Consider the following 144,179-nt stretch of genomic DNA (forward strand, 5'->3'; position numbering starts at 1 on the left):
TATAATATACCAGTATACATAAAATAATTCTAGTAAAAATGGTAGCTTTACTTTTTTATATTAACATAAAATATAATTATGCTTTCATATTTATTTCTTTTAACCGCAAAGCTATAAGTTCGAATATTATTTTATTTAAAATGAGAATTGTAATTAATTCAAAGATGTTTTATAATAAATAGACAAAAAAATGGAATAAAGAAATTATGAAATTTTAATACTTAAAGATTAGGAAATTCCTGTTATAAATTTGCCTTTGGAAATATTAGTAGCGGATATTCAATACATTCTGGTGGTTTAGGGAATTCCCGTCTTAAGTATCTTTTTGAAACTATTAAGCGGGTAGGTTTTATGAATATTGTTCTACCATATTCATGGTAATTATTCATTGCAAGCAAAATGTGAGACCATCATCCCAACATACAAATGATACATGCAACACGCTCTAAGTGTTGCGTAGTTGAACCGCACAAATATTTTAGAAAATTTTATGAAAAGGAATGACAGAAAAGCTCGATTTAAGTTGCTGGACTCTTTTGGCTCGTGTGAATGCACAGAGCGACACCAAAAGAGAATTTGCAAATAATGAGGGCCAAAAGAGTCCCAATGTAAAAGCACACTACGCATACGGGTCGCAAGTCAGTTCATTATACACTTGTACGACATGTTGTTCAGATATCACTTCATTGTAATCGTTGTAGTGAACGGACATGTCATCAGAAGAGGAAATTGTAGCCCTACTTAGAATTTCGGTGTGCGCTGAAAATAAATTTTGGTGTTATTTCGTGGTCTCTAAGGAGTCTAAGTGGTAAAAATAGCAAAGCGTTGGGTCTTAAATGTCATCTCCACTAGCACCAGACCTTTCTAACTTATTTATTTTGATAGTGGCATCCTCATCAATTTCCCTATATTTAATTTAAAGTCTATGTCAACTTTGCAAACGCTTCAACTTATTTTTATAGTGACCTTTTTTAGCTCTCACAAAACTTTTTCGCAACTAATAGCTCGAGCAGTCACCAACATTCCTCCCTTCCGTACTTACCACCCGTATCAAAGCAAATTTGTCAAAAGTAATGCCCGTGGTTGCCAAGCGGAAATCGGTTGTTCTCTTTTGTTTTCATTTCACCATTGTTCTATTTGTATACACGATTTTTCACACATTTAGATTTTTAGTTAAAATTTTTGATACTGTAAAAGCCCAAAACTATAATCCAACTATTAAAAATGCTGTACCTATTTATAAATAAATGTATTCGGCTGTGATTTAAGTTATTTTAATATCTCAAATATATTCATGTTTATTTTTTAATTACTACAAAATATCGAGACTGGCAACACTGCGTTGCAAGAGATTATTCTCTCACTCTCAGCTCACTTGTTTCTACACGAAAAATCCAAATTTTGCGAATATCCTACCGTACGGTGCGATTGCGCTCACCTGTTTCGGTCCACGGTTTTGCGTTGGTGACTGTTTGAACCAGGGATAATTAGATGCCCAACTCTTTCTAGTGTGAGAGCGCCTCAAAACTAGCGTTTTATATGTGATCCACTGTAGCCAGATTGGCCAAAATAAAAATTTTTCATTCATCATTTAAATTATAATACCAAACATTTAATAAGATTAAATATTAGTAAACATGTATCCGTTAAATATATAAGAAAACTATTTAAATTCATTTTTGTGATTTCATGATATATTAAAGCAACTGATTTTTGAACTTCAATACTTGAAGAGTAAAAAAATTTATAAACTCTCAATTGATAAATGTTTTTTTTATCATTTTCAATTGAAAATTAATACTACGAAGCATGACCTCACAAAAGATTTCATCACATACATATCAATTTTGCGTTTTATTTCATTTTTATTGTTTTCCAATTTTTGTTAGGGATATTCGACAAGGCAACAAATCTCTCTGTTCACATATTTTCTGTAGGATTTTAGTCTGGCCGATCCCCTTTTTCCAATAGCTACACGTCAGACCTCCTGAACTTTGACAGTTGCCTGAGCTCAGGAGATTTTGACGTTTAGCGATTGCGCTCTCATTTCCAGTGAGAGATAAGTTGGGCATCTCTTTATCTTTGGTTTGAATTATGAAGTCTTAAATAAATTTCCGCAAACGTTCGTTTTCAGTAACTGCCATTATGCGCACACAACTTCAAGGATGAAATGATGCGAAACTCTTAGATCAGAGAGAAAGAGCTGTCAAAACCCACATGTTTTATAACATTTGTCAATCATACCACTGTCGAAAGAAAAAGGATCGGGTATTTCAAAAATAACTTTTGGGTATTTTGCATTTCGTTATTATATTTAGGTGCTCGGTACCCGAATAGGCCTATATAACGCATATACATATCTTAATTCGTATATTTATATTATAAAATTTTTAAAACATCACACAGCATAAAAAAATTTTACATAAATAAAAAAAAAAGTATAACAAAGAAACAATACAAGTCATAATAAAATATAATGGTTGTATGATTAACGGTTGAAATTAAATTAGTTGCACGTTCTTTGAAATTTGATTCGCACTGATTTTGTTAGCTATTTTTAGCGGGTTTATTTCTGGCATCCCGCCTTTTTTGATATCAGTTGTTCATATTTCCTTAATCTTAATAATCAGGGAAAGAAAATAACAAAAAAATCAGCGAAAATGAGTGAGTCTCGCATCATGTCATCCTTGACAACTTTCCATAGCAAAATTGAAGCAAGAATGAGATCGTCTGCATGTCACACTATACACTTTGCTATCCATCGCACCAGTGAGCAGAAAAATTTAGGAATTTCAATTTTTTTCATACTTGTATGCAGACTTAGAGTTTGGTATACATACACGCCTATACACGATGCGACGGTAGGCAATACTTGACATGTAGCACCGATATGTCTGCGAGTATATATCCCGCTTTATCTTTTGTTAGTGCGCTTTTATATTGGGACTCAAAAGAGTCTCAAACCAGTTTATTGTTGTTCTTGTTCGTAACAGCTCGCTGCTACCCCTTTCAGCATTCCTTTTCACTTTCAAATGCTTTGAATGGTTGCAAGAGCGCTCGGTTTCAAATGCATTCGTTCGCAAATTTTAATTCTGTTATCTATTTTTTGTATGTAATATGCAAATATGTATGCATAGAACAATAGAAATATTTTGAAAAATTGTAAATAAGGAGAAAATTAAGATATAGATTATGGAGTAAAGAAATTATGAAATTTTAATACTTAAAGATTAGGAAATTCCTGTTATAAATTTGGCCTTGAAAATATTAGTAGCGGATTATTATGCATATTGTTCTACCACATTCATGCTAATTCATTGCAAGCAAAATGTGGGACCACCATCCTAACATACAAATGAAATATACAACACGCTCTAGGTGTTACGCAGTCGAACTGCACAAATATTCACGAAAATTTTGTGAAAAGGAATGCAGAAAAACTAGACTCGAGTTGCTGGACTCTTTTTGCTCGTGTGAATGCACAGAGCGACACCAAAAGAGAATTTGAAACAAATGAGACTCTTTTGAGTCCCAATGTAAAAGCGCACTTAGGAGCATGGATAAAATGATCCGAAACTCCTCTCTTTGCCTTATGAGAGAGCTCATGAACTTTCAGTGCTGCCAAAAAAAACCACGAGTTCATGAGCTACTGAACAGATGACAAGCAAAACAATGAACTACCACTAAGAATCCCGTAGAAATAAATTGCGAAATCAGTGGGTAATTTGTGATATCAGATTTTTTGTTGACTTTTATATACTTAATTTGGTTAGAATTCCCAGCAAATGTTATGTAAACTTTGACTTCCGAATAAATTATTAAAAGATATTTATTTATAGTGTGAAATATTAAATTATTTTGTTAAATTTAGTTTTAAACGTTAATTTTGAAAATCTTTTGTGATTAAAATATATATGTATATATAATTAGATAGAATAGGATATCTAGCTTGTTAAACTAATTGTAATTATGTATATTTTTCTGTAAAATGGAAATCGAAAAATACCCAAGAAATACATTAAAAAATTTCAAAACTTATTTCTTTTCTTAGTGGCACTACTGTCAAATGTTATAAAAAATGTGGACTTTGACAGCGCTCTCTCGAATCAAAGAGTTTCCGATCATTTTATCCAAGCTTAGGAGTTAGCTTTAATTGTAAAATATGCGTCGATTAAACTAGAGCAGGCACCGATTATAATGAGTGGAATGTAAGTTTTCAAGGGGTTTTCAGCGAAAGCTGTGTTTTCGTTTGACAGATTTTGTATGGATGATAACAAAACTTTTCGCGTGAAAGCCTCTTTTGTCTACGAAAACACTAATTTTGTGACGGTGCGAACATGGTATTAGGATTGGTTATTTAGATTTATACAATGGTTGGTGATATCAAGCGAAATCAATTATAATGGATGAATTTTTGCTCTCTGAGCGCAAAAATCTAGAAAACGATAGACGCCGTTTTTCAAAGTGTATGAATATGTGACAGTATCTAAAATTTTAAAAAAATTATTTTCAATTTTTGTCCAGTCCAAATAAATAGGGAAGCCATTCCTCCGTATGCAAATAATGACATTAAATCTGTTATCAACGAATATAAAAATAGTGAAATAAAAAGCAACATCGAGTATGGAAATCATATTAAACCAAGGTTTGCTGATTTGGGAACTGATGAAAATAATGTAAAGCCGGAAAAAGGGGTAGGTGGTTATGTCAAAGATATGATATTATTCAAATAATTTTATAATTGCTGCTACGTATAAGCATCGACAGGGCACTTCTAATATTATTGGTATTATGTGAGGTACTGAATGTTTTACGCTATTGTAGCAATTTCTCAATTCATAGTTTACTTTTCTTTTGCACTTATACAGTTACACTTCACTACATTTCTACATATTTATTGGTAAATGTATAATTTAGGTCCCCAACTAAGGAGGCTTCAAAAAATTTTTTATTTTTAATGCATAGGGTTAAGAGGGGTATGGTTCGATAGAGGAGATTCGCGAAAATATATATTATTATTGCCGCCGGAAACTTAATGTTTTCGAGATATTTGCATTTTAGGTTGAAAATTTCAGAAATTTTATTTCACAATTTTTCGATTTATGGTTAACTTTTCTTTTATATTATACACTAACACTTTACTACAATGTTTCTACATATTTATTTTATATTAAATATTTAAATATTTGCTTAAAATAAGAATTTTATTTTTATACAATTTTCGTTATATGAACAATAAAAAATGGGTTCCATGTTATCAGTTAATAACTGTTGCCATATCCAAACGAATGAAAGAAATCAAAATAAATAGAAAACCCAATTACCTCTACAAAATATTTTGAACTAAATTTTCCAATTTTAATAAAATAAAAAGGTTTTATGACTTCAACGTATATTTTATTGCATCTGATAATTTCACAAATGGGTCATGATGCTTATTTGCTATATTTTTACTCTATATGTATTATTATATCAAATTTTGTTGTTGGTGTTGTAACGATTATCTAATCCCCGTTTTGGTGATAAACTCTAGATTCGTTGTCGTCGAGGTCATCTAACGGAAGGCCCAGGAAACGAGCTGTTTCGACGGGGTCGGTCCATAGGGAGAGGGGTGTTAGATGAGTGGGGTTTGTTTGGCATGCAAAGAGGTGGTTAGTGTCATGCGGAGACTCATTGCATGCAGGACATGTGTTTGGTATGTCAGGGTCTATTCTGGATAGGTAGGAGTTTAACCTGCTATAGTATCCAGAACGAAGTTGCGCGAGGGTCACTCTAGATTCGCGAGGCAACTCGAGCTCTGTGCCTGCAATGGGTGGTGGTTTGACTCGTATTACGCCATTCACTGAGAGGGAGTCGGTGAAGGTGTTAATGGCTCCACTGTGAATGGCGGTCAGTGCCTGTCTGAAGTTAGTTGCGTCCGAAGTCTGGTCGGCGTACTGTCTAATGTCGTCGACGTAGTCAAGGAAGGACCTCTTGATGTTCCTAGGAGGCGGCTCCGCTACAAGCAGGCGACTGCAGGGGTGGTTTCTGTTTGAGTGCAGTGTTCTGACAAGTCTGAAGCTTCTTATTCTGCGTGTCACTGCATGCAGGCGACCATATTTCGGCTGCATAATTGAGGACCGGCCGGCCGATTGCCTTGTATGTTGCCAACAACGTTTCTTTGTCTTTTCCCCATGAGCTGCCGGCAAGCGACTTGAGGATTTTGTTGCGGCTCTGTACTTTGGCAGTTATGGCGGTCGTATGAGGAGTGAAAGAGCACAGACTGTCCAAAGTGACGCCTAAAAATTTAGGGTTATTTACTGTCGGAATTTTTGTGCCATCGACTGAAATGTTCAGGTCCAGTCTGTACTCCTTCGTCCAATTGGTGAAGATGGTCGCAGTGGATTTAGTGGGGGGGAGAGTGTTAGGTTCTTTGCAGAACAGAAGCGAGAAAGATCGGAGAGGTAGCCGTTTACTTTTGAACACATGCCATCGATTCCATTGCCCGACGTCAATATCGTACAGTCATCTGCGTACGAGGTCATTGAAATTCCCGCTGGTGGCCGGGGGAGTTTTGAAATATAGAAATTAAACAGTAGCGGGGAGAGCACACCGCCCTGCGGAACCCCCCGTTTAATTTTCCTGAGTTTGGAGTTTTGACCTCGAAATAGTACGGATGAGTGCCGACCGCTCAGGTAGTTCATGGTCCACCGCTTCAGCCCTGGAGGGCGCGTTGATTGTTCCAGGTCCTCAAGTAGCGTTGCGTGATTGACTGTGTCAAAAGCTTTTGACAAGTCCAACGCTACGAGGATCGTCCTCTCGCAGGGTGGCTTCTGGTTCAGGCCATGAACTATCTGGGCGTTTATGACGCTAAGTGCTGTGGTGGTACTGTGCACTTTACGGAAGCCATGCTGATGGTCTGCTAGGCTCAGGTGGTGGGTGAATGACGGGAGTAACAAGGCCTCAAGTGTCTTCACTACTGGGAAAGGAGAGTTATCGGGCGATAAGACTCCCCTTTGTTGGCGGGTTTCCCAGGTTTCAGCAGTGGGACCACTCTTCCGACTTTCCACACATCGGGTATTTGAAGAGTGGATATCGACAGGTTGAGGACCTTGGTGAGGTAGTTTACTCCCGTTGGGCCTAGGTGTTTTAACATCAGCATGCTTATTCCATCAGGGCCGATGGATTACGACGATTTCGCCTTTTTGATGACACTCTGAACCTCCCCATCGGTGAAAGTAAGTGGTGCGCAGTCTTTTGACCTTTTGCGCAGCCGTCGGGTAACACATCGTTTGGCCTTGTCGGTTGTTGTTGTTGTTATAACGATTATCTAATCCCCGTTTGGGTGATAAATTCTAGATTCGTTGTCGTCGAGGTCATCTAACGGAAGGCCCAGGAAACGAGCTGTTTCGACGGGGTCGGACCATAGGGAAAGGGGTGTTAGATGAGTGGGGTTTGTAGGGCATGCAAAGAGGTGGTTATTGTCATGCGGAGACTCATTGCATGCAGGACATGTGTTTAGTATGTCAGGGTCTATTCTGGATAGGTAGGAGTTTAACCTGCTACACTATCCAGAACGAAGTTGCGCGAGGGTCACTCTAGATTCGCGAGGCAACTCTAGCTCTGTGTCTGCAATGGGTGGTGGTTTGACTCGTATTACGCCATTCACTGAAAGGGAGTCGGTGAAGGTGTTAATGGCTCCACTGTGGATGGCGGTCAGTGCTTGTCTGAAGTTAGTTGCGTCCGAAGTCTGGTCGACGTGCTGTCTGATGTCGTCGACGTAGTCAAGGAAGGACCTCTTGATGTTCCTAGGAGGCTGCTCCGTTGTAAGCAGGCGTCTGCAGGGGTGGTTTCTGCGAAAACATCCCAGCAGAAACTGCTTGGAGAGGAGCTCATTATGTTCCTTAACCGGAAGCATACGGGCCTCGCTATGTAGGTGTTCGATTGGGGACATCAAGAGGCACCCCGTGATAGTCCGGAGTGCAGTGTTCTGACAAGTCTGAAGCTTCTTATTCTGCGTGTCACTGCATCCAGGCGACCATATTGCGGCTGCATAATTGAGGACCGGCCGGCCGATTGCCTTGTATGTTGCCAACAACGTTTCTTTGTCCTTTCCCCATGAGCTGCCGGCAAGCGACTTGAGGATTTTGTTGCGGCTCTGTACTTTGGCAGTTATCGCGGTCGTGTTAGGAGTGAAAGAGCACAGACTGTCCAAAGTGACGCCTAAAATTTTAGGGTTATTTACTGTCGGAATTTTTGTGCCATCGACTGAAATGTTCAGGTCCAGTCTGTACTCCTTCGTCCAATTGGTGAAGATGGTCGCTGTGGATTTAGTGGGGGAGAGTGTTAAGTTCCTTGCAGAAAAGAAGCGAGAAAGATCGGAGAGGTAGCCGTTTACTTTTGAACACATGCCATCGATTCCATTGCCCGACGTCAATATCGTACAGTCATCTGCGTACGAGGTCATTCAAATTCCCGCTGGTGGCTGGGGGAGTTTCGAAATGTAGAAATTAAACAGTAGCGGGGAGAGGACACCGCCCTGCGGAACCCCCTGTTTAATTTTCCTGAGTTTGGAGTTTTGACCTCGAAATAGTACGGATGAGTGTCGACCGCTCAGGTAGTTCATGGTCCACCGCTTCAGCCCTGGAGGGAGCGTTGATTGTTCCAGGTCCTCAAGTAGCGTTGCGTGATTGACTGTGTCAAAAGCTTTTGACAAGTTCAACGCTACGAGGATCGTCCTCTCGCAGGGTGGCTTCTGGTTCAGGCCATGAACTATCTGGGCGTTTATGACGCTAAGTGCTGTGGTGGTACTGTGCACTTTACGGAAACCATGCTGATGGTCTGCTAGGCTCAGGTGGTGGGTGAATGACGGGAGTAACAAGGCCTCAAGTGTCTTCACTACTGGGGAAAGGAGAGTTATCGGGCGATAAGACTCCCCTTTGTTGGCGGGTTTCCCAGGTTTCAGCAGTGGGACCACTCTTCCGACTTTCCACACATCGGGTATTTGAAGAGTGGATATCGACAGGTTGAGGACCTTGGTGAGGTAGTTTACTCCCGTTGGGCCTAGATGTTTTAACATCAGCATGTTTATTCCGTCAGGGCCGATGGATTTAGACGATTTCGCCTTTTTGATGACACTCTGAACCTCCTCATCGGTGAAAGTAAGTGGTGCGCAGTCTTTTGGCATTTTGCGCAACCGTCGGGTAACACATCGTTTGGCCTTGTCGGTCGAAGGGTGCAGTATAAACTGCCGGCTAAAGTAGCTCGCGCACTTCTTCGGGTCCGAGGAGGCATGGCCATCGAATTGGATTTCAACCCGATCGTCATGTTTCCTTGGATTTGACAGGGCCTTGACAGTAGTCCAAAGCTTACTCACACCGGTAGAGGTTGCAGGACTTCAGGTGCTCTATCCATTTTGTCCGCTTATGATGATTTACCATTTGCCGAATCTCCAAATTGAGATCCCTTATTCGGGGATCACAGGGATCGGCATGGCGTAAGGTGTCGCGCTCATTTGCTAATACAGCTGCTTCGGCTGGGAAATTAGGGCGGAGTTCCGCTATTCCTCCAGCCGGTATGAAGCGAGCTGTAGCAGCAGCGATAACCTTGCGGAATTGACGCTCGCCAACGATGACGTCCGTAGGAATGGATAGTGCGTTGAAGGTGCTCTCAGTAAATTCTGTGAAGCCGACCCAGTTAGCTTTGTTAAAGTTAACATAGGTGCGGTTATCCACAGAAATAAAGTCAAAAGGTTTCACGATCGAGATAATTATGGGCAGATGGTCTGATGCAAGAGTTAGCATAGGTCGCCAGGTTATACTATTTATCAGACCACCGCTAGCGATGGTAATATCTGGCGAGCTATTACAGCCCATAATTCTGGTGGGGGCTTCGTGCAGAATGTCGAATCGTCTATCTGTTCCGCCAGCTCCATCCCCCTACGATCGTTTGACAGGCAGGAATGCCAAAGATCGTGATGCGCGTTAAAGTCGCCTAGCACCAGACGGTTTTCACCACGATGTAGCGCATCTATATTCGGGTGATATCCTGTTGGGCAACATGTAACTGGGGGGATATATAAAATATTTCGAGCTCGACATCGCCTGACCGGACAGCTATACCCTGACATTCTAGGGTGGTGTCCCTGCGGTCGATGTCAACATCGATTAGTCGATATTTCACGGTGTTGTGCAATATGAAGGCTAGGCCTCCACCATTATCCCGCTCGCGATCCTTACGTAAAACGTTGAAACCTGCCCAACTCTGAAGATCTGAGTGGCTGTTTAACTTGGTTTTTGGACCACAGCTATCGTTACGCGCTTCCGGCTCATAAATGCAACTATCTCCTCGATCTTGCAGCTGTGCTATCCGCATGGGCGGTTGTCGCACTGTGGTGTTTGTTGGCGACGCCACTGTATGTGATTGCGGGGGCAGACTCCTACAGCATGGGGCAACATACGACGCACTCCACTCTCGTGTGGTGCGCAGGCCAGAACACGACAGAAAGTGACCCCACCAGTACAAGAATTGCACTTGACTGATGTGACATTCCGGCGTATTATGGTCTGACACACGGAACAGACTGTGCGAGGAACCAGGAGTTGCTGGGTGGTTCTAGCACGAGGATTGGAGCTGGATGAAGGTTGGGGGGGGAGGTTGGTCAGATTGGGAGTTATGCTGTCTGTGTGAGCTCCGTGGAGGTCCTATCTTGGCCACTCGACTGGAGTGGCAGCGCAGTGCGCGAACATGGTGCAGGTTGCACAGCCGTTGAGGCAGATGTCGGATTGTTGCGTTGACAGCATGGGGCCACGTAACTCGTGGTCCACTCCCTGTGTGTCTTAAGGCCCGAGCAGGTCTTAAGATGGCTCCATCCATTGCATGTATTGCACCTAACCGAGGTGGAATTTGGATGGAGCCTTTTTGCGCATACGCAGCAGTAGAATTCCTCGGGGCCCGGGTTGGACTCGATGCCAGCACGGGTCAGGAGGATACGGAGCAACCCTGCTGCTAGGCGTTGCTCCAATGACGACAAACTTAATCTAAAACTTATCGATCCAAACAGGGTTAGATCGTCGAAATAACAGCCCTTGGCCATTCCGGTATCGCAGAACCGGCTGTTGTGGGAATATCAAATTTTCAAAATCTTCACTTTTATTATAATTATCTTTAATAAAAATTGAAGTTTAAAGAGAGTGATATACCCTCTTTAACTTTACTATTTTTTTGTTTAGATTTCTTATTTGCACTTCAAAAAATACCCTGGTCGGTCCAACACCGGGGTGTTCATAATTCAATCGCATCAAACTCCTTTCAGCACTGGTGGCCTTCGGCCGCGCTTCCTAAAAAATAACCCTGGCCAATCCAATAACATAATTTATCAATAGAAGGGAATGAACAAAATTATAGTTCATGTCAAATGTTCAAAATATAAATATATATATATATATACATATATAATAGATATGGCAACACTTGTTAGCTGTCAACATGGAACCCATTTGTTATTGTTCATAGAACGAAAATTGTGTAAAAACAAGTAAGGAAAGGTTAAATTCGGATGTAACCGAACATTTTATACTCTCGCAAAGTCAAATGGTATACTCTTTTGAGATTTCTTTGTGGGTTGACTGATATTTTCGGTAGAAAGTCAACTATAGGCACTGGGGTCCACATATTTAGTACTTAAAGGCTTGAACAATTTTGGTTCGATTTAGACAATTTTTGGTCACAAGGTGGCATACTTTAAACGTATTATTCACCCAAAGTTCTACCCCGATATAATCATTGTTGTTTGATATGCATAGTGGAAAGTGAAAGAATCAGATGGAATTGAAAATGGTGTTATATGGGAAATAGGCGTGGTTGTAGTCTGATTTCGCCAATTTTCGTACTATGATATAGAAATATAAAAAGAACGTTATGCACCGAATTTGGTTGAAATCCGTTAAGCAGATCCCAAGATATGGGATAAGGATACTGTCTAATTTTGAACGCGGTTCCTATAAAGTCATCTTATACCATCCCAGAGATAAAATTTAATGTCTCTGGCGTGTTTAGTGCTTGATTTATCGCGCTTTTAGTAGTTTTTAACAGTACCGTTATAAGGGGAGTGGGCGGAGTTGCCACCCGATTTCAACTGTTTTCACACTGTAGATAGATGTTCTAAAAACATTAGCTTCCAGTGAATTTTGTTATTATAGCATTAGCGGTTTAGGAGATATGCACATTAAACCTATTAGGGGCGGAACCACACCCACTTCAAAAAAATTTTTTTAACTGCAGATGCTCCTCCCTAATGTGATCCTGTATACCAAATAAGAGTCTTGTATATTGTTGTGGAGCTTAGTTATGGCAATTTATATTGTGGCAGTGAAACATGTCTATCAAGTTTCATAAAGATATCTCAATTTTTACTCAAGTTAGAGCTTGCACGGACGGACGGACGGACAGACAGTCACCCGGATTTCAACTCGTCTCTTCATCCTGATCATTTATATATATATAACACTATATCTAACTCGATTAGTTTTAGGTGATACAAACCACCATTAGGTGAACAAAACTATTATACTCTGTAGCAACAGGTTGCGAGAGTATAATAAATGCTTATTTAAAGCAAATACTTAAATATTTAATATAAAATAAATATGTAGAAACATTGAAGTGAAGTGTTAGTGTATAATAAGTGCATAATATAAAAGAAAAGTTCACCATAAATCGTGAAATTGTAAAATAAAATTTCTGAAATTTTCAACTTAAAATGCAAATATCTCGAAAACTATAAGTTTCCGGCTTCAATAATTATATATATTCGTGATCTGGAGAATCTTCTCTATCCAACCATATCCCTCTTAAACCTGAAATCGTGGGATGCTACAAAAAAATTTATTTTTTAGGCCTCCTTAGTTGGGGGCACTAAACAATACATTTACCATATTTACGTTTAAAGTTAATTCAATATTTTCAATTCTATTAATTCTGACAATAACAAAAGGCTTGCAAAATGTTAAATTACCAGTGTTACCTTATTGACATCTTTTGTAAACGAACTAAAAAAAATTAAAACAGATTATACCCTCTATGACAATGTTACTTTTTCTTGTAGACTTTTTTTTTGCGTTGGCGGCTTTCGGCTGCGCTTCAAAAAAGTATCCTTGGTCGATCCAGCATCGGGGTGTACCAAGGTTTTTTTGCGTAGAACTCCTTTTTGGAAAGACCTTGATGCTTCTAGGAGGCGGTTCCGCTTCAAGCAGACGACTGCAGGGGTGGTTTCTACGAAAACAACCCAGCAGAAACTGCTTGGAGAGGAGAGCTCGTTATGGTCCTTAACCGGAAACATACAGACCTCATTGTTTAGGTGTTCGATCGGGGACATCAAGAGGCATCCATGCCGTGATGGTCGGGAGTGCGAGGGAGCGTAGATTGTTCAACGTCCTCAAGTAGCGTTGTGTGGTTGACTGTGTCGAAGGCTTTCGACAAGTCCAACGCTACGAGGATCGTCCTCTCGCAGGGTGGCTTCTGGTTAAGGCCATGAGCTATCTAGGCGTTTATGACGCTAAGTGCTGTGGTGGTGCTGTGCACTTTTCGGAAGCCGTGCTGATGTTCTGCTAGACTCAGGTGGTGAGTGAAAGTCGGGAGTAGAAAGGCCTCAAGTGTTGTTGTTGTTGTAGCGGCAGAAATCTGCCGAGTTGACGTCGAAGGCTTTCGACAAGTCCAACGCTACGAGGATCGTCCTCTCGCAGGGTGGCTTCTGGTTTAGGCCATGAGCTATCTAGGCGTTTATGACGCTAAGTGCTGTGGTGGTGCTGTGCACTTTTCGGAAGCCGTGCTGATGTTCTGCTAGACTCAGGTGGTGAGTGAATGTCGGGAGTAGCAAGGCCTCAAGTGTTGTTGTTGTTGTAGCGGCAGAATTCTGCCGAGTTGACAGTCCTTGGCCGGAAGAAATCCGGGTCCGTTCCGGTTACGTAGACCCGACTGTCGTGGGAACGGTCCTCAAGTGTCTTCACTACTGGGGAAGGGAGAGTTATCGGACGATAAGACTCCCCTTTGTTGGCGGGTTTCCCAGGTTTCAGTAGTGGAACCACTCTTCCGACTTTCCACCCATCGGGTATTTGAAGAGTGGTCTCCGACAAGTTGAGGACCTTGGTGAGGTAGCTTACTCCCTTCGAGCCTAGATGTTTTAGCATCAGCATGCTTTTTCCATCAGGGCCAATGGATTTAAAAGATTTGGCCTTTGTGTTGGCACTCTGAACCTCCCCATCGGTGAAAGCATGTGGTGCACAGTCTTTTGGCATTTTGCGCAGCCGTCGGGTAACACATCGTTTGGCCTTGTCAGTCGAAGGATGCAGTGTAAACTGCCGGCTAAAATAAAATAGCTCGCGCACTTCCTCGGGTCCGAGGATGCATGGCCATTGAATTAAATAACAACCCGACCGTCATGTCTCCTCGGATTTGACAGGGCCTGACAGTAGTCCAAAGCTTGCTTCCACCGGTGGAGAGGTTGCAGGACTTCAGGTGCTCTATCCATTTTGTCCGCTTTTGATGATTTACCATTTGCCGAATCTCCAAATTGAGATCCCTTATTCGGGGATCACAGGGATCGGCATGGCGTAAGGTATCGCGCTTATTTGCTAGTACAGCTGCTTCGGCTGGGAAATTTGGGCGGAGTTCCGCGATTCTTTCAGCTGGTATGAAGCGAGCAATAGCAGCAGCGATCACCTTGTGGAATTGATGCTCGCCAACGATGACGTCCGTGGGAATGGGTAGTGCGTTGAAGGTGCTCTCGGTAAATTCTGTGAAGCCGACCCAGTTAGCTTTGTTAAAGTTAACAAAGGTGCGGTTGTCCACAGAAATTAAGTCAGGAGGTCTCTCGATCGAAATAATTATAGGCAGATGGTCTGATGCGAGAGTTAGCATAGGTCGCCAGGTTATACTATTTATCAGATCACCGCTAGCGATGGTAATATCTGGCGAGCAATTACAGGTGCCCATAATTCTGGTGGGGGCTTCGTCATTCATTGTGCAGAATGTCGAATCGTCAATCTGTTCCGCCAGCTCCATCTCCTACGATCATTTGACAGGCAGGAGTGCCAAAGATCGTGATGCGCGTTAAAGTCGCCTGGCACCAAACAGTTTTCACCACGAAGTAGCGCACCTATGTTCGCGTAATATCCTGTTGGGCAACATGTAACTGGGGGGATATATATATTAAATATTTCGAGCTCAACATCGCCTGACCGGACAGCTATACCCTGACATTCAAGGGTAGTGTCCCTGCGGTCGATGTCAACATCGATTTGATGATATTTCACGGTGTTATGCAATATGAAGGCTAAGCCTCCACTATTATCTCTCCCGCGATCCTTACGTAAAACGTTGAAATCTGCACAACTCAGAAGATCTGAGTGGTTGGTCAGACTGGGAATCATGCTGCCTGTGTGAGCTCCTTAGGGCCGTGGAGGTCCTATCTTGGCCACTCGACTGGAGTGGCGGCGCAGTGCCCGAACATGGTGCAGGTTGCACAGCCGTTGAGGCAGGTGTCGCAGTATTGCGTTGGCAGCATGGGGCACGTAACTCGTGGTCCACTCCCTATGGATCTTAAGGCCTGAGCAGGTCTTAAGATGGCTCCATCGGTTGCATGTATTGCACCTAACCGGGGTGGAGTTTGGATGGAGCCTTCTAGCGCAAACGCAGCAGAAAAATTCTCGGGGCCCGGGTTGGACTCGATGCCAGCACGGGTTAGGAGGATACGGAGCAACCCTGCTGCTAGGCGTTGCTCGATTGACGACAATCTTAAACTAGAACTTACCGATCCAAACAGGGTTAGATCGCCGAAATAACAGCCCTTGGCCGGATAAGATCCGGGTCAATTCCAGTAACGTAGAACCGGCTGTTGTGGGAATTGCCTGGTCGGTCCAACACCGGGGTTTATCAAGTGAAGGAAACTAAAATATTTATTAGTGTCCATCAATGATTATGATTCTTGTAATTGGGGTATACCCTGAATATCTCTTTTTATTTAATTTTTCTTTGGTTTCAAAATATAAAAGTATGGCAACAATGGTTTTTTGACATTTACAACCCTTTTGTTATTAAAATTAATAGAATTGAAAAATAATTTAAATATTGAAATGAAGTAATTTTTGCATCATATAAGATAAAATAAATGTCTAAAAACGAAATAATTAACGTAGTAATTGCTGAGACGGTTATAAATCCACGTATAAATACATTTAGATAATTATTGCACTATAATAGTGACAAAATTAAATAAGTTAATAAATTGATATAGGATAAATGTATAGTTTAGCTCCCCCAACTAAGTAGGCCTCAAAATCGAAATTTTTTCTTATTTTTACCCGTAGATTACAAATCCGTGAGCGGAAGTAAATTTTTTTAATATTTCTATTTTTTTTTAATTTGTTAAAAAAAAAAAACGTTTTGTTTTATTTATTTTTTATAAATATGCATTAAAAGTAAAAAATTGTGATACATTTAAATTAATTGTTTGATTTTTTTCTTTAAAAAATCACATATTGTTCAAGTTTTTTGGTGTATTTACTCCTCTTCTTCATAAACGTTTCTGAAAAATTATAATTACACATACTCTGCATCGTGATGAAAATTATCCTCGAGGTTGAGATTGAAAATTATCTCGGGTTATATAAGCGAACAGCAGCCAAAAAGAACTGGTGAATTTGTTCCGTGTGTCGTGGAAATCGTTTTCTCAAATTAAATTCCGCCAGAAATCCCAAATAGTATTCTTTTCGCCGTCCATACTTCGGTATTCCATCCTTCAAGTCCCGCCAAAGTCTTTCAATATTTTGCGTATGGTCTTTTGACTCCGGATCTACGAAGTTATATTTGTGGTTAACGGTTAAATGTTGAAAACTTTTTTTGCTTAAACTTCTGTAAGGCGCCCAACAGTCTGTTATAATAGTTGTTTCTTCGTGTATTTTTTCTACAATTATTTTTTCAAGATTTACAGAGGTTCTATCTTTTACGGGAATAGCGAAAAACTTTTTTGATCCACGTTCAATACTTCCAAAAATCCACTGTCCTTCAATTATTCTTCCGCAATTATTTTTTCATTTATCCACTTTGGTTTTATCGATTTCTACGATTATTCCAAGACCACCAATTTTTTCCGTATTCTTTGCCGCTAGCCAATCCAAAAATACTTCGCTCATAAAACTTAACCAATCACAAATTGTAACGGGCGTCAATTGCATTTCATTTTCCAAAACAAGAATCTTACTTTTGGGATTCAAAAGAACAAAACAAGCAAGTTTGCAAATTTCAGATATCGGTAAATGTGATCCTGAAAAGTACGAGTGGAGAAGGCAGTGTAGATAGTGTGAGTACTGAGACCATGGTTCATTGCATCCAGAACGTAGGTAGTATATAATTAGAGATTGGTAGTGGTGGATCGACCGCAGATGAATCCATGTTGCCTGGTAGATATTATATTCTGAAATGCTGTGGTGATCTGGGTTAGAACTATTTCTTCAAATAGTTTAGACAACGACTAATATATGAGATCTTTCATGCTGATGGAAACATGCCTGATTCCAATGACGCACTAAATAGATGTGCAATCAGCTCTGCGAGTCCAGCTGCGCAGTTTCTCAAGAACAGATTGGGCATAACTTCATTCAACCCAATGTAGTTTGCTTCGTTGAATATCAGTCTGAGAGAAGTATTTTTCTTGATATTTGCTTGGATATCACCATCTATTTCCAATGCTGGATGATGATAGTCTTCATTGATGAGTGGGTCTGCTCTGCTGACTATAACATTAGTCTCGTTAAAACAAAGATCAAGAATTTTGTTATTGTTGTTGTAGTTTGAATTAAATTGTTGACAATTCACCAGGGACATTTCGTTATACAATACATTTTCGCAAAGTGCTTGAGGATAACTGCTGGGCAAATTAAAATAACCAAGTGAGAGTAACTTACAATTAAGATACTTATATTTTAAGAAAGATATTGTATTTGTATGGCTATAAAGGAATCAAGTGGCGATTAGATTAGATTAGATTAGTTTCGAGGTATGCACCGCGACCTATGGTCTATTGTGCCCTCCCCTAAGTCATATCGTATCATCTAGGCCCAGCATGTTGATAAATTCCAAAATTCTGCTGGGTGCTAGTGAGGCGATACGATCCCTGTGTGGAAACATGGATCCCAAGGCCTTGATTCTGCGTCTGCAGACTGCTGTGCAGTTCATCAGCAGATGCTCAGGGGTTTCCGGCTCTATGTCGAAGAACCGGCAGTTTGCAGAAGCGGCTATGCCCATGTTAAAGAGGTGCTTCTTGAGCCTGCAATGGCCGGTGTAGAACGCTGCCAGTAGCCGGAATTTGTTTCTGGGGAGATTAATTATGGCTTTAAACCGCTTGAGGTCGTAACCCCCCAATAGCAGTCTGGCATGGTGCATGCCCTGAAGTTGTTGCCAATGTATCTCCCTGCTTGCTCTTTCCTCCCTTCGGAGGAGCTCTTTGATGGTATGAGGACCAACCGCTATGTATGGTTCCGGCCCTACCATTTTTGTAGAGGCTGCAGAGCGGGATAATTCGTCAGCTAGTTCGTTCCCAGCTATACCCCTATGGCCAGGCACCCAAATAAGGTGTACTCGGTTTTGCTTAGATAGGCTGTTCAGCCGTTCTATACACTCCATCACTAGGAGAGATCTGACCTCATAGGCTGAGATCGCTCTTAGTGCCGCCTGACTATCGCTGAGTATAGTGATACTCTTATTGCGATAGTTGCGTTGGAGGTTTATCCCTACACACCGACTTATAGCATAGACCTCAGCTTGGAAAATGCTTGGGAAACTTCCCATGGGAATGGAGAGTTTGGTGCTTGGCCCAGCGACCCCTGCACCAATCCCCTCCTCCGTTTTCGACCCGTCGGTGTACCACTTGATGGTGCTACCCCTTAGCAGCCGGTCCAGTGAAGAGTCATTCCACTCAGATTTGCTGCCAAGGGTTACTTGAAACTTTCTGCTGAAGTTTACTACTTTGGTAATGCTATCCCTTGGGAGAAGGGCTAGTGGTATTTCCTCACTTAGCTCTTTCATCTGTTGGGATGAGATTACCTTCCCTTTGCCAGCTCCCTCTGCTGTCATTTGGAGCAGAGTTCGTTTGGCAGTCTGTTTGATTAAAAGGTGTAGCGGTGAAAGTTCTAGCATAACTTCCAGTGCTGCGGTCGGACACGTTCGCATTGCTCCCGACGCGCAGATGCAGGCAAGTCTTTGCAGCTTCGACAGTTTAAGTCCTACCGAAGTCTGCGATGCTCTCGAACCCCACGATACCGCTCCATACGTGATAATCGGTCTCACGATCATGGTGTACATCCACCTAATAGTCCTTGGGGAGCACCCCCAGGAAGCAAGTCGGTTGCACACCATGAGTGCCTTAGTAGCTTTGGTTAAGGTCTGGTTCACATGCTGATTCCATAGTAGTGTGGAATCCAGTGTGAGGCCCAGGTACTTGACCGTGCTGGCCATCTCAACCACTCTGCCGTCCAGGGATATACTCCTGAGGCCCGGCAGTGATCTCCGTCTGGTGAAGGGAATGATTGTAGTTTTAGCGGGGTTGATGCTTAAGCCAACCCCACTACACCATCCCTTTGCCAGTCCCAATCCCCTCTGAACGATATCGCAGAGTGTGTCTTCAAATTTTCCTCTAGCTAAGATAACAATGTCATCCGCATATCCCTGACAGCGGATTCCATTGCTAGTCAGCCGCTCAAGGAGATCGTCCACAACTAGGCTCCAAAGTAGGGGGGATAGCACTCCACCCTGTGGGCAGCCTCTTGTTGTTCCCAGACGAATTTTAGTTTCTCCTACTGCGGTTTCCGCCACCCTAGTGCGCAGTACGGCTGTAATCCATCTGCGCACTGGTGCTGCCACGCTCCTTTTCTCCAGTGCTCTTGACACGCTCTCGTGAGACGTGTTGTCAAAGGCACCTTCTATGTCGAGGAAGGCGCATAACACCACCTCGCCCCTATCTAACGAATTCTGGATCTCTGAGGTTAGCTGGTACAGAGCAGTGTTTGTTGACCTGCCTGCTCTGTAAGCATGTTGCTTCTCATGAAGCGGTGAAGCCTTCAGCACCTTCGATCGTACTTCGTGGTCTATGATCTTTTCCATACTTTTGAGTAGGAAGGAAGTAAGACTGATTGGCCTGAACGATTTCACCAATGAGTAGTCTTTCCTCCCTACTTTGGGTATGAAGATCACCTTTGCGGTGCGCCATGGTTCTGGGATATACGCCAGCGCTAGGCTATCCCTCATCAGCCGAACAAGGTGGGGCAGTAGCACCTGCTCCCCCTGTTGCAGAAAAGCTGGAAGGATACCGTCCGCACCCGGTGACTTATATTTTTCAAAGGAGGCCAGCGCCCACTTGATGGAGTCTGCAGTGAAGAGCTGTTTTGCGACTGTCCAGTCCAAGCGTGACGGCCTTCGTTCGACCATAGGTCGAATCTGGTCTTCTTGAATCGTCTCCGGGAAATGCGCTAGTAGAAGAGCCGTAGCTCTTTCTTCTGCGCTAGACGTATAGGTCCCATCAGATCGTTTAATCGCTAGTGCTGTGTCCGTCTTTCCTCTAGCCAGAGCCTTATGCAGTCTAGCTGCCTCTGGGGTTGAGGAGACGCTCTCACAGAACTTCCTAAAGCTCTTCCGTTTCGCGGTCCTAATCTCCTTATTATAAGCAGTTAGGCTGCATCTGTAATCCTCCCAGTTTCCGGTGCGCTTAGCCTTATTGAATAGCTTGCGCACCGTTTTTCTTAGGACTGAGAGTTTACTAGACCACCAGGAGCATTTACCGCCCTTGGCGGTTGTCTTTAGGGGGCAGCTGCTATGATAAGCTTCTATAATGGATTGGTTTAGGGCAGACAGTCTGCTCTCCAATCCAGAAGCCGTTGCGCTTCTATCCAACTGCTCCCTACTGCTAATTCTAGTTGCGAGTAATTCCCTGAAAACGGCCCAGTCCGTGTTCCCAGGGATACGTTTGGGAGGGAGTTGCTTGACCCCCATCCCCAGCACGAATCTTATGATACAGTGATCCGACATGGAGGGTTCCGATGATACCCTCCATTGTAAGATCAGCCCTACCTCAAACTCGTTACTGAGCGTGATATCAAGCACCTCCCTTCTGACACTAGTTACAAAAGTGGGATCGCACCCCACATTTGCTATACTTAAATTCTTACTGACTATAAACTCGATAAGAGACTCACCCCGTGTGTTGCAGTCCGTGCTGCCCCATTCGGTGTGGTGGGCATTCGCATCGCAGCCCATAATGAGGGGCAGCTTATTCCTCCTGCAATACTCCACCAGGTTGCCGACTGCCTCTGGGGGTGCTGTCGGAGTCTCCCCCGGAAAATAGGCCGCTGCCACGACGAAGTCCGCTCCTTCGTCGTTCTTCGCTTGCACAGCGACCAGGTCCTGAGTTAGGAACTCTGAAATACAGAAGAAGTCAATACCGTTCCTAAGTACTATGCAGGTTCTGGGTCTCTCACTTGAGAGATCCCAGATTACCTTATTTGACTCCGTTTTGAGGCCCCTGACCTCTCCTTTATTGACCCACGGCTCCTGGATCAGCAGTATGCCCAGTCCATCCATCGTGAACCTGCTCGCGATAACCGCCGAGGCTGACGCCGCGTGATGCAGGTTCACCTGGGCAACTTCTAGACGCGGCCCCACTACGGGATCGGTTCCATAAGGAGTAGGTCCTCATGCTCACCGTCCTCCGCGATGTCTCCCGCCAGGTTTGTGAGCCCCTCCAGAAGCTCCTGAGTGGAGGGTAGCGCCCCTCCTTGCTCGCCCGTCTTCTCGGAGGGGACCTTCGCCATTGTCTCAGCAGTTGCCGCCTGCTTCGACGTACTTGCGCAGGGTTGAGTCGCAACCTCATCCACCTGCATTTCTTTTCCCGCATCGCCCTCGGTGATCGTTTTTGGCTTGAACGGCCTCAGGACCACCGAGCTGAACCTGTAGTTCAGGCGGAAGCTCACCCTCCTGACGAATTTGTATGATTCGTCATCAATGCAGAGGTTGAGCTTCCATCCTGAATCCTCCGCTATGCTCTTGGTCACCCGCCAGGCCGATGTATCGAGGCCATCGTTCTGATTGCGAATGAGACCTAAAGCAAACTCGTAAGGCTTTCCTGCGCATCTGGGGAGGAAGACCGTCATGCTGTGCATGGGCGGAATTTCGTCCCCCTTTTTCGCGCTGAGGATGGGGCCGTTCCAGCCGGTTAGCTTGGGAGCGATCTCCCTCGGCCAACAAGCCGACCTCTCATCCTTGCAGTCAACCTGCAGCATGCCTCCCTTAAAATATACCCCGTGGAAGGAGGCCTTGTATCCAGATCCTCTGAATACCTCCTCCATGAGTAAGTCTTGGAGCGATGTGAGCTCCTCCGCACCCAGCGCCTCCGCCGGGTAGTTCAGCGGCAGCACAGCCATGCGAATGCCTTTGAGGGCGTCCGCATACCTGCGCTGTCCCTCCACTGGCCGGGGGAGGTTTGGGGCGGAGCGGTGGCCACTAGTCGCCTGTGCGTTGTTGCCCCTCTGCCGCTTGGTGTTGTTCGGCTCCTGTGGCGTCAGCTGTCCGCTTCTACGCTTAGCCGCTTGGGTGGTCGAGGGAGCTGCCCTTTCGCAACCTCGGCCTGCGGGCTGAGTTGCGTTTACTGGGCAGTGGCCTCGATTGTTGCCATTGCGCTTCCTAATGGCCGCGGTATTTCCACCCTTTTGTTTTTCGGAAGCCGGGGAAGTGCTGTCACCTCTCACCCTGTTCCGCGCTAGGCTTTCTGCTACCTCCGGAGTTCTTCCCTCCTGGAGGTGCCTCAGGTACCACTTCAGGCTGGCATCGCTCATACCTTTCCTTCTGGGATCGTCTTGTCCTCCCGGACATCCCGTTGGTGGCAGGGGGGGAAGTCTGCCTCCCCTCTTCCTTTTCCGTTTTTGAGCCCCACCGGAGGTCGCCCGTTGCGACTCCTCTGCATCCGAGCAGTTGCTCCTGCTCGAGAGAGTCTCCGTGGGTTTCTCTTTTTCTTTTGGCGCAGCGGCCGCAGTCGAATTCGCCTGCTGAACGCCGCTGCACGAGGGCATGTCATCGTCGTCGTCTCTGGCATGCTCCTCGAACAGCGCTCGCTCCTCTGGCGAAAGGGCGTCCAGGAAGCTGAACTTGCGATTAGCCCCTGATTCGCCCTTACCTGCACCGCTGCCCTTGTCGTTATCAATGTCCATCGTCGTTTGCTGTTGTTGTTGCCGGGATCCTTTTGTTGTTGTTGTTGTGGTTTTGTTGTTGTCTTTGTTGTTCATCTTGTTCGTACGACCCTTGGCGCGACGAGGCGCGCCGTCGGGTCAGCTATTGGAAAGGGAAACAAATAGTCCGCCGCGCCAGAGCCCCTTGACGCGGTAAGGCCACCGTTACTTCCCAATGCGGCCCGGTGTTGGGAAGGCTCCGTTAGAATACAGCCGAATTTACCTCCTGGCTGCAAATCATCCAATGGGCACGGGAGTCGCATAACACCCTGGATTAGGAGGTGGCAGCTCTTGGTTGTCGCACGCATACGGCTTCTGACAACCAGTGTGAGGGTGCAAGCACCGCTCGCACCAGTTGGGAGATGCCGAGAATGCCTGCGACTTAAGCCCCTGCCATTCGCAGAGGAGAAAGCTCTAACTAGAGTAAAAATTGAGATATCTTTATGAAACTTGATAGACATGTTTCTTGGTACCGTGAGACGGTTTCTATTGCAGATGGGCGTAATCGGACCACTGCCACGCCCACAAAACGCCATTAATCAAAAACAAATAAATTGCCATAACTAAGCTCCGCAATAAGACACAAGACTGTTATTTGGTACACAGGATCACATAAGGGAGGGGCATCTGCAGTAAAATTTTCTTTAAAGTGGGCGTGGTCCCGCCCCTACTAGGTTTAATGTGCATATCTCCTAAACCGCTAAAGCTATAATAACAAAATTCACTGGAAGCAAATGTTTTTAGAACATCTACCCACAGTGTGAAAATAGTTTAAATCTGGTGGCAACTCCGCCCACTCCCCATATAACGGTTCTGTTAAAAACTACTAAAAGCGCGATAAATCAAGCACGAAACACGCCAGAGACATCTCTGGGATGGTATGAGATAACTTTATAGGAACCGCGTACAAAATTAGACAGTGGGCGTGGCACCGCCACTTTTAGGTGAAAACCCATGTCTTGGGATCTGCTTAACCGATTTCAACCAAATTCGGTGTATAACGTTCTTTTTATATTTCTATGTCATAGTGCGAAAATGGTATGTAATATGTATGTACATACATTCGAAATATAAGCATAAAAAACTAAATTTTCTGAAATTCACAAGTGGATATAATCCCCTTACCTTAATATTTAGTGTGGTGTACAAATTTTTGCATTTTTTGTGCCAAATGAAACGTAAATTTGTAATAATTAAAATTAAAAACAAGTAAGAAAGTTCTCTTTTCGGGTGTAACCCATTTTTGACACCAAGACATACTATATTCGGAGGTTTATTATATGAATTTCAATTATATATTTTACACATTGACCGATATTTTCCGTAAACACACACATATTTAGTACCTAGGGGCTTGAACAGTTTTGGTTCGATTTAGACAATTTTTGGTCACAAGGTGGCATACTTTAAACGCATTACTCACGCAAAGTTTTACCCCGATACAATCATTGTTGCTTGATTTGCATAGTGGAAAGTGAAAGAATCAGATGGAATTTAAAATGGTGTTATATGGAAAATAGGCGTGGTTGTAATCCGATTTCGCCCATTTTTGCACTATAACATAGAAATTTAAGAAGAATGGTTTGTTGAAATCGGTTAAGCAGATCCCAAGATATGAGTTTTCACTTAAAAGTGGACGGTGCCACGCCTATTGTGTAATTTGGAACACGGTTCTTATAAAGTCATTTCATGGTATTCCGGAGATAAAATTTAATGTCTCTGGCGTGTTTAGTGCTTGTTTTTTTGCGCTTTTAGTAATTTTTAGCAGTGTCGTTATATGGGGAGTTGTCAACTGATTTCACCCATTTTCAATTAAAAACACTTGTTGTCAGAGAATTTTTTCTTTTTGATTTTCGGAAAATAGCAGACCATGTATTCGAAGAATGTTGCCGTAAATCTACGGGTGTCACTTTTAAGTCATCTCTCCATGCGGAACGAAAGCCTAAGAGAATTAGTGGGCGACCTTCGACACACTTGTCCGTCATGTAGCATTTTATCGCTGCTTTTAAGAATCTATGCCATCGCTCGATGAGCCCATTTGATACTGGGTCGTACGCGGTGGTACGTAAGTGTTTTATGCCTAAAATTCTAGCAAGATCTCGGAAGAGTGCAGATTTAAATTGTATTCCCTGGTCCGTTGTTATTCTAGTCGGTACTCCAAATCCAATGTGTGTAGAAATTAAACGCAATTGTTTCTGTCGTCATATCTTCGAGCGGGTATGCCTCCAACCATCGGAAATAACGATCGACTATTGTCAAGCAGTATCGATATCCCTTGCAAGATGGTAATGGTCCGACGATATCCATGTTGATGTGGTCAAATCGTTGATCCGGTAAAATTAATGTTGATAGGGGTGCTCTGTTGTGGCTTTGTATTTTCTCTCTTTGACATTGATTGCATAAGCGGAGATCTTTTCTTTTCGGAGACCAGGCACATGAACTTCTCCGCGATCAATTTTGTGGTTTTGGAGGCGTCGGTGTGTGCCATGTTGTGTATGGAGTCGAAAGCTGTTTTGCGAAACGAAGGAGTTAGGTATTTTGGGGCTTTACTGGTGCTTACATCACAAAAGACTTTTATGTCTGTGCCTGGAACCGTGAAAGGCTTGATTTGTAAGCTGGAATTCGAATTTAGTAATTCTTTAAACTGAGCAGATTTTTGAGTCTTTGCAAGCTTGGCGATGTCGATGCTGCTCGGAGTATGTATGGCGTCTATGCGTGACATTGTATCTGCTATTATGTTGTCTTTTCCAGGGATGTGTCGAATATCTATTGTAAATTGTGCGATAAATTCGGAATGGCGCATTTGATGCTTTATTTATTTTGCAATGGCTTGTGGTCAGTGAGAATGATAAATTCTCTGCCTTTCAGCATATGTTGAAAATATAATATTTGACTGCTTTTTACGCCGCTAACAGTTCACGATCGTAAGTGCTGTATTTCGTTTGTGTTTCGGTATGGCGTTCGGAATAAAAACCAAGTGGTTTCCACTGGTCCTTGTCGTGTTGGTGTAATACCGCACCTTGGAAGCACTGTCAAACTGAGTTGAGCCCCGGGTTTAGGATAGGCGAGTAAAGTTGCTTTACATAAATCGTTTTTGCACTGCTGGAATGCCTCTTTTGCTTCGTCCGTCCATTCTACTGTTGATGTGTCGTTTTTATTGTTACCTTTTAAGAATTTGAATAACGTCATTTGCTTTTCGGCAGGACAAGGCAAAATTCTGCGGAAAAAGTTTACCATGCTGAGGAAACGTCGCAAGTCACTTGCTCTAGTAGGTAGTTTGAAGTTTCGAATGGTATGCACTCGTTCTTCTGGTGGGGAGAATCCGCTACTGAAACCTAAGAAGTTCACTTGCGGCAGGCCTAGCATACTCTTCGAATGGTTGATGACCAAACCGTACTCGCGCAGTTTTTCTATCACTAATTGCAGATGTTGGTTCATATCCTTCGACGATATCAAAATGTCATCGAGATATGGCCAGGCGAAATCGTATTCGCGGAAGATGTGATCCGTGGGTTCGACAGGAATCTGGTGGTACGCCCGATGCAGATCGAGTGTGGAAAAAATTCTGCAACCATGCAGTGAGTGAATTCGTGTGGAAAGGGCTACCTGTCAGGTTCGGTGACAACGTTTAGTCGTCTGAAATCCCCGCATGGTCTCCACTCGCCGTTATTCTTTTTCGCCATGTGTAATGGGCTGCGAGTTGGACGATAAAAGCCTGCATCTAGCATGAATTGTAACTCGGCTTTAGCTGCTTTTAGTTTCTCAAGTGATAATCGTCTCGGTTTGGAGAAAACTGGTGGCCCTTTGGTGACGATGTGATGTGTGACCAGGTGTTGTTGTTTAATGGTCGTGAAATTTTCTAGCGTGATGTCTTTGAATTCTCTCAGCAAAGCCTGGAACGGTTGATTTTTTTTAATGCATGATAAATTCAATACTACTTCATTATTAGCTGACACTGAACAATGTTTGCTAACGCTTGTGATGTCGTCGATGAGTTTTCATTGTCGTAGGTTGAAATGCGATAAAAAATCCGCTTCTATGATAGCTTGTGATACGTCGGCAACTATGAAATTTCAGGAAAATTAGCGGCGTAGACCCAAATTAACATGCATGACTTTTTCATCGTAAGTTTTTATGGTGGACCTGTTTGCTGCGTATAGGTAGTTACTTTTGTCAGGATATCTACGTTGTTGTTGCGTTGGTGAAATTACGCTGATTTCGGCTCCCGTGTCGATGAGAAATTGCATTGCAGATACCTTGTCGCGAACTATTAAGCGGCAGTTGTCATTGTTGAATCTGGCGCCGACCGCCATTGACGACAAACTAATTAGTTTAACTTTCTTGTGCTGGGGCTGCATTACCAAATTTTAGGTGGTACCAACACAAATCCCTCAAGCTGTTGTTTTGCGTGCCGGAGCGTAACGGAGTACGTTTCCTGTTTCGACTTCTAGATTGACGATTTATGTCTGCTTTTATCAAAGCGATTTCTTTTGTGATCTCAGCTAGTTGTTGCTCGATGCTGAATTGCGCGTGTGTGGCTGTGTGTTGGACTTCAACCGCGTGTACATGTGGTGTGTCGCTAATATCACTTACTTTGTCCAGCGTTTCGTTGCTGATGGAAATTATTAGTCGCATGTTGGTAGGCAACCGACTCATCCAAATAGACTTGAGTATGTTGTCGTTTATTTCGCTGTCTGCTAAACTACGCATCTCGATGTGTGATGTAGTGATGGGCGCATGTCACCAAGCTCATGTTGTAGTAGCTTCTTTACACGCTTTTGTTCGGTGTGATATTTGGTCCTGCGGCAATAAATTGTGACTCCACTTGTGCGATCCAAAGTTCAGGCTTTGCGTGCCAGAATGGTGAAATTTTAATGGACCCTTTAGCAACTTTCCCGATGCGAGGCTGAAAAATTTCTGCCAATTGATTTAGTGCGTCCTCTTCGGCCATTTTTGATTGCGTCGGGGTCACCAATATGTAGGATGTCCGCAATAATGTTTGATTTATTTACTTTCCAAAAACTGATACAATGTGATTACATACAAAAATAAAAATAACGTGCCTACAGCTGCACGATCCGTGAAGTAAAGGGAAGATGGAGGTACGTCGGCATGACAGATAGTCTAGGTTGAACGTTGCCATATCTGCTTGTATAAATAATTCTTGCAGAGTTGCATTTGTGATTGCCACAGAACATTATAGAATTGACTTTAGAGCCCTAGATATTTAACTCTGTCAGCAGGCAGGATTCACGGGAATAAAACCAGTTCTGTTTTGCCGTAGACCAGTTGCTTACAATGCTAAGGTACCCGTGACTTAGCTCATACAAGGTAACCAGGAAATTCCCCTCAACCTTAAGAGCGACGTGGTTGGCAGAAACAATCACCCGGGGCCGATTCATTCAAGGAAGATCATGGACGGTGTTTCTACTTATATTCTGGTGGGCTCGCTCATTGCCCCATTCCGCCACGATCATTCTATCGCAGAGAAGTCTGAAAAGGTTCGATTCAGCCAGTAATACGTAATTGAATGCCGTTCAATATCGTGGAAGGTCCCCACTACATATACCTTAGGCGTGATGGCCCTCTTTATCCATGCAACAACATCAGTGTCCACTGACCCGTCTTCAAAATAGGCTTGCCCTGCCCTTGAAAGTCGATTCCTTGGAATATTACTTCTCAATAGATCGATAAGTCTCTCAATAATAATGGGGGATGAATGCAGAGAGCTACAATGTCACCCAGAAGAGTTGCCCTCTGCCTTTCGGTAATGCTGCTGAACAAGAACCGCCAGATTGTAGCCGCGAGTTTAAGTCGGAACCAATCATGATGTTGGTTCCTCTCCGCTTTCTTTAGGGCTTTTCTCAACAGGATCGAAGCGATTCCACTTCGGCTTTAAATGACATGAAGGCCGAAATCAGCCAAAATCCTCCTGATTCGCCCTCTATTTTTGCGGTAATGATGGCATATTCTAGACGGAGCAGTAGGTTTGCGGGTACCGCTTTTGCATATTGAAAGTTAACCTGAAAATATTCATTTCTCCTACCGTTCCAAACTGAAGACAGATTTGTCAATTGAAAGTTGAGGGTCATACGCCTGACATCCGTAGGAAGGGTGCTTAGAGCCACCCTCTCAAATCCAGAGTTTATAGCCCCCTTGGACTCCTTGAGAGGACCAACGGACTGAGCACTGTCGGCGCTTGCTGATAAGGTTCCTCGGTCCTCTCGAACCGTATAGCCCACCAATCATAGTTTATTTCTTGCCTGAAGTTTACTTTGATAACCCGGCTAAGTAATATTCTAAAACTAGAATTAAAATATTTTGTTTTTGTAGCTAAGCAGTCTTAGATCTTGACACTTAAAAAACTGTCTTGCTATTCAGGACTCAACAAACTCCAGTGGCTGAGAAATATGAATTAGAGCAAAATAAAGTAGTTTTTTTTTTATACTCTCGCAACCTGTTGCTACAGAGTATAATAGTTTTGTTCACCTAACGGTTGTTTGTATCACCTAAAACTAATCGAGTTAGATATAGGGTTATATATATATAAATGATCAGGATGAAGAGACGAGTTGAAATCCGGGTGACTGTCTGTCCGTCCGTCCCACTCCGCCCACTCCCCATATAACGGTACTGTTAAAAACTACTAAAAGCGCGATAAATCAAGCACTAAACACGCCAGAGACATTAAATTTTATCTCTGAGATGGTATAAGATGACTTTATAGGAACCGCGTTCAAAATTAGACAGTGGGCGTGGCACAGCCCACTTTTAGGTGAAAACCCATATCTTGAGATCTGCTTAACCGATTCCAACCAAATTCGGTGCATAACGTTCTTTTCACAGTGCAAAAATGGGCGAAATCGGACTACAACCACGCCTACTTTCCATATAACACCATTTTAAATTCCATCTGATTATTTCACTTTCCACTATGCAAATCAGGCAACAATGACTGTATCGGGATAAAACTTTGCGTGAATAATGCAATTAAAGTATGCCACCTTGTGGCCAAAAATTGTCTAAATCGAACCAAAACTGTTTAAGCCCCTAAGTACTAAATATGTGGACCCCAGTGCCTATAGTTGACCTTCTACCGAAAATATCAGCCAATCCACAAAGAAATCTCAAACGAGTATACTATTTGACTTTGCGAGAGTATAAAATGTTCGGTTACATCCGAACTTAGCCCTTCCTTACTTGTTATACTCTCGCAACCTGTTGCTACAGAGTATAATAGTTTTGTTCACCTAACGGTTGTTTGTATCACCTAAAACTAATCGAGTTAGATATAGGGTTATATATATATAAATGATCAGGATGAAGAGACGAGTTGAAATCCGGGTGACTGCCTGTCCGTCCGTCCGTCTGTCCGTCCGTCTGTCCGTCTGTCCGTCCGTCCGTGCAAGCTCTAACTTGAGTAAAAATTGAGATATCTTTATGAAACTTGGTAGACATGTTTCATGGTACCGTGAGACGGTTGGTATTGCAGATGGGCGTAATCGGACCACTGCCACGCCCACAAAACGCCATTAATCAAAAACAAATAACTTGCCATAACTAAGTTTCGCAATAAGATACAAGACTGTTATTTGGTACACAGGATCACATTAGGGAGGGGCATCTGCAGTTAAAGTTTTTTTTTTAAAAGTGGGCGTGGTCCCGCCTCTAATAGGTTTAATGTGCATATCTCCTAAACCGCTAATGCTATAATAACAAAATTCACTGGAAGCAAATATTTTTAGTACTTCTATTGACGGTGTGAAAATAGTTGAAATCGGGTGGCAACTCCGCCCACTCCCCATATAACGGTACTGTTAAAAACTACTAAAAGCGCGATAAATCAAGCACTAAACACGCCAGAGTCATTAAATTTTATCTCTGGGATGGTATGAGATGACTTTATAGGAACCGCGTTCAAAATTAGACAGTGGGCGTGGCACAGCCCACTTTTAGGTGAAAACCCATATCTTGAGATCTGCTTAACCGATTTCAACCAAATTCGGTGCATAACGTTCTTTTCATGTTTCTATGTCACAGTGCAAAAATGGGCGAAATCGGACTACAACCACGCCTACTTTCCATATAACACCATTTTAAATTCCATCTGATTATTTCACTTTCCACTATGCAAATCAGGCAACAATGACTGTATCGGGATAAAACTTTGCGTGAATAATGCGATTAAAGTATGCCACCTTGTGGCCAAAAATTGTCTAAATCGAACCAAAACTGTTTAAGCCCCTAAGTACTAAATATGTGGACCCCAGTGCCTATAGTTGACCTTCTACCGAAAATATCAGCCAATCCACAAAGAAATCTCAAACGAGTATACTATTTGACTTTGCGAGAGTATAAAATGTTCGGTTACATCCGAACTTAGCCCTTCCTTACTTGTTAATATTAACTTGGTTTTTCTAGCACTTCCTGATGATTATTTGTTTTTAAAGAATTCTTTATACTGTTTCGTGAACTACTTTCGCACCCTTGAAATCCGCCGCTAACGATGAAATGCAGCAATGCCGGTTTACGTCAATTTGTTTTGTTGTTAAGACGTCCAATATCCATTTCGGCCAAGTATTCAGGTCCGCCAAAAATGTGATTGCCGAGATGTTTCAGTCTCTGCCTAGCGAAAGCCGGACAGTGGAGAAGCAAGTGACAGGATATTTCCACCTCACCATCCTTCATACAGCTTTGGCAACTAACATCGGGTATCGTGCATCGGTATTTTAAGCCGTACCGCATGAGTGCCCTTTGGACAGTGTCCAGTGAGAACTCCTACCACAGCGGCGAGATGCACTTTGCTCAGGGCGAGAAGTTCCCCCGACCTCCTGCGATCTCGCGGTCGCACAGGAGTTGGTCGTCAACCAGCGTCTGCAGGGTGCAGGCGAGGTCCATTGATCCATGGCAACGCAAGACGTCAATGGAAATGCAACTCGATCACATTCCGATGTGAACGGGGCAAGGTCACCCCTGGCTAGCTCAACGGCTTTACAGTTTCCAGCGATTCCGCTGTGACCAGGCACCCAAACGACCTTGATGTTGGAGTAGTAAGATGCTATATCTAGTGAGGACAGACACTCCTTGACTAGCTTTGATTGCACGCGCTCAGAGCTAGTATTGCCGCTCTACTGTCGGAGTGGAGGCTCACTTCTCTTAACGAGGCTGCACTACGTAGCAGAACTTCTACCGCCACCTTGATCACTTCCGCCTGAAAAACACTACAGTGGTCCGGTAGCCTGCAGTTATCCAAATTTTCCAGAATGCAGCTGAAGGAGAAAAGAAGATCCGCCAAGATCCATTGGGGGGAGTTCCCCTCCCAGCGGAGTTCCCCTATTAACCTTTATGGTTGAGCCACTTTTACGGGATTTGTTAAAAAGTCTTCTGCTCAAATCGATCTCCGTTAGCTCCGAAGTCCACCAAGGGATCTTTGTTTTTTTGGGCTTTTCGGTGTTCTCAGAGGACAGGAACTTTCAAAAGTAGTTCTATTAACAGAGCTGAAAGCTTCGTCGAGCTCATCAATCGCATCCGTAGATAGGAGCGAATCCCTGTCAGGTGCGGTTGGAAGAGCTGCTCGAAGCTTCCTGCAGTACAGGACCCAGTTGGTATTACTGAAATTTCTATAGGGTTTGACCTCTGGGCGCGAGGCATTCAACCTGAAAAGATCGAATAGTGACTCACCTCTTGCGTTAATGGCCGAGCTCCCCCAGACGGTGTGCCTTGAATTTGCATCCGAGCCTATTAAGACTGCGGCTCCTTAGCGCCTGGTCTCTGCCAGAGCCCTCCTCAGCAGGTCCGATGGTGGCTCCATCTCGTCGTCATGAGGCATGTAGGCTGAGACAAGCCACAGTTCCCCAGCACTGTTCTCCAGCCTAGCAGTGACGACATCCTAGGTGCTGAAATTAGGCAAAAGAAAAACGTAAAGTTCGTTTCAGACCAACAAGCAGGCTTTGGTTTTACCTTTGCTGGTTGCCGTCAGTAGCTTATGGCCTTTTGTCATTAGTCCAGATATTCCATAGCTGCTCAGCCACGGTTCCTGGATGAGGACAACGTTGGCTTCATCTCTTGCTAGACGAGCAAAAGATCGGCGGAGGCTGCTTTTGAGTGCTGGAGATTTATTTATACTGCCGTACTGTCAACCCCAGCCTCCTCGAACAGACGCTCGTCCAATTTCGAGTGGGCTCTCTTACTCTTTTCCACCTCAGTTGAAGGCAGCGATCCTTCCGCCCCGGCTTCTGTTCCCAGCATCCTAAGAACTCCCCTATCGAAGCCGACTCCCCCCACCTTACCGCCCCTAGCGACGGTAAGACAAGCACCCCGAAATATTTGTCCTCACCCATTACCGGGAACGATTTTTTCACCGTCCACTTTTGCAGAGGTCGGTTTCAACCCGCTTCCTCCCTCGTCCTTATTTATGTTATTGTTGCCCACTCGGAGGCGCTATTAATCTCCTGGAAAGATAGTCGCCTTTATGGTCCCAAGGTTGTCTCAGTTACGTGGCGAAGGCGAGGGTTGCCGCACGCCCTTATGAGTCAATGCGTTCAGAACCGACAACGGAACACACCACACCACACCAACTTAATGATGATGGGAGGGGAACGTACTCTGAGACCTGCCATGGTTTTAACGGGACGGGGCCGGCCTTGGCCCATAACCTGCATACTCAGGTGACAGAATACCAAGACCACCAGCTCATGGTTCAAAACGATCCACCTAATAGTCCAAGCTATGTCCGTGTTCAGCACGTTCAGGTCAAATCCGTAGGAGTTATACATAAGCCGTAAAGACCGCAGGTCATTTAGCGTTACCCAGGATGCACCGCGTGGACGCGGCGAACCTGCTCTACATCCCTAGTCAAAAAATAAGTAATGATGAAATTGATAGGAAAAGTTGCATGTGTGAGGTAGATCGATTCGTAGAGTCCACAACTATCATGAAATCAGTGCACGAAAATAATTTTAATTCACATTTTGAAAAATTTATGAAGTAACATCAATATTAAAAATATGTTGGAATGAATATTTTTTCTGTAGAACCCACCCCAAAAATTCTGGATTCGCCAGTGATGCTATAACATCAAATCTAATTAAAAACTTATAAACCCGCTTGGGCCGATGCACAGTGGGACAGAACGACCTAAAAGTTGGCATCAACTAAACGGCTAAAGCTAAGAAGTTGAAAATCGGTATACTGATTTCTATTACTGAAATAGGAAAAATGTACCGAACCGAAACGCTTGTTTATATGAGCTATGCCTGAGCTACCATTAAATCCCCACTTTGTGTATATACGCAATTTCTGCCAAAGCACCTTCAGCAGTACTTTCACAATGGCCTGATGAAGTTTTTGAACACATAATTGCACTATTATAATATTTAGATGAGACTTCCATGAAAAGTTTTGATGCCTTTACTTTACCCGATTTCCTTAATTTCATTTGAGTAGCATAATTCAAAACATCAATTAGCGTATATTTCCTCAAATCTTGTGTTTTTGTCATACGTTTAGTTAGCTGTGAGCTTTCTTCAAAAGATCTCTCAGGCCGACCACCTTTTCGGCGTGACTGTTTATGAAACAAATTGAGCAAATCAGCTACGATTTATTAATTTCATTTAAATTTCTATTTTTCGGTGCGATTCATTCCAACGAAGTTTAAATTTAGATTTCAGGCGGTTCAATGTTTTCTTCAATTTTTCTTCAGGAACTTCCTGAAATTTTTTAGTTTAAAAAAAAAATTTTTAACATAGTGATTTTTTCAAGAAAATATTATTTCCATGTTTTCCCTACTATTGACAAAAATAGTTTTTGAAGTAACACCTGAAAGTAAAAGCGATATCAACCACTAAATAATTATAAAATTTAGAATGGTATGGCAATACTGGCTTCTTTTTGACGTTTCATACAACTAAAATAATCTATATCAGGGTGGGCGAACCTTTATGCATCAACGTGCCATTTTTTCTAAAAAAAAGTTTAATGGGGTCATTCGCGTGCCATCAAATAATTTTGACTTTCTGATTATTGGGAAAATAATAATTATAAATACTATCAAAACTCTTTATTAAATAAAGTAAGCAAAAGAGGTACATTTTGGTATGTTTATATTAAATTTCAGTAAAATTAGTGCGACTTCTGTTGCTGCGGGTTAGATGACAAATAATTTATGTTAGTGTTGTAAGATGTTACTTTTAGCAAAATGCATGCTGAACTAGATTCATCTGTCAAACGGTTTCTAACCGAGTTTTTAATGTTATTCATCTCTGAAAATAATGACTCGCAGGCATAGCGAGCTAGCATGAGCCAGCTTCTTCAAACAGTTAAATGTGTCTGGTAACGCATTCCATGTTTCCAGAATTTTACTATTAGCATTTTTACTTAAATTACTTGTCGATCTTATAGTTTCAATTAATTCCAACTCTTTCCTTGTTTCAATAAATTTTTGAATCCATATTGAACTAGATTGGAAATCAATCAGCTGCATTTCAAATTCTTCAATTTCCAACCAATCAAATTGAGAGAAGTTCAGTTTATGAAATGACGTCACATCTGGGTACATAATGAACTTGAGTATTTCCACAATTCTTTGAACTGAGAAAATCTCCCTAAAAATTCCTTGATTAAAGAATCGATCACAGAAATAAATTCTTCAGTAATTTTTTCTTTGTCTGCTGTCTCGTGAATATCTAAATCATTCATATATTTTTTCAAGTTTGGAAAATACTTGTAGTTTCTTGTGATAATATCGTTTCTAAAAACTTGCAGTTTTGCCTCAAAAGCGCGAACGAGATCTATCATGGCAATAATTGTTTTGTTTGTCCCTTGAAGCTTTACGTTTAATGTGTTTAAATGTTGGCATATGTCTGTAAAAAACATCAATTTTGAAAGCCACATAACGTCCAATAACTGTGGGTATTGTTCAATTTTTCCCTCATTTTGCAAAAACAGTCTGATTTCTTCCAAGCAATCAACAAATCTTTCAAGTACATTCCCGCGACTCAACCAGCGAACACTATTATACATCAGTAAGCCATTATACACCGAGTTGACTTCGTCCAACAAAGCATCGAATTTTCGCTTGTTTAAAGCCTGTGACGAGATGAGGTTGATTATTTTTGTAACTACCGCCATTACATTATCAAGGGATATTAAACCACTCTTAGCACACAAGACTTGTTGGTGAATGATGCAGTGGAATTGAAGAATCGAATGTCCTACGTCAGCTTGAAATAAACTTATGAAACGGTTTTTTTTACCCACCATACTTGGAGCACCATCAGTTGTTACAGAAACAATTTTTTTATATCAATTTCTTTTTCAGCAAGCGAATTTTTAACTGCCGTACTTATATCTGTTCCCTTTGTAGTTGTTAGCAACGATTTTATTGCAATTAATTCTTCCTTAATGACGTTTTCTACGCAATACCGAGCAAAAACAGCTAAACGTGCAGATTTAGTGACGTCAGTGCTTTCGTCAAGACATAGCGATATAAAAGAAGCATCTTTAATGTCAATTTTTTTGTTGATCTGTTATATTTTCGGCCAGTTTTAAGATTCTTTCTTTTATTGTGTTTCTTGATAGAGGAGTATCTTTGATGCGCTGAATTATCTTATCTTTATTGTCGAAATCTTCAAAAAGAGAGGGCGCGCATGCTAACCAGGCTTCCTTCAAAAACTCACCTTCTTGAAAAGGTTTACCATGCCGAGCAATGACATTTGCAGCCGCGTAACTTGCCGCGCTTGTATTACAATTTTTGCCAACAAATTTAATCATAGACGTTGACTGTTTATTTCTGCCATTCAATGCACTTGCAAGATTTATGATTTGTTTCAAAATGTCGTTTAACAGACGATGTTCTACATACCACTGTTCCAGAACATAAAACACACACCGCTCTGTCACCTTTACTAATCATGCCATATTTCTCAGTCCACCAAGTTTGAAATTCTCTGTTAAACTTAGTATCATGAACTTTTTGTTTTTTTTGCTGAGCTGGCCATATTAAAATTTAATAATAATAAGAAAAATATTTAATATCAGTTTAAAATCACTCGAATAAACTTTACAATACAATTATGTCAACAAAACTCACTATTACTTTATGCGTAAGCAAACAATGCGTCATTCGCAATTGAAACCCCCGGCATTATAAAAACAAAACAAACTAGCGCCGTGCAGCGCTTCCTGCCTGCCGCCGCGCTGCCCCCACCCCGCGCACCGAACCCTCCGCAGCGTAGGAGCATCGCGTTCGATCGTCTTAAAATACCTAATTCTGCGACGTGCCCAAAATATTGTGTCGCGTGCCATCGGTTCGCCTACCCTGATCTATATATTATATTAACAGTTTGTACTTGTAGTTGACGTTTGACAAACATATAATCAAAACAAAGTAAAAAACCCCGTTATCTTCGAACACAAAGGGTGTACATAGGCACATACATAAATGCGAATAAATCCCAAAACGCAAAAAATCCGAACATTTTTATTTTCAAATAAATACATAAATATACGTATTACAGGATAATTAAAAAATTCCGGCCGATCATGACGGCCTCACTAATTTTTTCAATTTTAAAAACTTAAATTGTAGGAAAATAAACTTGATTTATACCTGCCTTATCTGCGTTCGGCACTTTGTGCTTAGTGAGTCTCTATCACATGTAGGGTAACTATAGGGTCCTCAACGTACAAAGACTCAGGTTTGGCCAAATACATATAGGGGCTCTTAGACTATTATGTCTAGGGCAGTCACCAATTTCGTAGATAGTTTAGAGAGAGTTTTATGCTGTTACAAAATCAGTAACTAATATTAATTTTATCTAATTTGATTTCTCAGTTATCATGTGTATATATGTGTACCACGAACATATTCAAACGAAATGAATAATTTAGTTACTTTTCTGGAATCATCATTATCAATAATTATATTGTAGTATATGGAAGCTGGGTAATTCGTGGATCAATATGGCACATTCTTGGCATTAAACTTTAGTATATCTAATATTATACTATCATTTAATTTTGCAAAGTTATCTTACATATTGATAAATACGGTATAAAGCCCACCGGAAATTTTCCTATATAATTCTTATAAATTATCTTATTTAAGTTATATGGGGGCAAGGGCATATTTTGATCCAATTAGCGCAGAGTAATTGCATTAGGAATTCTCACAAATTGAGCAATATATAAGGTATAAAATCAAGCGTATGCTTCAAAATCCATATATTAGTTATTACGGGACTAGGTTAAGTACTACCCTGATGTCATCCATTTAGGGCAAGAGGATAATCTGTTTATGGAAAGTGATTCTTTCTGAATTTCAGTAAGATTTCTAATATATTGACCGATAGATGCGGTATAAAGACAACCGGAAGTTCGAAAATATTTATATTAGGTACTATTTGTGCAAAGTTTTATTCCGGTAATGGTTGATTTGTATACTGTTAAGTGAAACAATCAGATGAAATTTAAAAATTTATAATAGGCGTGGTTGTTCCGATTTCGTTAACTGTATAATAGGAATGTTTAGATTACGCAAACAAACCACAAACCAAATTTGGTTGAAATTGGTCAAGTACTTCCTGAGATATATGATTTTATCTATTGGTGGGCGGTGCCATGCACCTTGTCCAATTTTTACATCTGTTAAAAAGCTCTTCCCCACCATCTTGGTTATAAAATTAATGCTTGTGGCGTTTTTATTCAGTGAGTTATCGCACTTTTAGTAAAAGTGTCCCACGTTATTGCGATCTCCGGTACCAAATTACATCATCAATACCAAACACCCTTGGGTCCCAAGGAACATATTTTGCAAGTTGCATCAAGATATCTCAATTTTTACACAAATTACAGCTTGCACGGACAGGCAGACAGTCACTCGGAATTCCACTCGTCTCGTTATCCTGATCATTTGTACATATGAACTTAACCCGGTATCTATCTCGAAAATAATGAAATAATATACGTGTTCTTTGGCAAAAAAGAAAGGATGAGTTCATAGATGTACGTAATCGGACCACTGCCAAGCTCACAAAACGCCATTGAAAGGAAACCTATAAAGCGCCATATCTCAGCACTAAACTAATATGCAAAACTGTAATTTGGCAAAGCGGTTCGAAGTAGCAAGGGCTAAAAATAAGCGTGGCCCCACCCTCTAAGAGCTTTAGTGTATATATCTCCCAAACCATTTTAGCTAATTAGCGGCATCGTAAAAATTGATGAAATCGGATGATAACACCGCCCACTCCCATATAACGATACTGTTAAAAGCTACTGAAAGCGCGACAAATCAATAAATAAATACGCCAGAGACATAAAATTTTTCACCGGGATGGTATGAGGAAGCTTTATAAGAGCCGCGGCCAAAATTAGACGATGGAGGTGGCACCGCCCACATATAGGTAAAAACCCATATCTCACGACCGATGTCAACCAAATTTGGTATGCCTTATTATCATAGAATAGGAATGTTCCTGTGCCAAAATGGGCGGAATCGGACTACAACAATCATTTTCCTCGAGTTACAATTATATATCTCACAGATTGAGCGATATTTCCGGCAAAACAATCAGCCATATGCACTGGGGTCCGCATATTTGGTGTCTGGTTCCTTGAAAAGTTAGATATAATAACTTGAGGGCACTATTTGTGCAAAGTTTTATTCCGATAACTTCGTTAATGGTTTATTTTGTATACTGTAAAGTGAAAGAATTAGATGGAATTTAAAAGTTTGTTATAGGCGTGGTTGTTCCGATTTCGTCCACTGTATGATAGGAATGTTTGCGTTATCTCACACACCAAATTTGAAATTGGTTAACAACTTCCTGAGATATATGATTTTACCTAATGATGGGCGGTGCCACGCACCCTGTCCAATTTTTACACTTGCAAAAAAAGCCCTTCCCCACCATCTTGGCTATGAAATTAATGCTTGTGGTGCCTTTATTTAGTGAGTTTTCGCACTTTTAGTTCCAGTGTGAGAACGCCTCAAAATTAGCGTTTATTATAACATTTTGCATTTTAGCCAGATCAGTCAAAATAATAATTTTAGGGCATTTAAATTAAAATACCCAACATTTATTTAGATTAAATATTAATATACATGTATTCATTAAACATATGCAGAAACTATTTAAACCCTTTTTTGTGATTTTGTCATATGTTAAAACTTTTGATTTTTAAACTTTCAACATTTAATCAAAAGAATAAATGTATTAGCTCTCAATGGATAAATGTTTTTTATAATTTTTAATTGAAAATCAATACTACTAAGCATGGTATCACAAAAGATTTCATCACATACATTTCAATTTCGCGTTTTCTTTCATTTTCATTATTTTCCAACTTTTGTTAGTGATCTTAAACAGCGGCAAGAAATCTCTCTGTTGACATATTTTTCTGTAGGATTTCAGTCTGGCCGCCCCTCTTTTTCGAATTACTAAACGTCAGACCTCCTGAACTTTGACAGTTGCTTGAGTTCAGGAGGTTTTGACGTTTAGCAATTGCACTCTCATTTCCAGTGAGAGACGAGTTGGGCATCTCTTTATCTCTGCTGATTATTTATACATATTGTGACGAACATGGATGATAGAACAAAATCGAACCGACGATAAATTGCCAGAAGCAACTACACAGCGAATTCGTAGTTGCCAGAATGTTCTAGAGGCGAAGTTTCCTTAAATATATACTGTATAAGGGCTGCCAGATTGTGAAACACGGACAGTTCTAGTTAGAGTGTTAAGATATAAGCAATTGAGACATAAGCAAAAAGTTGTAAGCTCGAATAACGAGCAATAAGTGTTAAGTTGTTGGAATTAGAAATAAAGATATAGCCATTAAATTGGGACTTTTGTTTTACAATCCAGTGATCGCACTCCAGAGTGAGTTACAAGGTAGACGATTTATCAAGAAATCCGTTACAATATATACTTAATCCTGTATCTAACTCGACTATTTATAGGTTATAAAAACAAGCGTTAGGTGAACAAAACTTATACTCTGTAGCAACATGTTGCAAGAATATAAAAATATGTATGAGTCGCATTGGCGGTTGCATCATCTGGTATTGAACTACTTTATTAGACGGAGGCAGAACAGCACATTTAACATTTTAATTGCCATTAAACATTCACAACAACCCATCGAATCTTAATAATGAGAGGCACTTGTGGTTTTGAAAAAGTGGTCGCGTCCCGCTCGCAAATAGGTTTAATGAATATATCTCCCAAACTATTTAAGCTATATCACTCAAACTTTCACAGGACATATCATTACGACAGCATGAAAAAAGGTGAAATCGGATGATAACCACGCCAATCCCCATATAACGGTTTTGTTAAAGACTACTAAAACTTCAATAAGTCTATAACGAAATGCCTCAGAGACATTAAATTATGTATCCAGGATCACACAAAAGGGCTTTATAGGATATATAAAATTGGACAATGGTCGTGACATCGCCCCCATTTAGGTTAAATCGCTTATCTCCGATCCTACACTAACAATTTCAACCAAATTTGGTACATACGAGTATATGGTCATTCCCATGTTGTAGTGCGAAATCGGACATTAACCATGCCAACTTCCCATATAACATAACTTGCCTTAGCCTCCATATAACTGATATACACTATTTTGGTAGGTAAAAAATGTAACAACTATTTATCAAGGTGTGATGAACTTGCTTACTTTAAATATTCCTCAATCATGTAGAAGGAACGTATTCTTTGTATAAAATATTTTTGCGGCCAACCTCTCCCTAAAGCTTTAACTTCGAAAATTTTAAAGAACAATTAATTTTATTTGCTAACGAAGCCTTAAACAAAACAAGTTAAAACAAATAAAAAAGGGTTAAGTTCGGGTGTAACCGAACATTTTATACTCTTGCAACTTGCAAGGATCAAGGCCTGGGAAATATTTACTTTACTTACTATATTTTACTTCCCGTTAGCAAAAATTATATATGGTATATTAAAATCACCCTCAAATGAAATATATGTGATATGAACTCAACCGAAGAGGCTAATATTTTAATATATGGAGTTGTTGTGACACACGTTAAGAAAAGGGACGTTAATATAATTTTATAATGTTTAAGACAAGGTGTTCACGCAATTTCATTAAAATATCACACATTTGACCAATCTAAATGTTCGAAAATCAGGTGAAAAGCCGAAAATCATTATATAAGATATTATTGACTGCATTAATTTTTGACATTGCTCAGGTATACTTGAGAACTGATTTTCAAGCAATTTTATAAATAGATATATATTATATATATAATATATGGAGTATAGTCAGTCGAACGTTTCAAAATCGTGATTACATTATTTCAATATATATCTTACATATTGACCAATATTTTCGAAAAAAAGGCAGCCATACGCACTGGGGTCCATTTATTCGATATATGGGGGCTTGAATGATCCGATTTTGAAGATTTTTAAACCCAAGTTGGTATTTGTTGTGCAAAGTTTTATCCGAAGATATTCATTAGTGCTTTATTTGTATACCAGTGAAAGAATCAGATGGAATTTAAAATTGTGTCATATGAAAACTGATTTCGCCCATTCGCACTGTATCATGAGAATGCCATAATAATGCAACCTACCAAGCTTGGTTGAAATCGGTCGAGCAGATCCCGTGATATGGGTTTTCTCCTAAATGTGGGCGGTGCCCATCCTCTAATTTTGAAAGCGTCTCCAATAAAGCTCTATTAAACTATCCTAGGTGTAAAATTCAATGTTTTTGGTACATTTACTTATTGATTTATTGCGCTTTTAGTAATTTTAACAAATCCGTTATATGTGAAGAGGGCGGGGTTTTAACCCGTTTCCATGTTCATACTGTCGGTAGGGCTTTTTAAAGGATTTGTCGTAAGCGAATTTGAATATTGTAGCTTAAGTGGGTTAGGAGATATGAAGATTAAACCTTTTATAGGGCGGGACCACGCACATTTTATGGCCCACCGGTACCACTTACTACTGCAGTCCCCTGTGCCAAGTTAAGTTTTGTATCTTAATTTGCGGCTAAATTATAGCATTTTATGGGTTTTGATTAATGGCGTTTTGTGGGCGCGGCAGTGGTCCGATTACACCCATCTACGAACATGCCCTCACTTTTTTGTTAGGGTACATATATACCAAGTTTTATTAGGATGTCGCAATTTTTACTAAAGTTAAACTTGCACGGACAGACGAATGTACAGACAGACAGTCACTCGGAATTCCACTCGTCTCGTCATTCTTATCATATACACACATATACTTAATCCTGTATCTAACTCGATTATTTTCAGGTTATACAAACAACCGTTAGGTGAACAAAACTATTATACTCTGTAGCATGTTGCAAGATGTTGCCTATTTTCCATATAACACAACTTTAAATTAAATCTGATTGTTTCTCTTTCCAGTATACAGATCAAGCACTAATTAATATATCGGGATACAAATTTTAACGAATATTTCCTTTAAGGTATGCCATCTGAGGTCTAAAAATTGTCAAAATCGTCAAAAATAACTATTGAAGCCCCCAGACATCAGCAATGTGGACCTCAAAGCCCATGACTGACTTTTTGGCGGAAATATCCGACAATCTGTGAGATTTATAATATTTGAAATATAGCTTCTATCGCGGCTTTGAGCGTGGAGAAATTCCCTTACGGAAATCAACCTAACACGATCACAAAGTATGCGCAAAATGTTTGCGTACTTTTAGGGGTATTTTCACATATCTCAAGCGAAAAAAATCAATTGAATTGTGATTTAAATATAATAATATTAAAGAAACAATTTTTTTTAATGGCAAATAAAAATATGGAATTTAATAAAAATAAATTATTAATTATTCGGAGTTATAATTTTAGTAACATTATTTATATTTTGGTAAATAGTTTCCCCACACTTTGAAACAATATCTCGTTTGAACAGTACAATTGAAATTAGGTATTTCAATCGGATTAAAAATGGTAATACATTTCTACTTATCTTGGCTGGCGATTTTAACATTTCTTTTTGTTTTTTTTTTCTTTTTCTTCATCAACTTCTCTTTCGGAGAAATTGAATTTGAAAACGAATATTCGTCAACAAGAATCCACAACAAAATATGGGAACACCATTGACGCGGTAGTTTTCAGATATCAAGTCTCAAACTTATGTTTCTTATTTCAGTTACCATAACCTACATTTATTGTAAGATAAAAAAAATACAATATTTTAAACAATATTAACTTTTCATTTATAAAATAAAAGAAAAAATATCGATCACCACGCTCAAAAATTGTAACACGAATTAATATCAAAAAAAACTTGAATTCATATCAAAGAAAAAAAAACTGCATAAAAAAAACTAAGTAATTATAATTGCATAAGTTGATAAAAAATGCCATGCTTAATAATGCTTTACCGCGAGTCCCCGAGTGCCAGACGTCCTTTTTATTTATAATAATACACCCTTCTGTCGAAAATCCCGTAGCCCCCATATACCATACTCAATATAAATATTTTCAAACTTCCAGTTGAGTTTATGATATACCACATACTTATATCGGTTAATGTGGTAGTTATTTTAATGAAATCGAATTTTATTTTTTCTAATGACATTGCATAATTGTGCCTGAAAATAAATTTTCACGAAGACCTGTGAAATGTCAAAAACTAAACCAATCCACAATTCCATTTCTATGCCCTTAATGATTTTAGAATAATTTTCGGTGACGGGAAGTAATATACTTGTATAATACTAAAACAAAGAGATTATGTTACCTTTAAAATAAATTTACTGTATATAGCACCAAGTTTGGTTGTATTCCATTTACGATTTCGTCCAACATTGAATTTGAATCCTTTCGTTAAATTTTTTTTAATTTTGCCAACACCTGAAGGTATTTTCCCGGCTTTGATCCTTGCAAGTTGCAAGAGTATAAAATGTTCGATTACACTCGAACTTAGCACTTTTTTACGTGTTTAATATATATATATCATCTTTATTCCTCTTTAAATTTTAATTACATCCCCCACACACTTATAGTGTTAGTTATTTTTCAAAATATTTCCTAAAAAATGTGACGTATAACATGTCCCGGGTCAACTAGTAAAATTGTAAAAAGCATGCAATCTAAATAAATGTATTAAAGAAGCAAATATAATGAGAAATGTTCATCCATATTTTCTTTGTTTATAGAGCATATTTTTTGTTTTTTTATCACAAATACTACGGTATATACATATATGCGCATATTTTCATTCTTTTAATGCATAAATACTAATCTCAAAAGGATATGAGATATAGAAAAAGACCGGCCCTACTAAACTCAAAAGGATATGAGATGTAGACCAAGGTCTCGACCAATTGCTTTCATATCCAGTGATAAATCACATTATCCTTAAGTAAATTTTTCCATTTATTTCATTAAAGTATCACACTGACTCACTGACATAAATGGTTTAAAGCAGTGATCAGCAGCCCATTGCCAGCGGATACTCTCAGAGGGCGCTCTGAGTATACGTGTGTTTCACAGATATTTGCGATGATTATTATACCATAGAAACGATGATAATAGTGGCAGTTGCTTTCTGACTACGCAGCATGGATAAAATGATCCGACACTCCACTCTTTGTTTATTGAGAGAGCCCATAATCTCGCGGTTTAATTTGGCAGCAGTGAAAGTTTATGGGCTCTTGAACAGATGACAAGTCAACAAATGAACTGCCAGATACAATCCCGTTAAAAATAACTGACAAAATCAGTTCGTTCTTTTTCATAGGAAAAGCTTATGCTTAAGCAGCAGAATTAGGCTGCCTGCAGAGTAGACGCTGAAAGCCGACCCGAGCGTAGAGCTGATTTCGATCAGCGCTGATCGATTTTAGGTATGACAGAGTGGATGCGAGATTTAGCGTACTTTGTGCTTATGCAAGTGAAAAGAGAAGACATGGATTCATCAGATAAATACTATTTTGCTTCCAGCTCTGTGATAAATATTAAAAAAAAAACAAATTATGGAAAACATAGATAAATAAATACAAAACGAGACGAACTTGGCGAATTTCATTATTTGTATAAAGATTTCAGACGTTAACCGTAAAATTATTTTTGAATATATAATATATTCGCCATTTCAGCGCGAGTTGGCGCCGAAAACCGCTTCAGTGCTGTTTTATCGCATTGATTAGCCTTGGCTTCGGTCAGTCTCTACTCTACGTTGCCTGTGCGATTTCGTATGAAAATGTACGCAAAGAGATTTCAGCGACCACTCTATAGGCACATTTAAAAAGTGAATAACGTTTTCATTACATTTTTTATTTATAAGTATTTTTTTTATCAAAAATAAAGTTGGTAAATATATTATTAAAGCCGTAGCAAATACATGTGTCTAAATACGAGGTGTGTTCAAAGGAAAAGGTGAATTTTGATTTTTCGCGGGCTGTGTACATTCCATTATCGATATTTTGTTTTTGTTATAATCGGACACATGTTTATCATGTGCTTGCATTAGGAGCCAATTTCGATTAGTAGTTTGTTTTTGACAACAGAAAAGGTTAGGTTAATCACGCTTTTGTGTGCTCTTCGATTTTTAGCTTTTGAAAGAAATGAATCAAAGGATATGTCTTAAATTTTGCGTTAAAAATAGAACAAAGTGCTCCAAGGCACTTGAAATGTTGACTGTGGCATTCGGTGAGTCCACTTTGTCTCTGTTTATATGTGGTACAAGCGTTTTACAGAAGGCTGAGAAGATGTTGAGGACGAAGAGAAAAAACACTGAGAAAAAATGTTCTTGAATCGTCGAATAACTATTATGAAAGTTGCGATAATGCTCACATATCAATACTAATTTTTTTGGCCAAAAACAACCCGCTATCATGTTTCAATCACGTGTTCACCAGATTTCGCACCCTACTTCCTAAAACTGAAGAAACCAATGAAAGGCAAGCGTTTTGCCATAATTGACTAACGAATTATAGGAAAAAAAAGGAAAAATGTATGTGTGACTTGGTGCGTATTTTTCATAAATTGTGTCTGAATTAATTATATAAATTTATTTCATAATAAACAAGTAAGGAAGGGATAAGTTCGGGTGTAACCGAACATTTAATACTCTTGTAACTTACAAGGATCAAAGCTGGAAAAATACCTTCAGGTGTTAGGAAAACTTTATGTTAAAAACTGATCCGATACAATTCAACATTCATTATTCGACGAAATGAAATGAGATTAACAACAATTTAAGAAAAGAATACGAAGGACCAATTTTTATCAGAAGTAAACAATGAGCTTCTACAAGTTTCCTTTCCTTACGATACGCTTACGATTCCCGATTTGTATCATTACGAGTATACAAGCATTCTAAATTCCTAAATTGTATTATCAATATTACTGTAACGCTTGGCTGCTCTTATATGAGTGTAAATTTTTCGTTTCGCTTAGTTGAGAACAATTTGCAATTTGTTATGGCCGAACTATGTTACTGTCATTAATTATTTCGTTTTTAAATTGCTAGACCATGACCTACATTCATATGTATGTAAGTACAATAGTTATAAAAATACGAAAAATGGTCAGTTTATGGTACAATAGATTTTATCCTGCTTGCATATGCATACATACATTTAAATAAGGATGTTTGAAATAAATATTATGATGTTGTAGCTTTAGTGCTGGAATAACATGGAAGTCTTGAAACATTTTTAGATTATTTATTATAGTGTTTACTTTGCTTATATCGTAAAAATTAGGCAATGCCAAAACGAAAATTATTCTCTATTCACATATTAATATATATACGTATATGTATACAACTATATATCCATGAATACACATGTTTGCATGCATATACATAAACGTTTGCTTCTACTTTCGACACAACAGATTTGTGCAAGGTTTACCACCGAAACGTTGTAATGTTGTAACATTTAATCAGTTTGTTATATGTTTTCTCCCTTTACAGTTGTGTGTTAATTTAATGTAAAGTCTATTTAATTTCATTAATTATGAAAAATTGTTGAATAGAAAAAATAATCGGTTGTAATATTATCAATATATTAAGTAAAATATATTCGAAATTAAAAAATCGCATTCAAAACCAACAAAAATAAAATAATCTCTGAAACAATATCTTTGTTAACATAATTATACGCTTACTTTCAACAATATGATTGGTAATTACAGCTGAAAGCTTAGTACAAGTTTGAGACTCGGTAAAGCTTTTTGAAGTTTAACCTTAAATTCAACAGCGACAGGTCAAAAATTGTTAAACGTTCGTTAACGAGCGAAAACCGTACATAAGATGCGATTGTTTCACCATTTTTAAGTTGGGATGAATAAAAATGAATTTGCAATCAAATCTTTTTGACTTATTCTCATTTGAGTTTGGTACCTTATTTGAAACTTCTTCATATTTATACATAATTGTTTATTCATGGCCTTGCCTTAAGTTCTGTTACAAAGTTTGAAACGCGTGAGGACGAATTTGCAAAAAAAAAGTGCCGTTTTTTTTTTTTACTATAATTGTGTGCTGTGTCTACTCAAATTTGGTCCAAGACAACGATCTTTCAGATCGAACCTCTATAGCATATAGCTGCCATACAAACTGATCGATCAAAATCAAGTTCTTATACGGAAGTTTTATTTTTGTGAAGGGTATTATAGCTTCAGTGCAAAGGAAGTTAACGTTTTTTCTACCTTTTAAGTAATTATAGTCCAATATTCCGATGTTAGATTTAATTTTTAAAGAAATACTCGTGTTTACATTTGCGTACATATGTATATTTAAATTAGGATGATTAAAATAATTATAATAAAAGCTTAACCATATGGTGTTTACTTTGCTTATATCAAAAAATGTGGCAAAATCATTAGTTTTAATTCTAATATTGAAATTCATACGTACATACAATATGTGTATAAAACTATACTTATACTAGAGCTCTTGGCATTTGACTAACCGGATATAGCATTATTCGAATAATAGTATTCGAATGGTCGTAAGTCGTCGACTATTCGATTAACCGTTCGTTGTCGACTATTCGAATAGTAAGCGCTCATTTAAAAAATCAAAGAAAGCAAAACTCAAAGGCTCTTTGATTTCAAACAATTTTCATTTATTCATATACTCGCAGCAGAGCAACTACTCGAATAGGCGCAGTAATAAATACATTTTAATTGATTGTATGAAAGATATGTGATATCGTTTTCCGATTTTCTTAATTTTCACTCTCATTGTTAAGTATATGTTAGGGAACAGTTCTGCAAAATTACATGCTCCTATCTTTTTTATTAAAAGTAGGCAACCCGAAAATAAAATAACTGAATAATCGGTCGTATGGGAGATATATCTTATAGTTGTCCGATCTGACCGATTCCGACAAATGATCAATAGAATCTCAAAATGCACCTATGTATTAAATTTCTTTCGGATATCTCAAAAACTGACGAAGAAATTTTTATGATCAAGAAAAATTAAACTTCACCTAAAAAAACGTTAGACCCATATTCTCTTAGGAATTGTTGTTAAGAATTATCCGTAGAACATTTCCCGCATATTTTTAGAAAAAAAATCCACGCGCTCTAACGGATGTATAACAAAATGTCTGATGTCTGTCTATTTGTCCCTTGGTAAAAGCAATAATTTTAGATATATTGATGAAACTTGATACAACTATTTTTTGACCGAACGCCATGCTCCCAAATCCCGTTAAGCGAAAAACTATAAACTATAATGAAGTACAAAAACGTCAAAAAACTTACATTTGGAACAAGAGATAAATATGTTTAAAGGTTTTTTTTTACACAATGGCTGACAAGCGGTTTTGATTAAATCCTACATCGGGTGCCGAGCACTTCTTTGTAGAACCCATCCTATTATAAAACCGCCAGAAATCGTAATAGTGACTTGTAAATTGGACCAAATTTTTGTACAGATATCAGCGTACACAGAAAACATTATTAAACCCTGTCGCACGAAATCGTAATAGTGACTTGTAAATTGGACAAAATTTTTGTACAGATATCAGCGTACACAGAAAACATTATTAAACCCTGTCGCACGATTTCGTGCGACGTGGCACCCCATGAATTTTCGCGTGTCGCACGAAAAAGTGTGACATGGCGGTCAATGTGTTAAATGAGAGTCGCCACGCCGTTTATTAGGTTTGAGGTATGTATCATACGAAGCAGTAAAGCTATATCAACCAAACACAGTGAAAATATTTTTTTGTAGCATTTCTTCACACCGTGTGGAAGTGTCCGAAATCGGGTAATAATCATGTCCACCCCTCCATACAAAAGTTGTGTTAAAAACTACTTAAATTGCGTTAAATCTCTAAATAAAAGCCTCAAAATTGTAAATTTTACACGAAAGTTTGTATGGCAAATGCACTTGTGGAGGGTATTATAATTTCAGCCGAAATTAATGTTTTTTGTTCTCTTTCTGTGAACACAGCGTGTCGTCGGTTCAAATACCGACTAAATAATAAAACGAGATGAAGATAAATAGATTGTCTAATGACTCCATTATGTACTAATAAAAAATAAATAGCGTCTACTTAGGTTTTCATAACATAAAGTGTGATCCATTTCGAGGTTCCCTACTTTTTTAAATAAAAAACAGAAAATTCAATTTAAATTATGGCTTATTATCAAATGTTGGCCGTGGCTACGTGTCAGATGGTCCATCCGTTGAGTTCAATTTTCGACGACTCGTTCGAGCATTTCGACTGGTAACTCGCGAATGACACGCGTGATGTTTTGCTTCAAGGCCTGAATCGAAGCGGGATTGTCCGCATAGACTTAAGACTTTACATGTTTCCATAGGAAAAAGTCTAACGGAGTAAATAATTTCATATGCCTAGATGATGTACTTCATTTATGGTCGAAATTCATAAATTTCAGGTCACAGCTAATTTGATACAGATACTTTTCCATCAGGAGGCGCCAGATTCGCGCAACGCATAACTGTATTTTATTTTGCCATGCATATTGGCGTCGTTTATGATTAGTTTTAAATATTTTTTAGTGCGTTATAATACACCATAGAGACAGCAAGTGCGTTTATATAAAAATGGGTCATCGTACAACAATTGAGCAGCGTGAACTGGTCATAAACCATTTAAAAATTGTAAATCGGTTCGAAAAATTGGTGAAATTGTGAACCTTAGTGCCTCCATTGTACAGTACATCATTGAGCGATATTTATATGAAAATCGAGTGGAAAATTAAGGCAGAAGTGCCCCAAACAAAATTTTTAGTGCTTCCGACGAGCGCTATATTGTTCGAAAAATCAAGGTAAACCCCAAACTATCGGCTCCAAAATTGGTTGTATATGTTCAACAAGAATTAGGAAAAACATGCAGCGCTGAAACTATCCGTACTCCGTGAACATGATTTTAATGGCCAAGTTGCTCGTAAGAAACCGTTTATTAGTAAAAAAACCAAATATATATAAGACCCATCATTTTTGGAACACGATTATACGGCATATCTTACGTTTGGCGAAAAAAGAATAGAGAGCTAAATAAAGAGAACCTGAGAGCTACAGTGAAACATGGCAGTGGAAGTTTGGGGTTGCATGTCCGCAGTCGGTGTAGGAAATTTGTAGTTTATTGAAGGGACAATGGACAAAAATATGTACCTTAATATCCTGAGAAAAAATTTGCTGTAAAGTGCCGAGAATCTTGGTATAAAAGAAAAATTCCGCTTTTGTCAAGATAACGACCCAAAACACAAAGCAACCACCCTTTTTGGATCAGAAATGTAGAAACAATTTCAATTAAGTTTTGCTTTAGCTTCCATCGGCCTTCCGTTTATAATATCCAATTAATAATACATACAAACATACATATTGTTATTTACGTACAGTCCATATCTATATCAGTGTTTTAGTTGAAATTACGCGACATTTCCATTATCTACGGCAGAAAAATATTGTAAAAATTTTTAAAATAATATTTTGGCTTCCAACCTTGGATATTTAATAAGAAAAGAATAATAACAAATTTGAATGTTCTACCATTAAGCTTATTCATTCATTACACATTTTTAAATTCTATTAATAAATTAAGCACTAATTATCGAATTCAAAAAATGTTTGCTATTTATCAATAAACGTACTGAAGTACCATAATACTCCGATTGTTTTTTTTTATTTCATAAATTTTGTGTTTTTTAGTGCTGTAATAGTTTTTTAACATTAAGACGTTAGCTTACAGGAAATAAACCTTTTACAATGCCAATGCTTATCGTTCTTCGAAATTAGGGAAAAATAAAATAAAAACAGCATATACATTTTTTTTTGATGAATTTACTAAGTTGTAAAAGCCGTAAATAAAATTATGAATTAATTGTTTAATATTTTGAGAAGCACGTGGTACATTTATTCCTTGGCTAAAATGGGAGTTCGTAGATGGGCGTAATCGGACGACTACCACGATATTATAGTCGATAACCTATAAATTGCCATTACTAAGTCGGAAATTTAGATACAAAGCTGTACTTTGATACAACGAATCGAAATAATGAGAGGCACCTGTGGTTTGAACATTTTCAAAAAGTGGGCATGGCCCCGCCCCCTAATAGGTTTAATGTATATATCTCCCAAACTGTTCAAGCTATGTCACCCTAATTTCTACAGGTCAAATCATTTCGACACCTCTTGCCACAGCGTGAAAACAGGTGAAATCGGATGATAACCGCACCCACTCCCCATATAACAGTTGTGTTAAAAACAACTCAAAGTGCGATAAATCAATAACTGAATACGTCAGACATTAAATTGTGTATCCAGGATGACACTAGAGGGCTTTTTAGGAGCAGGTGTCAAAATCGGATGATACGCGTGGCACCGCCCACATTTAGGTGAAATCACATATCTCCGGACTTAATCCACCAATTTCAACCAAATTTGATGCATAAGATTATTTTAATATTCCCATGTTACAGTACGAAAATGGGAGAAATCGCAGTACAACCACGCCTTTTGCCTATACAACATAACTTTAAATTCCATCTAATTTTTTCAATTTCCATTATACAAATCAAGCACCAACTAACATATCGGAATAAAGACACTCTAAAAAGTTTCAAAATCGGACCATTGTTTTTAAACCCCCCAGATATCGGAAATGTGGACCACACAGCCGATTTTTACCGAAATTATATCGTACTTCCGGCTGACTTTATACCCCATATTTTGTCCAGTATGTGAGTTATCTTATTTAAATTAAGTGACCTAACGGTGTAGGATTTTTAAACTTCAGGTTAAGATTACTTCTTATATATTGTTGATGGTATGTGAGGTACCTTAATGAAACTCAGAGAAACTCAAAAATAGATAAAATCGGGTCAATACTACACCTCCTCCCATATACCTAATATAATAATAGATTTTCAAACTTCCAGTTGGCTTTATACAGTATATATCGGTCAGTATGTAAGATATCTTAGCAAAATTACCGGAATGTATAATATTGGATATACTTTAGTTTAATGGCGAAAATATGTGAAATTAATTATACTACATATAATGGTTTAGCGCTGAACATAAATATCTTTAATATCATCAACTGCGATCTTTTGGTTGACGTTTTGTGCATCAATTTCATATATTAAATTTATTTAGCCGAAGAGGTGGCTAAGTTTATGTCAGATATATCTCATTTAAGGATAGCTGTAATATAAATTTCGCTGACGGGAAGTAAAATATAGTTATACAACTATTTTAGTCTATGACCTACAATATAACTTAATAAAATACTAAATTTGACAGTACTTCAATCACGACTTCGCCGAATAAAAAATTTTGATTTTTTTTCAACATTTTTTAGTATAAAGCTTTGCCAACACCTAAATGTATGTCGCCGCATTTGATCCGTGCAAGTTGCAAAAGTATGAAATGTTCAGTTAACCCGAACTTAGCCCTTCCTTACTTGTTTACTATATAGTTTTGCAAACATCTGAAAGTATTTCCCCGGCTTTGATCCTTGCAAGTTGCAAGAGTATGAAATATTCGGTCACACCAGAACTTAGCCAATCCTTATTTGTTTAATATAAAGTTTTGCAAACACATGAAAGTAATTATCCTTGCAAGGAGAGCAATTTTCGCTTACTCCCCAATTTAGCCCTTCCTTACTTGTTAGTTATAAATTTTTTAGAAAGTAGTATCCCAGTTTCTAAAGATTAAAAGGAGAAAAAACCATATTAATTACGTCTGACCGAACTTCTCCGAATTATTTGTTGTTTACATCGTTTAGAACTTGGGTGCGTTCGAGATGGCAATCACGACAGCAGTGTTGCAAATTTGTCAAAGGATCACGTTCTGCGTGAATTTTAGGCAACACTTGCAACATCATCACGTTCTACTGTCACTTTCTGCACGCTATTTATGCAAATAATTGGCAACACTAAATTGTTGTCTGCACATCAGCAGGGTATCAGCAAATATGCAACACAGTAGCTGAACTGCTGCAATTATTACGTAGCTCGAGCGCACCCCTTCTTTTATCAGAGTTACAAATATTGGTTGAAATGGCCTGCTAAGGGACAATTATTTCTTAAACGTTTCATGTTTTGAATTAACGGGTGATCCAAGCATAGATACTTTTTTCAATAGACTTTTTTTACAGATCACGCGTGAGGCGTGTCAAGCTGTCATGTTATTTTTGTTCAGTATTGTTTGACATTTCATCATGGAAAGACTCACGCCTGAAAAACGTTTGCAAATCGTTCAACTTCATTACGAAAATTCACGTTCTGTAAAGAATGTGTTACGCGCGGGCTACGTCACCGCAACATTCCAAAACTAAAACAAATAATGATGACAAACTACAAGTTTGTTAGACATCATAAAGCCAATCACCCAATTGCACCAATAATTCCGATTTCGTCAGAATGATTACAAGTATTTCCTAATGTCGCTGACACAACCTCAATATACATATGTATTCTCAATTTTCAATTTTATTTGCATTACCAAATCACAACAAAGTAATTGCGGTTTTTGTTTTTTTTAACTCAAAGACAATTTTTTCATTGAACGAAATAATTTTATTCTGTAATGTATTGCCCATTTTGATCAATGATCTTTTGCCATCTTTCAGGCAGCATCATAATCCCACTTTCATAAAACTTCTGGTTTTTATTAGCAAAAAACTGAATCAGGTACAATTTGACATCATCATCATTATTGAAATTTTTACCATTCAAGGAGTTTTGTAAAGATCGAAACAAGAAGTAATCCGATGGTGCAAGGTGAGGACTATATGGTGGATGTGGCAAAACATCCCAACCAAGCTCCAATCATTTTTGCCGAGTGACCAAAGATGTGTGTGGCCTTGCATTGTCATGATGGAATACAACACGTTTTCGATTTATCAATTTTTTCTTTTCTTCGACTGTATTGTATAATTTCGTCAGTTGTTCAATGTAGACAACAGAACTGATCGTTCGGTTGGGTGGTAAGAATTCAAAGTAGACAATGCCTTTATAATCCCACCAAACTGATAACAAAACCTTCTTTTGATGAATACCAGCTTTTGATGTTGTTTGAGGTGTTTCACTGGCCTGCCACGATCTTTTCCGCTTTATATTGTTGTAAACAACCCATTTTTTATCGCCAATTATCACTCGTTTTGAAAATGGATAATTTTCATTACGTTTCTTTAGTAAATCGCAGCTGTTAATGCGTTGCGCTAAATGCGTTTATTTCAGTTCGTGAGGAACTCATGTATCGAGTTTTTGAACATAGCCAAGTGATTTTTAATGCATGTATGTGCTACCTGAAGCTTCTCTGCAATCTCACATGTTGTACTGTGACGATCCGAATCGATTATTGCTTTGATTAGGTCGTCATCAACTTCATCTGGACGACCAGAGCGTTTTTCATCAATGAGTGAAAAATCACCAGAACGAAATTTAGCAAACCAATTTTGACACTGCCGTTCTTTTATGGCATCGTCGCCATAAACAGAACATAACTTTTTGTAAGCTTGCGATGCGTTTTTCCCTTTGCGAAAGTAAAAAAGCAAAATATGACGAAAATGTTGTTTTTGATCTTTTCAACGAACGCCAAACGAAAACTACGCAACCGATCAAAAAACGTTTTTTTACTGATTGACAGCTGAATTGCCAACTATCAAATAACAAAATGTGTTTTACATTTGGACTACGCCAGCAAACCTAAAAATTTAACTGAAGCCATCTATGAATGAAATCCGCAATTAATTGGCAACCCAATATTTATGTAGTAAGCATTATTGTAGAATATAACCGAGTAATTGTAATATCAAAAAGGGAGAATGTAAAATAAAGCGTAACCATCAACACTAAACGAATTGTTTTTTTTTTTTTTAGTTCCCGCCGGTACATTTGACCCAATTGGCGCAGTCGGTTAAACCAATAATGTATCGAAAGAAACATAGTGAAAGGACAATAACTAAAGTTATGTTCTAGTGTGAAAACTATATCCTAAGATATACAATAAAGGGACTACAATCAAAATTTAGTCCAAGCGGAAAAAACATAGTGAAATGACAATAACCAAAGTTACATCCTAGTGTGAAAACTATATCCTAACATTTACAATAAAGGGACTACAATCAAAATTTAGTCCAAGTGAAAAAAAAACATAGCAAAAGGACAATAACCAAAATTATGTCCTAGTGAAAAAACAAATAATATATATAAAAATAAAATATACATAAATAAAAAAAAAATAAAAAACCAAATAAGCGAAATATATATAACAAAAAACAAAATGGCCAACCAAGTCCCAGCAACAGAGCTAATAAAGGAAGCCATAAGAATAAAACCGTAATGTGGCATCAACAAGGAATATGATCTCTCATCCTTCTTGAGAGGAGTTGAAATTATTCTTCCTCTATTCAACGATAACTCGACATTTAAGCAGTTAATTTCGAGAGACACATCTGGCTCAAAATTTAGGAAGCAGCGCTTCAAGTCAGCAGGACACTGGGTCCCTCTGCAACATAGAATGAAATTAAAACTGAACTAATCAAAAACGGAGTTAAAGAAACGTACCATTGCCTTTATAACCAAGCCATTCGGGTAAAACATACTAGTGTGAGTAATTACTACAATAGTTTAAAGTCTAAATTAGATAGATTATATAATAAGTATAAATTGGACCAGAGTTTTCTCTTAGCGTCAGCGGATCACTAATTTTAAAAACACTTTTGAACGGCATAGACCCCACATAGAGTTGTAGTAGGAATATAAATAATCTGAGGGAAGCCTATTATACACTCGAAGAATCAGGTTTATCCACGATACGATAATAGCTACAATAGACAGTCATGTACCTCAATACAATTTAGGCAGTATTTCAGAACTTCACGGCGTCAAGATCAATCCAAAGGGCAACACAGCCAACACTACTATAATTCAGGACAACAGGACCATTCTTCTGGACAATACACACAAAAGCACTATAATTCAGGACAACAAGACCGTTTTTCTGGACAATACAGACAAAGCAATTATAATTTAGGACAATTGGATCGTTTCTTAGGACAATACAGACAAAATTATCATAATTCGGCACAACATGATCGCTTCTCCAGTCAATATAGGCAACCCGATCGTCTATCCAGACAAATGAGACACAATGATTACACCGCACCAGTGCCGATAGACCCATCGACATGTCTACCGATAATAGAACTCACTATAGACAAGGATAAAATTAGGTGTTCACTAGACACGGGCTCAACGACGTTATTATTAAATATATTCTGTTTACCACAATATAAGCGAATAAAGCTAAAAAATATTTTTATAAATAAAACCGAACAGGAAACGTATAAATGGATAGCGAACTACCACAAGAAGGAAACAGAACACGTCGGAATAGTAGAAAATTATGGGGGGCTGAAGTGAGCAATATACTATAAGAAACTAATTCAAAAATACATTAACAACAGGAACTTCTAAGTTTTGGTGTAACCGAACATTTTATACTCTCGCAACTTGCAAGGATCAAAGCCGGGAAATTACTTAAGGTGTTGGCAAAATTGTATATTAAAGGGAGTATTGATCCGAATCAACCCATTTTTGACACAAAACATTATTATCGAAGGTTTCATAAATTTTTTGTTTTAATTATATGAAAGATATATCCTTCACATTGACCGATATTTTCGGTAAAAAGTTAACTATAGGCACTGGGGTCCACATATTCAGTGGGGCTTGAACAGTTTTAGTTTGAATTAGACAATTTTTAGTCACAAGGCGGCACACTTTAAACGCATTATTAGCGCAAAGTTTTACCCCAATACAATCATTGTTGCTTGATTTGGATAGGGAAAGTGAAAGAATCAGATGAAATTTAAAATGATGTTACATGGGAAATAAGCGTGGTTGTAATCCGATTTCGCCCATTTTCACACTATAACATATAAATATAAGAAGAATGTTATTTACATAATTTCATTTCAAAGTCCGCGGTGCCACGCCAATTGTATAATTTGGAACACGATTCTGGTAAAGTCAATTCATGCCATTCCAGAGATAAAATTTTATGTCCCTGGCGTGTTTGGTGCTTGATTTATTGCGCTTTTAGTAGTTTTTAACAGTACCGTTATATGGGGAGTGGGCGGTGATCGGTTTCAAGCCTATTACGACCACGTTTAAATTCACTAGTCCAAAATTCAACGGTGTATTTTGAAGCTGACCTTATACATTTCTAACAATTATTCCTAAATTTCCTTTGCTTTTAAACCATTCAAAACAAAAAATCTAATCACTGGGCGATACTAAATTGTTTCCTTATTAAAAAAATGCTCTGACATGTCAACTTCAAATGGCTTGTAAACAAAGAATTAAATGACAGAATGACTTTTTACTCTGCATGTGTTCTCACGAGAGATGTATTTACTTGAGAAAAAAAGGTTGGAGCTATTAGTGCTATTTCTTGATGAGAGCAGAAACGTTTCAACCAATCTGTACACACATAAATACATTTAGATGATATTTCTATTTCTGCCATGGGGTCTACTCATGCACGGGCGTATTTTAATATAGGATTTTTTGCATTTAGTGCAATTTTGCAATAGCAAGATAATCTCTCAATAGTGATTTTTAGAATTGCTTTATTATAATTTATTTCCTGAGCCAAGCGCAAGGTGAATGTAAATCGATTAAAGACGAATTTTATTTGATGTTACTATAACGATCACCTTTCGGTGGAGATTGTCGAAGTAACGAGTATGTTTTTATTTTATTAACATGTGTTCAGATTGAGCATGAACTTTACAAGACCTCTATTCCAGCAAGCTTTATGTTTTGACAAACCTATTGATTTCAATTAAGATGTTCTGTAAACCTAAAGATATTATTAATTATATTTATGATAAATATTATATATAATATATTAAAAAAAGTACGTGTGGCACTCGGGAACTGCCGCGGTAAAGCTATTGCATAGCATTTTTTTATCAACTTATGCAATTATATTATAATTATTTATTTATTGTTTATGTGGTATTTTTTTGTCTTTGATATTATTTCAAGCTTTTACTTTGATATTAATTCAAGTTACACTTTTTGAGCGTGGTGACCGATAAGAAAAAAATTTATTTTTTCTTTCATTGATTAAATGAGAAGTTAATATTGTTTAAAATATTTTTATTATCTTACAATACATGTAGGTTATTCAGGAACTTTTATCATTGACACTATAGGTTTATGGTAACTGAAATAAGAAACATAAGTTTGAGACTGGATATCCTCTAAATATCTGGAAAATACCGCGTCAATAGTGGTCCCATATTTTTTTGTGGATTCATGTGGATCATTATTCATTTTCAAATTAAATTTTTCCGAAAGAAAAGTGGTCAACCGCTCTGATTTTTTTTATCAGCGAAGTTGATGTTGAAATCGCCAGCCAATATAAGTGGAAATTTATTATCATTTGTACCAAGTATTTTCGATGCTTCTTCAGTGTACTCCAGTAAAATGCGATGAATAAAATGCTCTACCTCGTACAATTTCGGATCCAGAGATGTGTAAATTGCTACCATGGCATTTCTAAGTTTGCATAAGCACGCACAAATATCTTACAAATGAGCACCTACCATTAACATCGCAAACGTGTGCAATATTTATTTCAATATCCGGAGTCATAATATTGGTAACATTATTATTATTTTGATAAATAGCTACCCCACCTTTTGGAACAGTATCTCGTTTGAATTGAACAATACAATTGAAATTAGGTAGTTTCGGTAAGAAGTAACACATTTGTTTGTCTCGTAACTGAATCTTGTAAAACGTATTTGTGACTATTTAGACTTTGGCAATTAAAAGTCATTGTTGAAATGCCATTACTATTACTAATGAAATCTAAGACACTTTGAGCTATCGTCCGAACACTATTTAAAGACATTTTTTGTAATTCTTGCAACAAAGATGCAGTCGATGCAGCTTTCCTTCGATTATGATAAAACTTGAATGTAGAATTATCGTTTTTGTCGTGATACACAATTTTTCAATGTTAGCCACCCGAGAGAGCGCAACATAAACGAGTTCCTGAGAATGTGCTTTACTATACTCATATACTATTTCGTCAAAAGTTCCACTTTGCGACTTATGTATAGTTAGAGCAAGGACTGAAGTTATTGGAAAATGTTTGCGTTTGGCTATACATTTTCTATCCGATGTTAATGAAATATTTGCTGTTCGTAATTCAATGGGAGCAGCGAGATTTCTGACTCTATTTTGCACTGCTAAAGCGGCTGCTTTTTGCTTTTTTTTCTACCCACTTTATCTGAACCACAAAATTCCAGCCAAACTCTAATCAATGTGTTACTTTCATAAAATTCTAGATGTACCAATTTCCCCACAGCACCATTGCATAAACCATCAGTAACGTCGATGTTGGTTGTAATAACATAATGCTTTCCAACAACAAAAGTAATGTGATAAGGCACTCCTTCAGTGTCAATAACAGATTTTTTATGTAATTTAACCCTAAAATTAGCTTCTTGTTCAGTACTTTTAGCGCCAATAATAACGTCTACGGACGTTGAAAGAATACATTTTCACATTGGCTCAAAATCAAATTGTTATAGGCGGCAACTTTTCATTTTTGAAAAATAAACGAACTCATCAGGACATAATGTAGCAACATCCTCTGTTTTGAAAAATCTCGATTCAATAAGTTAAAACTCATGCTCATCTAGTACATCTCCATTACCTATTTTTGTCAAAACTTGGAAAAATGCAACATTAGCTTGTCTCATTACTGTGGTAAGTTGATAGAATTTTAATTTTCTCCATAAATGCAGCCCAATCATGCTTGTTTTGATAATTCTTGTAAATTAGTGTCGATCTTACTGTTGGCAATTGCCGTAAATCTCCGATCAAAATAACATCTATACCTCCGAAATCTGTGTTTTTTCCTGTTATTTGTTTTAGACGGTTATCAATTTTATGTAGAAGTTCTGCACTAACCATGCTAATTTCATTAATGATCAGTACTCTGATCTGAGGAGAGATCTATACAGTTGCAACTTTTCAGATGACAGAGGCAAAAGTTTTGAAAGAGAAATTTTGAGAGCTTTGTGAATAGTTGTATCATCAATAGCCACGGCAGCTTTGCCGGTTGAAGCACATGTAATATAAGCATTGCAGTAACCATCATTATCAGTGAACCTGTTGTAATTTTCCATAATCAGTTTGATAACGAATGATATTCCCGTACCAGCTGCTCCCGTAAAAAAAATTTGAAATGGTTCTTGAATTGAAGTCTGCAAATTTTTCTTGGCAATTGTTTCACCATTGTACTAACTTCGACAGGAACATTAATTATCTGGCCATACATACCGTACTGACTATTAACATGTCTCAATCTATGAATTTTCATGAACGGTATTCTGGGTGAAATCAATCGTTGATCGGTAAGGTTTAAGGTTGGTAAATGTGATGCAATTTTCGGATATACAAAACCATTTTATGTTGACTTGAGAATTTTTTCCTTTTCCAAAAATGTATAACACGTAGAGTAGATTTAAACAATTTCACCAGATGTGTAATTCTAAAAAAAACACAAATTCGTATTCTCAAGATATAGAAAAAAGAGTATAAAGTGAATAACTAAAAAACAAGAAAAAACGTTAAATTCGGTTGCACCGAGGCTATAATACCCTTCATAGATACAAAGGTTCCTTACAATAAATTGATTCAGATCTAATTTCGTGAACCGGAAATGAAAAAGCAGCTATATGTTATAGTTATCCGATCTATACAATTTCTTCGGAGCTTGCACTATTGCTTTAAATAATATTCTATGCCAAATTTAGTGAAGATACCTCGTCAAATGAAAGAGTTTTCTATACAAGCACTTGATTCCGATCAATTTCTTCGGGAATTCCATTGTTACCTTAGAAAATAGCTCATGTCAAATTTCGTGAAGATATTACGTCAAATAGAAAATTTTCCCGTACAAAGACTTGCTTCCGATTGTTCAGTTTGTATGGCAGCTATATGCTATAGTGGTCCGATATCATACCGTTCCGACAAATGAGCAGCTTCTTAGTGAAAAAGGGACAGGTACAAAATTTCAGACCGATAGCTTAAAAACTGGGGGACTAGTTTAGATATATACAGACGGACGGACGGACAGACGGACATGGCTAAATCAACTCAGCTCATCATGCTGATCATTTATATAAATATTTTATAGGGTCTCCGACGTTTCCTTCGGGGTGTTACAAACTTCGTGGCAAACTTAATATACCCCGTTCAGTGTATAAAAACTATATAATTAGGATTACCTTCAGTATTGTTTTCAAAATATTTTCATGTTTACTGGTCGACATTTTCAAGTCTCTTTTCCACCATAGTCTGTCGCAAATAATACAAGAATGACCAAATGAATTACTCGTAAAGTCTATATAAAAATCAATATGACTTGTGCTGTGTTTACGATAATTTCTGTAAACTGGAATAGTACCATCAGCAATAACATCCATGATATTTTCACTTATTTGATCTTATCGTCTATCAATGTCAATTTGTAGGATCTTCATCATAATTGTCACGCAATAACTGAATATAATATAATTGGCGTCAACATGGGCTTTATTTTGGGACGCTGTATTGTCTCCAATAAATCTGATACTTCATAAAAAGGTGTGAAGTGTTGATCACGAAGATGAAGATGAATCCAGTTTTGTGTATCATTCGCTTTAAAATGACAAAAGATAGTGTCTTGATTCTTTGTAGTTATGTTGTAAAAACAATAATGTACACCAAAGTTTTGATTGTACATTTTTGAAAATAAGTACGAACAATCCAAATCTCCATAATCATTAGTGCTTGATAGAATGTTATATACTTTTTGCAGATTGTGGCAGGAGTTTAAATAGGGTGAATCGCGTAACTGATTTCTCAAGTCACAAGTCTCAATTTGAAGTTGCAAAACACTTATGAGCGAGTGGAATAGACAATTACCATCGCCAGGAATTCCTGTGTTTCTGTGTAGAATAACTTCGGGAGTAATGTATTCATTACGTTGGTCATAAATTTGATGTTGTTGGCTGTGAAATTGATTTTCTTGTAATGTTACATTTTCTATATTTTCAACAGCCCTACATTGCACGACATTCTCTTCATTACTGTCCTATTTTTCTCTTTTCCTGTGAAATAATATTGAGGAATACGTTACAATTTGTTTTTAAATATTAAATATTATTATTAAATCAAATTACATATCCACGTAAGATTTTTCTGCATTACGTTGACGAAATTTCCTTTGACGTTTACCATTTGATTTTGGTACTGTTTCGTTTTTTATTTAATTTTTTTTCATTTTTCTTCAAATCTTTTTGACGCTGATAATATGCCCTTTGACGTTCACAACTTCGTTTTAGCTCTTTTTTTTAGCTATAAAACGAAAATAGCTAGGTATATACAATATAATAGGTATAAATAATTAGGTATAAATAGTGTAATTACACGCCAAAACAATTTCGTAAGGTGGGGCTATTTGAATTTCTCGGGGTTTTTCGGGACGCCAAAAATTATAACATTCAACGTCACCTATTTTCAGTCACACTTATAGTATAAAGAAAATCTGAATTAGCCAAGTGGGGTTTGATTGCTAAAAAGTAGGTTAAAAACAATTACAATTGTTTAATAGTATTATAAAAGAACCAAAACATTGAATGTTACTTGTGTTTTCGAACGCACCTTTGAATTATGTTTGGAAGTGTCTCAAATAAATCCTGGGCCGCAATTTTCAATATTTCTTTCAAAAACATGCCTAAAACCATAAAACAACATGAAGAGTCTAATTAGCTCCAATCCTATGGCTATTTAAGACATCTAAATAAAAAACTATATGAATTCTCCGTTAACTCTTAGACACAAGAAAACTAAGAAGGTAGATGCTGAACCGGTTAACTTATTAAAAAAAATTAAAATGGATTTGCTATTTAAATAGGAAACATTACAGATAAGATTCTTGTATAAAATTGTGCTAAATAGCACTTTATGGTTATTTAACCAAAATATTTGAAAAAAAGAACGATATTAAGATTTTGATCATCGAAATTTGCCTGCATTTGTGATAATAATAAAAAGTATGTAAATAAGTAACTAATAATTAATTTTAATTTCACTCACCGTTCGTAATCAGTTGAACAAGGAAAAAAAAAGAAGTGAATTTAGGCTAGTGCTCGAAAAAAGTGATCGTAAGCGAAAATCGAATGCTAAAAAGCGTGCGAGATCCTTTTTTTTAGTCCCTTATATATGGTGCTCGAACCGAAAAAAAAGGGATCGTAAGCGAATCGAATGCTAAAGAGCGTGCGGGATCCTTTTTTTTTAGTCCTTTATATATCTGTTGATGTTTTCATGGTGGTGTTATCGTGGTGATGTTGTATTTGTGTGCGTGTTGGTGCATAGTGTAGTGATGTGGAATGTATTTTAAGTAGGTGTGGTGATGTGGATGTGGTGAATGTGGTGTGACAGTGTCTTATGGTGAGGGGGGATTTAGTGGTCATTTAGCCATGCCGGGCCCCCTAGGCAAATGATTAGCCTAGTAGTCTCTGCAGCTGTTGTAGAGTTGCCACAACGCTGCTAAGACCCGTGGAACGACGTGGTTGCGGTCTAGGCTGTCGACGCTGTATTGATGTTCCATTTCGCGGGTGTACCGTACGAGTTGAGGGTTGAGGCCTTGTTGTGCGGCCCGTGTGCCTGGGCAACTTGCTGTCGTTGCAACAGTAGCATACCTCTAAGAATCCCACAATGTTGCAGGCGGTGTGGGCGCCGACATATGTACATAAGTCGTATACGATGTGCCTCTGAAGGCTGTGATGATAGCGTCGGTGGTGGCCGCGTGCCACCACGAGGAGCTGGTGCTGCTACCGGTGTAGTTGCAGGTGCTGTTGAAGGGTTACGGTAGGCGGTAGACAATTATCATGGATGATGACACCATCTCCAAGTTTTGGTGCTTGTTCAGGAGTCTTCCAATGGTACCGTTTATGGAGATCCTTTATGTATTTTTCTTTCCATCGGCGGCTGAAATCGTGATGGAGAATTTTAATTCTTTCCCATCGATTTAATAAGGACAGCGACTCCACGCCTAGCTTAGGTATGGCCAGAATGCGTGTTCCTTTGAGAAAGTGCCCTGGAGTTAAGACTGTGAAATTGGAGGGATCTTGCGAGAGGATTGTGAGAGGCCGTGAATTCAGAACGGCTTCAATTCGATTTAATAATGGCGTGAATTCTTCGTAATTGAATTTGTAATTTCCAGCTACCTTTGTGAAGTGGACTTTGAAGCTTTTTACAGCTGATTCCCATAAACCACCCAAATGAGAAGCGCTTGGGGGGATGAATTGCAAATTAATGCCTTGGGGCGCGTACTTTTGTACAATCCCAGGTGAGACTTGTTTGATAAACTCCACAAACTGTTTTTCGGTGGCTTTGTGAGTGCCGATAAATGTTTTACCATTGTCGCTTATTATCTTCGATGAAAGCCGCGTCTTCCAACGAAGCGAGCAAATGCCGCACGGAAAGCCTCCTTCATCAAATTAGTACAAACCTCAAGGTGTAGGGATTTACAACCTCTTGTACCTAGATCAGCTGGATTGTCGGCACTGGCTACGTGTCGCCAAGTGGCTGATCCTACTAGGTAAAGTATTTGAGACGATTGGAAATATACGTCTTCCATGCATATGGTGGTTTTTCTAGCCAGGCTAGTACAATTTCCGAATCGGACCACAGATATAGTTTGTATTTTGCCATGTATAAATGCATTCGCACCCTGGATACTAGTTTGGCTAGTAGTAGCGCTCAACACAGTTCAAGTCGTGGTAGACTTATTGTTTTTAAAGGAGCTACTTTTGCTGTGTGCGTACGTATATAGTGGCGCAATATGCCTTTTCAGAGGCGTCACAGAAGCCGTGTAGTTCGACTTTGGGCTCTGGGGCATAATTTACCCATCGAGGGATTTGTATCTGTGAGATATCATTTAGATTGCTCGCAAACTGGAACCACTTTTCTAAACGAAGTGGTTTAACTTGTTCATCCCAGTCGGTTCCATCTAACCATTATTCTTGTATTAGGATTTTGGCTTGTATCATAATTGGCGAAAGTCCTCCTGCGGGGTCGAAAAGTTTTGCCACAGAGGATAGAATTTGGCGTTTTGTTATGGCGGATAATGCTGATTTTGACTCTGTAGTATATGAAACTTGTCAGATATCGCATTCCATTGTATCCCCAGAGTTTTTGTTGTACTTTCCGTTTCGAATTTTAGGAAATTAGTGTCCAAAAAATTTTTTTGGTATGTCCTTTAAGATATTAGGATGGTTCGCCGTTATCTTTTTTAATGAAAACCCTGCGGTTTTGAGGGCTTGTGTCACTTGTGCTAGTGACTCGTCTGCTTGTGAAAGACTGTGACTTCCAGACAAGTTATCGTCTATATACGTTTGAGATTTTAACACTTCTGTTCCCAGAGGAAATTCTGACTTTGTGTTTTTTGCCAATTCGTGAAGTGTTCGCCAAATATGGAGTGCAGTTGACGTTATAGTCGCGTAGGGGACTATTGGGGGATTTTCGAAAGTAATTCGCTGAAAATCCTGATAGTCTTTATGTACGACTATTTGTCGATACGTTTTCTCAACGTCCCCATTGAATACGTGTTTGAATATACGCCAATTTAATATGAAGAGAATTAAATCTGGTTGGAGTGGGGGTCCCGTAAATAGAATATCATTTAGGGAATTTCCTGAGCTAGTGGATCTTGAGGCATTGAAGTCCACTCTGACTTTAGTCGTTTTTTTATCTGGCTTTACTACTGCATGATGAGGCAAGTAAAATGAGTAGTATTTGCCGTTTACGATTTTTTCGCCTGCGCTTACTTCCTCCATGTGGTCTAAATGGAGGTATTCTTCTAACACGCCATCGTATTATGGCTTAAGCTCTCCTTTTTTAAGTAAGTTTTTTTCCATACTCAAGAACTGTTGTGCGAGAGTGATCTAAGGCGAGTGTGTTAGGAAATTGTTGTTTTAATGGTAGTCGTACGACGTACCGACCATTATCTGATCTACAAGTAGTAGTTGTGGCTTTGTAAAAATTTTCACAATACTGATCTTTAGGGGTTGTGATTGATATGGGGGGAGCTCTTCTAACTCCCAAAATTTCTTTAATTGTGAATTAAGGTATTCATTTGAGATTTTCTCGACTTGAGGGGTCCTGGTGGTAACTGGTTCCGTAACTAGTCGACTTAGGATCCAACCAAAAATAGTATTTTGTGCCAGAAGTGTATATGAAATTTTCTCGATATCTTCGAGTATTATCTGTGGTATGAGATCGGTGCCTAATAGATGATCTATTTGAGCAGGAGCATTGCAGTTAGGATCTGGTAGCCTTAGGTGTGAAACATATTTATTAGTTGCGGTAAGACAATAGCTTCTGCTTTAATGCGCTTATCCGCTTTTGGGGAAAATTAGGGTAATGGGGCAGATTTTGTTTGAGTTTTGGACTACTCTTCCGCCCATTCCCGTGATTTAAAAGTTGGCTAGTTTTGCTGGCAGTTGTAACCTATTTTGTGCCCTAGACGCTATAAATGATCGTTGTGATCCTTGGTCTATTAAGGCTCTAAGCTTAAATAGTTCTCGGTGTTCGATGGAGATGACTGCTGTAGGTAGTAGTAGCCTACGTTGGTTTTCGTTGTGTAGCGTTTGCGATTTAATGCCTTTGAGCAGCATGGTGCTTCTTGGCGATTTTCGGGATTTACTGTTGCAATTAATCCCGTAGCCCTTTTAACATTAATTTGAGGTGAGCTGGAAAAATTTGTGATATGTAACATTGAATGATGTCTTTTGTGGCAATATACGCAATTGAATTTGCTTTCACACTCTTTTAGTGTATGCGCACGTGACAAGCAGTTTGTGCAAAGTTTTTTTGTTCTTACAAAATTTTTCGTATCGACAATATTTAATTTTTTGAATTTCACGCAAGATTTGAGCTTATGCCCTCCTGTGCACAGTTCGCATGACGTTTGTTTATACTGTTCGTATGTGAACGTTTGATTTCTGAAGAAGCTTCTATTTAAATTGTTGTTGCTTCGGCTTGGGGTCTGTGGAAGCTTATATTTAGGTCGTGGTGAACGGTTTTCGTTCTGACCATTTTTTTTATCTACCCTTTCTGCGATTTTGTATTGGGTTATTAAGAATTCTTTCATCTGTTGCCACGTTGGGCATTTTTTTCGAGATGAGAAAATAATATTTTTTTTTTTAATAAAACTAGTGAAATAAAATATAAAAAAATTACGTTTTTAATCTTCGTATAGACTCGTATGAGTAACTAAACTCTTTTAAGATAATAAGAGTTTTTAATTTAATTTGCTATATTTTTATACTCTCGCAACCTGTTGCTACAGAGTATAATAGTTTTGTACACCTATAGGTTGTTTGTATCACCTAAAACTAATCGAGTTAGATATAGGGTTATATATTATATATAAATGATCAGGATGAAGAGACGAGTTGAAATCCGGGTGACTGTCTGTCCGTCCGTCCGTCTGTCCGTCCGTGCAAGTTACAGCAACTTGAGTAAAAATTGAGATATCTTTATGAAACTTGGTAGTCATGTTTCTTGGTACCGTGAGACGGTTGGTATTGCAGATGGGCGTAATCGGACCACTGCCACGCCCACAAAACGCCATTAATCAAACACAAATAAATTGCCATAACTAAGCTCCGCAATAAGATATAAGACTGTTATTTGGTACACAGGATCACATTACGGAGGGCCATCTGCAGTTAAAATTTTTTTTTTTAAAGTGGGCGTGGTTTCGCCTCTAATAGGTTTAATGTGCATATCTCCTAAACCGCTAATGCTATAATAACAAAATTCACTGGAAGCAAATTTTTTTAGAACCTCTACCCACAGTGTGAAAATAGTTAAATACGGGTGGCAACTCCGCCCACTCTCCATATAACGGTACTGTTAAAAACTACTCAAAGCGCGATAAATCAAGCACTAAGCACGTCAGAGACATTAAATTTTATCTCTGAGATGGTATGAGATGACTTTATAGGAACCGCGTTCAAAATTAGACTGTGGGCGTGGCACAGCCCACTTTTAGGTGAAAATCAATATCTTGAGATCTGCTTATCCAATTTCAGAATTCGGTACATAACGTTATTTTCAAATTTCTATGTTACAGTGCGAAAATGGGCGAAATCGGACTACAACCAGTTGGCCTTCTACCGAAAATATAATATCAGCCAATCCACAAAGAAATATCAAACGAGTATACCATTTGACTTTGCGAGCGTATAAAATGTTCGTTTACATCCGAACTTAGCCCTTCCTTACTTGTTTTTAGAGCGATTGCTCCCACAAATGGAACGATTTTTCTGGTGAAGCGGCGGTGCATATATTTACCAGTATTGGGTCCCAGCTGTCTGTGGGAATATTTTGTGTCGATAGAACCGACAAGCAATTGGAAACAGTGGATTGCAGTTTTATAAACTCTTCACTTGTTTCCTTTTGAATCTTAGGCAAGTTCATTAGTATCGTTACTTGCTTGTCGACCAATATTATTTCATTTTCACATCTAGATTTCAGAGCTTCCCTAGCTAAATTAAAATTATCGTCATTTAGTGCGAACTGTTTTACTATTATACCTGCTTGACCTTTCGTTTTGTATCGGAGGTGATACAATTTTTGTGCATTTGATAATTTTGGGTGGTTTATGTAAACGGCTGTAAATATATCTTCCAATGAAAAATTTCTGTGTCACATGTGGGCATCTTGAGATGAATGCCTGAATTTGACTCTTGACATTGAATTTGTGGCAGCTCTACTCTCGGTTGTGGAGTTGGTGCAATTGCTTTAATTAATTTTAATTGATCCGAAATCATTGCATTTGTTTCTTCAAACTGGTCTAAGCAGTTTTCGTACATGGCGTAAGCTGAGGATTTAAAATTTTTAGGGAGATCTGAGTCGTCAGATTCTATTATTGCGTCATATGCAGCTTGGAGACGTGTCCAGAAATTATCAAAATTTTCCTTTTTGATTTCTAATACCGATTCAAAATGGTCCTGCATCGGCGAATATGAAAATCGAGTACAGTATCGTATTAAACTGCCACTCTCAGCAATGAATTTAATTTATCTTGGTACTTTTAACAATTGAGATATTTTTGATTCTTTTGAGTCTGAGCTCATTTAAAATAACCTGAAACCTCTTTTGAGAAAATATATATTTTTTTTTGAATAAAACTAGTAAAATAAAATATAAAAAAATGACGTTTTTAATCTTCGTATAGACTCGTATTAGTAACTGAACTCTTTTAAGATAATAAGAGTTTTTAATTTGATAAGTTGCAAAAATTCGGGTATTTAGTTCGTACCGTTCGTGTTCACTTGCGATATTTTTTTATTTATTTATTTATTTTTATTTATATATTTAAATATTTTTTCTTAAATATGTTCCGCTTGTGTGAAATTTAGTTACTAACCCGCACTTTTTATTTATTAATATTTTTTATGTCCTTATGTAGGGGTATATAGGTACACCCTAATACGTGGACTTGTAGGTATGTATTTATGTACTTGTGCAATTGAGAGCTCGTTAAAAAGATCAATGCACTTTGTACCTAGGTATACACGAATTATTGTGCTAAAATGTTATTGCGCAATCCTGCTTGTTTTTGTTTGCCAAAGAACAAGGGGTATTGCGGGATATATGCCAAAATGGACTTTGAAGAGATTTTTATTTGAGTACGTTGTATATTATTGTTTTTAGCTTTCTTTTAGCAATTTTTTTTTTTATGGAATAACTTATTTATTTGTTGCTATGATTTAACCGCACCGTTTAATTAGTTTCAAAATAACCGTTTTTTAAATGATTAAATGAAATAAAAATATGTAATTATACCCACTGTATATGGGGTATAGGAGCATAGGCAGATCGTATGCCGTATGTACAAGTGTGTATATGTATGACTGTGCACGCGTGATATTTTTTGGCATGAGAGAAGAGTGTGGAGAAAAAAAAAATTATAATACGCAGGCGCCGTATACATACCGACTGCGCTTATGTTAATATGTTCGGATATAATTATATATGTAAAAATATAAATGAATGTTTAGTTATAAGATCTATCGGTAAATGCAATTTGCATATTGTTTGCCGATTGAAAGTATATATATGTATGTTTGTATTTTTGCCTTTTTGCTGTTGATTCTAGCTTTAATTGTTATTGTGCCTTTAGCTTATTGCTTTATTAAGCCTAAGGGGTACTGCCGGAAATTTTTTGCAAGTAAATACTTGAAGTTTTATTTTTTATATAATAATTTGTTAATATAATATATACATATATATGTAAATATGAGCATTGTATAAGTATATAAGTATATTCACCCGAATTTTTTATTTTTTTATTTTACGGTTTTTGGGAATATTCCGTTAACGTTAGGAAAAATATAAGTATATAATAATCAAATTTTTTAATTCCGTCTTTTTTTTTATATTTTCCGTCAACGTTTCATGTACCCGTGTTTTCAACCAGTTAAAACGGATTTTTCTAGTTTTAACAGCATATAGGATTTACAAACATACATACAATATATAATTAATAAAAACTTACTTTGTCTCGCCTTAAGAGGGTTTTGGGGAGAATGTATATGTGGTTTTTTTGAGGTTTTGGTTTTCCCTTTTTTCCTTAACGCCAGCTGTTCCGATCCCTGTTGTGCAGCTCCCTCCCTGCGTTTTTGCTGCTGTATATATATATTTGTTTTTAATCTCGCGCCCATTTTTGATTATTATTCGGTTTTCTTGTTTTTTTTTTGTATATTTTTGGGTTTCGCGCCCGTTTGTTTTTATGTTTAATTACTTTTGGTTTTATATGTTTTGGCACATTCTGCTTTGCCGCTTTTTCACTTTTATGTCTAATGTATGCATATATATGTATATACTTGTCTTTATATGGTACACTCTTTGTTTTTATTGTTTCAATAAATGCACCGTTTTGGTTTTGTTTTTTGTTCACTTTTTGGCACCACAACTTTGACACTTCACCCGTTTTTTTTTTCAAATAAATGCACTGTTTTGGGTTGTTTTTTACTTTTTGTTCATTGTTTGTGGCACAATATTTTTTGTTCACTTAATTATTTTTTGTTCACGTTATTATTTTAATACTTTTGTTTTTTTGTTTAATAACCCATAGTGCCGTCCACTAGGGCTCGAAGGACCATAAATAAGTAACTAATAAATTAATTTTAATTTCCCTCACCGTTCGTAAAATCAGTTGAACAAGGAAAAAAAACGAAGTGAATCTAGGCGGGTGCTCCAACCGAAAAAGATGTGATCGTAAGCGAATCGAATGCTAAAAAGCGTGTGGTATCCTTTTTTTTTAGTCCCTTATATATCTGTTGATGTTTTAATGGTGGTGTGGTCGTGGAGATGTTGTATTTGTGTGCGTATTGGTGCATGGTGTAATGATGTGGAATGTATGGTAAGCAGGTGTGGTGATGTGGATGTGGTGAATCTGATGTGACAGTGTCTTATATTGAACGGTCATTTAGCCAGTATGTATATAGAGTACTCACTCATTTTCTTTCACTATTTTTTCATCACTTTCTTGACTAATAAATATGCTTTTTTTACACATATTTATAACACTTTCTATACAAATTTTACGCGTACTCCCCGAACATGCGTTGCCTACAAGCATCTTTTCGCGACGATGGCAAAAGCTAAAAATCATAAATAAAACAACTTTCAACTCCGCAAACCCGCAAAAATTTTAAATTTCGTGAGTTAACGTGAGTGTAATATACGTTGCTTTCTTGAAAGTATTGCGAAATAATGGCTTCGCGTTACAAAGAATTAGAGGAAGTCATTTAAGGGAAAACTTAAATCCGTTTGAAGTAGCTAATGCACTGTTAATAGTTGAACTACTGGTAATAGTTACTTAACTTTTTAAATTGTAACAAGCTTTGAAGCATATTATCGAGTCAGCAAGGTTGTAATTAAATTGCTTATCAATAAAGTAACACCACACAGAAAGGCATTAAAAATTCTACTTTATCTGCAAATGGAATGAAACACCCTGTCAAAAGTACTAAGTCAACTAATTTAGGTTTTAGAGCGTATTTATTGTATCGGAAGAGGATTGAATTCAAAATGCTGGAGATTGATTATTTGCTTAACAAATTTATCGGGAAGCACATACCTTTCCCACTCTATTCAAATTTTAAAAATAAAAGTTTCCGTTGAACTTAGTATTTTGACCATTTCGGTTAAACCACAAGTTTAAACGCGAAACGACTTTCGGATGATGGCGATCAAAATCAGGAGATATCGGTGTCCAACAGTTGTCAACGAACAGTTGCGCGTAAGATCCCTACCTTGTCGAATCAGGTATATATGCGAATGATGATGTGACGTTCAGTCCCGTAGACGAAAACGAATGTGTTGCTACCGCGGTGCGGTGTGCTAACGAAAAATGTTGATGTGGCGCTCAGGCCCGTAGACGATAAGAGAATGAAGTGCGCGCAGGATCGCTATAACTTCGAATGAGGTGTATCTGCTGCGGAGACCATCCTATTTGTTTGCTGAAGGGCGCGATGCTGTGGTGTGTTGAGTTGTCCCGTGTGGTGATGTATGAGTGTGGTGTATTGTAGTGGGTTATACTAGGGTGCGCCAGTTCTTGCCGAGTAGAGTGGCGTGTATGTGTAGGGGAGGCTTATCTCATTTAAACATCCTGGGCCCCCTAGGCGAATATTTTGCCTAGTATTACACGTATTGATAATGAATACATCTGTGCTGTTGAATGTATTTCGGCTTACTGTTGCTGGAGTAGCCGAGTGCGCGAATATTAGCTGTGAGAAGCAATTTTGGTTTTAATCAACTTAACAAGAACAAGTGGTTTTGCTTACGTTTTGTATTATGGTATAGACTTGAGATACGCAACTATATTCTGACAATTTTTTGGTTTTATAGTTGGCAATACAATAAGTAGTGATTGTATTTACGTTTTTTTTTCTTTTATCGATTTTTTATGCGAATTGTTTATGATTTGCCTTTTCTGTATTATCAGCAAATATTTGCAATCTCTTTATTATCGGCGACTCCACGCCTGGCTCAGATATGGCCAGAATGGGCGCTCCTTTCAAACCTTTGAAGAGGGATCTTGCGAGAGTGAGATTTGTGATTTTCGCTCACTTTTTTGAAGTGAGACTTACAACTTTAACAAGTGTTTCCCATAAACTACCCGTTTGATGAGCGCTTAGATAGTTGCGATAAGTGCGACCTTTGCTTTTTGTAAGTCTGGGTGCGACACTGTATCACATTGTAAATATGGTGATCCCTTAACTTTAATTTTGAATTGTATTTGATTATGAAAATTTAGGCAACTATGAGGCACTATAGTAAGAGAAGTGTCGATTTTTGAACATTCTATGACGATTACTCGTATGTTGCGGACGATATTATGTATGGAAGTGGGCGATTGTGGCCAAGAATCGGTAGATTCGGATATCGTTAAGATTGTTTGAGGATTGTGACCATTTTTCTAAGTGAAGAAGAATTAGGATTTTCGCTTGTATCATAATTGGCGAAAGCCATCCTGCGGGGTCAAAAATGTTATTGCGGATAATGCGGATATTGATTCAGTAGGATATGAAAGCTGATCAGATATCGCATACCATTGGATCCCCTGTATTTTTATGTTGTACTGCCCTTTTCAAATTTAAGGAAATTAGTGTACAACAAATTTTCTTTTCGAATACTTAGTAATATATCTTGATGATTTGGTTGAATTATAGATATATGTGTTTATAACACTGGGGTTGTCAGAAGAAACTCTGACATGGTTTTTTGTGCCAATTTGTAGAGTGTTGGAAGATTGTGGCTTTGGTGGTAGTCGTACGACGTACCGGCCATTATTTGATCGAGTAGTTGTGGCTTTGTAGAAGTCTTTACAATACTGATCTTCTGGGGTTGTAATTGATATCAGGGGGCGTTTTTCTAACTCCCGAAGTTTCCTTAATTGTGAATGAAGGTATTCTTTAGAGTATTCGTCAACTTGAGTTGTTGTTGTGGAAACTGGTTCTGCAACTAGTCCACTTAGGATCCACCCGAAAATAGTATTTTGTGCCAATAGTGTGCTTGAAATTTTCTCAATACCTTCGAGTATTATCTGTGGTATGAGATCGCTGCCTAATAGAAGGTCTATTTGAGCGGGAGTGTTGCAGTTGGGATCTGCTAGCTTTAGGCGTGAAACCTTTTGCCAATGCTTGCTATTTATGTGATAGCTTGGAAGCATATTTGTAAGTTGCGGTAAGACTATAGCTTCTGCTTGTATGTGCTTATCCGCTTGGGGGGAAATTAGGGTAATGGTAATTTCAAAATTGGCTTGTTTTGTTGGCAGTTGTAGGCTATTTTGAGCCCTAGACGCTATGAAAGATCGTTGTGATCCTTGGTCTATTAAGGCTCTAAGTTTAAACAGCTCTCCTCGGTGTTCGATGGAGACGACTGCTGTGGGTAGTAATACCCTATTTTGTATTTCGCTGTGTAGCGTTTGAGTGTTTTGTGCCTTTGAGCAGCATGATGTCATTTGGCAATTTTCGGTATTGTGGTTTTCGGGATTTGTAGTTGAAACTAAACCCGTGGTTCTTTTTATACTAATATATGCGCTCTTTTGGGGTGAGCTGGGAAATTTGCTGTAATGAAGCATTGAGTGGTGTCTTTTGTGACAATATAAGCAATTGAATTTGCTTTTGCAATTTTTATACTTATGCGCATGTGACAAGCAATTTGTACAAATTCTTTTTGATCTGACAAAATTATTTCGTTCGTCAACTTTTAAGTTTTTAAACTTCTCGCATGATTGTAGTTTATGCCCTCTTGTGCATAGTTCGCATGACGCATGATTGTTCTGTTCGAATGTGAAACGATTGAGATTTGTAGAAGCTTCTGTTTAATTTGTTTTTGCTACTAGCTTGGGGTCTATTGAAGCTTCTTTTTAGGTCGTGTTGTACAATTTTTGTTTTAATTAGTTTTTTATCTACCCGTTCAGCGATTTCGTACTGGGTAGTTAGAAAGTCTTTGCCACGTGGGGCATTTCTTTCGTGATGAGAGCCATTGCTCCCATAAAAGTAACGATTTTTCTGGTAATGCGGCAGTGCATATGTTTACCAGTATAGGGTCCCAGCTGTCTGTGGGAATATTTTGTGTCGATAAAACCGACAAACAGTTTGAAACAGTGGATTGTAGACTTATAAACTCTTCACTGGTTTCTTTTTGAATCTTAGGCAAGTTTAATAGTGTCGTTACTTGGTTATCGACCAATATTCTTTCATTTTGATATCTGGATTTTAGAGCTTCCCAAGCCAAATTAAAATTGTCGTCATTTAGTGCGAACTGTTTTACTATTGCGCCTGCTTGACCTTTAGTTTTGTATCGGAGGTGATACAATTTTTGCGCTTTTGATAATTTTGGATGGTTGATGTAAACGGCAGTGAACATGTCCCGGAAGGACGGCCATTCTTCATAACCTCCATAAAATATTTCTGTGTCACACGCGGACACCTCGAGATGGATGCCTGAACTTGCCTCTTGACTTAGAATTTGTGGCAGCTCTACTCTCGGATGTGGAGTAGGTGAAATCGCTTTTATTAGCTTTGATTGATCAGAAATCATAGCTTTCGTACTGGTCTAAGCAGTTTTCGTATAGTGCGTAAGTCGAAGATTTAAAATCGTGTGGTAGATCTGAATTATCATAATCTACAATGGCGTCATGAGCCGTTTGGAGACGAGTCCAAAAATTGTCAATATTTTGTTTTTTTATTTCCAATAACGATTCAGAGATGTCTTGAATCGGTGAAGATGAAAATCGAGTGCAGTATCGTGCTAATCTGTCACTCTCAGAAATGAATTTGGTGGCACAAATATTTTTGCCTTTTGTTTGCTTTGTGGTAACCTGTCTTGCGCGTGTAGCTTCTGCAGGTGTAATTTGAATTTTATCCACATTCATCATTTTTTTTTTGTATGTTAAAATATTTGTTAAAATATATTAAAATTTTCTCAGTGTAAACTGTATTTGCTAGCAATATGAATTTGTTGTGGTTTTATTTTGAATGTATTGCTTTAATTTATTTAATTATTAAAAATCGCACTTTTAATTCAATAATACTTTTTATGTCCTTATATTGATGTATTTAGGTACACCCTAATAAACGGACTTGTTAGTATATATTTATGTGCTCGTAAAATTGAGAGCTCGTTGAAGAGATCAATTGGTTGTGCGTATGTATGTATACTTTCTAATGCAATTGAGAGCTCGTTGAAGAGATCAATGTGCTTTTAGTTTTTTACGTACGCAATCCTGCTTGTTTGTTACAAGGAGTATTGCGGGGTGTATGCCAATGTGGACTTTGAAAATATGTACAACTATAATTGTATATGTTTTAATATGTGTATATTTAAATATTATTTTTGTTTGTGTGCAATTGAGAGCTCGTTAGAGAGATCAATGCGTTTTTGTGTGGTTCGCAATCCTGCTTGCTTGTGTTTTAACAAGAGGTTTTGCTTGAATAGTGTGCGTATGTACTTTAGTTCTTGTTAATATTTTATGTATTTATATATATATTTTTTTTTAAGAGTTTGTTTGGTTTCTTTTTTGTTTGCGTTTTAATAAAAAATAAAATTAAGGAAATTTTATTTTACTTTGTTTATTCATTCGCAATTTGAAAATCACTTTTTAGTGAATGTTTAAAATTTTAATAAATTAATATTACCCAATGTTGAGTATGGTATAAAAATATAGGTTGTATGCCGTATGTATGTATAAACTGGGCTTCTATATTTTGCAATAGAAAGAGAGCGCGAAAAAGGAATTGATAATGTGCAGGTATTCTCCGCATGCACATATATGGATGTAAATATGTACTTGGTTTTTGAAAATATATTAATATGTCGTTTGTATTTATATTGTTTCTCTTTCTTTGTTTTTAAATTTTTGTTATATGTTTGTGCCTTTGCTTACTTATTTTAGGCAATCCTGCTTACTGTTTTTGTTAAAAATAAGGGGTATTGCCGGAAAATATTGCAAGTAAATACTTGAATTCTGTTTTTGTTTTTTGTGTTTGTGAAATATGTGTGTTTGAAAACACAAAGGTAAGCTTATAGGCATACATCAATTATTTACATAATATTTATTTGGATATATATATTGTACCAAACTGATTTTAATGTCAGCGGTATTTCGATTTTTACCGTGATCTACACCAGTTTGGTAATCTTTTTTTATATTAGTATATAAAATAATAAGTGAAATAAATACGCTCACTTTGATCTGTATATACAAGTATACGTGCTTGTGCGTTTGTCCCAGTGTCTGTCCTCTTCGGCATCCAGCTGGCTAGCTCCTTATGCGTGTTTGTTGTTTGTATTTTTGTGAATAAATTTGCGCCCGTTTGCTTTGTTTTTATTTATGTTATTGTGTATACTGTGTTTTTAAGTTTCGCGCCCGTTAATTGCTTTTGTCTTTTGGTTTCGCGCCCGATTGTGTTGTTTTTTATTTGTTTAAGATGTTTAGCAAATTTTGCACTGTATATTTATGTATTTGTTATTTTCACCGCACTTATTTTTGTCACAGCACTTCAACCTTTTCGATAAGTTATATAGGTATGTATGTTTATGTTTATTTTGTTTGGTTCGTATTTGGTCACCGCACTGTGTATATGTAACTAAATTTTTTATTTTTTTTTAAATGTTTTTTCACTCCATAGTGCCTCTCAATCCGGCTCGAAGGACCATGAATAATTATGCTATAATGTTAGCACTCAACATTGACATTATTACTTCCCGTTTCTTTCACAAACGCCTTTTTAAGGTTTAAATTGAAATATTCTTTATTTTTTTTTATTGAATGTTTCACAAGTTTTTTATTGGTTTAACACTTTTTTGATAAAAATTAATACTACGATTTTAAACTCAGAAAGTTTTGACGGTTGGTAGCGGAGATAGCGATTTCATACATTTACGTTGCGCAAAGAGATCGGAATTATTTCGAATGTGGTGTATCTGCTGCGGAGACCATCCTATTTGTTTGCTGAAGGGCGCGATGCTGTGGTATGTTGAGTTGTCCCGTGTGGTGATGTATGAGTGTGGTGTATTGTAGTGGGTTATACTAGGGTGCGCCAGTTCTTGCCGAGTAGACTGGCGTGTATGTGTAGGGGAGGCTTATCTCATTTAAATAGAGATAATATAATTTATGCGACATTTTTGGAAAATTGTGGTATGCGTGGAGTGGAGCATATCAGATTATTGAAACCATAAAAAGAAAGGGTACTTTTACTTTATAATAGGAAAGGTTACTTTAGTGACGCTGTAGCTATTGAGTTCAGTTGCAGTTTCCTTTCTATCCGTATTTTCTCTTTACAAAATACCTTAGCGAAATCTTGATTATTTATGACACATCTGAGGTCATTGTGTAGGCAATACCCTACAAATTAATAATATTTTTTTTGCAACCACTGTGAAAACCACAATAACTGCAGCAGTAGAGGACTCCTTTATAGTAACTTGGGAAATAACAAAAAATATTTTTTTTTTAAATTTTGTGTGGATGCTTATTAATTATCGGACTCACAAATGCCAAGCACTCTGTTAAATTTCAGAATCCTGCTGGGCGCTATTGAGGCGATGTGATTACTATTCGTCTACCAAATTTTTACGCAAATTCACGTTCTCCGGTAGCTATTGTAAGAGCTCTTCGCGCAAAACATGGTCGTTTCAGATGGAGGGCTTAATGGTTTCGTCAAAAAATAAAATTGTCGCTATTGGGGTAAGTCAAATCCTCGTGTGGATTGCATCCCCAAAATTTGTTTCGAAGTGAGGCAAAAAATGCCGTTACCATCAATAGATGTTGACCGACTTTTTTCCAGAAATTTGATTAAATCTACGCGGACTGTCTCTATTTCCAACAAGACGGCCTTATGTTTCATGTCTAAACATAAACACATTCCGTGCAAAGTTTGGCAACTCGTTAATTTCTCGCCAAGATCATGATTCAGAATTTAAGTAAATTATTTTCTCTGACGGTATGTTAAATCAAAAGTTTACGGCAATCAACCAACAACGCTCGAGGATCTCAGATAATATTCAGCGCACTATAGCCTAAATTCCAGCCGAAATGATGCACCGATTCATCGAAAATTGACGTAAACGGGTGGAGATATGCAAACGGAGCCATGATGGCCATTTGGCAAATCTGACATTTTGTTCAAATCATAAATGGTAAAAATTGTATGCATAACCAAAAAACCGAACCCATTTTTACCAAATTTAAGGGTATAAAATGACACAATTCGTCGCTGGGGAGATTTATAATACTTTTGAACCTTGTGAGGTTTTAACCACCCTATATTTTGATGCCAATATCTTTCTCTGCCCACTATTCTCCTTGTGGAGCAGCTACTTTATGGTATTGGAACCCACCGCGATGCTAGGTTCCGGTCTCCCCATCCTACAAATAGGGGCAGATCGGGTAAGTTCGATCCTAGCTACCCCTTTATGATTCGTGACAGTTTGGTACGTGGTCCAGTGACGCCTTCCGATATTTTCGAGCCGTGAGTGTACCACTGAATAGTGCTCACCGTCAGTATTAGGTCAAACTTGGAATTACTCTATTCCCTCTTACTGCCGAGAGTAACGTTAAACTTCTTTTTTGGGAGAAAGGGCCAGTGATGTCTCTTCACCTAAGTTCTTCATTTGTTGAGACAATATTACCTTCCCTTTTCCATATTCTTCTGCTGTCTTGTGTAGCATAGTTTTTTTTGCTGTTTGATTGATTACTATGAGAGTTTCAGCATGATGCAAATGCAGGCAAGCCTTTGCAGTTTCGATAATTCAAGTCCTATCGAAGTCTGCAATGCTTTATAGTGACACCCTCCATTGTGAGATCAGTTAAGTCATAAGCACGTTACCCAAAGTGATCTCAAGAATCACTTTTCGTGTAATAGTGACGAATGTGGGTTCACAACCCACCTTTTTAATATTATACTTTTGCTATTAATAATAAATTCGTGAAGAGACTTACCCCTCGTGTTGCAGTCCGTGCTGGCCCTTAGCTATTTCCTTTTTTAGTTAAAAAAAAGTACGTGTGACACTCGGGAACTGCCGCGAAAAAGCTATTGCAAAGTATTTTTTGTCAACTTATCTAATTATAATTATTTATTTATTTTTTATGCAGACTTTTTTTTTATTGATATTAATTCAAGTTTTTTCTTTGATATTAATTCAAGTTAAACTTTTTGAGCGTGGTGATCGATAAGAAAACACATTTTTTTCTTTTATTGAATAAATGAGAAGTTAATATTGTTAAAAATATTTTTATTATCTTACAATACATGTAGGTTATTCCGGAACTTTAATCATTGAAACTATAGGTTAATGATAACTGAAATAAGAAACATAAGTTTGAAACCTGATATTCTGTAAATATCTTGAAAATACCGCGTCAATGGTGGTCTCATATTTTGTTGGGGATTCTTGTGGATCGTTATTCATTTTCAAGTGCAATTTTTCCGAAAAAAAAGTTATCAACCGCTCTGATATTTTATCAGCGAAGAGGATGTTGAAATCGCCAGCCAAGATAAGTGAAAATTTTTTACTATGATAATCCGATTGAAATACCTTATTTCAATTGTATTGTTTTAGTCAAACGAGATACTGTTCCAAAAGGTGGGGTAGCTACTTACCAAATTAATAATAATGTTACTAATATTATGACTCCAAATATTGAATAATTTATTTTTATTAAATTCCATATTTTTATTTGGCATTAAAAAACGTTTATCTCAAATATTAATATTATTTGAATCACCCTGCTGTCTCTTCAATTCATTTGTTCCGCTTGAGATACGCCTAAAGTATGCAAACATCTTGCGCATACTTTGATCGTGTTAGGTTTATTTCCGTTACGGATTCAGTTCCCACGCTCAAATCCCGGGATAGAAGCTATGCAATGGCTCAAAAACTTAGATTTGATGAGACTGGTCATATTAGATGAAAATTAAACAAATTAAAAAATTTTTAAATTAAAACACAGTACTAATTTAAGGCCAACTACTGTAGAATGAACAATCACTTATGTATTCACTGGAATAAATATGCAAACGAAAATTAATTAATGTACTGCCTACTTGGACTATCTTGTATTGGTAAATAACTACTACTAGGTATATACAAATTTTTAAGAATCATCTTGATAGGTTTCGTAAGAACCACACCATAGTAACGCAAAAAAGGTTAAATACAATAGTAAGATAGCTGTTTAGGTATCAAACGTCTATTTTGTGAGCCACTGATCAAATCTACATACATACCATATCTTTTGAAGGAGTGTAATGCAAACATGTTATGAGAGTAGAATTTAGTTTATTAAATCACTGCACACCTAAAAATAAAAATTTTATGAAACCGAACTTTCTTCTGCTCTTATTTTCCTGCGATTTCCTTTTTTAAAGAGCAGACTTTTTTACTCGGACGGCTCATATACAAATATTTGAGTTTATTATTGGCTCATAAAAATGTGAAAATCATTGCCTATCGAACAAAACACATAAATTACAATGTATACAAAAATACATACAAAATATGGGTACACCAAATACTAATGCATCAAACCAGTTGTAAAAGACCCATACCTTGGTATCTGAAGTATGCAATGAATTATTTCAAATACATATGTATGTATCCAACATACACGTTGTTAAGAAATTAGATTTTGAAAATGCATGATAATGCATTTTATTGGTTTTTTCGAATTAAATTTCAAATTTATTTATTTATATTAAACTTTTTAACCGATTTTCGACACAATGTACAGCTGGCTTTCGGCATTATTTCAGTATTTGTAACACGCAAAAATTAGAAACAACGAATTCGTATTTTTGAAAAAAACAATTTAATATCTTCACGTTTCATATTATGAAGAAGGAGAATCAAAACAAATGAAAAAATTAATTGTTTCCCATATGATTTCGTATAAAGCATCGGAATGACAGTTTTTGGGAGAGCGCGGAGGAAGAACAATGAACAAATAAAATGAGATTCAAATTAAAACTCTCACGTTACAAACCTTTTGGAGTAAGGTTTTGTACATTGATCATTCGAACTTTTAAAATTTACGCCGTAAATGCTATTTTGTTTAAGTTTACACCTCACCGTAAATTTCAAAAAGTAAAATTTCGAATCAAAACATGTGAACAAAGTTTTGTTATTTTTATATATACATTAATGATAAATAATTTAAAAGAAATCTTGGGTTTATAATTTGAAAATGATAAGATGACAAATAAAAAATAAGCCGCAAAATTTTTTGAATGGAAAATTATGGTAAAACTATAAAAGAAAGGTAAAGTATCAAGGAAATATCAAATATCATGGACTAATCCAAAAACGTGATATTTAATATGACTAAATGTTGGTACGTTACAAATATAAGCAAAGAAAAATCGTTGTTCCTATTATTTCTGCCGCCAGTGTATATACCATAAAAAAATTGAAAAATTTGAAGTTGAAAGAACATTGTTTTTCGTATACTCGATTGACTTGTAAAGCTCTAACCTTTTTTGGAATACATACATATGTATACCATATACATATATAATGCCATGACAATCGTTTGTTATCTACCTCACTAAAAACGTTGTATGTTTCTTACAAATTGGTATGAAGAATTTGTTGCGTTTAAAAAAAGGACAACTTACAACATGCACTCTAGTTTTCTAGTAATGGTTAAGTACTGTGTATTTTCTATGCGTTCTTTGCACTTACTTAGCTAATAAATAATACATTTATTTTATAGGACGAAATGGATCAATGGGTTTCCGATTCATTTTACTCATACTTTCCTGGATATACGAACGAGTATCAGAAACGACAAGAAACTTTGCGAAATCAGCAGCGCGAAAATCAACAAAATTTTATAAAACATCAAGTAATTAAGTATAAAAAAATGTATTATAACAAACAAATTTATATGTATATGTTATACAGTTCGTTCAAAAAATTACTATTTTTCTTATCGCGATCAATTTACGGAAAACTGTTTTTAATTTTTTTTTTTTTTTTTTGCAAATTAACACGTGTTCAAATGCGACCATTCACACGTACAGTTCGGTCAGTTTTTTTCGATTTTCTTAATGTGTCAAGAAACTTTTGAAGCAGCATTTCTAACGAAGCATCCTAAAGGTCCCAAATAGACTACTAAAAGAACTGCAAACTATTTAAATACAAGTTGTACATTTGTGAAGAGGTGGTCAGATCATTATATAAAAACTAGAAACGAAGATGACAAGCCAGGAAGAGGGAGTGACATCTAAAAGTGAGGACAAAGTGATTGTTCTCTTGTTTAAGAAGAAACCACTGTTCAGTCTAAGGGCAAGTTGTCATCAAGCTATAAAGGGATTAGATATATGTGTCTCTAAATACAATACGACAGACTTCAGAGACCTGACATTACAGCAGTACTGTGACGTATTTGGCTAAGAAAAGGACAAACATTTATTCAAAGGAGTCTTAAGCACCCTCAAAAGGTGCATGTTTATGAATGTTTCTTTGCTTATGGATTTGGGGTTTGGAGGTGCTTTACAGAAAACCTGAACGCCGTTAGAATGATAAAATTGTATAAAAAGGGTTAGCTGAAATGTTTAAATGCAAACATACTGCAAGAAGACAATGATTCCAAACATAAGAGCAGACTCTGTATTCAAATGGAAATAAGAAAACCATATTGTTACTTTAGATGGGTCATCACAGTCACCAGACGCTAATCCAATAGAGAATTGTCGGCTTAAATGCCAAATATCAAGAAAACAATTAACGTCAACAAAAGATGTCATTCGGCTACTCCAACATACCTGGAGATCGTTTCCTGTGGAATATGCGTAAAATTATTTGCAAGTTGTCATCAGGCTATAACAGACAACGCGGGAGATTTGAGCAAGAATTGAATTAACGTCAGCTAAAAAAACAACGTATTTTCTATAATTATAATATTTTTCTCAAAACACGATACCTACACTTCGAGCCGTTATTTTTTTAACACACTGTATATATTAGGGTGGGCCAAACAAAAGTTTATAAATTTTCATTTTCACTGTATAATAATTTGTTCAAATGCGTTAAACATTAAAATATATATATGAAAATGTTCCTGTGTTGTTTATATGGAAAATCAAACTGCGCCAAGAAGGCCTCAAAATTTACTAACATTTTTTTTCGTAATTTCGGACGATATTTTCACGGTATCTAAAGAAAAAATTTAAAAGTTTTGTTTTGGGCCATTCTAATGTATGTACATATGTATGTATATATGTATTTACAGTATTGGAAAAATAATAGGGACATTAAAAGCAAATCAAACAGTACTTTAATTAGACATCAGTTATACTGTAATAGTCTTTGCATTGCGACAAAAAGTTATTATGATTTTAGGTGCATGTGCTACGTAAGGGCTTGAAAAAAAGATAGAGACAAATTTAGTTATTTACTAGTTTGCACAGAAAAATTGTAAAGATTCCAACGAAACTTTCTGAAATTAAGAGCATATTTATTGTTTTGTTGAAATTAACTATATTACATAACAAATAAATATTTTTATAAAGAACGAAAAGAAAACCATTATTAAATTAAGAAAATCGGCAAAAACTATTTGTGAAATAGCGGACATAATGGAATGCTGATTTTGGGAAGCTGGTCTAATTGGAATAAGTGCAAGAAAAGTTCCGTTTTTAAGCAAACAAAATGTAAAAAAGAGAATTAAATTTGCTCAGAGACACATGCTTCGTGGATATTGGAATAACCTGTGGTCGGATGAAACAAAAGTTAATTTATTTAGATCCGATGACCTCGAAATGCGGAATTTGACCCCAGAGATACACGCAAAACATTTAAACACGGAGGCGGCTCAATAATGTTATGGGAATTTTTTTGGCGGCTGGAGTTGGGGCGATTTATTGGATACAAGACGAAATGTGTTCAACAGATTCTCTCAACATCCTTAATACTGTAATGTTGCTATATGCGGAGGAGCACATGCCACTAAAATGGGAGTTTATGCATGACAACGACCCGAAATATTGTTCGAAAGTGGTAAAATCGTGGTTTCAGCGTAATAAAGTTGACGTTATGGAATGGCCCTCCCAGTCGCCAGATCTCAATCCTATAGAACATCTATGGGAAGTGCAGAAGAAAACAGTTGGTGGACAAAAATGGAAAAATAAGCACGAATTATGGAGAAAAACCCAAGAAGCATGGTATTCAATACCGGCCACGACTTGCACTAACCTTGTCAGCTAAAGGTGTATCAACAAGATATATGTGAATGGAAGAAAAGTAATAATTAAATAAAATAACAAAACAAAAAATGAATTAATGTTTGTCCCTATTTTTTATTTCCAGGCTGAAATACAAAATGTTTCCGTCTTCACTTTGTAAACTCAAATAAACCTTTAATAACTACTGAAATCTTAATTAATTATCTAATTGAACGATAATATTTGAATTTTTTTAGTGCATATCGTTTATACATATAATTAAAAATTTGAAACATCTCCCTTTGTCCCTATTATTTTTTCCAACACAGTGTATGTATATAAAAATTACGTATCACGTTTTCTCCGGGGTTATCCCCTAAACTAGTGAACCGGTTTTAGTAAAATTTACCACACTGTGACCAGTTTGATTCAACTTAAATGGTAGGATAGTTAATATCTCAATTATATTAAAAGTGAAACAATTCATAGTTAAAAATTTATATTTCTCATTCATTATTTTTTTCAATTGACAAATATTTGTATGAATAATTTTCGAAAATTAAACTTATTAAGTATAATCCCTTGGATTTTTATTCTTGCAATAACGTTTTCGCCTTTATTCGTAAATAAGTTCACTGTATTGAATAGTTTATTATAATAGTATTTATGTATATCATAGCCACAGCACCGCGTGGCCCGATCTTGCTAGTTTCATAAAAATATAATGTATTTATCTCAAGATACATCTATATATACGTATATTGTACTTTCTTTTTTTAAAAAAATTAAGGAGATGTTACAAACATCTCAGAAACAAACACGTGTTGTTACGCCAGTCTTCATTCCAAGTAATCACCTGGACCCATCTTTGAATAAAACTCGTTCCGGACCTGCTGCCAATTTGCCTTTGAAAACTCCAACACTATCTAACTACAAGACTGATTTAGAAATTATAGTAACGAATCCTAACTATCAACCTACGGCATATATAAATTCACGACCTAATACAACTCGTCACAAATTGCTTCGGGATTTAAGTCATACAGTGTTATCTTCAAATGAAGAGATTTACATCGACCGTAATGAACATGTAGAGGTGTGTATGTGTTTTTAGTTACTGAAATATTCTTACTTTTGAATAGACCAATAATCGAAATAAAGTACAGCATAATAATAGTGATATATAGGTATGTAGTAATTAAATAGTCCGTCAATCCGATCGGATTATGACCCCTCAGTCCATTTCCTTATATACTATGAAACTATATTCTAAAACTTTTTATATATAAAATGTACTATTCCAAATTTCCAAGTTGGAAATACGATAACTTCTCTAATGAAAACCCCATATGGGTCTTTGTTTAGATGAGTCCACTTTCCTTTATTTTAAGCATATCTCCACTCTTCTTCTCTGTTCTTGAAGTATTAATAATAATAATAACATATTTGATTATATTTTTATTTATTTAATCTACAACATTAAAACTTAAAAAAAAAATTATAGCTTGAAACAAAACGGAAAAAGGAGTATCAACAAGAATTAATGGAACAAATTGAAGAAAAACGGCGTACCGTTCAACTTTTACGAGAAAAGGAACGTATGGAGGATGAAGCTTTAACAAGGTTATATGTAGTAATTCCGGTATTTTTAACAAGCACTTTTAAAGATGCATTTGTAGAATTTGGAATCTATGCAAATTACAAAACAAAAAGTATAAAAAATATAAGTATTCATATTCTTATTATTTTATCAATTCTCAATTCTTATCAATTTTTTAAAAATCCTGCATCTTATGTGTACTGGGGTGCCCGTTGTTTCCCAAGTTTAGTTTTTAATGTGTCTTACACAGATTTTAAAAGGCACTTGCAGCTCAATACATTTGACGCATAACTTTAACTGCGTATAACTTTTATAGCAATTTTTTTCATGACAAAAAAGTATTTTGTAAAGCGCTAAAATTTGTGTTAGAAAATCTGTTCAAAGTCATAGGTTTTTTTTGCTTGGGATATAAAAAACAGATCAAAAACTGAAAAATAAGGTGAGTCTGCAAAAATCAATTTCAATTTTCAATTTGGGTAGTAACGGACATCCTCATGAATACATTAAGTTGATCAAGGTGTTTTGTTAACTGATATTTACATCACATTCATACACTGTTTATAATTGCATATTATTTTGTTTAAAGGAGTTTACAAGAGCAACTTAATGCAATTAATTTGGAGACAAAATTAGCGAAGGAAAACATTCTCACTGAAAAGGTATACAAATTATTAATTGATGCACTTGGTAGTTGCAATCAGTTCGTATTACTTTTTATTCCATGCTCAACAAGATTAAAAAGAATACGGAACAAAATCGGCTAATGAGAGCTCAACTCCTTGCTAAGTTAGAAAATGATGCTAATATGCTAAGCAAAAAAAAACATGAGAAAGGAGAAATCCCAGCAGCCATTGGCAATGCTAATTTAAAAAATAGAAAAGGCTATGAGAGAGGGAATGTAATCAAAAATAAAGTTTATCAATACTTTAGTAATTCCGCACGACAAGACAGCCGTCATTATAACAATATGGCTGAAAAAGAATGTTTTCACTTGAGCGAAAAAATTTGCTCGAAGTGTGATGGACCGTTAAGGAGCTATGAAAGGTGTTGTCTAAACTGCCAAGAACGAGTTTATACAAATCAAATAAAATGCGGAGCAGTTCAACCAAAGGTTAAAGACAATGTCATTTATTGTGATAAACCGAGTTCAAGTACTGACAGTTTAACAGATGAAACAGTCAAGGCGGATTGTAGATCTAGTGAAAAATTTCAGATTGATGAAAGTGACATGGAAAAATATACAAACAGTTTTGTATTAGTTTGTCATAAATGTGAACGCATATACGTACTTTGTCGTAATTGCGTTGCAAAAAAAGCTGTTTGCCGAGCATGTCATCGTAAACTTAACGTTTGCATGAGTTGTAGATGCAATTTATGTAATATCTGTCTGAATGAAATCGCAACGGGCCAGAATACAGACCGAATACATACGAATGATACGCGGTCTAATAGAGAGGTGAGAATGCATTTGTTTGGCTTTTGTAAACATTTGTATATGCACATATATACAAATTACGGGTCACGTTTTGTCCCGAGTTGTCTCCTAAACACCTGAACCGATTTTAGTAAAATTAAGCACACTGTGTCCTCTCAAATTTTGAAAATTAAAACAATTAAAAAAAAAAATTTGCATATATTGTTTATTCTTAAAAAAAAAGAAAAATTAATTATTTTTTCCTTTGACAACTATTTGTATGAATCAATTTCTAAATTAAACTTCTTGGATTCTTATACCGGCAATTACGTGATCGCCTTTATTTGTAAATAATATTTTCACTGTATTAAATAGTTTATTGTATATGTAGAAGTATTTAATGTGTAGGTATATCATAGCCATAGCATCGAATGACCGAATATACTATCTATAATACAAAAATGCACTGAATGTGTTGCTAAGCGCAAATCTCGAGAATAGCTGAACCGATTTCGCTAATTCTTTATTTTTAGAATATTGCTTGAAGTACGAGAATGGTTCTTAAGCAGAGAAAAATTAAAAAAAAATGTCTGAAAAAGCCTAAAACCAACACTTTTCTATACTCCCATACAAACATGCCTGCCTTTCCTCCCTAAGGAGCATCTCTTTAATGGTATGTGGGCCAACCGCTACGCATGGTTCTGGTCCTAGCATTTTTGTGGAGGCTGCAGAGCAGGCCAACTCGTCAGCCAGTTCATTCCCGGCTATAACCCTGTGGCCTGGCACCCAAATAAGGTGCACTCGGTGGTTGTTTGAAAGGCTGTTCAGCTGTTCTAGCACACCGACTTATAGCATAGACCTCGGCTTAGAAAACTTCCCATGGGAATGAAGAGTTTGGTGCTTGGCCCAGCGACCCCTGCACCGATCCCCTCCGCCGTTTTCGTACCACTTGATAGTGCTTTCCCTTAGCAGCAGGTCCAGCGAGGAATCATTCCATTCCGCCTTGCTGCCAAGGGTAACTTTAAACTTCTTAGCTCAGGGTAAGGCCCAGGTACTTGACCGTGCTGGGCATCTCTAACACTCTGCCGTCAAGGGATAAAGTTCTGAGGCCTGGCCGAGACCTCTGTCGAGTGAAGGGAATGATTGTAGTTTTAGAGGGGTTGATGTTTAGGCCAACCCCACTACACCATCCTTTTGCCAGCCCCAGTCCCCTCTGTACGATATCGCAGAGTGTGTCTACGAATTTACCCCTAGCTAAGATAACAATGTATCCCTGACAGCGGATTCCATTGCTCAAGGAGATCGTCCACAACTAGGCTCCAAAGTAGGGGGGATAGCACTCCACCCTGTGGGCAACCTTTTGTTGTGCCAAGATGAATTTTAGTTAGCATACTGGTGCTGCCACACTCCCTTTCTCCAGTGCTCTTGACATGCTTTAGTGAGATGTATTGTCAAAAGCACCTTCGATGTCAAGGAAGGCGCATAGCATCACCTCAACCCCATCTAACGAACTCTGGATCTCCAAGGTTAGCTGATACAGTGCAGTATTTGTTGATCTGCCTGCTCTGTACGCATGCTGCTTCGCATGAAGCGGTGAAGCCTTCAGCATCTTCGATCGTATTTCGTGGTCTATGATCTTTTCCATACTCTTAAGCAGGAAGGAAGTAAAACTGATTTACCTGAAGGATTTCGCCAATGAGTAGTCTTTCCTTCCTACTTTGGGTATGAAGATCACCTTTGCAGTGCACCATGGTTCTGCGATATATGCCAGCGTCTCGGATGTGCCTTAGGTACCATTTCAGACTGGCACCGCTCATGCTTTTTCTCCTGGGATCATCCTGTCCTCCAGGACACCCAGTTGGTGGTAGGGGGGTAGTCTGCCTGCCCTCTTTCTTCTGCGTTTGCGAGCCACACAGGTGGACGCCCGTTGCGACTCCTCTGTAACCGAGCAGCTGATCCTGCTCTCCGTGGGGTTCGCTTTTTTTCGCACCGGCCGTGGTAGAGTTCGCCTGCTGAGCGTCATTGCACGAGGGCATGTCATCATCGTCGTCCTTGGCGTGCTCCTCGAACAACGCTCGCTCCTCTGGCGAAAGCTGAACTTGCGTTTAGTCCCTGATTCACCCTTACCTGCACCGTTGCTTGTTTTTTTATCATTGTCCGTGTTCGTTCGCTGTTGTTGTTGCCTTGTTCCGCTTAGGGAAACAAGAATCCGCCACAGTTACTTCCCAATGCGGCCCGATGTTTGGAAGGCTCCGTTAGACTACAGGCGAATTTACCTCCTGGCTGCAAATCTTGCAATGGGCATGGGAGTCGCATAACACCTTGGGTTAGTAGGTGGCAGCTCTTGATCGTCGCACGCATGCGGCTTCTTCCAACCAGTGTGAGAGGTGTTAGCGTATGCCAGGCTTAGGTGTTTCGCTCTGGGTATGTCGGACTTGAACATTAGGCTGGTGACTTGCTAATGTTAATACCGACTAAAATCTCCCCTTTCTTCCGGCCTAATATTCTCCCCGGAACCGCCGCTTGGCATTACTTCGTGGGGAGAGGATTTAGCTACTGCTCTTCCTTCCGATAGTTAACATGTTATTTCTTCTTTCTTCTAGTTGTTGTATCTTCTTCTAGTTGTTTTGCTCTTCTTTTTTCGATGGACCGCAAGTCTATGAGGACTTCTGTTGCAAATCTGCTGATGGCGTTCCAGGCAGTTTCTGATGACAGCATTGTTTCTACTATTGTCTCTGGTTGGATTATTCCATTTAAAATCGTTTACAGTTCCTCTCGTTGGTGATTGAATCGCGGGCATTCAAAGAAAATATGCTCCGCAAAATATGCTGCTGCAGGTATGTCCATTTACCCTTCCCTGCGGCTTCCTACTGTAGTTGCCAACGTGCGATTTTCTTGTCCCGAGTTCATCAGTGCTCAGTGTGGTTGACCTTCTTCGATGGTAAAGGTTCTGTCTTTCCTCAGCAAGAACCCTAAGTGGCAGAGTTCCGGAAATAACGGATACTGCCCCCTCAAATATTGTGCGGAACGCGCTGGCTACTCTTAAGGCACTCAGTTGATATACTGGTCCAACTTTTCGCCATGAATCTTAGGTGGTCAGCGCGTCTGCCCAGATGGATATTCCATGAGTAAGTACTGATGTGACTACTGATGACAGTAGTAATCTCCTATTCTGCTTTGGACACCTAACAGTAGGCATCAGTCGTACTAAAGTAGCTATAACTGCTGATGCTTTGTTGGTCATACTTGTTGCTTGAAATTGAGTCGGACATCAATCATCACTCCCAGATATCGGATATAAGGTTGTGATGTGATTTCTTGGTCTCCGACTTTTAGCATGATTGTATCCACCACTTTTCTGCTAGTAATAAGCACAGCCTCGGTCTTCTGTTTAGCCAGTTGGAGGTTCACTGTATCCATCGATCGGTTAACTCGCTCGAAGGTGATGCCAAACATATGGCGAATCTCGTCAAGGTGTTTCGCGTTGATCCCTACGGCTACATCGTCCGCATATGCTACGAGTTTGACGCTTCTTGGCAGTTTCAGTCTGAGTAGGCCATTGTACATGATATTCCATAGAAGTGGACCAAGTACTGATCTCTGGGGTACGCCTCCGATAATATCGTACTCCTTTGGACCATTCTTCGTGTCGTATTTTAGGACTCTATCTATGAAGTAGCTGGCCACTATTTTACACAGATATTCTGGAATTTTTTTTCTCGGAGAGCTTGCATCATGCAGTCCCCGTTGGCGGAGTTGAAGGCATTTCTGATGTCTAAGGCGGCCACCAGGCAATACAGCTTTGTACCACCCTTCCACCTGATTTCTGCGATTGCCTCCTTGGCCGTGTTAACAGCCAGATTGATTGCGTCCAGGGTTGATCGTCCTTTTCGGAAACCATACTGGTTTTCTGCTAGAAGCGGCTCGACCGACCGACTGCTTCAATTCTTTGATGAATGAATGTTCGAATATTTTATCCGCTGTGTCTAACATGCAAAGTGGACGGTAAGATGACGGTTCTTCTGGGGTTTTTTTTTCTTTGGGGAGTAGCACCAGTCTTTGCTATATCCACTTTCGAGGAAAAGTCCCTTCTTTCAGGCAGGAGTTGTAGACGTCAAGGAATAGCGCTGGCGCTGCTTTTATGGATGTCTTTAAGGCGATGTTAGGGATTTCGTCCAATCCAGGCGCTTTATTATTGTCGACGCGGTTACAAGCTTCCATCAGTTCTTCTCTCGTGACAGGTGGAATATCATCCAGTTCGTTCTGTGCTAACACGTAGTTGAAGACGGGCTGTCGGGGAAACAGTGCAGCCACGATTTTCTGTAAGAGTTGAGGACACGTCGGGGACGGAATTGCCTAGTATTTCAAGTGTGTCATGACTACCTTATAAGGTCTTCCTCACAAGTCCTTTTCTACCTCAGTAATGAGCTCTTTCCAGCAGTTCTTCTTACTATCTTTGATGGCTTTGTTTAGGGATCGACGAGCTTTTTTGTACTCTGCGATCAGATCTGCCGAGTCAGGTCGTCGGTAGCCACGTTGAGATAATCTTCTTTTTCTATGACACTCTTGGCGAAGATCGCTGATGTGCTAGTTCCACCAGTGCACCGTAGGTCTTTGATTAGTGCCACGTTTACGTGGCATAGTGGCGTCACAAGCTTGAGTCACTCTCTTCATCAGGTCCTTACTCTTTCCTTCTGCGCATTCAGTATTTATCCGGTTACCACCAAAGGCTATTACTATTGTGCTTGGATCAAAGAATTTCACCTTCCACTTCGCAGAGGTAATATTACACGTTTGGTAATCAAAAAGATTACAGGAAATATTATTGTAGCAACCGTTTTGACTGGAAAATTTAATGGAGAAGTGGTCCTCTTGCCATGTATTTTAATGACACTGTCATAATGTAGAATACAAATGGAGCTGAATTAAACTGAATTTGAAAATGTTTATAGTTAAAAACTATATATAAATTTGGAAGTGATCCGCGGTTTTACTCTTACACCGAAACTAACGTTTTCGTTTTTATTCATAAATACAATTTTGCAGTATTGAATAGTTTATAATTAATGTATACTTTAGCCAGAGGAACGCATGAACGGAGTCCTCTAGTTTGAAAATAAAAGAAAGAGCTTTTATTTGTTTCTATTCTTAAACGCTTTAGTTAGTTATTATTTATTCAATTATTCTTTATTACAGGTTGAAGAAACAGATTTAAAGCAAGGAGTGCATTCATTTCACATCCTTAATTTAAATAGTACTGCCCCAAATATTGCTGAAGATAATTACAGCAGTTCGTTGGTTGGTACCGTTGCTGAAGAAGACGATTCATCATGCCATCATATTAAAAATAATTTGGGGGATGAGAAGCCACAAGTTCCTCATTTTGATAGTATTGAAGTAAAGTATGTTTATTTAGATGAAGACGAAAGTTCGTGCATTGACAGTGTCCGCCACGGAACGGATAATCATCTGTCTCGATACTTGAAAAACTATGGTGATGTCGCCCGGTGGCGGATAGACAAAGAGCGTGGGAAAAGCGAATCTCGCGATTATGGCATACAAACAATCGATTCAAACGTGAAGTGGCGTGATGTTATGCTGAACGAAGAACATAATTTGTCGATGCCATTGCTTCGAGAAATGCCAAAAATAACGAGAAAGCAAATTCTAAATTACCCCGAAATGGGCACAACACAAAGAAAACGGAAAATAGATTGTCTTAAGCAGAAGTGGGAGGTGGTGTACCAACTTTAGATAGAACGATATTGTTTTAATTATATACGATAATATGGAGATATGGGAATGTAATAGATGTTCAACAAATTTTTTATTACTTATAATATTGTAGGTGCCAGCCGTACAGAAGTGTATAATTACTCAGAATTCTCATACCCTAACGCAAGTGGGCGCTATACGAAAGCAGCTACAAGCTCAATGCCTGAGTGATGCGCAATTTAAATCCGACGACATCATACCGTAGCAAATTTATTTGGATTTATTTATTAATTTGCATCGTTGTGGTGATTTCTAGAAATAGGTACACTGGAGAATTTTAATATATAAATTTTTATGGTATTTACAATATAAGCTTTAGAAAATATATAATTTATTTTGTACTACAAATTTGTGTGACAACTTATATAAATCACAGTTTAGAGTAAACCAGCCGTTGCACAGTGGTTTAGCCTATAAGCAAATGTGCAAAATGCATGTTAAAAAAATGTGAAAAGTCCATCTTAATGGCAAATCCTTTTTTTCTAAAAATAGTATTAAAGTTGTGTTCACTTGTTCATTTTTTAAGTGCACGCAGAGTGAACATTTCACAACAAAAGCGAAGTTAAAGTGGTCAGGCCATTTAATCCGTTACCGAATTTAAATTCTATTTAATGGACTTTGAAGTTAAATGTTACAAAATTAACAAAAACTAACTTGTGTCGTAGTTATTCTTAAATCCATAATTTAGTTTACCCTGTATTTTATACATTTTATGTGCGTTTTTATTATGTTCATAAAGTTTAAGTTACATTCTCACCCGATTCCCACATTTATTTCTTTTTCAGTGTATTTGCTTATGTCGTAAGGTAATAAAAAAGTTAAGTGTAGATGCCCAAATTTGCATATATGCGTATAATTTCCAATAAAATAACGCCATCTTTTTCATTCAAGTATTATAGATATAAAAAAGTTCACAATACAACATACACGGATAACTTTACGCGTCGCTTTAAATTTAGAAAATCAGATTTAATGAACACCTTGCTTTTAAGCTCTGATCCCTTTATTACTGGCCAACGAAAACTAGCTTATAACCACAAATCAACGCTGTTAAAGTCAACTATAGATGAGACAATATGAAAATTATTTGTAACATTTGTTGTTTCTTTTCTAATTATAATTTATAAATTTTGTTGGTTTATTTTTCTGTATCACAACATTTTTGAGTACCACCAATCAATGCGAATATTCTAAAAAGTGCGTATTTTACTTTTATATTGTATTATTATTATTAGTTAAACCACGCCCAGTTTCATTTAAAATAATAAAAAATAGATCGATCCGTTACTGACTGTTACTATGGGAGCTATAGGATGTAGCCGTACGATGTGCCCAATTTTTTTTATAATATATTTATCATATATTTTATAGATTTTGGTGAAAATTTCAAAGCGATTATCTCATCTAAAAGTATTTATAGCCGCGGCTCCCATACAAGCGAAACCACTGTGCGTTGACGGTATGCTTATTTACCCTACAAGAAACTGCTGATGGATTCACCAATACACTCACTTTTTTTTTTGTCAGTCGTGTCAGTTTACTTATCAACTGACCGTCACTGTTATTGTTAAACAGAGACATCTTCGAATTATATTGCTTACATGTGTAAGAATGAAATAGCTGAATGCTTTAGTACTGTCACCTCTGACAGTCAAATGAACAGTAAAATTACTGTCAGTGTCTAGGATTTTTCCGAAAGCAAAATTTGTATACGTCGAAAAGAGACAACACACATTTCCATAGGAGTTCCGAGAAATTGTGAAATACCTATGTAGCTGTTATTCTGTGCGATAAACCTAAAGTGTTGGTTGCTTCTATGCAATAACCCTTTGTGTTAAAAAAATTAATAAATAAAAAAGGAGTTTTCAAATATATTATACGTAAGTTATTATTAAGTTTCAAATTAAATTATATTTTTAGTTAGTTTTAATTTTTATTTTGGCCGAAATATTCTTGAACTGGAGAAACACGTACAGCAGGGCTTTTGAGAGGAATAAGCATGGGATTAAGTGAAAATTTCTTTTCATAATTTATTTTTTAATTATATTTTTGTTGCACTCCTTTTTATATATTTATATGTATATTATTATAACAAATTTGAATTAAAAGTTTTGAACTTATTAAAGACTTGAAGATTTGAAGATTATTAAAGATATAACTGATAATTTTCAGCTATGATGGATTTATGGTCAGAAATGACTCAGAAATATACATGAGAGTGAGCAGTATAGATATATAGTGAGGCAATTCCATATACCCATGTGTTAAAGAGCGATGCAAACTCACACACATACGTTTGTTTACATCAGTTTTTGCACAAGGCTCGTAAGAAAATGATCGAAACTTTGTTCTGCGCGCTGACAATATTTTTTCAGCTGTGACTGTCATATTACCGGTCAGATCACGGTTCTTGTAGGGTGGCAATGTATTCATGTACGGCTTTGTATACATAAGAAGTTTTCTCGCATTAACCCTTTCCACAGTATACAGTAAAAACTATAATGCAAAAATGCGTATTTGACAATTATTTGTTTGTATTGCTTGATATTTCCTTCATAGTTGAAATTTGTGTTAATCCAAAGTAAACATTTTTCTGTTGTTTTAGTGTGAAATTATTTTAAAAAAAAATAAATAAATACGTAAAAATGCCAAATTTTTCGTGTTATCTAAATTGTTGAGTTTTATTTTAAATCTATAATTCTATGATTAACATTACAAGCAAATAAATAAAATGTTTGTGATTTTGTGAACAAGGAGCGCTCTATGGGTTAATGAGAGAAAACTACTTATGCTGTGAACACAAAGACGATGACACGACACGACAACGAAATTTATGGTCGGTAAAAGTCGTCTTGAAGCCAGCTTCTTTAACATTTTGAAGACGGCAACGGCATATCGAACAGTTTTTGTACGCATTGTTCACTTCATGAAATTTAAGTGTTTTGAACAAAAAAATAGGTCGATAAGTTTGTTTTAAATTATCAATTGTTATTAGAAATGGTATATTGTTGCTGTTTTATGATTCTATTGGTAAAATAAAATTAATTTATTAGAGCTTAGAATAAGTTTACATTTCTCATATAAATGGCAACGCTACAGCTACCCATTGTTGTTGGCAAACTGTATCCATAAGAACATGTGTATTTTAATCTTTGACAGATGCTGCCTGTCGCTTGTCGTCTATGTCAAGGATGAAATGATGCGAGACTCTTTGAATCGAGAGAGAGCTGTCAAAACCCACATTTTTTTTTTTATAACATTTGCCAATCATGCCACTGTCGAACTAAAATGGAACAGAAAAATCAGCGAAAATGAGAGAGTCTCGCATCATGTCATCCTTGTCTATGTGTTTAATTCTTTATAGTACAAACCCGTTCATGTATATATTGTCAAAGAAGCATACTGCTAACGGCTGGTTTATTGTATAATGTGGTTTACTGTATACTTGTCAAATTGTATTGTTTATATTATATTACATTTATTTCTACATATGTATTTATAACAGTTAATATGTTGCGTTGTGACTGTTACCAATTCATTAACTTTTTTTTTTAATATTGGATCAAGAGCGTGGCACGAGCATTATTTTAAGCTCTAACAAATCTTATGCATTTTTTCGGCTACAATTTTTGGTGAGCTTCCATTCATCTATATGACTACGCCAAACTTGAGGGACATCTGGTAATATCTAGTACTGGGCACTGGGTAATTGCTGTTAGTTATGTAAAATATTCAGTAGAGTAGGAGCAAATAAAAAACCCAATTGGACATGTCAATTCGACGAATCTGATAATGGTTGAATTCCCGTACTTTCCCATAAATTATCATCCATCAAAGAAACTTGTAGCTATTGGTATTTGTTATGTGGAGAAGAAGAAAAACTAAACATAGATGGTGTATGTATACAAATACTTTGACAAAATTGTATTTATCTATCAAAGTTAATGTATTTATCAAATGTATTTTTATCTTTATATTTCATTTAAATCAAAAATACATACATAGGTAACAAGTACATATATTTATACATAATATCGGACTCCAAAATCCAACAATAATACAATAATAACAAATTGAATGTTTTAAGTTATTTAATTACAATAAAGTTAAGGCTTTTATGGTCTAATATATTACTTTTCGTAGTAAAATAAATAAAGAGGAACAAAAAGCACGAATAGCTTGTTCAATAAAAGGATAAAAAATTTCTCTAAATGTAAGGTTACAGAGTTTTCATTGGATACTGTCTTGCTATGTTTGTTGTTGCCAGAATGTTCTAGAGGCGAAGTTTTATTAAAGATCCAGTTTATTTAACAATCCAGTGACCGAACTCAATATTGAGTTACAAGGTACACGATTTATCGAGAAATCCGCTACAATTGGTGTCAGAAGTGGGATTGTCAAATAAACTCCCAAAGAGAGATTGAAAATGGCCAAGCTTAACGATCTGAAGATTCCACAACTGAAAAAGGAGCTGCAAAAACGTGGCTTGGCAACAAAGGAAGCAAAGTCCAAATTACAGTCGCGGTTACGAAGAGCCATGGACGCAAAAAATATTAATAATATGTCTTTCAATTGGAATTAGAGGCAGAGACAATAAAGATACAAGAGAAGGAAGTGACTCAATGTTCAGTAGAGGTTATTTGTGCTGCGCTGAAATCGTTCTTCGAGCGCTTGTCAGCACAGTTGTCAGCAGCGAAAGAGCTGGACGTGCGTATGCCAACGCAGTTGTCCTCACAGTTGGAAGAGGAGGAAGTGTGTGAACAAGGGTCCTCAAAGTCGAAAGAGCTGGACATGCGTATGTCAACGCAGGTGTCCTCACAGGTGGAAGAGGAGGAATCGTGTGAACCAGTTAAAGGGTCCTCACATTCAGAAGAGCAAGAAGCGTGTATACCAATACAAGTGTCCTCGGAGTCGGAAGAGCAAGGAGCTTGTATACCAGCGCAAGTGTCCTTACAGTTGGAAGAGCAGGAGGGAAGTATACCAGCACAAGTGCCCTCGGAGTTGGAAGAGGAGGAAGCGTGTGTACCAGTACAAGGGATCTCACAGTTAGAAGAGCAGGAAGCGTATATACCAGCATAAGTGTCCTCGCAGTCAGAAGAGCAGGGTGTATATCAGCACATTTGTCCTCATTGGTGCAAGAACAGGATAAAATAAAACCTGAAACGGATGACTCTTTTCAAGAAGGACCAGAATTGGAAAGTGTAATGCATGAAGTGGAGTTGAACCAATGTACAACGAGTGGAGAAATAAATCTAGAAAGCTCAGTCGTAAAAGCATATTGGGCAGAGTTGGTGTGTGGCTGCTTGCAGCGCTTATGGAATAGCGAAAATGGGCAAACCTCCCGAGTACTTATAGTTGTTCAAAAGGTTAGAATTCCTGAAGTAAGTAACATGCAGTACAAAGGTCCAAAAGAAGGGCACTTGAGAACTACGGAAACCTTGGAGAAATTGAAGAAAAGGTTTTATTGAACTGGTTGTCGTCAATCAGCTATGGAGACGATTGCGAAATATGCTGAGTGCATTGTAGCTAAAGGATCAAGGTCCAGGAGTCATACCCAGATGAAACAGTACAATTCGGGTGCACCAGTTGAGCAAATAGGCGGGGATGAAGATGGTCCATTCCACACGAATAAATTAAGAAATAATCATGTTTTGGTAGTCAAGGACCATTTCAAGGAATGGCCAAAATTATACACAATTCCTAATCAAGAGACTGAACCAGTGAAGGACGCATTCATCAACAAGTGGGTAACGAGTTCCAATGGAGTTACATTCTGATCAAGAATGGAATCTCGAGTCAGCTTTAAGTCAAGGGATGTATCAGAAACTGGGTATCCGAAAAAGGGATGGAATTAACTCCAAAAAGAGAAAGGCGGCGACGGAAGTTAACACCAGCTTAGAAGACGAGATGGGGGACATAAAAGCTTTGTGTTTGGTACCGCAAATATGTCTAATCGGGACGATCAGACTTAGGTGGAGGGCAGTGTGACGAAGATGGATAATAGAACACAATCGAACCGACAATAAATTGCCAGAAGCAAGGTGACAGCGAAATCGTAGTTGCCAGAATGTTCTAGAGTTAAGAGCAATTGACACATAAGCAAGAAGTGGTAAGCTCTTTAACTTTTATTTAACAATCCAGTGATCGAACTCAAGATTGAGTTACAAGTTAGACGATTTATCGAGAAATCCGTACAGTATTTTGTGAGTTTCGGAGGGCGAATACGTTGAATATCTTTAAATTATTAGGTTGGCCGTTATTTCCCTTCCGCTTTTTTGTCTTTTGAATTTCGCGGTTATGTACAAAGCGCTACAGAGCTCGTATCTGGCAACACTATACATAATTTGAAAGGTCTTGACATAACCTACAAAACAACGCTATGCATGATTAGTTTGGATATTGCGTTCAACAGTTATAGACGTGTAAACATGGAGTTCACTAACGCCGAAATTTGCACTATTTTAAAGTTTTCCTTCGTTAAAGGCAAATCCGCTAGAGAAAAGTTCCGTGAGATTAATGGTGTTTTGGGGAATGGTACTCTATCACTTCGAACCGCGGAGGAATGGTTTCGACGATTCAGAGCCGGGGAAAACGACACCATGGATAAGTCAGCCGGCGGAAGACCTGTGACGACAAATACCGATCAAATCATGGAATACATCGAGTTAGACCGGCATATGGCATCTCGTGACATCGCCCAGGAGATGGGAGTTAGTCACCAAACCATTTTGAACCATCTGCAGAAGGCTGGATACAAAAAAAAATTTGATGTTTGGGTGCCGCATAATTTGACGCAAAAAAACCTTCTGGACCGAATCAACGCGTGCGATATGCTGCTGAAACGGAACGAACTCGTCCCATTCTTGAAGCGGATGGTGACTGGCGACGAAAAATGGATCACATACGACAATATCAAGCGAAAACGGTCGTGGTCGAAGGCCGGTGAATCGTCCCAAACAGTGGCCAAGCCGGGATTGACGGCCAGGAAGGTTTTGCTGTGTGTTTGGTGGGATTGGAAGGGAATCATCCACTATGAGCTGCTCCCATATGGCCAGACGCTTAATTCTACCATCTACTGCGAACAACTGGACCGCTTGAAGCAGGCGATCGACCAGAAGCGTCCAGAATTGGCCAACCGGAAGGGTGTAGTGTTCCACCAGGACAACGCCAGACCACACACTTCGTTGATGACTCGTCAGAAGCTACGGGAGCTCGGATGGTAGGTTTTATCGCATCCACCATATAGCCCGGACGTAGCGCCAAGTGATTATCACCTGTTCCTGTCCATGGCGAATGCCCTTGGTGGTGTGAAGTTGAACTCAAAAGAAGCTTGTGAAAAGTGGCTGTCCGAATTCTTCGCAAATAAGGAGGGGGGCTTCTACGAGGAAGGTATTATGAAGTTGCCGTCTAGATGGAAACACATCATCGAACAAAACGGCGCATATTTTAACTAAATCCGATCACTGTAACACTTTTTATAAAGCATTGAATGAAGAGCAAAAAAGCGGAAGGGAAATAACGGCCAACCTTATATTTATATATATGCCGAATCAGATTAAATCTTTTCGTCAGTTTATTCCATGAAAACAGTTTCTTGTCACCCATCCGAAAAAGTCTAGTAATAGAAAACTCCTTATTCTTCCAATAGATGCCTTTATTATTCTGTAGCTCGCGTTGTATAAGTGCGACCGGTTTATGGCGTTAAAAATATACGATTTCAGGTGCCTTCGAGATGGCAATTACGACAGCAGTGTTGCAAGTTTGTCAAAGTATAACGTTCTGCGTGAATTTTTGGCAACACTTGCAACAGCATCACGTTCTATTGGCACTTTTTGAACGCAATTCATGTAAATAATCAGCAACACTAAATTTATGTCTGCACATCAGCAGAGTATCGGCAAATATGCAACACAGTAGCTGTATGTACTGCTGCAATTATTACGTAGCTCGAACACACCCTTCGTAGCAAAAAGAAATAGATACGAGAAAAGAGAAAATAGGCTACAGATTACATTTTTTCTTCTATTAAGGCTGTGCTTTAAATGCTAGAAAAAAGAAAATTCTGACACATGAAAAGTAAATTTTGTCAGAATTTTACCTAGCACTTGAGCTAGTGTTCCTTAATACACTCACATTTGTAAGATCTTTCGTGACCTTTAGTTTACCTCTTAATAGACTGTCACTGGGATTGTTTAAGGATACCACATCTTATAATACTAACTATTAATTTACATACTCGTATTTAAGAATGAAATAGCAGAACTCAAATAACAATAAAATGATATTCAGTATTTAGGGGTATGAAGAAAATATACTTAGGACTTTGTATATGCCAATAAGAGGTAGCACATACCTATATCCATAGGAGTTTCTAAGAGTTGTGCAATACCAAGCATTGCTGTTATTCTTTGTCGCATGCTTTCGTACAACATTATTTTAATTTTTTATGGTAAATTTAAATTCAATTAAAAGAGAGAGAACTTTTATGAAGGATTTTTTCAATTACGAAATATTTATGAATGAAATGAGCAAGGGACTAGCACAGAATTAAATGAAGAATTTTGTTTTATAATTCATAATTTTCTTTTCTTGTAATTATTAACTACAACTTAACTCTTATTTAAATTAAAAGTTAAGTATTTATAAGAATTCCTCATTTGTAATAGATTTGCAACAGCTAGGTTCACGTCTTCATGTCATGAGCGAAGTCAGCTTCTCTGTTTTCACGTTCCAATGGATAGGAAATCGATTTTTTTCCTCAGTTTTGAGTAAAACTTATTAAAAACATACATAACTGATAAGCAGTTTTAATTAGCGTTCTACTGATATTTTTGCAATATGTTACAGAGAGTTTTGATACGTTTCTTTACATCAGCTTTGGCACACCGCCCTTAAGACAGTGATAGACACTCTCTTCCACGTGTTGGCAAAATTCTTTAGTTGTGATTATCGAATGACTGGTCAAATGAAGTGCTAAACACATATGATAGACGACCACAAGCGACAGGCTTTCCGTCAAAAATTAAAATACACACGTTCTTATGGGTACATTTATTTAGACAGCTCCACGACTTCACCGCAGCGGGGTTGCAGTTGTCGCTGTCGCTTAATTAAAACCATTTCTAATTTTGCTGACAACGATGGGCAGCTGTAGTGTTGCTACTTATATGTTAAATGTTAAATGCATAGTGCTGATATATCGTTTGTAATAACAATTAAAAATTTAAAACAAATTAAACGACCTATTTACTAATTTTTTTAGACAAAAAATTTCAGATTGAACAATTAAATTTAAATTCATTGAACAACGAAATTGTGTACATCAGATGTTCGATATGTCGGTTCAGTCTTCAAAATGTTTAAGAAGCTGGTTTCAAGACGACTTTTGCCAACAAGAAAATTGCGCTGTCGTTGCCGTTGTGTTCAGAGCATGATTGTTATTGTTCTTGTAGAGTTGTTTTACAATTTTTTGTACTTTTCTTTTGAGTGTGTCTGTTCATTGTCATGAAGTTCAGAAATAAATGTTAATATCTGGTTCTCATGGCTGTTTAGCAAAAATTCAATTTTCTGAAATTTCAGCCAAGTTAACAATCTCTTCGTTCATTTTGCTATCACGCTTACGCCCAGGAGGTAACGATTTAAAGAAAGGAAATCAGCATTAATCATTTGAGTTGACTTTGTTACTACTTTTCAACGTTTCAAGTAAAGTCAAAAATGTGGCCGAAATTTTCGAACTTAATATTTATTATATGATTAGAGTGTATAATCGAAAATGAAATTAATGCGAGCGAAAAATCGTAGCTGCAGCAGGATCGAAAGCCGAGGTAAAAAGGAAGATGCTTCCGGGCCGTTCCCTTTGCTCGTTGAACAGTGTAGAGTTATGGTGGGTTGTGCCGGATAGTGTATCGGTGTGTGGTGTTTACATGTGTTTTGCTGTTCCTAGGTGTGGTGTATTGGGGCAGCGGTGTGTATAATAGGGTTTTTTATTTAAATACAAGGTTTTAAAATAAAACCGAAATAGACTACCGTGGAAAAAAGGTGGAGCTTCAAAACGACTTCTCTGCTAAGCTATCACTTTCGAGTATAAAAAGGCCCGGCGCGATCGCCCTCCTCGTTTTGTTCATGTCGGTGTGTAGAGTTATTCTCCTGTGTGTGGGTGTATGCTGCTGCTTCCAGCAAGGTTGCCTTGGTGTGTGGTGTGTGGGTGTACTGATGTTTCCAGGTGTGGTGTGTTGTGTTGTCGTGTGAGTGGTGTGTTGTGCGGTGTTGTTGACTACATCAGGACGGGAAGCTGAACTCATTTATTCATCCAAGCCCCCTAGGCGAATGTTCAGCCTATTAGTAGCTGAAGCTGTTGCAACAACGTTGCTGAGGCCTGTCCTGTGGCGAGTCTGCGACCTCAAGGGTTGGTGTCGCGTCGAGGTGCCATTGAGTTGACGCCAAGTACGGGGTGCGGTGAGTGCTTGTCGTCGACGGGGTCGTGCTGCATCATGGCTGCGGGGTACTGAGGGCCATGCGACAGGGCGTATTGGGTTTCTGTGCAGCAAGGTATGCTGCGGCCGGTTGCAGTGTTGGCACACGATATCGGACACGCATACCTGCGTGTCATGCGTGTGAGCCAAACAATTCAAACAATGCCCATGTGCCTGGGCCACCTGCTAGCGTTGATTAAGTGTCATACCCTTAAAATGGGGCAGTGCTGCAGCCGGTGTGAGCGGCAACAGAGCGAGCATCGGAGGCGAGGCAGCTCCGAAACTAAAGTCGGCGTGGGGTGCTTGCCACTTCGTGCAGCGGTCGGTGCAGTTGTTGCTGGTGTTGTTCGAGGCGCTGCTACGGGGGTAGCCCCAGGGCGCATCACAATGATAGCCGAACGTATGGTTGGCGTTGGTGTTACCGACATTTCAGCGTCCATAACTACCTGTATGGAAAAAAGCGCGAGTTTAGTTACGACTCAGTGATATAGATAATGGATATGCTTTTATATGTAACCAACTTTATTTGCTTTGTTGGGTCGTATTAGTCGACCCATTATTGTATTAGTATATATAGTTGTGATTTATCATATTTACGGATTATTTCGCTTTTAGGTTATTAGACGGAATTTTTGATTTCTGCGTGTATATATTATTGTACGGATGTTTTATTACTTGAATTTTCGCTATTATCTGCGATTGGTAGGCAGCATAGTTTAACGAGCGGTCTGGTTAGCGTTCCGTTTCGAATACGGAGGTCAACTACTCGTATATGATCGTCGGAACCATTATGTAGCATCTCTATGCAACCAAGCCGCCATTCTGTAGGGGGAGACAATCGTCATGGATTAGGACAAAATCTTTAAGCTTTGGCGCCTTTTCGAGAGTTTTCTAGCGGTACCTTTTATGAAGGTCCTTTATATACTCCTCCTTCCATCGGCGGCTGAAATCATGATGGAGAATTTTAATTCTTTCCCATCTATTATATAAGGCCAGCGACTCCACGCCTGGCTCAGGTATGGCCAGAATGGGTGCTCCTTTTAGAAAGTGCCCTGGAGTTAGGGGTGTGAGATCTGAGGGATCTTGCGAGAGTGTCGTTAGTGGTCGTGAATTGAGAATGGCTTCAATGCGAATTAATAATATTTTAAATTTTTCATAATTAAATTTGTAGTTTCCCATAAACTACCCATATGAGGAGCGCTTGGAGGAATAAACTGTCAGTTAATACCTTGGGGAGCCTACTTTTACACAATCTCAGGGAAGACTTGTTTGACAAAATTCACGAACTGTATTTCTGTGGCTCATTGTCGCTCATTATCTTCGCTGGAAAACCGCGTCGTCCGACGAAGCGAGCAAATACCGCGAGAAAAGCCTCCTTTGTCAGATTCGTACATAGGCCGAGGTGCAATGCTTTTGTCGTTAAACAGACAAAGACAGCCACATGGCCTTTCATGTGGGTGGGAGTGTCCTTAACATGGATGCCTTTATTTGAAAAGGCCCAGCAAAGCCGACACCTGTAATAGTGAAAGGCAGAGCGAAGTTACAACGTTCTGATGGAAGTGCTGCCATAATCTGCGTTCGCATCTTCTGCTTATGCATAGTGCAGATCTTGCACATTAAAATGCATTTCTTTATTTTGGGCTTGAGTCTTGGAATATAAAACTCTTGACGGACTATTTGTTGCATGAGGCGATGTTCTGCGTATAGCAATAGCACGTGGACATAGTTAAGGTATAAGGTGGCAAGTTGCGATTCCTCTGGGATAACTATGGGACGACGTTCGATATACGTCAGGCTTAAATTGGCAAGTCGACCATTCCCACGAAGTATACCTTTCGTGTCTATGTAGATGCGATAAGAGCGACCTTGCTTTTTGTAGGTCTAGGGGCGTCACTGTATCGCATTTGGAATATAATGAGGATACTCCCTTAAGTTTAATATTGAGTCGCTCTATGAACTTGAGCATGTAAGCGATTACGCTGAGTGCTCCGGGTGCCTGGAAAACCGCTCGAGGATGTTAGAATAACCATCAGGGGCCATTCCACCAGAGGGTGGTGGTGACAAGGTGCTGGGGTTTGCACCCTCTTGTACCTAGATCAGCAGGTTTGTCAGCACTAGCTACATGTCGCCAAGCAGCTGATCCAACTAGGTCAAGTATTTGAGACCTTCGATTGGAAATATACGTCTTCCATGCATGTGGTAGTTTTTCTAACCAAGCTAGTACAATTTCGGAATCGGACCATATATATAATTTATATTGTACCATGTTTAAATGCGTTTGTACGATGGACACTAGTTTGGCTAGTGATAGCGCTCCACATAGTTCAAGTCGTTGTAGACTTATTGTTTTTAAAGGAGCCACTATTGCTTTTATTACTAGTAAGTGGCTTGTGGTCGCAGTGTCGCTTTGTGTGCGAACATATATAGTGCGCATAATTTACCCATCTTGGGATTTGTATCTGTGAGATATCATTTAGATTGCTCGCAAACTGGGATCACTTTTCCAAACAAAGTGGTTTTACTTGTTCGTCCCAGTCGGTTCCATCTAACCATAATTCTTGTACTAGGATTTTGGCTTGTATCATAATTGGCGAAAGCCATCATGCGGGGTCGAAAAGTTTTGCCACAGAGGACAGAATTGGTCGCTTTGTTATGGCGGATAATGCAGATATTGACTCTGTAGTGTATGAAAACTGGTCAGATATCGCATTCCTTGGATCCCCAGAGTTTTTGATGTACTTTCCTTTTCGAATTTTAGGAAATTAGTATCTACCAAATTTTCATTTGGTATATTTTTTAGAATGTTAAAATGAGGAAATTCTGACTTTGTGTTTTCTGCCAATACCTGTAGTGTTTGAATGGCTAGCTATGAAGCACAGTTGACGTCAAAGGTAACTGTTTAATTTATAGTCGCGTAGGGGGATTTTCGGAAAATAATTCGCTGAAAATCCTGATCGTCTTAATGTACGACTATTTGTCTATCGATTTTTTCGACTTCTCCGTTGAATACGTATTTGAATATACGCCAATTTAAAATGAGTAGCATTAAATCTGGTTGGAGCGTGGGTCCCGTAAATAGGATATCATTTAGGGAATTCCCCAAGCTAATGGATCTTGATGCATTAAAGACAACTCTTACTGGCTTTACCACTGCATGATCCGGCAAGTAAAATAAGTAGTATTTGCCGTTGAAGATTTTTTCGCATGGACTTACTTTCTCCATGTGGGCTAAATGGAGGTATTCTTCCAACACGCGAAAATAGTATTTTGTACCAATAGTGTGTTTTAAATTTTCTAACACCCTCGAGTATTATCTGAGGTATGAGATCGCTGCTTAATATAATGTCTATTTGAGCGCGGTGTTGCTGTTGGGATCTGCTAATTTGAGGTGTGAAATCTTTCCCAAAGCTTGCTGTTTATATGATAGTAGCATATTTGTCAGCTGCGGTAACACTATGACTTCTGCTTGAATTCTCCTATCCGCTTGGGGAGAAATTAGGGTAATGGAACAAATTTTATTAGAGTTTTGAACCACTCCTCCGCCCATTCCTGTACTTTCAAAGTTGGCTTGTTTTGTTGGCAGTTGTAGCCTATTTTGTGTCCTAGACGCTATGAAGGATCGTTGTGATCATTGGTCTATTAAGGCCCTAAGTTTAAACAGTTCTCCTCGGTGTTCGATGGAGACGACAGTTGTGGGTAGTAGTACGCTACTTTGGTTTTCACTTCGGGATTTGCTGTTGCAACTAAACCCGTGGCTCTTTTCATATTTGCGCTATTTTTGGGTGATCTGGAAAAATTTCTATATGAAGCATTGAATGATGTCGGTTATGACAATAAACACAATTAAATTTGTTTTCGCACTCTTTAAATGTATGCACATGACAGGCAGTTTGTACAAAGCCTTTTTGTTTTTACCGAATTGTTTCGGTCAATAATATTCAATTTTTTGAATTTCTCGCAAGATCTGATTTCTCGCAAGATCTGAGCTTATGCTCTCCTGTACACAGTTCGCATGACGTTTGTTTGTACTGTTCGGATGTGAACGTTTGATTTCTGAAGAAGCTTCTATTTAAATTGTTGTTGCTACTGGCTTGGGGTCTGTGGAAGCTTATATTTAGGTCGTGGTGAACGGTTTTCGTTGTGACCATTTTTTTATCTACCTTTTCTGCGATTTCGTACTGGGTTATTAAAAAGTCTTTCATCTGTTGCTACGTTGGGCATTTCTTTCGAGATGAGAACGATTGCACCCACAAAAGTATCGATTTTTCTAGTAAAGCGGAGGTGCATATATTTACCAGTATTGGGTCCCAGATGTCTGTGGGAATATTTTGTGTCGATAGAGCTGACAAGCAATTGGAAACAGTGGATTGCAGTTTTATAAACTCTTCACTTGTTTCCTTTTGAATCTTAGGCAAGTTCATTAGTATCGTTACTTGCTTATCGAGCAATATTCTTTCATTTTCATATCTAGATTTCAGAGCTTCCCAAGCTAAATTGGAATTATCGTCATTTAGTGCGAACTGTTTTACTATTACACCTGCTTGACATTTTGTTTTGTATCGGAGGTGATACAATTTTTGTGCATTTGATAATTTTGGGTGGTTCTTGTAAACGGCTATAAACATGTCCCAAAAGGACGGTAATTGTTCATAACCACCATGAAATATTTCTGTGTCAGATGCGGGCACCCTGAGATGGATTCCTGAACTTTCCTCTTGACTTTGTACATGTGGCAGCTCTACTCGCTGATGTGAAGTAGGTGCAATTGCTTTTATTAGCTTTAGTTGATCGGAAATCATTGCTTTAGTTTCCTCGACTTGGTCTAAGCAGTTTTCATATTTGTTGTAAGCCGAGGACTTAAAATTTTCTGTTTGATCTGAGTCGTCAGATTCTACTATGGCGTCATATGAAGCTTGAAGACGTATCCAAAAATTGTCTAGATTTTCTTTTTTGATTTCTAATGCCGATTCAGAATTATCGTTAATCGAAGAAGATGAAAATCGAGTGCAGTATCGTATTAAACTTTCACTCTCAGCAATGAATTTAATGTATGCAATGTCTTTCCCCCTTTTTGTTTTGTAGCTCCTTGCTTTGAGCGTGTATCTTCTGCAGGTTTTTTCGTCCGAATTCAGTTTTGGTACTTTTAATAGTTGTGAAGGTTAAGATTCTTGTGAATCTGTGTTCATTTAGAAAAATGGAAAATTAATCAAATAAATTTTTTCAGTGTATATCTAAACTCTTTTACGTAAATACGAATTTTTAATTCGGATACAATGAACAAAGGTGCCTGAATTTAAATTTTTTGTTTTGTATTAATACCGATTTGTATTTTTATTTGAGATATAAAATAAGTATTTGTATTATATTTTATTATTTGTAATAATACAAAATTTTATTAAATTATAATGTATAATTACAAAAGTTTATATTAAATTATTTATTAATAACCGCAGTTATTTATTTTTAATATTTTTTTTTGTCTGCAAGTCTTATAGGGTATACCTATAAGCGGAGCAGTTTATATATATTGTATTAATGTACAAATGAGCGCTCGTGAAGAGATCACTTTATACTTGTACAAAGGTGTGCACGATATGCTTGCTTACTGCAAGGGGTATTGCCGAATAGATGCCGAAGTGGACTTTGAATATAATTTTGTTGTTGCTCAACCAATAAACAGTCATTCTTCTTTTTTTTGTATTCGTTACTGTTTTTGACCAAATTAAAATGTGTGCGAATTCCGTTTATAATTTGCGAAATGTTACGATTACTTTTTCGCACGATGTACCCTATGTATTATATTTAGGGTATACAGGCATAAGCACATTGTATACTGTATGTAAATATGTATATGTATATGTATATGCGTATTATTTCCGCGGTGGGAATTAAGAGAGCAGAGAATTGATAAATCGGTATTTTACCGATTACACATATGTATGTATAGATATGAGTGAATATGTTTATGTATCTAAATTTGTGCGTATGCAAATGAGCAGCTTCTTTAGTTTTCGCTTTCGCTTTACTATTTTGCACTTAGGAAATAAGTATGTATGTATATAATGATTGTGAATATACGCGTATAATGGATATATGTATGTAAATATGTTTACTCAAATTTGTCTCTTTTCTCTCCTTTATTTTCTTTTATTGTATTTAAAATGTTATTTTGCTTTTGTTCCTTTTTTTTATGCAGTGGCACATATGTCCTATGTCCTCTACACCCTAAGGGGTCTGGCGGAAATGTTTCGCAAGTAAATGATTGACTTTTTTTTTATATTATAATTATATATTAGGTCCAGTAAAAAGTTCGTTCGGTTTTTATCTAAAATATGGCGTTATTGTCCATATGCATTTTTAAGTATCTTTTAAATATATATATATGTTGCCCAAATAATAAAAATTTTATAATTTTTTTTTGTTTGTTTTCACTTTACAAAGTTAAAAAACCTTTGTTGCCGACTAAACGCACGAAACTTTGTACCGGTACATATGTATACCTTAATTAAGTTGCTTTCTCTAACTGCACTTGTTATTTGTACATATGTATGTATGTATATATGTATTTTTATTTTTTGTAAATGCACTTCTATCGTTTTTGCACTTCATACCGGTTTTTAATTTTCCGGCGCGATCGCCCTCCCTCGTTTTGTTCATGTTGGTGTGTAGAGTTATTCTCCTGTGTGCTGCTGCTGCTTCCAGCAAGGTTGCCTTGGTGCGGGGTGTTTGGGTGTACTGATGTTTCCAGGTGTGGTGTGCCAGTGTTGTCTTGTAAGTGGTGTGTTGTGTTGTCGTGTGATTGGTGTGTTGTGCGGTGTTGTTGACTGCATCAGGACGGGAAGCTGAACTCATTTAGCCAATGATTTTTAGCTTATGCCAATGTTACGAAAATACGCTTGTAGCCAAACGCATGTTCGGAGAATACGCCTAAAATTTGTGTATAAAGTTTTTAAATATAAATAAACAAAGTACATTTATTAATGAAGAAAATTATGGAAAATTGCGAAAGAAAATGAGTAAGTACTCTATATATATACATTTTAATAAGCTATTGCATAGATTTTATTACGGGCTTTGAGCCCGGCAACCGAATCAAGAAATTCCGTAATGGAAATAAACCTAACACGATCACAAATTATGCGCAAAATGTTTGCATACATGTGGGCGTATTTTCGCATATCTAAAGCGGGAAAAATCAATTGAAGAGCAAGGTGACTCAAAAATAATAATATTTTATATGCAATTTTTGTAATGGCAAATAAAAATATAAAATTTAATAAAAAATATATTATTCAATATTCGGAGTCGTAATATAAATAACATTATTATTATTTTAGTAAATAGCTACCCCACCTTTTGGAACAGTATCTCGTTTGACTTGAGCAATACAATTGAAATTAGGTATTTCAATCGGATTATCAATGGTAATAAATTTCTACTTATCTATATGGGAAAAACTTTTGATCCTTGCTAAAACACTAAACGAACGTTCACCACTTGAAAGAGAAACGGGCAAAGTGCAAATGGTGGAACACTTTTTTGCAAAATTTTTTGCAGCTGCATTGAGTTCATCTTCTGTCATATCGTGGAACTGCCATAGAAATGAGAACGATTTCTTTTGAATTAAATTTCTTTTTTTACTGTAATTTTCATCCACTTCTTCATATAGGTCGTTTTTTTATGGTGATATATCTCGACATGCTCTTAATTCTCTGCAGCAATTTTGCATTCATTATAAATTGTTTTCCACTGGTCGCGCAGAAATTGCAAATCCACAGGAAGGCGTTCTATATTTCTAACTTCAGCGTCGATGGTGGTATTGATTTTTGATCTCATATGGAGGCCATTAAAACAACTCAAATTTGCTTATATAGTTCAAAATTCTTTCAACGTCTCGACGAGTTTCTGCCGTAAGGTTGATTTTTTTTAACTTCTTTCTCTGCATTTTACCAATCCGAGAAGATTTTTCGCACATGGCTTGACGGCATCAATTCTGGCAGACCACCTTGAATAAGAAAGTCAGTGAAGTATTTTGAATTTCAGAATTTCCCAGTGTTGTGCGCTGCTACTTAAAATATGGAAACATTTTAGAACGACACCAAAAAATAAAGTTGTTGCTCGAGGACAGCAGTCAAATCCAACCAAATTCACCGCGAGGGCGAAAGAATTGCATACATATTTTTGGGATGGATGTGGTTTTGCGCTCGTTCATACTCACCGCTCATATCACTACCTTTATCGTATCCCTGTCTACGGCAATCTTCCAATTTTTTGCAAATTAAAGCGGTAATAGCTTTGCCGGTTTTTTCCGTGACAATCTACAAAAGCGAGAAAGCGTTCGCTAATCGGTAATCAGAACGTTTTAATAAATGTTTGAATTAATCACCTATCATAAGCATTTTAATTTTTAACTTTTCATTTAATTTTTTGTAAAATACGGGCCGGTATTAAAAAAATCAAGAAAATGCTTGTTTCAAGAAACAAGCGAAAATGTAGTTAAGAGTGGCGAAATTAATCAAATTCGAATAAATTTTCCATAAAAAATATTTTTTTTCAAACATTATATTAATTTGATTTTATAACACTTATTTTGTATTACTTATTTTGTATTATTACTTAATTCATTTTATACTCTCACAAAGTTAAATGGTATATTCGTTTGAGACTTCTTTATATATAATATTTTAATAATTAGAAGTAGGAACTGTTGCATTAGTTATTTACTTTTTACTCACAGTGAAAATAATTAGAGCAATTTGTAAACTAAATTTACTCAAATTATGAGAAATCGGTCTTTGTGCTTTTTGTATACGCTTATAATTGATTTTATATAGAATGCATTACAACTGTATTGAGAAGTATGAAAAGAAATCGTTTTTGAACAATGAATAACATTTTTCATTTATTATATCGATATTATTATACATGTTTAGCTGAAAAATAATAAATATTAACAACTTTAAAAATGATATAATATTATTATATTAATTTGTATATAATATTTACAATATTAAACATAAATCTTTGTAGAGATTCTTATACATTTATCCAAATTATATTTCTTTTTTCATTATACTATTTTATTTCAATCATATATTTATACAATAATGTCATATATAATAACTAATTTTATATATAATTTAAATTTTCTTAATGAGATTATTTACATATTTTTCTTAAAATTGTCTTAAAAACTACTGTTAAAATTCCTATACCATTCCAATTCGATTATATTTGGAAAAAGAAATGAAGAACTATTGCACTAAGTCTGAAAACTTTAGTTCGAAATAGAGACACAAATACTGTCATGATAGCTGTGTACTGTCTCCAAAGTAATTGCATTTGCTCGGGAAGGATCCATGTTTGAAAATGCCCAATCAATTTGTGTACCGGCAGGTGTAGTTGAATATTCTGCACCAAGCAGGGAACTAAAGTTTTTTTCTTGGAGCAGATTTCTTATTGCAGTCCCTGTAGACATTAAACAAATGTGAAAATCTCCAATAATTAGCACATTTTGATTGCCTAACTCAGAAGTAAGGACTTCCTGAAGTTCTACAATTAATTGTCTGACAGAGAATTGAATATTGAAACATTTAAACAAACCCGCTTCTAAAACTTTGCGGCCTGAATAAATTTTCTTTACAGCCGTTTATTCTATAGAGCAAGCAATACTATGCTTTGCATATATTATAATGCCCCGTTTATTTCTGTTGGTTGTTTCCGTGCTATCTATCCTCAGCTCGTTAATTGGAGTAAATCCTGGTATATCAAAACTTTCGCAAGGATAACTCCAAGTTTCTACAAAACATAAAATATCTGAAGATAGCATCAAACAGTCGCTTTTTATATCATTAATGTGAGCGTGAAGACTCTGAACATTATAGAATAAAATTTGATGTCCTGATGTTCGGGAAATCATAAAATTGAAACTTGTTGTCAAAGCTTTATTTGTGTTCAATTCCCTCAGTTCCCTAAATACGGGATCCGATTCGGAAAATTTGTTAGGTGGAATAAAATTTCCTATGATGAATAGGCCTTCTGCAGAAATAGCTCGACTACAAGCGACATATATTGAAGCTCTAGGCATTCTGGGTCGAGTATGAACTACAACTTTATTATATGTGGCACCCTGACTTTTATGAATAGTTAGTCCCACAGCCGGAACAACTGGAAACTGATTTCTTTCAATTGAAATTTGTTCATTTCTTTTATATTGAAAAGATTTTAGAACTTTTTCAATTGGTGTCCAAGAACTTTCTAGAGGATGAGGCTTTTTTGATCGTGCTATCAAACCAACAGAAGGTTCCAAAAATTTAATCCACAGAATTGTTGGAAAAGAACAATGGAAATCAATTTGCATAAGCTGTCCAGCTGCCCCATTAACCAAGCCATCACACGTGTTTATGTTCACTGTAATCATATATTTGGCGGAGGTTTTTAGTGTCAATTCATAGGGCAGTCCCTCCGTTTCAGAAGTTTTGAAAAGTTTAACTCTTTCCAAAATATTATCATTTTCATTTATACCAATTCCTTTAACTAAGTCTTTTGCAGTTGAAAGGAAAGCTTCTGTTGGGATTCGACTGAGCTTAAGGGCATTGAAATTATTTGTCTCTTCATTGGACCAAAATAAATGTATGGCATCATCGGGAACTTCTTCGAAATTAACTACTCCAGTTTCAATGAGTGATATGTCCTCATTTGTCATAGTACTAGATGCCATATGATTTAATGCAATTGCAAAGGCCTGATCCTCCCATTGTCTCATTATCTCTGTTAATTCAAAGTATTTAAATAACTTCCACAAAGGGGAACCAACTAAAGTGCTGTATGCATCATTGGGATTAAGAGAGAATATCCACCTATCTCCAATAGGTGAGAGTTGCTTCAAATCACCAAACACTATGATCGGTATACCACCGAAGGGGCTGTCTGTTTTGAAAATTTGTTTTAATCTCGCATCAACAGAGCTAAACATACGAGCACCTACCGATCGATATTTCATCAATTATGATTAATTTTAAATCGATAAGTCTGGAATACAATGAATTTACTGTGTCATTGCTAAGTGGCCTCAACTCTCTATTCGACTGATTAACAGGTAAAGAGAATATTGAATGAATGGATATTCCACCCATTCCAAATGCTGCTTTACCCGTAGTTGCGCAAAGAAGAACTTTTAAGGAACTTAGATTGGATTCAGGTGTAGAATTGTAACGATGGTTAAGAGCTTGATACTCGTATATTGCAGATATCAAACGACTCTTTCCTACACCTGCACTGCCGCCAATGAACTCATAAAATGGGAGATTTGTTTTTAGGTGGTGCATCAAATGTGTCAAATAGGTTCTTTGCTTAGTATTTAGACTTTGAATTAAAGAAAATAATTGGGATTAAGAGAGAATATCCACCTATCTCCAACAGGTGAGAGTTGCTTCAAATCACCAAAAACCACCGAAGGGGCTGTCTGTTTTGAAAATTTGTTTTAATCTCGCATCAACAGAGCTAAACATACGAGCACCTACCATCGATATTTCATCAATTATGATTAATTTTAAATCGATAAGTCTGGAATACAATGAATTAACTGTGTCATTGCTAAGTGGCCTCAACTCTCTATTCAACTGATTAACAGGTAAAGAGAATATTCCTATTCCAAATGCTGCTTTACCCGTAGGTGCGCAAAGAAGAACTTTTAAGGAACTTAGATTGGATTCAGGTGCAGAATTGTAACGATGGTTAAGAGCTTGATACTCGTATATTGCAGATATCAAACGACTCTTTCCTACACCTGCACTGCCGCCAATCAACTCATAAAATGGGAGATTTGTTTTTAGGTGGTGCATCAAATGTGTCAAATAGGTTCTTTGCTTAGTATTTAGACTTTGAATTAAAGAAAATAATTCCTCAACTGGAATTAAAGGGGGTAGTTTAATAAGTCTAATATTGCAATCAGATTCAGTGCCATTATCTGTTGAATCTTCGCCATGCAAGTCCTGCAAATTTATATTTGGGTTTATTTCTGGAAGCGCCAACACTCTGAACTCATTTTCCACAATAGGTAGTTCATTTTGAGCACCTTCGTCCAAGTCTATTCCATTATGAAGACTTTCTAGAACATTTTCAAGTTCTCTTTGCTCAAAACATCATATTTTCTTTGATTTTCCTCAATTATAATACGATGTGTTATGCAAGTCTGCTCATTATCGTTTTCAATGAGATCTTGCTGTTCGTTCCGCCAAGGATAGTAAAGCATTAACATTTCGCGGAAATACTCAACTCTGGCCAAATCTGGGTTAAACCTTCTATACCGAATAATACAAGGTTTGGTACGTTTTTTTACAAAACCGCTACCGTCTTTAAGAGGCATGACAACCCCGCTTTCTGGTAAATTATCGTCTTCCCTCCCTTCTTTTTCATGATCACTATCTTGGGCTCTTCTACTAGATTTAACATATTTATACCTAGATGCAAAATCAGCTAAACAAAGAGTTTCTAACTGATCGGATCTTTGAACATAACGGTCTAAAATACCGGCTACGAATATTTCAGTCGAACCTGAAGGAAGGTTCTGAAGTTCCGCTCTAGGTTTTACCATTCGAACACGTTCCTCAGGTCGAGAGTTATTTATAAATATTTCTGCATTACTTGCTTCCGAAAGATGGAGCCCAATGCAGCAATATACTGCTTCTTGTGCAGATATTTCTGTGCCTGATATAAATTTGTGACCTATATGTTTAAGTTTTTGCTTAATAGTATAATTTCCAGCATTTACCTCTGATATATGTAGCTTCATTTAAGAGCTTAGAAATTCCCCTGTTAGACTTGTTAATATAATTAATTACTTATATATGAACAGCAAGCATATGCATCCAGTATATATTGGATATCCATATTTGCTCTATTGAGTTCCAAAATCAGAGGATTATAAGCGTTTAAAAAAATTGGGTTTGACTTGATTTAAGGAACTGTTAAATAGTCATCAAGAGACATAATTATTCTACTATCAGACAAGAAATGTTCAAAATCGTTTAAATTGGAAATGTCTTTTGTAGTCATATTTGAATTTAAAATGTTTTGAATCTTGAAAAAGTTTTCCTTCCAATAAAACTAATGACATCAGGTAATGTCTGAGGATCTTGAAGGTTGATCCTGAGAGCATTATTAAGCCAATACATGCCATGTACATGCGGGGAACCACTCTCCAGTAGAAATTTGTAACAAAGCTCAACCCACTGAGATTCTGCAGCCGATAACGTGATAAAGAAGGTTGGAAGCCCAAATTGGCGAATCATAGCGATTGCCTTTTCCTTCTCAGCTTCCCAGTGCGCAGGTGACGCTCTAACGCCTTTCAAAACCTTGTAACCATCGTCGTGTTGAATCAAGTTTTGAACAAAGTTTTCGTTTAATAGATTTTGGGCCGTAACTCGGTAGCGACCTGAAAACTTTCTAAGGCAAATGGATGTACTATTCTTAATTTGTAGCAGTTCTAATTTTTTGTAATCATAGAACAACTTTGGAATGGTACACGCTCTTCTGTCAAAACGGCGAATTTCAGAACGTATTATCTTGCTATACGTTTCAGAGCATGTAGGCTTCTGCCCAACGTATATTGTTCCAAATGACAACTCTTCTGAATTATTATCTTGAATTATGTCAATTGATCTTTGTCCTTCACCTGGCGCTATAACTAAACGCTTATAGTCTAAGTTTTCTACAGGAATATTATCCAAAAGAGTTTCTTGACCGCCTGGATTTAGCTCTTAAGGTAAAGGACCCGCGGGAATATTATTACCTGAGGGATTATCATGAGAAGTTTGTGCCGCATAAAAAGATTGAACCAATCGGGAATCCTCTGCAGATGCAACAAACGGAACTTCTTCTTGGTTATTAATTTCTGAAATCCAGTTTTTATTAATATGTATATTGTGCTCACGATACAGAGGGGTATTCACTAAGAACTGCAAAGCTTCCATAATCTTTGCGGGGCGTATGGTATCGATCATGTAATCATTCCAAACGCCTTCCTAAGTGAATTTGTATAACATGAGCCTCATCAAAGGACCTTGGTAGAGATGTCACAATATTGTTAACAGAAATTGGTATATTAACAACAGCACCTTTGAGCAAACTCTGACCTTGATATCCTAGCGGACGGATTGTCATAAAAGGCAATCTAGGCATTATGAAACGTTCTTCAATTGGGGTTACACCTTTCAAACAATCCGGTATTTCAGGAAAGTCTAGACCGTTAGCTAAACATATTTTTAGAACGTTCTTTTTAACAATCGCATTTTTGCAAGTAGCACAAAAATTGTAATTTCCATCTTCTGAAGGAATTTTTTGCATTAAAAAGAAGGCGGCTGCAGCATTCGGGTGACCTTGCGCAATAGTTTTGAAATCTCCCTCCCCTCCTACTAAGCTGTCGACGTTATGTTTTTCTATCACGCTCCTCTCTCCTTATTTCAGGATTTCTTCTTGCATGTTTCCTTTGCATTTGATCACGAATGCGCTCTAAATTCCTATATTCAGGATTTCTTGCGCGAAGTTGTCTATAATCCCTAGTGTTCCTACTTTGTTCATCATAACGTACCTCAGGATTTTCTCGACGAGATCTATGACCTCGAGTATTTCTTATTTGCTCTTCAGAGCGAATTTGAGGATCTTGCCGCCTTGTTCTATGTTGAACAGTATTTGCAATTTGCTCAACAGATCGAACCTCGGGGTCTTCGCGCCGAGACCTATGACCTCGAGTATTTCTTATTTGCTCTTCAGAGCGAATTTGGGGAACTTGCCGCCTTGTTCTATGTTGAACAGTATTTGCAACTTGCTCAACAGATCGAACCTCGGGGTCTTCACGCCGAGACCTATGACCTCGAGTATCTCTTATTTGCTCTTCAGAGCGAATTTGCGGATTTTTCCGCCTGGTTTTATGTTGATTTGTACTGATAATTTGTTCGGACAGACGTACATCGGAATCTAATCTACGATTAGCGTGACTTACAGTATTTTGTGACTGCTCACTATCTCTATATAAAGAGTTTGCACGAAAAACTCTCATACGTCTTCTATTCTGAAGACGACTTAGTAATATAGATTTTCTACTTAATCTAGGCATAATTAATTAATAATAAATGGATTAATATATAAAATACTTATAGATAATACTTATATAATTCAGTCCGTCCGGGTGCTAAAAGTTGGATCCTAGGTGCTGCTCTCTTTCACTGTAATTCCTTGTAAGTCCTTGCTATGACTCCTTTGATGTTCCGTGTATAGGTACTATGGTATACTGGTGCACATATGTATATGTGTTTGCTCGCCACTGTATATAATACGGTTTTGCTCGTCACTGTATATAATAATACTTTAAACACTATATAACTAATACACTAAAACTAGTTTGAATAAAGCACTTTGCTGGTAAAGACATCTAGTGAAACTTAAACTACAAACACAGTGTACTGATATTTTTTATACTCTTGCAACATATTGGTACAGCTTACGTACTTTTGTATACCTATATATTACTTAGCTATTCACTAACATAATAATACATAATATTAAGTTATTTTTATATATATTAGAAATTAGTAGTTTATTTCATTGTATTGAAATTAAGTTCTGGGAGAACCCCTCCGTAAATTACTTTTGTTAAACGCTTTCTAAAACAGGGGGATCTATGGTACCTATTTTGAAGGGTCTACCCATGAAGGCTAAGTTAACAATAACTTACATATAATTAAATATGGTATACACATATGTAGAGCAGGTATGTAGATTTTCTTCTTTCTGTCTTAATATCTAAACCTTTCATAAGCTGTCAACGGCGCTAGGTAAAAATGTAATTTTCTTGAGTTTAAAGTTCACCTCATGACCTTCATATTAAAATGTGTCGCAAATCTGAAATAATAGACAGTAGCATGTAAGCCGATGGGATCGCAGTTTATCTATAGCCACATAAAAAGGGTCTTTAGCCCTTTTGATACTACATTACTAATATTTATTTCATGCAATTTTTTCTAGAAAGATTTTCTTGCTCTATACAAAGTCCAGCACTCTTTTAGCATTGTTGACTGGTATATTTTATAATGAGTTCAACATGATGGCTGAGAAAATATAGCTAACCACTGATTATCACCAAATATTAGAAGAAATATATGTATATAGAAATCTATATCTATCACTTTAGGTGATGCAAACAACTCTTTGGTGAACAAAACTATACTCTGTTGCAACATGTTGCGAAAGTATAAAAATGTTGCGAAAGAATTCAACATTCATTACTCGATTATTATTTAGTATCTTATTAACTTATGTTATTGATCATAGATTTATTTTTTGTCAATACTATTTTATTTCCAAAATGTTAACTTTTATAAAAAGAAGCTATTTAACTCAAACATGGTATATGTGATATAAACTGAACCAAAGGGGTTAGATTTAATATGTGGGGTATATGAGGTTGCTGTTGTACCAGAGGAGCGAAAATCAGTATATTAGGGTTATAAGGTTTAAACAAAGTCTAGACCAATTTCATTCATATGCAGCGATATACATTATTCGTCAACCAGAGAATCGGAATTCATTATATAAAGGTGTGAGGTTTAGACTTAGTATATACTAATTTCATTCTAATTCAGCGTCAAACCACATAACTTTTAAGAAATATTTTCCACTTAATTTCGTTAAAAGATCACGTTGATCAACCGGAACGGTGTAATGTCAGGTTTAAAGACGGAAATCATATATATATATTGTGGATAGAGAAATATATTAATTTTGACAATGCTCAGCTATACTCGAGAACATATTTTGAAGCAATTTTATATATAAAAAAAATATTAATACTCACTGACCGACATATTATGCATAAAACTGGTTAGAATAACGAAAACTGGTTAGAATAACGAAAAGCATTATAAGTAGTATATGGAATTTGAGAGTAGTATTAACCCGATTTTATTAATTTTTTCCAATACCACACACTACTAACATGCCACAGACTAATAAAATGCTCCCACTGTTTTACATAACATCACCAATCAAATGGAGTAAAGTCAGACGAATGTTCGAAAATCCTGATATTAGTTACATGGGGGCTAACGAAAGTTTTCACCCGATTTGATCTTGTTATAAGTAAAACATGCTCTCTCATTTTCATTGAGATAACTCACATATGCGGTATAAAGTCACGCGGAAGTTCAAAAATATTTATATTAGATATATGAGGGCTACAAGAACTATTGATCCGATTCAACCCATTTTTGAAACAAAGACATACTATTATCGATAGTTTCATTTATTTATTCTATTATATGAATTTCAATTATATATCTTACACAATGGCCGATATTTACGGTAAAAAGTCAACTATAGGTACTGGGATCCACATATTCAGTACCTAGGGGCTTGAACAGTTTTGGTTCGATTTAGAGAATTTTTGGTCACAAGGTGGCATACTTTAAACGTATTATTCACGCAAAGTTTTACGCCGATATAATCATTGTTGCTTGATTTGCATAGTGGAAAGTGAAAGAATCAAGTGGAATTTAAAAGGTTGTCATATGGAAAATAGGCGTGGTTGTAATCCGATTTCCGCACCATAACATAGAAATATAAAAAGAATGTTATGTACCAAATTTGGTTGAAATCGGTTAAAAAGATCCCAAGATATGGGTTTTCACCAAAAAGTGGGCGGTGTCACTCCCACTGTCTAATTTTGAACGCGGTTCCTGTAAAGTCATCTCATACCATCCCAGAGATAAAATTTAATGTCTCTGGCGTATTTAGTGCTTGATTTATCGCGCTTTTAGTAGTTTTTAACAGTACCGTTACATGGGGAGTGGGCGGGGTTGTCACAGGATTTCACGTATTTTCACACCGTAGGTAGAAGTTGCATTTGCTTCCAGTGAGTTTTGTTATTATAGCTTTAGTAGTTTTAGAGATATGCACATTAAAGCTATTAGGGGCGGGACCACGCTCACCTAAAAAAAAGATTTTAACTGCAGATGCCCCTCCCTAATGTGATCTCGTGTACCAATTAACAGTCTTGTATCTTATTGCGGAGCTTAGTTATGACAATTTATTTGTTTTTGATTAATGGCGTTTTGTGGGCGTGGCAGTGGTCCGATTACGCCCATCTGCAATACCAACCGTCTCACGGTATCAAGAAACATGTCTACCAAGTTTCATAAAGATATCTCAATTTTTACTCAACTCACAGCTTGCATGGGCGGACGGACAGACAGTCACCCGGATTTCAACTCGTCTCTTCATCCTGATCATTTATATTTGCATAACCCTATATCTAACTCGATTAGTTTCAGGTGATACAAACAACCGTTAGGTGAACAAAACTATTATACTCTGTAGCAACATGTTGCGAGAGTATACAAATAATATGTGCATTGCATTCAACGTGTTAAAAATAGGCGCTCGCTGCTATTTGTCAACTTACTTTCTACCTCTTTTCGAAATTAAATTCACTATTATTGTATATTGTGCAGCTGCTACCATACTGTATTTTTTTTTAAATCATATTCTTTAAGCCGCAAATCAAAATTTAACTAAGAAGAGATTTTAGATATAATAATAATAATAAACCCATTGATTACCCTCCTCCCGCCCAACCGACGCGAGGGGCGCAATCCGCATACGTGCGGAATTAGCCGAGTCAGAAAAGGCAAGAGAGTTTTTTAAGTGTTGAGATCTGAAACTGCTCAGCTACAGAAACAAAAATTTCAACAGCTAAGATCTAAAGTTACAATATAATAAATTGTTACATTTTCATTTATTAAGAGAAAACAATAAAGTCTTTTTAATTTTAAAAAGTGAGTCAGATAAGTCAAATGTGCTGGAATGAGAATTAAAATCATGACATATACGGCGCAATGGCTCGTTTAGTTCAAAATTTGATCTACAGGATTTTAGCAGTAGAGGTCTAAACTGCCTTGAAAGGCGAACCGGGATATTAAATTTAATTTCAGACAGGAGAAAAGAACTGCAAACAGTTCCATTCAAAAGTTTCACTAAGAATATTATGCCAAGCATTTCCCTAAGACTAGAAAGTGTAGGTAGATTAATAAGTTTTAAACGACTAGTGTATGGAGGTAGACTTACCCTAGCATCCCATCGGAAATGCGCTAAGGCGAAAAGTAAAAATTGTTTTTGAACCGACTCTAACTTGTCAGAATGGATTTGGTAGCTAGGGTTCCATACCACAGAGCCATATTCCAATATAGGTCTAACCAAAGTTGTATAAAGTGTTTTAGTAATATACGGATCTCTAAATTCTTTAGACCAACGTTTAACAAAACTGAGGACAGCTTTTGCTTTCAAGACCATGGTATCAATATGAAGACTGAAATTAAGCTTAGGGTCAATATTAATTCCCAAATCAACATAGTTAAAAACTTGCTCTAGAATATGGTGTTTTATTACATAAGAAGAGGGGTGCACAGATCTACGGGAAAAGCACATCGTCTTACATTTATTGAGATTCAAATCATTTCTATCACACCATGCAACCAAATTGTTTAAGTCTGTTTGCAACAGACACCTTTCCTCAGTTGAAGTGTATGATTTAAAAAGCTTTACGTCGTCAGCGTATAATAAAATTTTTGAGAATTCTATTACTGAAGAGATATCGTTAATAAACAACAAGAACAGAATCGGGCCAAGATGACTACCTTACGGAACACCTGAAGAAACATTAATTGTATCTGAAGGTGTATCCTCAAATATCACTCGTTGTGTTCTATTATAAAGATAGGAAGATACCCATTGAAGGAATCTTGGCTGAAAGCCCAGCAGATCAAGTTTATGTATGAGAATCGAGATATTTACTTTATCGAAAGCTTTGCTAAAGTCTGTGTATATAACATCCGTATGCTTATGTTCCGTATGCTTAAAACCCAATACATGGTTTACAAATTCAAGTAAGTTTGTTATAGTCGAATTCCCTTTACGAAATCCATGCTGAGATGAGGAAATTAACGGAGAAATCGAAAAGGTTATATGGTCAGTGATGATAGCTTCAAAAAGTTTAGGTATAACTGATAGTTTTGCGATACCTCTATAGCTTTCAATGTTGGATCTAAATCCACTTTTATGCAAAGGGATTATAAATGACTGTTTCCATATTGCAGGAAATATACCGTGCTTAAGAGAGGAATTAAATATCCTTGTCAAAGGCAGGTAAATATATTTGGCACTATTTTTTAGGAAGCATGAGGGTATCATGTCTGGGCCATAACTAAAAGATGGTTTTAACTTATTTAAATTAAATAGGACGTCTTCTTCAGAAATAATTGGAGCGTTAATTAAAGTATTCGAACACAGCACTTGCTGATAAGAAAAAGTTTTGGAAGAATTATTAAAGTAGTTTGACTTGAAAAATTCTGCAAACATATTGGATATAATATCATTGTCACTTGAAATGATAGATTTGTATTTCATTGCGGACGGAAATTTGGAAATCCTGCGTTTGGAGTTGACGAAATCATAAAACGATTTTGGATTACTTACAATATTTTTTTTTACTTTATTTAAGTAATTATTATAACATTTTTTGTTTAGGCCAAAATATTGTCGACGCAATAGAGAATATTTAGAATAGTCGACAAGTGAACCGGTTTTTTTAAAATGTTTAAAGGCTCGAGTTTTTCTGTTTTTCAATTTATAATACTCTTTCGAAAACCACGGACTTATACTTTTGCTTTTATCAAAAATTACTATTGGAACATACTTTTCAAATAATTTTATAATAATGTTATTAAAATGAGAGACACTCAATTCAATGTCACCATTAAAATGAGGCCATGTTATTGTAGAAAGTTCTGTATTTAACTTTTTAAAATTAGCTTTTGCAAAGTTAAACCGAGTACAGAAGCACGAAGTTTGATGATTATTATCCCGTACAATGCCTGAGATTTCGACAGATATTTCCAAAGCCGGATGATATGAGTCCTCTGGTAGAACAAGAGGATTACTCTGAATAACGGAACACTTTGCAGAGGTATCAACGTATACTAAATCTAAGCATTTACCAAATTTATTCGGAATCAAATTAATTTGGTTCAGACCCAACTCGGACATTTTTTCGAAAAACTCATTAAAACATGACCGATTGCAAATCGGCACGATATAGTCATCGAAAGGTTTCCACGAAGCACACGGTAAATTGAAATCACCTAATACAATTATTGAATCTGCATTATTTGCCATCGAGGTAGCACTATTTATTAAAGAAGCATGCTGCATGTATACAGATAAGTCCGAATGGGGTGGTATATAAGTTTCTGTAAATCCAATAATATGGAAATTAAAATTGGAACTGTTCAAATACAAGTCAGTTAATTTTGTATTAAGACCTCTAACATTTTGATAATAAATGCTTAGCGAATTTCTACCAATCAGTTTTTTATATCGGTGGTTGCTTTTGGTAATTTAACAATGTTTTCCTCAGTTTGACTTCTAAGTTTAGGTTTAAATTCGCGTACAAAAGTCCCAGGTGGCCAGAATGAACTATCTAAGATCTTTTTGAATGTTTCAAGAGATACGTCTATTTTAAACGATGATATACTTCTATCATAATTTAAGTTAAATTTACGGATATGGATATCATCGATTTTTAAACGTGACGAAATGTAAGATTTAATGTCTTCCACCAAGGTATCTTTGGCAAGTCTCGAAATAAATATAGACTTTTTAGGTGGAATAACTATCAAATTATTAACTGATGCTACTATGTTATTAGGGGGAGCCTCTGGAATTGTGAGACACTTATTACTATTAGATAGAGCTTTAGGGGAATTGAGCTCTTTGGAAGTTGACGGCTTATCACCTTGAGGGCAAGGAGAAGAGAGATTTATTAGGTCATTGGGAGGAGACGTTCTTTTCTGTACAGAAGAACTAAGTGTTACTTCATCGGAAGGACGTTTACGCTTAGGAGCAGGTTTAGAGGATTCGTGAGAATCATTCAGGCACTTAAAAGATTTGAACAATTTTTCATAGTGCTTAAATTTTTCAGTGAGGGTTACAAGATCACGACCGATCTCGTTAAAGCCATTGCGTGTCTCCCTATAAACTTTAAATAGATCGATTTCAATAGATCTACAATTTAAACAGGACCAACGCAATCCCTTACAGTCGAGAATAGAATCTAAGATTCAACCAGTCAGTCCAGCGCATTTAATATGGGCAAGCCCATCACAAAGCCAGCATGAAACGTAGCGATCTGACTCGCCTTTAATGTTACAATTAGGGAAGTTACAAGTCATAATAAATAACAAGAATAAATATCAAATAAAAGAGTAAGTAGAACAAAATTTAATAGATATATAATAAATTAGTGTGTTAACAAAATATTAATAATAATAAATTCAATTAAGAATAAACGCAAAAATAATAACAATTTTTTTTTTTTTATCAAAGTTTAAAACCAGTTTGACAGTTTGAAAAAGCAATATAGCGAGCAGTTTTAGAAGCACTGTAACAAATAAAAAGCTAAACGCAACACAGCTGTGAATAAAGACATAAATGAAGATAAATAAAGAAAGACAATAGAATGAAATAAAACAAAATGAAACGAAAAGCTGACTCGGCACCAAAAATTAGAAAGTTTAAACTTTTTAATGCTGCACAAAACTGAAGAACATTTAATACTTATCTTGCAGCTCCGAGTTAAAATCACTAAATCACTAAAAAATCAATTAAAGTTTAAGAAATTTAGCGAAATTAGACACAATAGTTCAGAGCAAAAAAGTACAACTTTACAGCTTGAAGTGTTGCCACACAATGATCTCGTATGTAACAATGAGAATTGTTGGTTAAATATTAATGTTTATTAAATGTAAATAATAGTGAACAAAGTTAAAGTAATGTGATTTAAAAAATTCAAGTTATGGTTAACACAAAATATATCTGTTCAAACAACTTATAACGGCTTGATGGCTCTACGACTTGACAACTGATTGACCACCTTTTGTATTGACCGCTGGTTTTTGACTTGACCCTTTTGACTTTCGATAACTTGACTGCTTCCCAGCTTAACGACTTCTACCGATTCGACGGCTAATGTTGTTGCCACCCTTTTACACCCGGTCATCGTGATCATCATCTGACCCAGATGATACTCATATTCTTCTACATACCATACCATAGTTCAATGTTGTCGGCACTTGTGGATGTTTGCCGTGGCCCCTCAAAATCTGCCGCCTTTTCAACATCATATCTTCCATTCTGTTTCACTTTTACAATTTTATATGGTCCAATATACTTATACCATTTGCTTAGTTTTGATGCTGACAGCTTCGACAAAACGTCTTCTCTTTATTCAGTTGAATCAACGAAAGCTACGCACCGAGGAATATATTCACTTACGTGATGCGATTAATAATGATGGAAATTCTGCAAATATTAGCCAACAACGTATACCTCGACATATGAACGAGTACGCCCAAGATGCATAGAAAGCGCTGATCTCTTGTCGCTTAAAAGCCTTTGTGGGTTGCCAAAGATATCGACCCAGGTTGTCAAATTTTTCACTACACCTGCTGCACATTTTGACTTTGTTGTCTAGTGGACTTAGATGGTTAATGTGGATGGTGCACAACGCATCGCCTTTTTTAATGACATGAATAAAAGCGTCTTGTTTTCCCATTTTGCGATTGTGTAGTATACACTCTATATAATTTGTTGCCTGACCTTACGTTCTAAATGCGGAATGAAGTAATCTTGTTCAATTCCGTGCATCGTTTTCGGTACCCCCTTATGACCGACGTTATGCGCTTTTTCTATAATTTTCTTCTCCATCCTTTTCGGTGCCGCTAACACATCATAATCGCTTATTGGTTTTTATATCAGTCCATCTTTAAAACAATATTTTAATACGTTTCTTTATTGAGGATTTCTGTGACTGCTTTCGAATGGTCATCGTTTTCCTGCGCTTTTATTAGCCTCGCTCGGATCTCAGACGTGACCAAAAAAACGGGATAGCGGCTTAGTGAGTCAACGCGTTTTATCCTGCTTCCAATCCGATATTAGGTTGTAAAGTTGAAGTCTTGCAAATACATAAGCCATTGGACAACTTCCCGTGAAACTTTTTTTTTCGTTGTCGGCTGTTTAAAAACTGCGCAATCCGTTACTAAGATGAATTCGATACCTAGCAGGTAATGCCGTAACCTTTTTGTAGCTAAGTAAGCTGCTTTCTGCTTTGGGGGATGTAGAGCAGGTTCGCCTCTGGGTAACGCCAAATGACCTGCGGCCGTTACGGCCTTTTTTTTGAACTCTTGATCTGACTTTTGCTCGACATGGACAAAGCCTGGACTATTACATGGATTCGGTTGAACCCTGGGCGGGTGGTCGTGGTATTCTGACACCTGAGTATGCAGGGGTGATACCCTGCAAAACTGGCTGATGGGCTAATGCCAAGGTTACCTCCGTCCCGTTAAAACCATGGCAGGCCTCGGAGTACGTTCCCCTCCCGGCATCAATAAGTTGGTGTGGTAGGTGTTTGTTGAGATGACTCCTTCTTTGCGCTGGTCGGCTCTGAACGTATTGCCTAATAAGGGCGTGCGTCAACCCACGCCTTGGCCTCGTAACTGAGACAACCTTGGGACCGTAAAAGGCGACTACCTTTCCGGGAGGCGGATAGCGACTCTGAGTGGGGACCCAATTAAAATGAATACGAAAAATACTAAGGACGAGGCGGAAGCAGGTAGAAACCGACCTCTGCTATAGTGGACGGTTTCCTGGGGGGACACTTTCCCCGAGGGGGACGAAATCGTCCCCGGTAAAGGGTGCGAAGGGCAACCCAGGGGGCCCCCAGTGACGGTGAGACGGGGAGGGGTCGGCAGGAGTCTGCCGACGGTTACCTTGGGTAGGGCGGAAGTGTGAGACGGAATCGCCAGCACTAAAAGACGAGCCTCTGCTAAGTTCATGGTGGTCACGGGGTCCTCGGTGAATGCTAATGGCCCGGTGGGGAAGCGCGTGACTGCATCTAAAAAGCTGAAGTCTGATCATCGATTGGCTGCCAAGATTTTGGAGCGCTGCGGTGGCAAGCAGGCTGATCAGAAATCTGACCAGCATGCTAGCACACTTGAGTGGGCACAAAGGGTGCTGAGCGACGGGAAAGTGGGGCCGAACGAGCCCCACACTTCAATAAAGCGGCAGAGATCGCAGGAGGATGAATCCTCCCTCGGCAAAAAACCTCGGGTCGGACCTGCACCGATGTTTAGCCTAATCGCTAAACTCGCAAGCTCAGTGGACGTTGGTGTGTACGACCGAGGCAGGGGAGATGGAGCCATCTCCCATGACGAGTGGAAGCGGATAGCGGCTGCTATCTCAGCTGTTTTCATGAAGGTGGTCAGGGGAAGCCCTGAGCCACCCCTAGATGTGAAAGTGCCGGGTGGAACCTCGGCATTCACAAACTGATTAGGTGTGCGACGAACGGTCGGCTCTCCTTTATAAGGAGGCGGTAGCCAGAGTATGGGAGGTGTGGAGCAGAGCAAAGCTTGAGGCGGTGTCCAAATCGGATCTCCCGACCTACTACCCCGGCCGAAATTGAAGAGATGTTGCGGTACTGCAATCCATCCATGATTAGGCTGGAGTTGACCGAGGCACCATATCGGCAAGCGCTGATACTGATAAACAAGGAGTCCCTCGGTCCTCTCAGTGTCACATAGGGGGGCATAAGCTATGGCTTCGAGAGGGTCATTATCAGAATGCTCCCAACAGAAGCCATGGCGGATGGCCCGCTGCCTCCTGCTGGGGTGGAAGAGAGTGGGAAAGTTTCCCTCTCAAAAATGGATGTCGACCCTGTCCTCTCGAACGCGGTGAGAACGGGGGGCGAATCGTCAGGTGATGATGGATCCGTCCTCAGTCTCGAGCGTCTGTTCGAGGAGGCTGGCGTCGATCATATGGACGATGGTGCGGAACTCGCAGGAGTTTGGAGGATGAAGATCCTTCAAATTAACCTCCAGCACTCAAAGGCGGCCTTCGCCGATCTATTGCTTCGTCTAGGAAGGGACGAAGCAGACGTTGTCCTTATCCAGGAAGCGTGGCTGAGTAGCCATGGAATATCTGGACTAAGGACAAAAAGCCATAAGCTCCTGGCGGCAAGCAGCACAGGCAGAACCAGAGCCTGTCTGTTGGTTAGAAATGAACTTAACGTTTTTCTTTTACGTAATTTCAGCAACGAGGACGTCGTCACCGCTAGGCTGGAGGACAGTGCTAGAGAAATCTGACTTGTACGTCGACTCATGCGGTGCAGCTTAGAATACTACTAGATGGTAGTTGTCAAAGCTATATGGAGGAGTGTGAAGTGGAAACATCCCGATACTCAACAAGTTTGTCATAGGCACAAAGCGCTTTGACGACATGTAAGGGTCTATTGATCCGGCTCATAGGAGTTTTGGGTACCACAACTTACCGGCGTTTAAGCTGTCCAAGTGTGATCCTTCTTAGGATCGACCCTCTAACCTAACCTTACCTAAGCTGCTTTCGCTTCCAGAATGTAGCTATGCAACTTTTCTTCGTGTGCTGTAGTCTTCTTGCTCCAGTAATATAATGTGTCCACTTATCATCATTCAACTGTAAGAATGGCGTACTCTTACAGTTGAATGATGGTAAGTGGTTTTGAGTCATTTACGTGAAGTTGAGTTTTTCCTATTTGTTTGAATATCTTTAGTACCGGCGCTTCTACTAATGCTATTTTCAACTTAGCTGCTGCTGCCAATTCTTCTTGTCCGATCTTAAACTCAGCATCTCGCTTAAGCAGTTGAGTCAATGGCTTCGCTATCAACGCTTAATCTTTGACAAATTTTCTAAAATAATCTGTCAGACCTAGGAAAGCTTCTTAACTTCTTATGTTGTTAGGTACTTGAAAGTTTTTAACTCCCTCAAATTTTTCGTACCCATGCCAGACTTTGCCATCTTGTATGGTATGACTAAGAAAATGTATGCTTTTTTTCAAAAATATCCATTTGATTAGCCAAGTACGACTATATCATCGATTTACATTTTTATTATACCATAATTCAGCAAGTTCTGAAAAATTACGTTAAGAAAGTGCACAAAAACGGCCGGTGAATTGCAAAACCCAAAAGGCGCTTTGTTAAATTCGAATAAGCCCTCTTTCGTATTGAACACAGTGTATTTTTTACTATTCTTCTTAACCAGCACGTGGAAAAAGCCGTTGTTGAGATAAAAAAAAATGGGCACTTTGCTTGCAACATCTGAGGTGGATTCAAGAGTCACCCTCCTGTAACCCTTTGATTATTGGCTTCTTCGTTTTCTATCGCCGACAATCGACTGGGGTTTTCTTTAAAATATATTTTGTCGTATTTTGGAATTATTTTCAGCTGGATAGGAGATTTTTCTTCTAAATTGCTTGGCGTATAGTTTTTTACCATTTGATCTACGAGGGCTTTAAATTTGGGTGGAACTTCAACTTCATCTACAACTTGCACATTGCAAATAACTGCTACGCTCCCATTTTTCTCTTTCTGCGTGAACGGAAACTTGTTCGTACTTAATGTCAACGTGAATTTTGTAATGAGGTCAAATCCTATTAACGCATCGAACATCATGTTTTTATCATCTACAACTAGAAATGTGTGCTCTGTTTTCAATCCATCAATTTCAATTATAGCGGAAAATGCACCTCGAACTTCTGTGTTTTTATTCCCTAAGCCATATAAATTTATGGTGCTGCGTTTCAGAGAATATTGCTGGAGTAGTCTTTTGTAAATGCTGAAATTAATGAGCGAGACGTCCGCACCTATATCCACAAGACAATCTACACTGTTTTACACAGTTTTTCGCAATGTGGTCACTGCGTTTACATTTGAAACATTTTGATTCTTCTCTATATTCCGATTTTAAATGTCTCGTTGACCCTGCGCGCAGAAGAATTTTCAACTCATTTCGAACTTTTAACTATTCGACGATGTATCGGATAACTGATGTTTCTTCTATTTTACCCATAGCTGCTAATTTTCGCATATTTAAAATGTTCTCATGCATGTTTTCTCACTCTTTTTTTTCTGATTCTTAGTTGGTGTACATCGGCGCAACTGACCCTTTTGTCGAATTCTATTATAAGTGCTTCGCGTAACGTATTGTAATTTGCTATGGTGACCGTCTCTAGGAACAGTTTCGCTGTACCTTTCATTTTGTTTCTGGCATTTACGTACATTTGCTTTTTGCTTAGCTCATATGCCGCTGCATTGTCTTCGAAATTCTATAACCACTGTCTTATAAGTATGCTTATTCCATCGCTATTAGGAACAATTTTCGCAAAGCTATCGATTGAAACTGTGTTTCTTGAATCGTTTCACAGTTTTTCTGTTAATATACGTAAAAGATCAACATTTATTCTTTCTTTTTCTATACCGTCTGAGGTTTGGTTCTTGAATGCCAAACATTGTTCAATTTTTTCTTCGGTCGTTTCTTCACTTTCACTTTCTGCTCATTCTTCTTTAACAATTTCCACTGTATTTACACCTTTTACAGATCTTAATCGCATATTATGCACAATACTACATTGACTCTTTATGGCATGATTGGTTGATCCCACGGTTTTTTTAAATAAGCAAAATTCGAAGATGAACCAAAACGCGTCCAAGCAAAACAGCTGTCAAAAATTAACCAAACATTCAAAATGGCCGACCTTGTCAGCATAAGGATGGAATATAGGGATATGAATCACATAAACAAACATAACGCAACAAAACAATCGAAAATCGAATACACGTAGCCTGCGAAAATTTGAAATTCGCGATACTTTATAAACAAACCTCGTGGTGACAAAAAGTAGTCAATTGTGTGTAAAGTGCCGAGTAAAGTTGAAAGGACGGAAAAATACACAATTGTGAGTACTTTTCCATCACTGGTGTGAAGTTAGCTTGCACAATTGTGCTATGAAATGTCGACCACTGCTGTAAATCTATCACACATGACAAATTTTTTTATTCAAAATAGCTTTATTTGTATTCATTTTTAAACTTTTAATATTAATATATTTACAAAAAATTAATAGCATTTTAATTATTTCTTTTCCTTTCCACGTCTGTTTCTTTTTTTTAATTTTTATTTAATTAAAACAGTTTTATGTTTCTTTTTACGAAAATTTTCAATTTTGATAATTTCAATTGATATTTATTTAGTAATGTGATTAATATTCAGTGATTTGATTGGACTTTAAAGCTAAGTATAGATGTTATTAAATTTTGTGAATTAACTTATAACTTTTTACAACACAACTATTTGTATTTCGGTGCCGAGTAATCTTTTGTTTCATTTTGTTTTATTTTATTTTCTCTCTATATTTATCTCATCTATTTCTCCATTCACAGCTGAACTTTTATTTGTCCCAGTACCTTGTTTTTTCAAACTGTTTGGTTTTGACCTTTGGTTAACTATTGTTATTTTTTGAGTTTGTTTTTAATTGTAATTAGAATTATTAATTTTATATTAATACACTTATTACAATTTTATTATAGTATAGTAAATAATATTTTATTATAAATAATTAATTATTTTTAAAAATTATATTAAATGACCTCCATGCTCAGCCACGCATACGCGACATCTAATTAGAAAATATTCATTGCGGCCCAAAGGGTTGAAGTCGGGATTGCCTCAATTATCGCTTTAATGGACTGCTTCAGTTCTGTCAGATTTCTCGGGTATTTTGCACACAACTTGCTTATATTATGGTTCTGTCAATAACCCCATAAAAAAAGTCAGGTGCAGTCAGGTCAAGTGAACTTGGGGCGGAAAGTGGAATATCTTGATTCTAATTTGTATTAAAATTTTCGCAAGCTCCGCAATAACCGGTCTGGTTATGTGAGCAGTTGCTCCATTTTGCTTGAACCAAACGCTCTGGAAAGCAATACGTCTGCAGTTCTTGGTAAAAAAAACTCATCAACAACATCTTTAAATAACGCTGCCCGTTGACAGTTACTGCTACACCGTTTTCTTCAAAGAAGTATGACCCCACAAAATACCTTGATGAAATTGCGCACCACACAGTGACTCATTCTGGGTGAAGTTCCATCTCGTGGGTTCACTGCATATACGGCATTTTTGCTTGTTCACATTTCCAGTTAGTATAAAATGGTCCTCGTCAGATATAAACAGGCAATTTATCAAGTTATTGTTTTCTTTGGCCATTTGAATAATTTTTTGGAATAATTACAGGCGAATAGGCAAATCTAGAGGGTTTAACCGGCATGATAGTTGAACTTTGTACGGAAACTGGTTCAGGTCATCATGAATTATCCGTTGTAATGACCGTCTGCTAACTTGAAGTTCCGCGTCGAAACTCTTGGATTTGCCTGAATTGACGATGCAATTGCTGCAATTGTTTCTTAAACACGAACATACCGAATAAAAACCGATCTCGATGGTACGGTCTTCTTGCGGTACTGCAAGATTCGGCAAACATGTTTACCAACGTTATAATGGTCCATCTACTTAAAGGGGAGTGTCGCCGAAATTTTTGCCGAAAAATTTATTCATTACGAAAAACTATTCCAATGTTTTAAGTGCCTAGTAATACCTAGCTCTTCTGTTCAGAAGATAACTTCTCCTTACAAATCTTTCTTCAGCTTGCTATCAAGTTGATGAACCGTCAAAAAGTACAATTCGCCGAAAGCTCTACCTTACGGTAATAAGCGTTTAACTATTCAAAATGATCCTCCTAAAAACTCAGCAGCATCTGTCAAAAATTTGGAAGGAATCCCATCTAAAAAATATGTATTCATTTCTATATTTGCCAAAGATACCACGGTTGAGGATAAAATTTCTCGTTTCGTCACGTTTAAAAATTGGTGATATATAATCCATAAATTTAAACTAAGACATCTTAGTGAAGAAAAAATTATCAAAATATCGAAAGCATCTACTGAAGTTAAAAACTGAGTGGTAGAAATTTGCTAATGATTTATTATCAAAATGTTAGATGTCTTAATACCAAATTAACTGACTTGTACTTAAGCAGTACTAATAGTAATTTTCATATAATTGGATTTACAGAAACATGGTTAAAACCTTATATTTTAAACAGCGAATTTCAAATATATAGATACGATCGGCTGAAAAGAATCGGTGGAGGTGTTCAATCGCCGTACATTATTTTATTCCTTCTGAAGATGTCCTCGTCCCTGGTACTGACTCATTTGAATTTAAATGTATTAGAGTTTATGTTAATAGTTGCTTTATTTTTTTAACTTTGTCTTATATACCTCCCTAATCGGACTTTTCTGTATATATGCAGCATGCTTCTTTAATAAATAGTGTTATTCTCAAATAATTCTGATTCGTTTTGGGAGATTTCAATTTAGCTTGTGCCTCGTGGAAAGCTTCCGATGATTATATTGCACCGATCTGCAATTCGTCATACTTTAATGAGTTTTTAGAAAAAATGTACGAGTTGGGCTGAATCAAATTAATTTAATTCTAAACATATTTGGTAATTACTTAGATTTAGTATACGTTGATATCCCTTCAGAGTAATCCTCTTATTCTTCTAGTGGATTTGTATCAATTTTGAAATAATTGTACTGAAACCATAGGCAATATAACATAGTGGATAATAATCTTAAAACACAGCGTAACTTTCCAAAAGCTACTTTTGAAAACTGAATAGGGAACTTTCTACTGTAACATGGCCTGATTGCAATGGAGATATTCAGGGGTGTTGTAAAATCTGATAGTTGTTTGAATCAGAATTGAAATCGTTAAAAAAATGTAGTAGGTGTCATGAGTTCAGATATTATTGGTTTGACGTTTGAAACAGAAATTGTATCGGTTTTGGGTGTCACAAAAACCAATTTTATCGGTTTTGTTATCAGAAACAAAGCAAGAGGCTTTTTGTTGACAGATTTAAAATGTAAGTTAAGAAAATATAAATATTATTTTACGATTTAATTTATCGTTATTTATATAGGGGATAAAAATAAAACAAAAAACGTCATAAGGGGCCGTCCATAAATTACAGATTTCAGATTTTAGAACAACCCCCTCCCCCCCTGTAATCATCCTATCGTCATTTCTTAAAGACACCGTCTTTACCGACTTTGACTTTACCGTCATCCGCAGACCAAGACCTTAGATTTTAATTAAACTATTACGAATTTATTTAAAAAGTATGTTTCAATAGTAATTGTTAATATAAGAAAAATACAAATCCGTAGTTCTCGAAAGAGTTGTATAAATCAAAAAAACTTAAAAACTCGAGTTTTGAAACATTTAAAAAAACTGGTTTACTTGTCGACTACTCTAAACATTCTGCATTGCGTCAACACAATATAGATCAAAATAAAAATGTTATAATATTTACTTAAATAAGGTAAAAAATAATATTATACGTTATGCAAAATTGTGCATAAAATTGTTTTATGATTTTGTTAACTCTAAACGCAAGATTTCCAAACTTCCGTTCACGATAAAATATAAATATATCGGGTGTTTTTTTCAAGGTATAGAACTTTAAGTTGGCACTACTGTTCAAGATGGCGACCGATTTAACAGCTGTCAAGTGATTTATTCTCAATTTGGCTTGGCAATTCGTCATGGATAGACTCACGCCTGAACAACGCTTGTAAATAGTGATGACCGACTAATTTCACGTTTTGAACCTGTGAATTGGCCTCCAAGATCTTGTGATTTAACAGCGCTAGACTACTTTCTGTGGGGTTCTGTAAAGTCATTGGTCATAAGCCACAAACGCTTAACCATTTGGAAGACAACATTCGCCGTGTTATTGCCGATATACGGCCACAAATGTTGGAAAAAGTCATCGAAAATTGGACGTCCGAGCCAGCCATGGCGGTCATATGCCAGAAATCATATTTAAAATGTACTGCCAGAAGATTATCTTTCGGATAAATAAAATTCATGTCAATCGAATAATCCATTACTACTGTGGTTATTCTCCTAAAATTTTTTCCTATCAGCAGGTGCTCTTCAATTAACGCTTTAATTATTTCTGATTTTTGTTAAAACCATCTTATAATTACCGGCCAGATATGATACCCTCATATTTCCTCAAAAATAGTGTCAAATATATCTACTTGCCTTTGACAAGGATATTTAAATCCTCTATTGAACAAGTGACATTTCTTTCAATGTGGAAACAAACATCTATCATTGGGTTTTAGGGAACATAAGCATACCGATGTATGTCAAGCCTATGTATATCAAATCTTTCGACTCTCGTACATAATTTTGATCTTCTTTCAGCCAAGATTTCAATGGGTTCTTATTATTTATTAACGATATGTTTTTGTAATTAAATACTCCAAAATTTTATTATATGACAATGATGTAAAGCTTTTTAAAACATATAATTTAATTGATAAAAGGTATTTGTTGTAAACAGACTTAAACAATTTGGTTGCTTAAGTTAGGTTAGGTTGGGAGATCGTTGTGGTACCTAAATATCCTATAAGGCTGGATCAAAAGACCATTACAGATCGACAATGCCTACGCTGAGGCTTTGAGCCTATAACAAATTTCTTGAGACGGCCGCCGAATGTATGATTCCGAGATGTTTCTGTCTCAGTCTGGATATTCTCTTCTCCATAAAACTTTGACAACTAGTATCGGGTAAAATTTTAAGCCGTACTGCATGAGTGCCCATTGTAGTATCCAGTGAGAACTCCTACAATAGCGGCGAAATGAACTTAGCGTTCCACTCTCGGCCAGAAGGATTTCGCGGTCGCAGAGGAGTTGGTCGTCGACCAGCGTCTGCTGAGTAGACGTAAGGTCCATTAGTCCAGAGCTAGAACACAATACGTCAATAGTGATCCAACTCGATCCCATTCATTAGGAAGCTTATTGGCTTTGCAGTTGCCCGCGATTCCGCTGTGACCAGGCACCCAAACGAGCCTGATGATGAAGTAGCTAGATGCTATTTCTAGTGAAGATAAGACAGACATTCCATGACTATCTTTGAATGCACGGGCTGCACTTCGTAACAGTACGTATACCGCCACCTTGATAGCAGCCACCGCCCCTCTTCTCCAGCGGCTTCTTCCCATCTACATCTTCCTCGTCGGAATTTGAGTAGAGAAAAAGCCGTCTCGAGTGGCCTTTGTGACGCATTCATCTAAATTTTCAGGGATGCAGCTGAAAGAGGAGATAATTTCGGCGTGTCCTTGTTCGCACCTTTTCCTAAGCCCTAAGCCTTAGAGCACACTTCGCAGAAATGCACCTGCCTGCAATGTTCACAGGTACTATGTTTAAAATAGGATTAAAAGCTATTGTTGGTGTGGTCCGTAGTGCACCGGAGATTCCGATGAGCGCTCTCCACATGTCGAATACACCATAGAACAATATTGGATTGACTACGGTTTTGTAGAGCCAGAGTACCACCTTTGGTGAGAGTCACTACCTTTTCCTTATAGCTACCCTGCAGCAATATAAGGCAACCGATGCCTTTCTAACTTTCTCCTCAATGTTTGGCTTCTAGGAAAGCTTTCTATCAAGGATTAGCTTATCAACAGGTTGAAGACGTAAGCCCCCGAAAGAGGGGAGAGCCACGTTTGGGATCTTACACCTCCTAGTAAATAAAATCATTTCAGTTTTACTTGGGTTAACGGCTAGGCTGCTTCTGTTAGCCCAGTTGGATACCACGTTTAGGAATTTTCCCTTAACCATAAGAACCATGTCGTCAGCTTATTCTATCGCTCGACAGCCTCGTTCCTCGAGTTCTTTAAGTAGGTCGTTTACCATCAAGGTTCAGAGCAGCGAGGAAAGTACTCCTCCCTTCAGGGTTAATTTACTAACCTTTCTGGGTGTCTTAGCACAACCCCACTCCGCTACGACCGTTCTGTCGCAAATAAGACTAAATATGAGGTGCTTGAAGTTCAATTCCACCTCAAACTTTTCGAGGGCTTTAACCCCCCACGTTAGCCGAGGTCGGTTTCGACCTGTTTCCTCCCTCGTTCTTAGTTGTTTTGTTACTATTCATTGTACCAGGGTGAGGGTTGACGCACGACCTTATGAGGCAATGCGTTCAGAGCCGACAAACGGAACACACCACACCACACCAACTTAATGATGACGGGAGGGGAACCTACTCCGAGGCATGCCATGGTTTTAACAGAACGGAGCAGCCATTTTTGCAGGGTATCACCGCCACATACTTGATGACAGAATACCCCGGCCATCCATCTAGTAGTTAAAGCTATGTCTGTGTCCAGCAAAGGTAAAATCCTAAGAGTATAAACGACTGAAAAGGCTGCAGGTCATTTAGCGTTACCCAGGATACTCCGCGCGGAGGCGAACCTGTTCTACATCTCAATTTGGTTGCCTGGTGTGATACGCTGTGGGAAACACAATGCTTCAATTCTTCACAGTAATTTGGGAACTGATATCGCTGGTAAAAACGTTCTGATACATTTACCCATTTCTCATGAGGGTTAGGGACCTCATTAGAACCCATTTTATATTTTTTCGCTGATGCACGAACAGCCATGAATACTTACTTTTAAAAACTCGTCCTTTAAAGCTTCAAGAATAGCACAAAAGTCTTATGCTCTTTATGGCATGTTATTCCTAATAGAAAACCCCTCATTAGGCTCGAGAAGTTATTGCCTGTGGCTAAATAGCGTAGTGTTACTAGGCTGGCAGTAGGAGCGACAGAGATCGCTTCAGGGAATCTTGAGTTTCCTTTGTAAATATATGGGGTAAGGGGCCTACTAAAAGTCGAAGTCTTCCAGAGTCATCCTCAGTGAGTTCTTCAACCACTTTGGGTTCTGAGAAACCAGCTTGGATAGAAGTGTGGTGTAAAATCCACAGGAAGAATAATTCCTTAATCCTGATCTAGAGTTAGCTTTATAATACTGTCCCAGGATTTTGGGGATAAAATGCGGGAAGCTTATGGTTTTCGAGATATTAACGATTAAAGATGAAAATTTTAACTATTTAATGTACGTATTTTTTCGATTTAAAATTAATTAAACACTTATATTATTTGTGTATGGAATGTATTGTTTAGTTATATGACTCTAATTATGACTTCTATATCGTTTACTAATTTAAACTCCTCTGTAATGTATTTCTCAATTTCTATTATTGTGGAATGTGCCCTTTCTACTTGTCTGTTCCTCGTCGATTGCTTAGGATCACAATATTTCATTGTTGTTGAGTGGTACCATATTAACCTCTGCTGAGTAAAACATTCAATACTATCATACATCAATATTGAGTTCTGGAGTTCGATGAAGAGCATCAAATATATATAATTGCAAGCATGTGAATAAAGGGAGTGAATTTAGATGCAATTAATGAAAATAACGAATAATCAAATTAGCCAGTTTATCAGCTCCAATGAAGCCGCCTGACGCATTTTCGGTTTCCCAATTCATAAACAGGATCCAACAGTTATCCATTTACTATAGTTCTGCAGATCGACAGCGGCCAACGCGTATTTTTCACGAACGAAATCGTGTTATTATTATTGGGTCGTGTATATACAATCAATCCAAGGAAGACTGAGTGCTTTTATTTGCGACTATTGTTAGTAAATGTGACCGGACCATTGTAATTTCAAGATGTACGTAGAGAAATTGAGAACAGTATCCAACGTTTAAAGATGCATGTCTTGCACTGGGATTGCTAGAAGATGCTTGCTGCAACTGTATTAAATTGCACAGAATCACAAATTTGTCTACTATTTAGTACTGATGCCATGTTTCCCGATCCGAATATAAATGTTGTGGGATAATCGTAAAGATTCGATGACAAATGATATTATATATTGTATCGCCATGCAACGATCTAACGATAGCATTCAGTGACGCAATGTCGTTGCAAATGAGCCATTTCGGTATGAGTTCACCAAACAGAGTGCATCAGATTTAATCAACAGACATAAATCGTGAAGCGCAGTATGATACTGTCGAATTGGCAGCGACTGTTACATGCAATGTTCCATTACTATATGATGAACAAAAATTAATTTACGACCTTTTTGGTGAAATATATATTTCCCGAAGTACACACAAAATATAAAAATCTTGAGTGGCTAACAGAAAGAGTGATTGAGGCATGTGGATGCACTAAGTCGCGTATATTGTTTACTAATAAAAGATACCTTGAAGTTTAGATTGAAGGAAGCCAAATCGCCAGACGATTAGATTAGAGCAGTAAGGAAAGCGTTAGAGAACGGACGGTAAGAATTATTACATACCAAAAGCGAATGGGAAAGTACATAAGGTAGTTAAAGCATGCATTGAGTGTAAATTGCACACTTCAAAATACTTACAGGTCTAGATATGCGTATCGCAGAATATCCCGAGTTATATACTATCTTATAGGAAATAAAAATTGAGGAGTTTAATGTTGAACGTGCTTTAGCCCGATTGGTGGCGCAAGACAACATAAAAAAGATACAGGAAGAGCATTGAAGAACATCCAACAAGAATAGAAGAGGAAACTTTAACTACGAGATTACGAGTAGCAATTAAACGAACGCAGTTTGGGTTTGGTTATATCGGACCCTATAACGTAGTCACCAAACTACAACAAGGAAGATACGAAGTGGAAAAAGTAGGAAACCACGAAGGACCTAACAAGACTACGATTGTAGCAGTGAATATGAAGAAGTGAAATAGAAATAGTGGATTACAAGAATTATGGAGCACAGGTGTTACATACGTTTGTTCCTTAAAATTCACAAACTAACATATATATATCAACATTATATCCACTATTGCATCACTAAATAGTTTTTAAATAGTTATTTAATACTAAAATGTGTACAAATGGTTTAAAATTATGGTTTAGACTCAATGTAGTTTCTTTAAAACCTTATCGCTGGTGGGGAAAAGTAAAGATTTGCATTAAGTTAGTAATTATTTGAT

At 37.5% G+C, this 144,179-nt stretch overlaps 1 protein-coding gene and 1 long non-coding RNA gene across 7 annotated transcripts; one reads left to right on the forward strand and one right to left on the reverse strand.

The window, feature by feature from the left end:
* The first annotated feature begins 4,214 nt into the window (after positions 1 to 4,214).
* LOC106622678 (uncharacterized) lies at positions 4,215 to 100,047 on the forward strand. 6 transcript variants are annotated; one of them, XR_011395370.1, is made up of 10 exons: positions 4,215 to 4,466; positions 4,525 to 4,694; positions 84,590 to 84,721; positions 87,832 to 88,137; positions 88,546 to 88,664; positions 89,228 to 89,300; positions 89,375 to 90,097; positions 95,252 to 95,791; positions 95,904 to 96,092; positions 96,616 to 100,047. XR_011395370.1 is itself a non-coding variant. In XM_070106672.1 (9 exons), exons 3-9 carry the CDS (start codon positions 84,596 to 84,598, stop codon positions 96,033 to 96,035), a joined length of 2,019 nt encoding a protein of 672 aa, XP_069962773.1. In that variant the 5' UTR covers positions 4,215 to 4,694; positions 56,590 to 57,318; positions 84,590 to 84,595; the 3' UTR covers positions 96,036 to 100,047. The 6 variants fall into 6 exon arrangements, 4 of the variants coding, with proteins under 4 accessions (XP_069962773.1, XP_069962772.1, XP_069962771.1 ...); XR_011395369.1 differs by having other exon boundaries at positions 99,398 to 100,047; XM_070106672.1 differs by adding an exon at positions 56,590 to 57,318 and having other exon boundaries at positions 4,215 to 4,694; positions 95,904 to 100,047.
* LOC138856242 (uncharacterized) lies at positions 21,323 to 22,694 on the reverse strand. The gene is made up of 2 exons (XR_011395368.1): positions 21,523 to 22,694; positions 21,323 to 21,443 (listed from the first exon to the last, which is right to left on the reverse strand). It is a non-coding gene; the product is annotated as an uncharacterized lncRNA (long non-coding RNA).
* Positions 100,048 to 144,179: the final 44,132 nt, after the last annotated feature.

The sequence above is a fragment of the Bactrocera oleae genome, chromosome 3 (genome assembly GCF_042242935.1).
Source record: "Bactrocera oleae isolate idBacOlea1 chromosome 3, idBacOlea1, whole genome shotgun sequence".
Lineage (NCBI taxonomy): Eukaryota > Metazoa > Arthropoda > Insecta > Diptera > Tephritidae > Bactrocera > Bactrocera oleae.

Bases quoted from the DNA above. Each gene is read 5' to 3' on its own strand.
- LOC106622678 (XM_070106670.1), top strand. From the start codon at position 4,403: ATGGATGAATTTTTGCTCTCTGAGCGCAAAAATCTAGAAAACGATAGA. The intron at 4,467-4,524 runs GTATGAATATGT...ATTTTTGTCCAG, and splicing joins TAGACGCCGTTTTTCAAAGT to TCCAAATAAATAGGGAAGCC. The intron at 88,138-88,545 runs GTGTGTATGTGT...AAAAAATTATAG, and splicing joins ACCGTAATGAACATGTAGAG to CTTGAAACAAAACGGAAAAA.